Source organism: Prionailurus viverrinus, chromosome A3 (assembly GCF_022837055.1).
Source record: "Prionailurus viverrinus isolate Anna chromosome A3, UM_Priviv_1.0, whole genome shotgun sequence".
In the NCBI taxonomy this organism is placed as follows: domain Eukaryota; kingdom Metazoa; phylum Chordata; class Mammalia; order Carnivora; family Felidae; genus Prionailurus; species Prionailurus viverrinus.
The window spans coordinates 103724994-103861517 of NC_062563.1; the positions used below are offsets into that span (position 1 = coordinate 103724994).

The 136524-nt window shown below is 44.3% G+C and overlaps 1 protein-coding gene across 1 annotated transcript; it reads right to left on the bottom strand.

The window, feature by feature from the left end:
• Nucleotides 1–1592: 1592 nt before the first annotated feature.
• On the bottom strand, nt 1593–115800 carry MERTK (MER proto-oncogene, tyrosine kinase). Its single transcript, XM_047852747.1, has 19 exons — nt 115618–115800; nt 87692–88097; nt 77287–77387; nt 75122–75295; nt 57468–57554; nt 54101–54216; nt 45936–46119; nt 41711–41862; nt 33502–33655; nt 30844–30997; nt 27611–27696; nt 26015–26110; nt 24782–24862; nt 20935–21027; nt 18579–18697; nt 12283–12392; nt 10666–10825; nt 9591–9727; nt 1593–2641 (listed from the first exon to the last, which is right to left on the bottom strand). The coding sequence occupies exons 1-19, from the start codon at nt 115676–115678 to the stop codon at nt 2128–2130; spliced, it is 2985 nt and encodes a 994-aa protein (XP_047708703.1). The 5' UTR covers nt 115679–115800; the 3' UTR covers nt 1593–2127.
• Between the last annotated feature and the right edge of the window lie 20724 nt (nt 115801–136524).

Below are 136524 nucleotides of genomic sequence, written 5' to 3' on the forward strand. Positions count from 1 at the left end.
CAACGTTTATTTATTTTTGGGACAGAGAGAGACAGAGCATGAATGGGGGAGGGGCAGAGAGAGAGGGAGACACAGAATCGGAAACAGGCTCCAGGCTCTGAGCCATCAGCCCAGAGCCCGACGTGGGGCTCGAACTCACGGACCACGAGATCGTGACCTGGCTGAAGTCGGACGCTTAACCGACTGCGCCACCCAGGCGCCCCTTTATTGATTTTTTTAAATAACCATTCCAAAATTTCTAACAATAGAAATTATCTTTATAGGCTCTAACAGCCTTTTTTTTTTTCTTTTTGCTCTTTCACTGATAAAATGTGATGCTGGCATTTTCTATAACAATGCAGATCCTTTTCAAACCCTCAGAACTTTCTTGTATAGAGCATTGCACAGTAACAGTGAAGCTGGCTCCCGTTGGAGACTGCAGCTCCTGGGTTGGCAGCTGGGGCAAGGATCCGGGCTGGGCACAGGACAGGCGCTAAGCCTCACAGGCTGCGGTGGCTTGGGGCGGCTGCTCACAAGTGGGGAGCAACAGGCCTGAGGGACCAGTGCTCACACTGCATCAGTCTACTGCCTTCACCAGCAGAGGGAGTTAGGTTCTCTGTGCCTCAGCCTGCCCATCTGGAAAATGGGGATAATAGCAGTACCTACCAGCCGGGGTTGTTTTCAGGATTGAATGAGTCCTATGTGTGGCCACAGAGTAAGCGCTACCTGTGTGTTTACTAGCTAAAATGAAAAGGTCGAGAGCCTCTGAAACAAACCCCTAAATCATGTGCAGAGCCAGCCAGAATCAGATTACTGAGTTCTGAAATCCCAGCTCTACCACCCTCTAGATGTGGGCCATAGCGCGTCAATCAATGTTTCCAGCCTCGGTTTCCTGGTCCATACATGATAATGGCATTGCTACGTATGGTAGTGATATCCAGATTAAATAGGGCAGTTCACATAAAGTGCCTGAAACACAGCAAGTGCTCAACCAACAACCGCTGTCATGACATAGCAGAGCCAGGCTGTGAACTCACAGATACTGAGTTCTAAGCCTGTTCCTTGCCCACTGCCCGGGTCCACCTCCCGTAAGTTGTGACTCCCAAACGGAAAAGTGTTTTACCTGTCAGACTCTCTTCCATAAGTTATTTTTAATCTTTCCACTCAGATTGTAGTTGTCAACGCTTTAGTATATTTTGTTTTTCTTTTTAAGTTTTTTTTTTTAATGTTTTTATTTATTTTTGAAACAGAGAGAGACAGAACATGAGCAGGGGAGGGGCAGAGAGAGGGGGAGACACAGAATCTGAAGCGGGCTCTAGGCTCTGAGCTGTCAGCACAGAGCCCGACGCAGGGCTTGAACTCACGAGCTGTGAGATCATGACCTGAGCTGAAGTCGGACGCTCAACCGACTGAGCCACCCAGGCACCCCAGTATATTTTGTTTTTCATCCTTGGACTCTGGAGTGGTTTTTCCATATCTTTCCAGAACAATGCCAAAGTGGGTCAAAGCAATTGCATCGAGGACCAGCCATTAAGGGAATTTCTCTGCAGAGGCATGGAGGCCACTGGTCGGTGACCAATGTCTTTCAAGTAAGTACAACACACCCTTCCTCATTCAAATTTTATTAGGAAATCACATCAAAGAATTACTCAGTTATACAACTTTAAACATTAAATAAATCATTCTTATCAAATAGATGATTCATGTAAGAATATCAGATTTTTCATAAGACCAGAAGCAAAGCCAAATACAGGATTCCATTTTACAAATATTTTTACACTTAATAGTCATGAAAAAGAAAAGAACTTTAAAAAAACAACCCTGACTCTGTGCAAATGTTAACATAAAGGAACAGCGCTAGAGATGAGGCTGTTAAAGCTTAAATCTTTGATCTGCATGGTTAGCACATGAAATAAGTCATCTTTTATTAAAATAGATCTTTGTCTCTTTCCATCATATACATATAAGTGTATTTTCTCTTTAAATAAATATATATTATGTATTTTTAATGATGACTTACATTCACCTGGTGCTTTGGGGCCATGGCATTGGATTGGTAAGGAAGACAAATTCTAAAAACATGGAGCGTACAGAGATCCTCCTAAAGCAGAAGACTTTCCTTGAGTTGGGAATGTCTCTCAGGTTTCCTCATATGAGGACTTCTGAGTCTTCTGAGGAGTCGTCGGCAAATAAAAGTCCATCTGGTGATGGGCTCCCCAAGGGCAAGGGGCTGGAATGGGACCAGGAGACTCCATTTTTTACAAGTTTGTCCTCTGGTAAAACACAGTCCTTTTCCGCCGTCCCTGATGCCGGGGCGGCAGAAGCCAAATCTCCCCACTCCTCACTGCCCCCATTCAGGATGTACCTTTCTTCCTGAGGCTTGCTGTCATGAACTTCTGCTGTGACCACACTGACAGCAGCGCTGGGAGTACAAGAGCCAATGATGGAGTCAAGATCAATGTTCATGTCTAGCTGAGCAAGTGCGGGGCCCTCTCCGGGGTCCTCACTGCTCTCGGGAAACTGTGTGTTGATGTAAATGACATCAGCTTTGTCCTGAACTTCAGGCAAACTCTCCAAGAGTTTTTCTAGCTGCAGCCTCAGCACAGAAAAGGTCGGTCGGTCCAAGGGCTCAGCTCTCCAGCAAGAATGCATTATTTCATACCTACAAGTACAGAAGAGTGAGTTGTTTCCTGGCCCAGCACCCACAGCGCTTAGGACAATCCACACAGTGTTTTCACCTATTCTTTGGTTTTGTCACATCTTAATCCACACAAATTCCACTTTTGGGAAATCACTGAGGTTTTCCTTGTGGCATAGTATTTGTTCAATGTTTATAAATATTCCATGGGTATGTAATAAGTGATTCTCTGGCTCCAGGAATACAGGACATTCATGGCAATTATATCGAACTTTGCAAAGTAGGAGTATTTCAGGTCTTTCCTTCACTCTAGAGGTCGGCAAACTATATGGCCCATGGGCCAAGTCCAGCCCACTGTCTGCTTTGTAAATAAGGTTTTACGGGAACACAGCTACCTTTATTTATTTACATATTGTCTATAGCTGCTTCTGCTACAGTGGCAGAGTTGTGTAGTTGCTACAAAAACCATATGGCCTGCAAAACTGAAGGTATTTATTTGGCACTTTACAGAAAGAGCGTGCTGACCCCAGTTCCATACCATCAGATTGGGTTTGTAACCAGGAGGACTGAGTTAGAAGGGCCCTGGGGCAAGGGCTAAAGAGGCCAGGGGGTGAGGAAGGGGGAAGGTGAAGGATGTGTGCCTCACGGGGCTCAGTGTTGTGTATCACTATATTTAGTCTTCTCGACAGCCCTGTCATTGTTGCTTTGCAATAAAAATGAGAGTGGAGGGGGGCGCCTGGGTGGCGCAGTCGGTTAAGCGTCCGACTTCAGCCAGGTCACGATCTCGAGGTCAGGGAGTTCGAGCCCCGCGTCAGGCTCTGGGCTGATGGCTCAGAGCCTGGAGCCTGTTTCCGATTCTGTGTCTCCCTCTCTCTCTGCCCCTCCCCCGTTCATGCTCTGTCTCTCTCTGTCCCAAAAATAAATAAACGTTGAAAAACAAAATTAAAAAAAAAAAAAGAAATAAAAATGAGAGTGGACTCAGGGATGTTACAGATGCCATGGCTCTGTGGGCAGCAGGGGCAGTATGGGGACCAGCCTCCAGCTGGACAACTCCTATTCCCAGGTGCTCATGACCCCTCCGTTGTGTGCTGTACAGACAACTCTCTGGTTTTTTCATTCCCAAGTGTCTGATATAACTAAGAATTACAGTGGAGGGACATTTACATGAGCACAACAAAACAAAGAGATGACTGAATGAGGGACCACTGGCCGGAGACGAAGAGGGTGTCATACCATCATTTCATTTTGATTCTTTCCTGTTTTGAGAAATTCATATTCACGTCACTAGATGAGAAAACAACCCAAATTTAAATCATCTGACACATGTAGTTGATGCGATGTTGTGAACATAAATATGTAATTCCCAGGGTGCCTGGGTGGCTCAGTTGGTTAAGCATCTGACTTCGGCTCAGGTCATGATCTCTTGGCTCATAGGTTCAAGCCCCACGTCGGGCTCTATGCTGACAGCTCAGAGCCTGGAGCCTGCTTCAGATTCTGTGTCTCCTTCTGTCTCTGCCCCTCCCCTGCTTGTGTTCTCTCTCTCTCAAAAATAAACAAACACTGGGGCACCTGGGTGGCTCAGTCGATTAAGTGTCCGACTTCAGCTCAGGCCATGATCTCTCGGCTCATAGGTTCAGGCCCCACGTTGGGGTCTGTGCTGACGCCTCGGAGCCCGGACCCTGCTTTGGATTCTGTGTCTCCCTCTCTCTCTCTCTCTGCCCCTCCCCCGCTGGCGCTCTGTCTCTCTCTTTCTCTCTCAAAAATAACCATTCCAAATTAAAAACGAAATCAACATTAAAAAAATAAAAAAATGCAATTCCCATATTTACACTGAACACATAATATAGATCCTCTGACTAATTCTGCTGGCTTGTGGCACTTCACAGACACGTCCAGATCTCATTTATGTAGGCATATAACATCATCTTTCATTTGTTTGCTTTTTCAGCCTCCATCAAGGGCCGGCTCTGAACACAGAACAGTAAGGTCACAGCAGGGGCACATTCCTCTGATAATCCCGATCCTCACTTGGATCCTCAGGCTGAGGAGTGCTTTATACTCTCCCTGTTTTACCTTCAGTAGATGGTCACTTAGACAAGGCAAACAGTTTTTGTTTCCATTTTTGAGGTTTTTATGGTATAAATCAATTTGCACGACTTCCTTTCCCCCTCCCCCCCAACAAAGCCTTGATTGTTGACACTCTGAGAAGAGCTTGGAGGAATTCTGTCCATGGAGACATACTCTCCTTTCCATTACTTCACCAAGGCGCTGTGTTAACTTATTTTCATTTATTCCAGGTCTTAGGAGAAAGCATTTCAATAATCTATCATTTTTTCATGTGGCAAAGTAACAATGTCACTTTGAAACTTATTATTATTATTATTACTTTCAGTACTTTGTGAAATACCTAAAAATATGACTATGGCTTTTACAGTCATGTGAGCATGTATATGGTCTAAGCTGCTCCCCTAAAAGGGCAATGCTGTGTGAGTGGACCAAGGAAAGGAGCAAGAGAGAGAGCCTTGGCCTGGAGAGTAACGGGGACTGTGATGTTTAGTAATTGCAATTTTGTGGAAGAAAGAAAAAATAGTTTGGTAGTTGCCTTTGTAAACGGTCCCTTTTGTTTTTCGGTTGAGATTTTATAAAAGAGATACTCCTATCGGTTGCCAGGGGCTGAAGCAGGGAAGGGGGAGTTGTTTCATGGGTACAGATTTTCCGTTTCATCAGATGAGAAGAGGCTTGGAGAGATGGACACCACAACGTGAATACCCTTAACCCTACTGAACTGCACACTTACACATGGTTACGTTATGTGAATTGTACCACTATTTAAAAAAGGAGTTTAAAAAGATGCAATCGTGCAAATTCGTTAAATTTATAAATGCTTGAATTCATCATATGTGTCAAGTACCTGCTTTGTCCCTGCCTCTGAAGCTGAGTACGGCGTTTCCGGTCTGCTCAGGGAAATGATGCTCGGAAGGCGGGAGTCTCCTAAGCAGCACGTGTCTCTACAGCACTGAGCCACGATCTGATACTAGCTCAGCCAGCCAACCCCCATCTCTCCCATCTCTCTCCTGCTCAGGGCCTAGGCTGCCTCAGGTAGAAGCGGAGGGACTGACTGATCGGGAAGTAAAGCAGGGTTTCTGAGAGGGAGAAGGTGGGTGTGAGCCGGGGTCCTTGGAGGAGATAGATGAGCGGCAGGTACAAGTCAGGGCCGGCTCTTCACCTGCTGTCATTCCAGGCCCTGGGAGGTAGGGGTCGGGGTGGTCAGGTGTGGACAGGATGAGGCGGTGCTGTGACATCGGCAGGTGAGCCTCGGGCAGTGACAGGCCCTGATGCTGGGTGGCCACAGCTTCAGGGCTGCTGACGTGGATGACACCTCAGCAAGTGCCGGCTGTGTGTAAGGCTAATGGGCCGCGACCCTCTGATGTTGCTCGATCAATAGCAGCTCTGTGGAGAAGTGCATTCCCACTCACATATGGGGCTACAGAGGCTTGGAGAGGAGAGGGACTCATTGAAGTCACGCTGTCAGTGGCAGCTTCAAGTCTGCCCAACCCCAGGGCCCCTGTTCTTGTCCATGACAACCTGCTTCAGTAAAAATAATTGCCGACCTTTTGTTTCTGTTCTGTACCCTATGGCCATCTTGTGAAGTACCTGTATAGATATTAGCTTGCTCAACCAGCATGACCCTACCACGAAGGTACTAATATCCCCATTTTACAGACGAGGACACTAAGAGGGTGATATTTGGCCCCAGGTTGAGGGTGAGGCTGTGGCCCAACTCAAGGAGTATCTAGCACCACGGATCATGTTCTTAACCATTCAGCCACCCTGCTGGGCATGGGTCCGTTTTTGCCCTATGGGCAATGGGGTACACAGAACGATGATCTTTAGGGCATCCCATGATCAGACTAATTTCAGAAAGATGGCTTTGGTTGCCACCCAAAGGATGTGGTAGGAGCCTGGGGGTAAGGAGAAAAACGAGACAGGAGACAAAAGGGCCTGTGCGATTCCATGGGAAACAACAATGACCCTCACCGGCTCATCACTTAAATGCACTGGGATGTCACTGGGCCACTGTGTCCACATGTGTGAAGGGAAAGTGGAAGTAGGCGGCCCCAGCCGCTGGCCAGCTCTGGTCTTCCATGGTTTGATGGTGTGAGGGGTAGGAATGGAGGGGGGCTCTGAAGGATATCGGTAGGATAAAGAAAGAACAAGGTGGCTCCCAGGTGTCACTCTGGAAGACGAGGGGAATCAGTGTAAGTGCCATGAACCAAACTGGTCAGCTGGTAGGGGGTGCCCTGAGGGCTGCCGCTGGGAGGCCATGAGCTCAGCTAAGGAAATGTCCCATGTAGGCGACCGGGGAGCAGGGCTTAGTCATTCACAGGTGGGGGTGACGCTGTGGGAAGAGGTGGTCTTCACGGGGCAGGATTAGAGAGTGCAAAGTGCCCTCTGTTATTTACATTGTTATCCTACTCGGAGTTGAGTTTAAAAAGACCAAGGGGCGACTAAACACAGGAGCGAGCTCATCTCAACTAAGGTTAGGCAGCAAACATGGAGAAGCTCAGAGGTATCTGTTCATTTTTAAAAGAAAACGTGCAGATATGTAAACACAGAGGCCTCTTTGGGAGACACTGTTCTCCAGCATCAGATGCAAGAGGGGACGTGGCAAGAAGGTCCACCAGAGACCCCACAAGCCTGCAGCATGGGGACCATGGAGTCATCTGCTTTGCCTGACTTCCCCGACATGCAGCGTCTAAGGCTCTTTCCCCTAAAAGCTCTCACAGAAGGGGCGCCTGGGTGGCTCAGTGGGTCGAGTGTCTGATTTCGGCTCGGGTCATGATCTCGCGGTTCGTGAGCTCAAGCCCCACATCGGGCTCGCTGCCGTCAGCACAGAGCCTGCTTTGGATCCTCTGTCCTCCTCTCTTTGCCCCTCCCCCACTTGCACTCTCTCTCTCTCTCTCTCTTTCAAAAGTAAATAAACATTTAAAAAAAAGTTCTTACAGAAAAGCGGCTCAGCATTCCCCATTTGGCTCTACGTGAAATCTCTCAAAACCACCATGTGACAGCAGCTTAGACCTTGCTAAGACCCCAGATAATCACTGCAAATACCAACTTCTTTGGGAGCACAAGCGAAGCGAAGAAAGACACGGCGACAAAACTCTTCATTCAATATTGTTTGGCTGAGACTGCTTCCTCATTTTCAGAAGCAAACGTTTCGTTAACGTGCTCCCTTTAAAAACTACCATGAAACCCCAAATGTAATTTAATTAGGATTTCGTGGTATTTCTCAAGGGCTGATGTTTTTTTGTGTCTGTTCTTAATGTTATATACTTACAGCCACAATGACAACCACCGCCACCCCCACAAAGCAGGGTGAGGGATCAACAAAGTTTCCTTCTGTTTGGCTTGGATGGGATCTAGGAGGCCTGCATGCAGACTGGCCTGGGCCCTGTCACCCGTGTTGAAGAAGCAGGGCCAGAGCGTATGCATGTGGAGGGGGAGGGGGAGGGGGAGGGGCCCCGGGAGGCGTCCAACACGTGCCTCCTCACGTCAGTGGCCCATCATGGTGTCCCGTGACACAGCAGCGTGCAGGCCTGTGGTCCCGAAATGTTCTCGCTAACCACGGTGAAAGTGCCCTCTCTAGGCCCGTGACCCCTGTTGTGTTGGGAGGAGACTCCTCATCAGGAAGGTTCAAGCCACCAATGATGCTACTAATAATGGGTACCATGATGAGACACTCCCGCAGGCTAAGCATGCCACCCATTATCTTCTGCAACTTTTCTTCCCAATCGCTCTCCGAAGAATATGTGACTCTACTTTTTTTTTTTTTTGTGGCGGATAATAAGGCACAGGGAGGTCAAGTCAGTTGTGATGGCCACACACGTGGCTGGTTGGGAGGCAGAGGACTGTCTCTGACTGCAACTCCTGGGCCTTTTCCCATAGTGCCCACCCTGAAGAGAGAGGGCCTGTCAGGATAGATGTGCGCTGTGGTCCCACACGTTGGAGCTGGGGCCCCTCAGGAGCACAGTTTCCCAGGGCAGGTTTTATTTTATTTATTTAAAAAGATTTTTTTTTTTTTAACGATTATTCATTTTTGAGGGACAGAGCGTGAGTGGGGAAGGGGCAGAGAGACAGGGAGACACAGAATCCGAAGCAGGCTCCAGGCTCTGAGCTGTCAGTGCAGAGCCCGGACACGGGGCTCGAACTCACGAGCCTCGAGAACATGACCTGAGCCAAGTTGGATGCTTAGCCGACCGGGCCACCCAGGCGCCCCATTTCGCAGGGTTGGTTTTTTTTTTCTAAACTTTTTTTTTCAACGTTTATTTATTTTTGGGACAGAGAGAGACAGAGCATGAACGGGGGAGGGGCAAAGAGAGAGGGAGACACAGATTCGGAACCAGGCTCCAGGCTCTGAGCCATCTGCCCAGAGCCCGATGCGGGGCTCGAACTCACGGACCGCGAGATCGTGACCTGGCTGAAGTCGGACGCTTAAACGACTGCGCCACCCAGGCGCCCCAGGGTTGGTTTTTTTAAAACATGCATTTCTGGGCCCGCTCTGTACCAACAGAATCGCGATCTCCGGGCACAGCGCTGAGGAATCTCTTTGCTAGACTATCTCCCCAGCAAGTCCGAGGACCAGGCTGACCTCAGTGTCAGGGGCTCAGGCTTCCAGATTTCCTGACTGGAGATACGATTGTGGTCAGTCACAATCAATGTCACAAACAATGGGGTTTGTCGGAAATGCTGCACAGAAGGGAAACTGCCGCTGTGAGAGGGCAGGTAATCACACAGGTGCCCTCATGCACTATAGAGTCAACCTACTGGTCTACAGGACAGATCTACCGGTGCTTATGGACCTCAGGGCACGTGCAGGCTCCCTGGAGAGGCGCACACGCCGGCTCCCCGGGCTTCGCGGAGCCAGCCGAGCGGCCCGTGCAGAGTGCCCCGAGTCACCAAGAAGCTCACTTACAGTTCGGCCAGGCAGTCCTCGGGCTGCTTCAGCCTGTGGCCGTGGAGCAGGTAGTCATACATTTCGTGGTTCTGGACGCCGGGGTACGGAGTCATTCCCCGTGTTGCTATTTCCCACATGGTCACGCCAAATGCCCACTGAGAACAAAGCAACAACAAGTTAGGATGCGAGTCTTTTCAGAGAGGCTGAATGGACTTTTTCATTTAGAAAGGTCATTTCCTTAAAGCCCGATGGTGGTGCACAAAGCTGACAATTATGCCAGGGACATGCTGCTCTCCCGACGCGGCAAGAACCCGGGGGTCAGAGAGCCACGCTTGCCCAGTTGCATAAAAGCTGTTGTGACAAAGGCAGATAGAGCCTTCTCTCTCTCTTTCTCTCTCTCTCTCTCTCTGTGTAATGCTCTGCTCCACTGCTGTTGTCAGGTGTCTTCTCTTCCCAGTCTCTGGGGAAGGGTATAATTACACAGCACCTTTTATTTATTTATTTTGAAAATTTTTAATGTTTATTTTTGAGACAGAGCACGAGCAGGGGAGGGACAGAGAGAGGGAGGGAGGAAGACACAGAATCTGAAGCAGGCTCCAGGTTCCGAGGCGTCAGCACAGAACCCGACGCAGGGCCTGAACTCCGGAACCGTGAGATCTTGACCCAAGTCACTGTCGGGCGCTTAACCGACTGAGCCACCCAGGTGCCTGTACACAGCACCTTTTGCTTCCAAAGAGCCACTGGATGAACCCATTCAATTTAATGTAAATATGACATATCTTCGTGGTGGTCAGTAAGTCACTATATTGTAGCGCAAAAAAAAAAAAAACAAAAAAAACAAAAAAACCAAAAAGATGGGAATAAATGAAAGGCCTGGGCAAAGACAGATCTTCTGAAGGTCAAACTGCTTCACCGGAATCTAGTGTTCCAGTTAAGGAAGAGCATCTAGCAGTAAATGGGAGGTGTGACCATGCTCCCAATCCTCAGTTAATCAGAAGTAAAATGTCTTGCAAAACTGGTGTAAGTCATTCCTTTCCGTGACCCTTAATCTTTGCCACGTGGGGCTCCACGTCAAAACTCTGTATGTACGTACCACGTCACTTTTACTTGTGTAGACTCGGTCTGCCAGACTCTCTATGGCAATCCATTTCACAGGCATCTTGGCGATGCGGCCTTGGCGGTAGTAATCGCCGCTGTAAATCTTCTTAGAAAGGCCAAAGTCCGCGACACAGACGGTCATATCATCTCGTAACCTACAGAGAGCGAGTTCGTGCCTTCAGCGACCTCCGAGGCAAAGCCTAAACCGGATGCAGCTGAAACATTTATGATAAGGAACTGAAAGACCCCATCAGCTTGTGAGGGTCCTGCTCTGGGACCAATGGCAGAGCCAGTGACGGGGGCGTCAGAAGAGTTATGACCTTGCACCCCCCCGCGGTCCGTGTGGGGATCTGTGCACAGAGGGTGGAGCCATGTGCAGGGAACAGATGGTGCACAGGAGGAGAGAGAGAGCAGCAGCCCAAACCCAGGGCCCCCAGGGGGACTCATCCAGTGCCCACTGGCCGTCCTGCTGGAGGCAGCACTGCTCCTGCCACTTTGAGGGAGTTGTGGAAGTACCAGCTCTAAGAGGGGGACCCTGGACTTCCTGCTAAGGTAGCCAGGTGGTACTTGAGGAATTAACTGCATGTAGAAAGGGATGCAATTGCATTTAGAGCCCAAGCTGTTAAGGCAGATCCTAGACAAGAGGAAGGAGAAAGAGGGGGAGAGATGAGTGGTCTGGAGGTGGGGTAACTGCCTTGTTCCTGTCTGCCCGGCACTGACTTTTAAAACTGACGAGTCCCACGTCCCGGGAAATCTCTCAGTCTCAGGCAAAGAGGACAGCTGATCACCTTACCTGATGGGAAAAACATGAAGGAAATAGGAAGGGCAAAGAGAGCTTTTCATGATTTTCCCTCCATGGCAGAAAAAATTACTTAAACAAGAAACACAAACAAGCCCCTTCTGGGTTTTCAAAAATGAGGTGCAGGTGGTAGGGGGCCGGTGGGAGGCTAGGTAAGGAGTGAGGGGGCCCCATCTGCAGCCCAGAAAAACAAATAACAGCAATACATTTAACACTCTCTCATTTTGCAATAATAAACTTAAAATCAAGAACTAGTTATTATTCTTGAAGATTTACAGCAGATAACGACTCTGCTGAAGCAGGATGAAGAGACAGAGGAACTTGAGTTCAGAGTTTTCATAGAAGTCCTTGTCTGCTGCAAAAGGAAAGCTTTGGTGCGGGTTCACAGTACATATGCACAAGGAGGCATCATGAAACTTGAGGGGCAAAACCTTTATCAATTTCCTTACTGTCTCCAGGATTAGCTGACTTACATATAACTCTGGGTCCAAAACTAGCCGATGGCAAGGGGGAAGGATCACAAAGATCAGAAGTAGCACCCACTCCAAGCTGAGAGTGCGAAAATAAAAAAGGAGTCACAGATGAAAGTCTTGGAAGTCAACCAGACTCTTGGAAGCAGAAATTGTGAAAAGACCCAGTTTTACAGCAGAGCCATAGAAATCCCATCTCTAGAGCCAGCCACACGCTCCCCTCCCAAATCTGCCCTTCCTCCATATTTTCATAGCCACAGGCCACCCCCTATTCCTACCCTGTCCCCCCAAATGTCTAACATGATGAGGTCTAACCCCTTCCAAGTCGGACCAGGGCTCTTACATGCAATTTCGAGCAGCTAAATCTCGATGAAGAAAATTCCTGTTGCTCAGATACTCCATCCCCTGGGCAATGTCCACCATGAACTTCAGTAGTGTCTGCAGCGGAATGTGCTGGGGGTGGGGGAAGGGGGAAGAAACAAGAAGACAAAGTCTTTTTTATAAAAGGAAAACTTGGAGAGTTATTTCCACCGGAAGTGGGGAAATAGTGTTTATATTTCTTTTTTTTTTAATTTTTATTTTTTAACGTTTATTCATTTTTGAGACAGAGAGAGACAGAACATGAATGGGAGAAGGTCAGAGAGAGAGGGAGACACAGAATCTGAAACAGGCTCCAGGCTCTGAGCTGTCAGCACAGAGCCGGACACGGGGCTCGAACTCACAGACCACGAGATCGTGACCTGAGCCGAAGTCGGATGCCCAACCGACTGAGCCACCCAGGCACCCCAGTGTTTATATTTCTTAAAAGTTGGGCCCTAAAGCAAGGAAACACACTTTTAATTTCCACATCATTTTTTTCACAAATAAGGTTTTAAGGGGCGCCTAGATGGCTCAGTCAGTTAAGCATCCAACTTTGGCTCAGGTTATAATCTCACTGCTAAGTGTCCAATTTTGGCTCAGGTCATGATCTCACCGTTCATGAGTTTGAACCCTGCATGGGGCTCTCTGCTGTCAGCATGGCCTGCTCTGGCTTTGGATCTTCTGTCCCCCTCTCTCTCTGCCCCTCCCCAACTCACGCTATCTCTCTCTCAAAAATAAATAAACATTAAAAAGATTTTATTTTTTATTTTTTATTTTTTTAAATTTTTTTTTTTTCAACGTTTATTTATTTTTGGGACAGAGAGAGACAGAGCATGAACGGGGGAGGGGCAGAGAGAGAGGGAGACACAGAATCGGAAACAGGCTCCAGGCTCCGAGCCATCAGCCCAGAGCCTGACGCGGGGCTCGAACTCCCGGACCGCGAGATCGTGACCTGGCTGAAGTCGGACGCTTAACCGTCTGCGCCACCCAGGCGCCCCAACATTAAAAAGATTTTAAAAAACGGTTTCTAAAAAAGCAACAACAACAACAACAACAACAACAATCTATAAAACTTCTTGGCAAATTTCACATTCTTTCTGTCTTTAAAAATATTCACGGTGAGGGACACCTGGGTGGCTCAGTTGGTTAAGTGCCCGACTCTTGATTTCGGCTCAGGTCATGATCTCATGGTCATGAGATCAAGTCCCAAGTCGGGCTCCATGTGGACCATGGAGCCTGCTAGAGATTTTCTCTCTCTCTCTTCCTCTGCCCCTCTTCCCTGCTCACACTCCACACCCCTGTCTAAAATAAAGTAAAACAAATAATAAATAATAAAATAATAAATACAATGCAAATATTGACAGTGAATAACATTCTTTCTGCAAGTTGTGAGATAAAATGGGATTCTTTGTGTCCTTTGGAATGGCAGTGGGGCAGAGCACCTGTGCCAGGAAAAGAGGGGAAAAGAGGGGTGGTCTGCTTTCAGTGGGGGAGGGACAAAAAGCCCACTTACAAGGAGCTGTTTCCAATTATGCACCCATATGCTATCATCTTACCTTGAAATGTCTGGAAAGATACTTTTCTTCCAGACAGAAATTAGGATAGTCTTTGCCTCTTATCATAGCACCAAAGGACCACAAGAAAGTATCTGGGGCTTTTCATTTTTGTTTCTCTAGAGCCCTCCTGTAAGTTTCAACAGTCTATCCTGTAAAAATCAGACTGCATGGCTATGTTAGAAACCCTGCCACGATGGAATTCACGATGAGGGTGATGACCAATGAAGACTTCTATGCTATAAATAAATGTCTTAGCACAGTCAGGGCCCTGAAGAAAACCACAAGCTCCTGGCAGTCATGAATGGGTCCATCCATGACATAGCCTCCCCAAAGCTTTGGATTTGTCATGGTTTATTCTCTATGGAACATGAGTTTTCCAAAGTGGTATTCACGAAGACACTGAATTTTTAATGATTCCGTGGTTTATATTTCCTGGCAAAGATACGTGTTAATCATATTCTGTATATATAATAATATGCTTTAATCATTCTTTACTCTTACATACTGGAGTTGTTAAAAAAATGTAAACAAAAAAAGTGTAAACAGGGGCGCCTGGGTGGCTCAGTCAGTTAAGCGTCCGACTTTGGCTCAGGTCATAATCTCAGTCTGTGAGTTTGAGCCCCGTGTCAGGCTCTGTGCTGCATTCTTGTTAGCACGTGGTATTAGTAGTTTTTGGGTTGGGTTTGATTTGGTTGTAAGCTGCTCTGATAGGTGGATAGTGATACCTTATCATGGCTTTCATTTACAGGTCTCTAAGTGATTAATGATGTTGAGCATCTTTTCTTGTGGTTATTTGCCATCTTTATATCCTCTTTGGTGAGTGTCAAAGTCTTTTGCTTAATTAATTAATTATTTAGTTTATTGTTGGAACAGGGAGAGTGTGCACACGCAAGTGGGGGAGGGGCAGAGAGGGAGAGAAAGAATCCCCACATGGGGCTCGATTACACAAACCCTGAGATCATGACCTGAGCCAAAATCAAGAGTCAAATGCTTAACCGACTGAGCCATGCAGGCACCCCTATTTTATTTTATTTTGTAAATATTTATTTATTTTGAGAGAATGAGAGAGAGCATGTGAGCAAGCATGAGTGGGGGAGGGGCAGAGAGAGAAGGGAGAGAGAATCCCAAGCAGGCTCCTCGCCGTCAGTGCAGAGCCCAACTCAGGGCTCGATCTCACAGTGAGATCATGACCTGAGCTGAAATCGGGAGCCGGACGATTAACCAACTGAGCCACCCAGGTGCCCCTTGTTCATTTTCTAACTGGGTTCCAAACTGTATGATTCCATTCATAGAACATTTTTAAAAAGACAAAACTATAGTAGTGGAGAACAGATGAATGGCTACCTGGAATTAGCCATGGGGGCACAGCATCACTACAAAAGGGGTAGCAGGAGGAGGTGTTTTTGGGTGATGAAGCTGTTCTGTACCCTGACTGTGAAGATGGATCTATTCATGTGTTAAAATTGATAGAACTGCACACCAAAATGGAAAAAGAGTCTATAATACTGTATGATAATTAAAAAAAAAATTATAAAGATTATAAATGGTCTCTATCTGTTCTACAACAATTCAAGGAAAAAAATCCAGTAAGAGGTTACATTTGCAAAGGGACCCAAAAGGGGAAGCGAGTTAAACTTCACAAGTAAAGACAGATGATATTTGGCCATCAAACAGCCCAGTGTATTTTTACTTTTTTTGGGGGGAGGCGGGGGGAAGAGAGCGCACGCGCACGCACGAGAGAGAGCACTTAGGTATATGAGAGTGAACAGAGGGGCAGAGAGAAAGGGAGACTCTTATTTTTAATTTTATTTAAATCCAAGTTAGTTAACATATGGTGTAATAATGATTTTAGGAGTGGAACTTAGTGATGCTTCACTTACATATAACACCCAGTGCTCATCCTAACAAGTGCCCTCCTTAATGCCCATCACCCATTTGGTCTATCCCCCCACTCACCACCTCTCCAGCAACCCTCAGTTTGTTCTCTGTATTTAAGAGTCTCTTATGGTTTGCCTCCCTCTCTCTTTTTATCTTATTTTTCCTTCCCTTCCCCTATGTTCATCTGTTTTATTTCTTAAATTCCACAAATGAATGAAATCATATGATATTTATCTCTCTCACTGACTTATTTCACTGAGCATAATACACTCTAGTTCCATCCACATTGTTGCAAATGGCAAGATTTCATTCTGTTTGATCCTCGAGTATATATTGTATACATTGTATATATATACACCACATCTTCTTTATCCATTCATCAGTCGATGGATATTTGGGCTCTTTCCATACTTTGGCTATTATTGATAGTGCTGCTATAAACACTGGGGTACATGTGCCCCTTCAAATCAGCATTTTTGTATCTTTTAGATAAATATCTAGTAGTGCAATTGCTGGGTCATAGGGTAGTTCTATTTTTAATTTTTTGAGGAACCTCCACACTGTGGGAGAGAGAGAATTTTAAGCAGGTTACATGCCTAGTGCGGAGACTGCCATGGGGCTTAATCTCATGACCCTGAGATCATGATCTGAGCCAAAATCAAGAATTGGATGCCCAACTGACCGAGCCACCCAGGCACCCCCCCTTTTTTTATTTTAAACTATAGAATTTACTCTTATGCAACATGATAATCCCATCCCTCCAAAAATTATTAGAAAAATCATCCCACATACCAGAAAATTAAATATGAGTGAAATTGCCCATCAATGTGGAACAAGATCCATTCAAGAGGATGCTGTGCAGCCATTCACAGGCAACAGTCTGGAGGCTGCTGCCCTGCTGGGAAGGGTGCACAGGAGATGTCGCTATCAGAGAAGAGCTGAAGACAGGGGGTCTGCAGCCTAGGGGCCAGTCCAGCCTCCACCATTGTCTGATCTGTGCCTCCGTTTCCTCACCGGAGATTCTATTAGTAACTACTCCCTATGGTTGTTACGCTATTACTGCATTAATATATGCAAAATATAGGCTGGCCTCTACTTATGCTTGAGAAATGTTAGCACCTTTGATGGCGTGTGAGTAGGTGCACAGATAGTGAGCACCAGCCTGTGAAACACGTAGGCACAGTTGTGATGGGATAAGCAGTTGTGATGGGAATGTCTGAAGCTGCCAATGAAACGTGCTAAGATGTTGGGAATTGTAGGTATTTTTTTCCCTTCTTTTCTAGGCTTCTTATAATATTGTCTTTCTTTTGGGTGGAAAAGGGAAGGAAAACGCTCAGCCATGCCGAGTCCCTTACTTCCGATTAGGCCCTTCACTTCTTTGGAGGAACCTCAGTGATTTTATAATAGCTCTGAGATGTGGCTACAATTTCCTAACTCTGGTTAGTATCTGGGTGGGTGGAAGACTTAAAACAAGTCATGAGGAAGAGAACAAAAATCTGAGCATGAGACCAAGGGGAAGTGAAAAAAGAAAGGGGCTCACTCTCCTGCTTCGGCCACTTACATCTTCCTGGGAGGAACAAAACAAGAAAAAGAAAAAGAAAAAGAAAAGAAAAAATAACCTTCCATATCCATAACAAACAGTGTTATATCCATAACACACAGTGTCGGCAGGACATAGGAAAGAAGGTTCCAGAATATGTTTACCCTAAATTGGGCCTCAAGTTTTTGTTTTTGTTTTTCAAGTGCCTTGCCAAATTTAACAAATGGTAATGCCTGCAGATTTGCCTGTCTCTTGGGATAAGGACTTGCCCATTAAAAAAAAATGTTTATTTGCAGGGAGAGAGAGAGAAAGAGAGCAAGGGAGGGGCAGAGAGAGAGAGAGAGAGAGAGAGAGAGAGAGTGTGCAGTGTAGAGCCTGCAGATTTGCCTGTCTCTTGGGATAAGGACTTGCCCATTAAAAAAAAATGTTTATTTGCAGGGAGAGAGAGAGAAAGAGAGCAAGGGAGGGGCAGAGAGAGAGAGAGAGAGAGAGAGTGTGCAGTGTAGAGCCTGATGCAGGCTCGAACCCCTGAACCAAGAGATCATGACTTGAGCCAAAATCAAGAGTGAGATGCTTAACCAACTGAGCCACCCAGGTGCCCCCAGGGCTTTCCCCATGATGCCCCATACTCAGCATTCTTGTGGCCCCTGGTCAATCACCTGGGTAGGACCGGTGGCTGCATGCCGGTGGGTATGGTGCTTCCGTCTAAGCTCCTGTTTCTGTCTGGTTTCCCTGTGCTGTGGGATTCAGGGCAGGGTTTGCCCTGTGGGGTCACTGCCCTTCTTACAGGCACTATTGAAGGAAAATATGCTGGCCCACCAATTCACACCACGCTTTCCAAATCCTGAGGATGGAGGGGCCCTTGATAAATGGAAAGGTGGATGGAGGACATTCATGCTCAGTGTCCAGAAAAACAGCTCAGTGCAACTTGCCTCTGGGAATGAAACAGATCCTGCCTCCAGTGATTTCAGAGTGAACAAGTCAGAAAGAGGAGACTTTAAGAGAAAGAGGCCACTCTGTCAGCATGGGGGACCCACTTGGCTCCATTGTGATGAGGCTTGGGCCAGGAGACTGTGTGCCAAGCCAGACTTCTTCCTCCCATAAAATGGGAATAATAAGACTTCTGAGCTGGTCTGCTGTGAGGACAGATCCCACACTTCAGCATCCAGGGCGCACAGTGAGCGCTGAACAAAGGCCATGTATTCCCCCTCCCGCCTTTATTTTCAAGGTTACATGCTGAGGTTCCCCAGGCCCTGTCACAGAAGCCTGGAGGACTGTGAGAGGCAACGCGACTGGGTAAATTACCTTGGGTCTGGTCTCCAGTCGTGAATAGAGTAAGTAAGTATGCAGATCCCCGTACTTCATGAAGGGTAAAATTACCATGGGCTTTGGGATGCCTTGAGAGCTCATTTCTATACATACACCTGAAATTAAAACCAGAGAAGGTTACAAAGAGCCCTTGTTACCAGTAACCAGAAAAGCACTGCAGGCGCACTGGCCAAATTGAAAGCATGTGCTCTCAAGGTAATGATTAAAGAAGGAAAAAAAAACACCCATAACTCACACACTCACTACATAGTGGACTATGGAATACACCCTAGGCCCACGTCTCGGTATTTTTTTCCTTTCAGATTAATGCCAATCTTTTTTTATTTTTTAATTAAAAAAAAATGTTTATTTATTTTTGAGAGAAAGAGAGAGAAGGGGCAGAGGGAGAGGGAGACACAATCCAAAGCAGGCTCCAGACTCAGTCAGCACAGAGCCTGATGCAGGGCTCGAACTCAAAAACCATGAGATCATGACCTGAGCCGAAGTCACAAGTCAGACGCTCAACCAACTGAGCCACCCAGGTGCCCTAGATTAGTGCCACCCTGCATGAGAGCTCTCAAAAAATTAATCTGTAACAAGTGTAGCCATCTAGAAAACCACTGAGTTTTTGTTATACTGAGCCTAAGTGAGGGGTTGTAACTGCAGTAGAATTCAAGGGCAAACTAGTTTCATGTAATAGTTAAAAACCTTGGGGCGCCTGGGTGGCTCAGTCGGTTGGGCGTCCGACTTCAGCTCGGGTCACGATCTCGCGGTCCATGAGTTCGAGCCCCGCGTCGGGCTCTGGGCTGATGGCTCAGAGCCTGGAGCCTGTTTCCGATTCTGTGTCTCCCTCTCTCTGACCCTCCCCCGTTCATGCTCTGTCTCTCTCTGTCCCGAAAATAAATAAACGTTAAAAAAAAAAAATTAAAAAAAAAAACAACCTTATCAGGTGAACAAGCCCAGTTCAATCAAATGCTTAAAACTATTAAAAGAATTTCGAGGGGCGCCTGGGTGGCTCAGTTTAGCGGCCAACTTCGGCTCAGGTCATGATCTCTCAGTTCACAAGTTATAACTTGCGTCGAGCTCTGTGCTGACAGCTCAGAGCCTGGAGCCTGTTTCAGATTCTGTGTTTCCAAATCTCTCTGCCCCTCTCCTGCTCACACTCTGTCTCTCTCTCTCTCTCTCAAAAATAAATAAAAAAATAAAATAAAAGAATTTTGACGGCCAATCATGTCTCTAAATTTTCATGGTTAACACAGGAAACACCATTTATCATGAAAAGCTAGAACTAGGGCCCGTCACCTGAAGTCAGGCTTGCAAAGCTCCTGTACATCACAGTGCAATTGTAAAGTGGCAATTGTTCTCAGAGCCTGTGAAAATCACTAGCTGCAAAGGAGTAACAGTAGTTTCTTCAAAATGATGTTGTATCCAAGCATTATTTTTCACATCTCTCTGTAGCTTTGATCCTAATAAAACTTTGAAAGTTCCCCCAACTATTGAGCACTTATCAAATCCCGGGACAGAAAAAAAAGTCAGAATATACAATTGTTTCTAGGTTGTTCTTCTGCCTTGGAATAGCGGCACTTACACAGCAACCACTTGATATGATAGCGACAGGGCCACAAAACCAAATTCTATTAAATCATGACCCATTAAACGGTCAGCACAGATTCTAGGAAATCGGTACTTGAAAATGTTAATAAATTGTTTCTCAAAGATGATCTATGGAATGTGTCCACTTTAACTGCTTTACCCCACTGGTATTTGTTTTTTTTTTTTTTTTATAACGTTTATTTATTTTTGAGACAGAGAGAGACAGAGCATGAACAGGGGAGGGGCAGAGAGAGAGGGAGACACAGAATCGGAAACAGGCTCCAGGCTCTGAGCTGTCAGCACAGAGCCCGACGCGGGGCTTGAACTCATGGACCGTGAGATCATGACCTGAGCCGAAGCCGGATGCCTAACCGACTGAGCCACCCAGGCGCCCCTACCCCACTGGTATTTGATTCACGGATAACCTTAAGTCACTAACATTGTAATTTAACATAAGCTTTGGTCTTGCCTTTGAGTAACTGGGGGGCCCCATTTTAATCTACAGTCAACTAGAACTCTGTGGACACTAAATGTTCCCGAGCCCTTGGGGTGTCTAGGAAATGCAGGCCCATTTTTACCATCAGCCTCAGAAAGTATAACTGTAAGATGTCTTTGGGGCGAAAAACACGATGTTATAAATTACTGTGGAGTTATACAAGATGATAAACGTATCTCCCCCAGAGATTTCTCCTGTGGTGTGGAGTGGATTAGCCAAGCCCCACTGCCCCCCCCCCCCCAATCCCGCATTTCTCTGAGGTACCTAGCAGTCGGATGACGTTTGGGTGGTTGAAGTCTTTCATGCACGCTGCCTCGCTGAGAAACTCCTCAATCTCTCGCTGAGAAAAGTTGTCCACTAAAAGAGAAGACAGAAAAACGTGGGGCACTGATGATTTACTCAGCAAAGGGGAAGGAGGTGATAGCAATTTTGTCCTCTAAAAGTAAAATCAGGAAAAGGCAAACCACAGCAATCATAAACAGATGAGTGGTTATCAGGGACGGGTGGGTGGGGAGGGATGAAGGGGTTGCACGCAGGAAATTTTAGGGCAGGGGGACTTCCGTATGATACTGTGATGGTGCACATATGACACTGTATTTGTCAGAACCCACGGAATGTTCACGAGCAGGTAAATGCTAATGTAACCCCTGGGTTTCAGGTAATAACGTCTTATATGGGTACATCAGTTGTAAAAAAAAAATGCACTGATGCAAGATGTAATGGACATGGGAGACTGGGAAGGGAGAGGGAGTCATATGGGAATTCTCTGTATTTTCTGCCCAATTTTTCTATAAACCTACAACTGCTCTAAAAATGAAAGTATACTAGTTTAAAAAATGAAAGTCAAATGCATCATCTGTTGCAATGATTTTTAACTGAAAAAAAAAAAAAGAAAGAACTCACATCTCTGTCTCTCTCTTGCAAGACTGGTTGCTCAATCATGCCTTGTGAACTGGATATACTTTCCTAACTTTCACATGGTACCATTTTGGGATTAAACCAACTTGTGAGAGACATCTAGAATTCTATATTATGCTAAGCGAAAGAAGCCAGTCACAGGAGGATAAGGACAGTGTGATCCCACTCTCATGAGGTACTCAGCGTAGTCAAACTTAGAGACAGAAAGGATGGTGGTAGCCAGGGGCAAGGAGGGGCAGGGGAGATGGGAAGTTGTTTAATGTGTAGGGAGTTTCTGTTTTGCAAGATGAAAACAGTTCTGGAGATGGATGGTGGGGATGGTTGCACAACAGTGTGAATGTGCTTAATGCCACTGAGCTGTACTCTTAAAAATGGTTAGGATGGGGGGGCGCCTGGTGGCTCAGTTGGTTCAGCATCCAACTTCGGCTCAGGTCATGATCTAGAACTTCATGAGTCGAGCCCCACATCGGGCTCTGAGCTGTCAGCGCAGAGCTTGCTTTGGATCTTCTGTCTCCCTCTCTCTGCCCCTCCCCCACTCGTCCACTTGTGCACTCTCTCTCTCTCTCTCAAAAATAAATAAACATTAAAAAAAACCATTCTATGTTGTATTTTGCCACAATTAAAAACAATTAAAATCAAAGCCAGGCATGCCTTAGGGAATTTGCTTTAATAGGGTGTAAGTTTTGACTGAAATCCCAGATGAGAGCCATCTAGCATAGTGTCTGTACATTCTCTGGGCTTTGTATACATTAATTTTCCTATTAAAGCAAATTTAAGAAAAAAAATATAGATCTGCAAAATGTCTGCCACCTTTGCTCTCACTTAATACCTTTGTTCAGACAACGAGGCGGGTAGAACTTTGAAAGGGTAGGGTCTGCCTTCAAACTCCTCCCCCAAGGGGGCAAGATCGGAGGCAAAGACAGATGAGCCTGGGATGCAGAGGCCAGAGACTAGCCTTTCGATTTTTGAAAATTAGCACAGATGTAATTCATATGCAAGTTATTCTCTCTTTTTAATGTTTATTTATTTTTGAGAGAGAGAGAGAGAGAGAGAGAGCAGGGGAGTGTCAGAGAGAGACAGAGAGAGACACCGAATCAAAGCAGGTTCCAGGCTCCGAGCTGTCAGCACAGAGCCCGAAGCAGGGCTCAAACTCAGGAATCGTGAGAGCATAACCTGAGCCAAACTTGGATTCTTAACTGACTGAGCCACCCGGCTGCCCCAAAATTTATTCTAATTAAGTCAAAGAAGAGCATAGCCAAGGCCAGAGAGAAGAGAGCCCAGGCCTAGTTCCTTTTACAAGGTCCCCTAAACCTTCCACATAGTAAATGCGGACAACGGAAAGGAGCCTTCACAGGAACCATTGTGAGGTTCAAATAAGATAATGCAAGAGGCAGGAATGGCCCTGAATGTGGCTGGCACCCAGATTTGACTATGTCCTGGGTTTAGCTCCACTGAATACTCTAACTTCAGGCTGTCTTGGTTTCCAGGGGATACCTTTTTTTTTTTTTAATGTTTATTTATTTATTTTGAGAACGAGAGAGCGAACGAGTAAGGGAGGTGCAGAGAGATAGAAAAGAGAGAATCTCAAGCAGGCTCCATGCTGTCAGCACTGAGCCCGACACAGGGCTGGAAGCCATGAACCATGAGATCGTGACCTGAGCCGAAACCCAGAGTAGGATGCCACTGACCCATGCAGGCACCCCCAGGGGATAATCCTTGAACCTGCTTCCGAGTTGCACTGATTTCCTCTTCCTGTCTTCCTTATGAAATTCAAGACTGACTGCAGTGTTCTTTGGCACACAGGATTACATAAGTATTGGTCATTATTAGAGACATAAAAAGCTTCAGAAAGCAGAACACAACAGCCCATGTGACTTGTAGGTTATTAGGGTTCCTTTTCATCACTGACTTAAAACTCCAGTCTCCGGTTCACGTTAAAAAGTCTCAATACATGCTTATAAGCTAACTTATGTTTTAATTCCCAGTAAAAGTGAATTTAAATTTTAGGAAGAAACCAATTTTACTCCTTGATCAAAAACAATATTGAATATATACAAGGGTAAATGAGAAAGCAATGTTGAAAACATTAACAAACGAAGCATCAAATCATCTCTCTCCATGTGAATCATGAAAACAACTGTAGATAAAATGCCAATCACGGTCTATTTTATGGGTGCCCAGCTGACACGTGAAGAATAAAACTTAAACCACAATCCTGTGTCCCCCAGGCCCTGGAAATGCACTTCCTAGAGAAGGGCAGGAGGGCACATGCTATCACGCTCTGCCACTGCAGCCTGGTCAGTGCTTGGTGATAGAAAAGATCCAGCACAATCTTCCCCCTTTTAAGCTATCTGACTTCAACAAGTCGCCATGTCTCTGAGCCTAGTTTCCTTATCTAGACAGTCATTTGCACGGATTCAGGAGTGCCCTAGTCAGCACCCATCTTTACTTTTGTCAACGTTGTAATTCATTCTCCTCCACACTGCCACCAGAGTGAACTTTCTAGAATGAAATCTGCTTTTGTTCCTCATTTGCTAAAGACTCTTACTAGTGGCTCTGCAACTTGTGGGATAAAAGCAGGTTCCTTGTGATGACTTATGAGGCCCTTTCTGACCCAGCTGCAAACTCCCTTCTCAGCTTGCTTGAAAATTCCAGCCTGTGATCACGGCTCACTGCTCTTCATATGCCTTTGACCAACGAATATGTCTCCTCTCTCTGGGAAATGTACCTTCCAGGCAGCCCGCAACTTCCTGAGGAATATGCAAGCATCCTCAAGTGAGGAAGTGACCCCACCAAGCTGGTCAGGTCAGCCAGACCAACTCCTGGGGTCAGAGGCTGCCACCAGATCAGCTCTGTCTCGGGAATTCATATTTTACTTTGGAGACATTCACTCTACTGGGTGAGAGAGAGGGGAGAGGGAGAGACAGTTTGAGAGAGACAGAAAGAGACACAGAGGGAGGTATGGTAAAAATTACAAATGTAACTACCTTGAGGGTAAGGGATGTATCATGCACTTATAAGGACCTCATTACATTCACTTTCTGTCTGTAACCACACAGTGTTCTGGATGGTCTTCTGACCCATCAGTGACTGAGATCACGACACATGAACTCCATCACTGGCCGTACAGAGCACCAGATTACTGAAGCAACTACCCAGCCCCGGGGGATGGGTTTAATGCGTGATAACTCACATTTCATGGTCTTCACTGCCACTTTCTGAGAGGTCCCATCTTGCTGCTTAAGATTTCCTTCCATCACAGACCCAAACTCTCCTGTAAACAAGAACAACATCTCCATAGAGTTTGCAAAATCTCCCCTGACCATAAAAATGCTACAGTTCCCGGGCTGCTGTTTTTAGGTGGCCTGAGAGTGACCCACACGCGGCAGCCGGGCAGAGCCTGCCGGGGCCACCCACGCTCACAAACCAGGGACGCAGGCCATGCACTAGCCTCCTGTTTGTCACCAGCTTGGTTGGCTCAGGCTCAGCTCAGCTCATCATTTTATTAAGCATTAGAACTGATCCAAGAAACTTACAGAACAACACGGGAAATGTTACTGAAATGTATAAAGTAGAAATTCTTCATACCGTTATCATTCATCCTAACATCAATTTGACAAAATCTATACGCGTTTTCACTTTTGTTCTTATGGAACTAATTAGGAAGGTGCCCCAAACAGTAAACCTAAGAACCAGAGGTATTTAAAGCATATAGGAAACCGAACAAATAATTGCTTTTCAAATGAAGGAAGGGAATTAATATTTTTCAAGGGATTACGGTACGTGTAAGACACCATAGAGGCCCTTTCCATATGCGGAATCTGAGCGGCAAAAACCACCATTTACTTTTTCATTGTAATAAATTATAAAACAGAACTACTTGTATTGTAACTTGAAGTCACAAAATGGTATTTTACATAATAAATACACATTAAAAAATTTTTTTTTAACATTTATTCATTTTTGAGACAGAGAGACAGAGCATGAATGGGGGAAGGTCAGAGAGAGAGGGAGACACAGAATCTGAAACAGGCTCCAGGCTCTGAGCTGTCAGCCCAGAGCCCGACGCGGGGCTCGAACTCACAGACCGCGAGATCATGACCTGAGCCGAAGTCGGACGCCCAACCGACTGAGCCACCCAGGCGCCTCAATAAATACACATTTAAAACATTACTGTAAACTGCTTCCTTTCTAACCTCACATTTTATTTTATTTATTTTTTAACATAATTTATTGTCACATAATTTATTGTAACATAAATTTTTAACATAATTTATTTATTTTTTAACATAATTTATTAAGTGCCCTCCTCAGCACTCATCACCCACTCTCCCCTCTCCCCCACCCCCATCAACCCTCAGTTCGTTCTCTGTATCTAAGAGTCTGTTATGCTAACCTCACATTTTAAAAGAAATGAACTGCTTACCTTCACCCAGGATTTTCCCAAGAATTAATAGATTCCTGTCAATCACGACATCTTCTAGTTTATTCTGCAGTTCCTCGCTGACTCCCAAGTTGCGCACTGTAAGGGAGTGACGAAGTACGTGTAAGAGTTGTCAGTCTGCTCCCCTTCGTTCGGACAGAATTGAAATGATACAGATGGTCCTATCAAAGAGTTAAACATTTTCTTCCTTTTGTACCCATGGCTCTTCCCGCACAATGTCGGTAAATAAAACATCACACGGTGATGCTACTATGATTTACGTGAGTAAAATGAATCCTTCAGGGCAAGATTAATTCTGAAGGCTTATAAAAATCAGAACCATATTTCTCTTCCCATGGTGCAGCAGCCAGCAGATTCACGTGGCGGGTGGGGGTTGCCCTTGATTTAAAGGAGTAAGGAAGAGAGTCGCTAGGTACTTTCTTGCTTTCTAGTGGAGTACGTGCTATTTTATCACTAAACTATAGGATACCAAACAGCTATTGGGTTCCCTCCCCTGTCCTAGGCCAGGGAAGGAAGTGCAGAAACCGCAGGAAACACTAAGAGAACAGGCTCCCTCCTATTCTGCCTATGGCATCTGGAACCTCATTAATATGACATAGAACGTGCTAAATTGAGTTCGTGGGGGCAAGTGGAGAAGATCTTCTATAACAAGGTGTCAGCATGCAGCATTGACCATAAGCATTATCAATAAGAGGAATTAACCAATTCAATAACATTTTGGCAAATGATGCAGTTTGTGCCATAGTTATGATGAGCAAGCCTTTGAAAGAAAAAAAAATGTGGATAATTAGAAAAGATACATTAGCTCTTAAAGAAAAAAAATTTTGTTTTTACCCAGATGGTCCTCTAATAAAGGAAAGAACGGGTCTAAATGGAGAATTTTTTTTAATGCAAGAACAGATCTCTAAAAGTCAAAACTTGTAGATCAGAAACGTAAAGAAATCAGTAACATTGTACCTTGAGTGAGTTTTTGTTTCTTATATTCTATCATTCTATCATTCTTATATCTGTTTTGGTGCTCTTGTTTCAGCAAACATCCTGAAGCCTGGACTTGATATTTGCATGTACTTTGTACATGGTTTCTGAATTCTTCAAGAACACAGCCATCTGTGTATTCTCGCTCTTCAAACTGGAAGGCTCCACTCCGAATCAGCAAAACTCAAACCATAATTGTTGTAAAGTATGTTGGCAAATTGTTCTCTGAGCCCGTTGCCACAAAAAAGCAGGAAATAAGCTCAGAGATTATGTCAATTGCTTTGCTGTTTTTCTTTAAATCCCTGACCTCTAACCACATCTTCTCCTATCACTGTGGTGAGTTCCTTCTTCCTTCCGCATTTCTTGGTGTTAGGAGTCTTTAACACAGGCCGCTTTACCTCAGGTCCACTTCCAGACTTCCAGTAAACCAGCCAGCAGGAAAGCACTTGGCAATGTCTCACTATCTATCTGCTTGCTGGTTTCTGAAGACATTTTGCATATTAAAAATAACTCCTTTGACTCCTTTGCCTTTTGTTAGAAATCTACCAATCTGCTGTTCTTTCTTTGCTCTAACTACTTTAGGGAAGATGAAAATTAACTTACAGGTGAGTTCAATGGCTCGCCGACAGAAGGACTTCTTTGCTATATAATTGACGACTAACTCCGAATCCTCCTCTGTGAAGGCGTTCCTGGGCGAATAAAAATAAAGACATCTCCCACTATTAGGAAAGGGCTGCTGGGGCAGATGCTGATTCCACAAGGATGTAACCAAGCTGTTGCTTGTTGAAAGGCCTCTTTGACTGCAGAGACCCCTCCCACTGGGAGAAATGGACTTCTTTCCTTAGCTCTGTTTTAGGCTTACTTGGCAATATACCACTGAGAACAGAACACATGGGGCTCCCGGGTGGCTCAGCTGGTTGAGCATCTGACTCTCGGTCTCCGCTTAGGGCATGATCTCATGATTCGTGAGTTCAAGCCTCACATGGAGCCTGCTTGAGATTCTCTCTCTCCCTCTCTCTCTCTCTGCCTTTCCGTCTCAAAATAAACATTTAGGGGCGCCTGGGTGGCGCAGTCGGCTAAGCGTCCGACTTCAGCCAGGTCACGATCTCGCGGTCCGGGAGTTCGAGCCCCGCGTCAGGCTCTGGGCTGATGGCTCGGAGCCTGGAGCCTGTTTCCGATTCTGTGTCTCCCTCTCTCTCTGCCCCTCCCCCATTCATGCTCTGTCTCTCTCTGTCCCCAAAATAAATAAACGTTGAAAAAAAAAAAATTAAAAAAAAAAATAAACATTTAAAAAAACAAAGAGAGAGACAACACAAAACAACTGAGAAGCTCCCAATGGCCAAAGCTGTAACAACCTGGGCAAGCAAATAAAGTAGTACTAGATTCTAATCCAAAGTATAAAGTGAATGTCCATGAGTCCATACTGATACGTATGACTGAATAATTAAATGAGGTGAAGAGACAAATCTATGCAGAAGAATTCCAAATATTTTATGTAGACACTCTGCCCCGAAGGGTGTAGGAAGCATAACTCCTCACCTGTGTGGGCTCTGCTTGTTGGCCTGTTTCCAAAAAGGAAAGGGAGAAAAATAACTGTGTCACACCCAAGTGACAAAATTAATGCTAGAACCCAGGTGTCACATCTTCCAGTCCAGTGCCTTCCCCTCTGTATGCCAGGCTCCCTACCGCCACAGGGCCTTTGCATGTACTGTGCCTTCTGGCTGTAATGCTCTTCCTTTTGTCTTTCGCCTAATTAATACCTGCTCTTTCTTCAGATTTCAGCGCAGGTATCACCTCTGCAGGGAGGCCTTTCCCGACTTTCCTAATGCAGTCAAATTCTCCTGTTCTACACTCTTACATGTCCCTTTATATAGGATTTACACAGTTGCCATTTTATTTTCTTTAATTTTTTTTCAACGTTTTTATTTATTTTTGAGACAGAGAGAGACAGAGCATGAACGGCGGAGGGGCAGAGAGAGAGGGAGACACAGAATCGGAAGCAGGCTCCAGGCTCTGAGCCATCAGCCCAGAGCCTGAGGCGGGGCTCGAACTCAGGGACTGCGAGATCGTGACCTGAGCTGAAGTCGGCCGCTTAACTGACTGAGCCACCCAGGCGCCCCACACAGTTGCCATTTTATACTTATGTGTAATCACTTGTGTGATTATTGCTTGATTCTCCATGAACTGTGGGCACCCCTGAGGGCAAGTAGTACCTGCTTTTGTTCAGCGTTGTACCCCAGGCTATCACCCAGAAGGCTCTCAATACATATTATTGTGCTATTCTTACAACTTCTGCAGAGCCTACAAACCACATCTAGACTCTGGGATGCATTTTGGTCAAGTATATGTTCAGGATTTGGGTCAGATTTTGTCATTTCTTCAAAATAGTCATTCTTAGAATTTACAACGTTTATTTATTTTTGGGACAGAGAGAGACAGAGCATGAACGGGGGAGGGGCAGAGAGAGAGGGAGACACAGAATCGGAAACAGGCTCCAGGCTCCGAGCCATCGGCCCAGAGCCCGACGCGGGGCTCGAACTCGCGGACCGCGAGATCGTGACCTGGCTGAAGTCGGACGCTCAACCGACTGCGCCACCCAGGCGCCCCAATCATTCTTAGAATTTATATACTGAGATATAATAATTATAAGGATAGAGTTAATAAGTACTGTAGGTACCCGACCCTTAGGACTAGGATGGCCACGAAAAATGGGCAGGATAGCCTCTGCTCTCATGCTTCTTCTCCATGACAGTGAAAAGTTTTGGAGTGGAGTGGAATGTTCCAGTAGCATTCCTAAGACTCGGCAATGAATAAAGGTTGCTCAGCTCCCGCCAAAGCGCAGCCATTCACCTTCCATCACTCTGTCCTATTCCAGGCTGTCAACAACCCGCATCTTACAAAGTACTTCCTCTACCCCATGAGCGATAAACTGGGTTTCACAGAAACCCAAACGCGCTGCAGAGGCACTGGAGTAGAAAACTGAGTTCCAGAAACAAATTTACACATAGCTTTCTTATCATAGGTTGCCTTAACACGCCTTCCCATTTTTGTTGATATTTAACTACTGTTTGGTTATAAAAGTCAGATGTATAGAAAAATTAGAACAAGATCTTCTTTTACACTTGAATGTGAAAATACAAAGCTTTTCTCTATTAGAAAAAATGTATAAAATACAGTAAAAAAACCAAAACAAAACACAGAATCATCCACACTTATACCGTTCAGAATTGCTAATGCTTTGGTGAATTTCCTTCTAGTATTTTTATCTATACATACATTTCATTTTTTTTAATGTTTATTTATTTTTGAGAGAGAAAGAGAGAGGGAGGGAGAGAGGGAGAGAGAAAGAGAGACGGCACACAGGGTAGGGGCAGAAAGAGAGGGAGACAGAGAATCCCAAGCAGGCTCCATGCTGTCAGCGCAGAGCCCGATGCAGGACTCGAACTCAGGAACCATGAGATCATGACTTGAGCCGAAATCAAGAGTCAGTCACGTAACTGACTGAGGCGCCCCTCATTTTTTTTTTTTTTTTTAACAATTAGGATTATTTTTAAGAGTTCTAGCAAAAATCCTCACTTTACAGCAACGAAGTTTGAGTACTGAAGGCCTATGGATGCTCTTCTCTGTAAATGAGCCCTTTCAAGGCTGGCTTTCACTGCTGGCTACCTCTGTAGCATTGGCCTAACTAAGGAAGCTGCCTGTCCCCAGGATGTGCATAAGACGGGGCACCCAGCCAGGTACAATGTGAGGAGCTGGGCCAGCACAAGAGGCATTATTACTTGTCATGAGAAGCACAGGGTAACACGGGGCAGAACAGTTTAAACTGGGAAACTTACCCAAACTTCGTCTCCTGGACTCTTTTTCTGATGACCAGAGAAATATATAAAATTGACCCAATCAAAACAACTCCGCAAAAGCAACCAAGGATGATGAGCACAGGATCTGTGTTGCCAGGTGCCGGGGTTGATGAGGGGGCAAAATCTACCCAACCTAGTAAAATACCAACAGACCCAATTGAAAACATCTCTTTGGGATCCGAAACACGTAAGAAACATTAGCTTGTAATAGGGAAGAAGACAGTCAAAAGCTCTAGAACTTAATCCTTTTATATTCTGTGATCTACATACGCAGGCGGTCCTCGCTCTGATGGTGCAAGCTGAGACCACGCAAAATGATCTTAACAATCAATGGGTGACGCTTTTCATATCAGTTACGAATATATAAGGAATTAAAAAAAAAGGTAAAACTAGTGTTTATCTGGTACACTATAATTCAAAAACATTGAGGAATATTGAGAAATAAAAGATTGTATTTCTTTGTAAAAAAACGTCTCAAGAGGAGTTTGAATGGTACTGTCTTCTGGTCACATAACTTACGATATGGAGAGAATATATTTTCTATGCTGTGGAGAATTTTCCTCCTCCTCTCTGGGTCTGGATTCATCCCCAACACTTTACCCCCTGTGCTTTCCACGTTGCGAGCTATCTCTGAGAGTTCCTTTATGCGAACTCATTCATTCATTCATTCATTCATTCATTCATTCACCGTTGTTCCGTGGCTGCATAGCGGGTCTACCCAATGGCGGCAATATCTGCCTTCCCATATCAGCTGTTTCTTCCATAACTCCACATTCAATTCAAATTTCTCTTCCAACACTATCACTCTTCCTTTCTTTTCTGCACTTTGCCTTTGTTCACCAACTCTCTTTTTCAATTACTTATTTTTATTTATTGATTTATTTTTTAACTAGGCTTCATGTCCAGCGCAGAGCCCAACACAGGGCTTGAACTCACCACCCTGAGATCAAGACCTGGGCTGAGATCGAGAGGTGGATGCTCAACCGACTGAGCCACTCAGATGCCCCTCAATTACTTATTTTTAGGAAGTGTCATGTGGGTGTGTCCCTGGGAGATAAGGAGGCAACGCAGCTATGGGTCTTACTAGACGCATGTGATCTGAGTAACGGAAGTGCGTGTCCAACTACCGAGAACTTTGAAACAAGCAACAAGACCCGTCATGGGCATCGATGAGCATCTGTTATTTAGGTAGTGGTTTGTGGGGGCGCCTGGGTGGCTCAGTCGGTTAAGCGTCCGACTTCGGCTCAGGTCATGATCTCATGGTCCGTGAGTTCGAGCCCCGCGTCAGGCTCTGTGCTGACAGCTCGGAGCCTGGAGCCTGCTTCAGATTCTGCGTCTCCCTCTCTCTGACCGTCCCCCATTCATGCTCTGTCTCTGTCTCAAAAATAAATAAACATTAAAAAAAAAAAATAGGTAGTGGTTTGTGGACCGGACCACTGGCGGCAAAGTTTATACTTCATGCAATTACTCACAGTAACACATGACGGTAACTCAAATTCGGACCATGTCATTGGGGAACTAGTGTTACGTAACCAAACTGTGGCAGCTGAAAAGTATGCATGTTGGGATTGTGCAAAAAAGCAAGGACTGCCAGCATAGCACAGCCTTTTAAAATGGTGGAGAGTTTATATAAAGATGAAAGCTCTGTCTTCCCAAACTCTGATGTTTTTTTAACCTGTGCCCTTAGCATCAGAATCTCATGGTCTCAGAATTTCAACCAGGTAGACACGTCTTGCTTGCCATCACCAGTTACTAACGTTCCCCAGATACAGAGCCGAGCGCTACAGGAACTGTAGTATGGCTCCAGTTCAGCATGTTTGGGGGTCGCTGGAACAGACAGACAGGAACTCGATGGTCTACTTACAAGTCCTATTTGCTATGGATACAAAGACCATATCTGGCAAGACCTTGTAAATGCAAAAATCGTACTGATACAGATGCCTGTGCATGCAGTCTACGACGGCAGTTTAATATCAAACAACCCAGGGCAGTGAGAGTCAGAACAAAGGCTCCACTGGTCTATGGAAGCATGGACAGCATTTAGGGCCACATGGGACACCACAGTGGCTCCTTGCCAAAGGATACTCCAACAAATAAAGAAGACAGCATGCAGGGCTGAGCATTTAGCTCAGTGAGCCCAATGCTGTGCAAGGAGAGCTTTTATAGGAAACACTTTATGTTTTGTACCGATCAGTCACGAAGCACGGCACCAAGGCTTGAGTGAGTAATAACATGGTAAGCTTTACTGCTTAAAACACACAAAACAAACACTAGCACATAAACAAACAGTGCCCATTACACAGACCTAAAGACTAGCCATACTACAGCTCTCCAACATTCAGTCACGTATACGTCATTTATACTAAATTCAGTAAGTCAAGTCAAATGTGGTATTCTGGAAGGACTGATCTTTCCAGTAACTCAGTACCACCAACAGTAATGGCAGTGGGAGGACTCACAGGTATCAGTGCTCTGTGATGTGTGTTAACATATCAACTACCTTTCTCAGAGCAAAAATTCCTTCTGGTCTTTGTCTTTCATTCTTAAACCAGATACCCATCCCACAGGTTACTCTCTGGCACTCTGCATTGCCTGGACTGGCACATTCTATCAGACGATAAAGAACCCGACTCTCACCGTGCGCAGGGATGAACATTTTCACTGGGTCGCTGAACGGCCCGACTCCCCCTTTTGTGATGGCGGCAATCCTCACCGTACACGTGGCGTTGTGGACTTGAACAGAAATCTGAGCATGGCTGCCGTTCTGGCCAACTTCTTCAGACAGCTCTTTCTGGGAACAGAGAAGGAGGGAAAGGGGATGAAACAGTGAGCTGCCAGGGGCGCGTCGCCTGCTCGCCCACAATTCCTTCTGAGGGAAGTCATCCCACCCACCTCCCAGGGGGCACAGGCTGTGTCTCTACCGCATCCCTTCCTTACTCAGCACACAGCTAACGGAACCCAAGGGTGGGCAGGGATGTTGAACGGGCTGGCTGCAACCTCTGGCCTTAGGGCCTTGCCCAAGTGAGTCTGTGAAGGCATGGCACTCAGAATGGTCAGTGAAGATGTCTCTGGAAGAGAGGGAGCATGTAGCAGAGGCAGCCAGAGGGCAAGAGCAAGCCTGGCTCTGGGAGACCCCTGCCCTCAGAACCCCCACAGTACAATGCCCAAGAGCCAAACTATACCTTGACATTGACCACCTGCCAACTTCCCTTGAACCAGCATGCATGGGCTCCTGTTCTTTACAATTATAAGAATTTTGACTAAAATCTACCTTGAGGAGGGCACTGGCATGTTTTTTTTTTCCCCTCTAGTGTGACACATGCACAATTGTCTCAATTTCCAAAAATCTGGTTTCACTTTTACTTATTTTGTTTTATAACCACTGCCATGCACCATGCGCCATTAAAACACAGGAGAAAGTGATTAAAAAAATTTTTTTTTAACATTTATTCATTTTTGAGAGACAGAGTGTGAGTGGAGGAGGGGCAGAGAGAGAGAGACAGACAGACACACACACACACACACACACACACACGCGTGTGCAGAATCTGAAGCAGGCTCCAGAATCCAAGCTGTCAGTACGGAGCCCGATGCGGGGCTCGAACTCATGGACCTTGAGAACATGACCTGAGCTGAAGTCGGATGTTTAAACAACTGAGCCACCCAGGTGCCCCAGGAGTAAGTGATTTTTGAAACAAAACAAAACAAAACAAAACAAAACACCCCAGAACTCAGTGTTTATATAACACTTTTCTCTTTGTTTCCAAACCTCCCTCTCAAAATAAATAATTATTTTTTTAAAAAGACTGTTTTAGGACCTCATTTCAGCCTTTGGACTATTTATTTTGAGAGGAAGGGAGGGGGAAGAGCAGAGAGAGAGAGAGAGAAGGAGAGAGAGAATCCCAAGCAGGCTCTGCACTGTCAGCACAGAGCCCAATGCGGGGCTCAGCCCCACAACCGTGAGATCATGATCTGAGCTGAAATCAAGAGTCGGAAGCTGAACTGACTGGGCTCTCCAGGCACCCCAGAAACACGTCTTTAATCTCTGCAGTTTGGAGACCTGATTTCACAGACAGAAAGAGAAATGTCACACCGCGCAGGTGGCGCACAGGTATCACAGATCACTGACGAGCAGGCGCCTGGTTTGGGTTGGTAACTTTATTCCTGGTCACTTGGTGTCATGCTGCTTCCTTCTAACAGTGGGGCAGGGTGGGGCCAGCTCTGCCCTTACGGAGAGGGCAGGCCAGTCATTGGTGACCAAGGGGGAACCTGGGTCAGCCACCCACAGACTTCCTAAATGTAAACAAGCAGTGACCATCAGGACTCAGAAATAATCTTAGACAAGGGATAAAAGGGGAAAATATGGCTTTAAAATGTTCTGGTTTTTCCACCCCACTGGACTGTATGCTAAGGAGATTTGTCACAGATTTTTTTTTTTTATTAATTAAGTAAACAAAATAATAATTAACAATTTGGGGGGTATTCAGGCAATATCTTTTTTAGAAATAGAGCACTTTATTTATGGCAAACCCAGTTTTGATTATGGGTTAGTTGGTCATTCTCTATTTAATTTGGGTGGGGGACAGGAACTCATCAAGCAGAGCAACTCTATGGTTCGAACCCACACAGTCATGGAGCCCTGCAGTGAGTCCAGTTGGCCACTGAGAAATAACATGTCTGCTTCACAATTTACTACCTAACAGCTCCAGAACGTACAAAAGATGTCCTGCCTGACAACAGCTTTTGGGCCTGCTTCTAGCTTCACGCTTTTCATCTGCCAGGACTCAAATACAATATATCATGGGGCGTCTGGGTGGCTCAGTCTGTTGGGCGTCCGACTTCGGCTCAGGTCATGATCTTACAGTTCATGAGTTCAAGCCCCGCGCATTGAGCTCTGTGCTGACAGCTCAGAGCCTGGAGCCTGCTTCCGATTCTGTGTCTCCCTCTCTCTCTCCCCCTCGCCCACTCATGCTCTGTCTGTCTCTCTCTCTCTCTCAAAAATAAATAAAACATTTAAAAAAATTAAAAGATATGTATAATATATCATTTGTGAGAATTATCTCTAAGTTAGAGGACATGCATAATTGTGAATGAATTAAATTCCTAGAAGAAGAGAAATCCTAACACAAAATCATCCTTTTGGAAACAAACGTAACAGTAGTTGATAAGATCTATTCGCTTAGGGCCTATAATAAGTCACCGTGAAAACCCAGAGAAGGAACTTTGAAATTTCCACCTCCTGTTCCTTAAGCGCATCAACAATGGCAATCATCCTGGTTACTGCTGTCATCTTTCTGAATCTTGAAGTACGAAAACAATGGCAGCCACCACTTACAGGTAACATGTTTTGGAAATACGTAAAGAATTTTCCCATTTTAGGGGTGGAGCTATAATAAATGCTGAAGTAGTGATTAGAAAGATACATGATAACTATTTCAGTGGAGCATAACCATTTTCTCTAAGAATTGCCTTAAATGATAAAGATGATCCCTGTTTCTAAAAATCGATGCAATTGATCCAAATTCTTTTTTTTTTTTAATTTTTTTTTCAACGTTTATTTATTTTTGGGGGGACAGAGAGAGACAGAGCATGAACGGGGGAGGGGCAGAGAGAGAGGGAGACACAGAATCGGAAGCAGGCTCCAGGCTCTGAGCCATCAGCCCAGAGCCCGACGCGGGGCTCGAACTCACGGACCGCGAGATCGTGACCTGGCTGAAGTCGGACGCTTAACCGACTGCGCCACCCAGGCACCCCGATCCAAATTCTTTTGATGCCAAATACGTAAGCAAACGTATGACCGACCATATCCATATCCCCAAATATTTATTTTCATTTTGGTTTTGAAATTTGACAAAGAAATCCATTTAAAACCAGACCCATGTAGGAGCCACCCATGTGTGTATTCTCTCTCTCACGGTCAGGTGCAGAGCATAGAAGGTGAGGCCGTTTCCCTGGCATGAGGTGGTCTGGTTCTGGGGCACATGCCACGGGTGAACTGCAATTTCTCATTCTGTGAGTTTTCATCTTCACCAACAAAGGCCCGTAGCCTCGAGGACTTAAAATCTAAGAGCATTTTCAGGTAATGCAATCAGATTTACAGTATAACATCTGATGACATACATGTAGACCCTGTAGGGAAAGTAATAGCGTGTCTTTGGAAACAGTTTCTTTTTTTCTCTTGTGAGGCACTAAGGTCAGCACAACTGCGGTGGCATTTGTTGCTAATCACTGAAAGGTGTTAAGATCTCCAACTCTGTCAGAATTCACAGCCCTATAATTTATGTAATTAAGAATAAGGCCCATTTTATTGCCTCGAAGAACAGTAACAGACAACGGGGGAAGCACCACCAGATAAGAGCTTCTGTCATGCTATGCCAACAAAGGTGGCTTGTTCTTCACATTCACAGGACTCATTTTGCATTTGTCAATGCAAAAGTCACATCTTACTCTTCAAATGTGTCCTGTTCTTACTTCCTTTTGCTAAGAGTCCACAGAGTGGAATTTGAGTGAGAGACACTGTATCATGAAAGCCAAAGGAATCTGGGAAGGGGTAGTGGGTTCTGAAAAGCATGGCTCTGGATGTCAGTCTGGCCTGGGTTCCTACCCCAGTGCTGCCAATTCCAAGCTTTGTGACTCTGGTAAGTTACTCAGCATCTCTGAGCTTCAGTTTCCTCAAGTAAACATTGAAAGTAATACCTTTCTCTCTCTCTCTCTCTCTCTCTCTCTTTTTTAATGTCTCATGATGTTTTTGTAAGGGTTAAATGAATTCCTACATGCACAACATGAAGCACACAGTCTGGCACACTGTAAGTAATCAATGGTGGTTATTATTATTCCTATATTCCTCTACCTATAAGGTGCCATATTTGGATCGTCTTTCCCTATAAATGCAAGGTCCTCTTACAGAAGTGACCTTGTAGTGTCTTTCAAGTCCTGGCACAGGAGAGAAAATAACCAAGGCTGCCTAATGCCTCACACCAAGAAGTTTATTTGACTAGTTCATGCGATTTACGTCCATTGTAGGTTTCTCCTCCAAGCTGTGCATATCACCCTTGATTAATTCTTGGGTTTCGGCAGTGTTCCAGACCCCTGGCTGACCTATCCCACAAGAACCTCGCCCATTTCTCATACTTTAACATGACACCTGCTCAGATGCCCTGCCCTCCTTTGAGAGTGAGTGAGAGGGAGCAATAAGGAAAGGAAGAGCCAGTGCGCTAATGCCCAAATCCAAGCTTGTTAGGACGCAGTGGTCTAGGCCTGAGGAAGGAATCCTTGAAGGTACTGTGGCTTCTCTAGGTCTTTAAAGAAGTTATTTCTACATGTCCTGTTGTCTCTAGGCCCATAATAATCTGCCCATAATGAAACCGCCTTCTGATTTAACATCTCTACCCCTTCCAAATACAATTAAACCAGCATTAGAACTACAATCCTATAATAATGAGTTTTGTATAAATAACACATATAACGATGAGTCTCTCTGTTGAACATGTGGGCCATTCTGGGTCAAAGTGAAACAGACTTATTTACTGTAAAATACCAAAGAGGCTTGAGCTTACCAATAAACCTTATTGATCTTCCAGTGAGGGGTATACGATGTGATATTTTATAAACTTATTTGCTCATTGAATTCCTCTCTCATGGAAGGTCTACTGACAACTTCTGGGAATGGGAATAGATGGGAAACACTAGTCCACACTCATCAAAAGCCTGTCTCATCACAGAGTGAAACTCTCCAGCCAGTATGGATGTCAGTCAGGTCCATGCATCAAGCCCCATAAATGCCTAGAAAGTAAGTTCAAGGTCCTCTGTTCAGACGGTACAAAGATGAGCGAGACATGGCCCCAACTTCAAGGAGAATAGATTGCACTTGCTCCTGACTTTTGGATTTTGAGCTTGGATTAGGAAATGCAAGGGATAAAAAAAAAAAAAAAAAAAAAAAAAAAAAAACCCAGAACAAAAAAAGGTTGATATCTTCATCAAGATATAGTAAATGTGTGTACAGTAACTATCAGGAATTTTTTAGTCTGAAAGCGATATAACATGCGGGGATAATAAAGGTATAAACAATTGCCCACCCAAAGATCACTTCCAAGAAAGTTCTGAAGCCGCATACAAAAAACCCACCCTTATTAGAGTAACTCCTGGGAATAGCTTTCGAAAATATCCAATTCCATTGTCTTGCATAAAGAAGGTATACCTTTAGTATCAGTTTCCTAAAAATGGAAATGAAAGAACAATTTTGAGAGATGAAGTTGTATCTAACTCTTGCCCTTCTGAAATGAAGGGAGTTCAGGAAACAGAGGTGATGGGTACGGAGGTCATTGAAAACTTCCCTTTGGGCAGGGGTTTTAGGATCCTCCCTGGGTCAGCTTTTCTCCAGCGTTTTTATTTGCCTCTGGTTGCAGCCCACGATGAGCTTGAAGCATGGCTACATCTGAGAATGGTATCCTAAGGAAAGCAAGCCGCCAAGTCTTTTGTTGTCACGAGACCCTCATGATGCACAAAGTACAACGCAAATGAGGTTCTCACTAGGATGATCCAGCAGCACCAAGGAGGTAATGACTGGAAAGGTCACAGCTCTCACTGTGGCAGTATTGTTCTCACTGCAGAGGGGACCATGCCGAACAAAAGGCAACCAGAATGCACAGTGCAGCGGAGCGCTGGTGGCATTTAGTGCGTGAGGCTCTCCAGCTGCGTCATCCATGAGGCTTTCGCCACTCTTGCCCTCAGCTCAGGTCCCCTCCAGGGAGGCAGCTTTCACCCACGCCAGAAGAAGTCGAAAGGATGACCTGAACTCTTTAAACAAACTGGGGTGTTTTCTGTTTAGACCTCTCAAGTGTCTGCTGATAATTACAATCTTCTGCCAACCAGAGAAAAATAAAATCCTTATTGAACTGGAACACAATTATTGCACCTTCAGGTGCTGTTCACGATTCACCTTGGTGAAAGGGGCTTGCCTCTAAGACAGGCATTTGATTCCCCTGAGTCAGCCGGTGTGGAAACGCAGTCAATAAGGACCCTGCACGGGTGCCTTGGGACAAAAGACCAAGAAACGAGAGGCTTCTATCGTAGGACAACGCTCCTAAGCAGGGTTGTGCCTTGTACAAACAACACCCTATCATCACTCTGAGGCACAAAAACTCATGCACTTCCAAACTCTCTTCTTTTTCCTCTACTTCCATCACCTACCGCTTCCAAGAGTCAGCGTCCTGATAGGTAAACTGAGGCAGGAAAAGACAAAGAATAAATCCCACCCGTCCTTTTGGAAACAACAGCAGTTGCGTAAGAGTTGGATGTCATGAAGCTGATGACGACTGAAGCAAAGATTGGATGTCGTCAATGGGGGCAGCTGTGGACTCTGTCCCTCTCTCCTGCCAAGAGGCTGTACTGCTGTCACGTGGCACCCCCAACAAATGCCACGAGGATGCTAAAATCTGATCTGTCCCCAGGGCTAGGTCGATCAGGAATGTAACAACACAAAACAGCGTGCTTTGCATGATGGCAGTAAAGAGACAGTCCTGATGATGGAACCAGTACATCTGCCTTTCCGTAGGAAGCTCTACATCACAAAGAAGTCAGTGTCACCTCAACTATCTTCTCAAGTGGGAAGGGGACCTGTCTGGTAGCTGCCTACCCATCCACACTCGGGCATTACCCCTACTCCTGTGGAGCTGTGTTAAGGCAACCTGTTGCTGGCTTAGCCCAGTCCTCTGGAGTCTGGTTACCCCTTTTCATTCTCTATGAGGCTGGGGTTCTTCCCTGACAATCTTCAGAAAAGCATCCTCTGGAATTTCCAAGAGGCTATGAATTGTTGGACTGCTAAGCCATATAGCTTCTGGACCTTCTGCTCTGGTTATCTGGGTAGTTCTCAACTATCTTCCTACAAGAGCCCAAGTTCCCAGAAGGCACGAATCAAGTGGTGACAGAGAGGAGTTCACCTATTTACCGAATGCATAAACGAATGGGTGAGTGAGTGAGCGAGAAAAGCCCCAAAGATTCCTTGGAATTTTGTTAACTATTCAGTCATCTCTAGTTTTTACTATAGTCTTCACATCCCAGTGAAAGGGACCTCATTCAATAATAATACTTTGTTGTCGGGGTACCTGGGTGGCTCGGTCGGTTAAGCTTCTGACTTCAGCTCAGGTCATGATCTCACAGTTCGTGAGTTTGAGCCCCGTGTCAGGCTCTGTGCTGTGCTGACAGCTCAGAGCCTACAGCCTGCTTCAGATTCTGTGTCTCCCTGTCTCTCTCTGCCCCTCCCCTGCCTGCACTCTGTTTCTCTCTCTCTTAAAAATAAATAAATGTTAAACAAAATTTTTTTAATTAAAAAAAAAAATCTGTTGTCTTCTCACGACAAAACAAAAGCTTCTAGGGGCACCTGGGTGGCTTAGTCAGTCAAGTGTCCAACTCTTGATTTTGGCTCAGGTCATGATCTCACGGGTCATCAGTTCAAGCCCCACATCCGACTCTGCTTGGGATTCTCTGTCTGCCTCTCTCTGCCCCATTCCCTCTCTCAAAAATAAATAAACTTTATTTATTTATTTTTTTCAACGTTTATTTTTATTTTTGGGACAGAGAGAGACAGAGCATGAACGGGGGAAGGGCAGAGAGAGAGGGAGACACAGAATCGGAAACAGGCTCCAGGCTCTGAGCCATCAGCCCAGAGCCCGACGCGGGGCTCGAACTCACGGACCGCAAGATCGTGACCTGGCTGAAGTCGGACGCTTAACCGACTGCGCCACCCAGGCACCCCAAAAATAAATAAACTTTAAAAAGAAAGCTTCTAACACAATATAAATGAGCAAATCTAAGGAGACAAGTGCACTTTTTCGGAGTTCAGACTTACGGAAGTCTCTGCATTCTGCCACACGTGAGATATCCGGTATCCCACCAGGTCCCCGTCCTGCCGCTTAATCGGAGGCTTGATCCATCTGACATCCACCTTATGACTAGATTCATTCAGAAACACAGTGACATTCAAAGGTGCTACTGAAGGGGCTACAAAAGGAAAAAGAGACAATGATGAAGAACCACAGAGAAAAGCACATAGAGGCTTATTCTCAGTTTCTGAATGTTTGGTTTTCCAGTGTTCTGTGGAAAGCATTCAAATGAGGTTGAGATTAATAGCAGATTTTCACCCTTTTTTCAATTAAGGAGCACTGAAATACTGCATGGCTTTTTTTTTTTTTTTAATATTTATTTTTGAGAGAGAGAGAAAGACAAAGACAGACAGAGCATGAGCAGGGAAGGAGCAGAGAGAAAGGGAGACAGAGGGTCCAAAGCAGGCTCCAGGCTCTGAGCTGTCAGCACAGAGCCCGACGTGGGGCTCAAACCCATGAACTATGAGATCATGGCCTGAGCCAAAGTCAGACTCCCAACTGATTGAGCCACCCAGGTGCCCTGAAATACTACATGAGTTTTTAAAAGCAAGCACTTCCTAAACTAAAATCACGAAGATGAGGAAGGTGAGTGGCACTCATGGATTCCTCCTGGGGAAGCAAAGCAGATACAACTTGAACAGGGTTTTCCACTAGACGCCTGTGGGATGGAAGGGCAACCAGACTGACTGGAGATCAGTCCTGTGTCGGGTGAGACGTACCAGGCAGGGAACACGGCAGAGCTCAAAGGGAAGCCACCATTTTAAAGTCCAAAGGCAGGTTACTGATGGTCTGAACAGAGTTAATCAGACAATAAGTCTTTAAAAATGTACATGTACATATATACATGTGTGTATAGATATACATATACGTATACATATACATATACATAAGACATCTCATTATTATTGAAGACCAGAGGGTCAAATGCTAATTACTAGATGTCAAAATGTAGAATTTAACCCTGGTTTTCACTATCTGGTTTATAGGAAAATTCTGCTTAAGTCACATTCCCACTTATGTCAAAATGTCTGTTATCTCTCGCAAGGATACGAGGATAAAAGTTACAATACTTTGGAAAAAAGTATGTTTGTGTTATACATATATATATGTATATGTATATGTATATGTGTGTGTGTGTGTGTATACACACACGTACACACAAAATAATTTGGGAACAGGTTAAGGTCATTACTAGATTATTTTTTGGGAGTGAGGAACTTGACTATATCTATACAAACTGAAAATAATACGCTCTTAGACCAAATATTTTATTTCCAGAAATTTAATCTAAAAAATTCTCCTATAGATGGTATTACATTCATTGAGACATAATAGTGAATAAAAGGAATAAATGTAATGCTCTGTCAATAATTATGACATAATACATTTTGATACATTTTCCAATGAAATACTTCCTACCCAGCCACTGGAAAGAATTAGGTAGATCACAGGTACTGATATGAAAAAATATTTAATGGAGGGAAAAATCAAATTGCAAAAAGACATGTACCAACTATCCATTTTAGAAATAAAAAAATGTTTTATGTATAGAAAGAATAAAAACAATTGCGATTATATATACCAAACCATTGATTATAGTTGTATTTCTGGAAGATCAAATTATTTATTTCTGATATGCCTAAAAAGAAAACAAAAGGGTACTCTAACCTTCATTTCTGCTGATTCTAGGAGCAATTAGAATGAATTTCAGCTTAGGAAATGTCATACAGCTACAGCTGTGCTATGAACTGAATCGTATAGTTTCAAATATATTGTAGAATTTATGGACAAACATGGCCAACTCAACATGTCTTTATGTCTGCTTTTCCTGAAGCCCCTCTAAAATGACAGTAAGGAATTTAAAACAATATTAACCCATAAGATAAAGCAGAGTCAATAGTGGAAAATAAATGTCAACATATACTCAAAAGCTGAAAAAGAAATGAAGAAGGCATAATTAATTCAACAAGCCTATACTCCCCAAAGGACCATGGACAGGCTCAGAAGCTGTGCACCCAGGTACTAAAACTGGAAGACTGAAAGCGATCAGGAAGTAGCTAGTCCTCAAGATCCCTCTAACTTATTCCCACACACCTGCTAGGTACTCCCTCAAAACAAAAACAAAAACAAAAACAGAAACAAAAACAAAAACAAAAACAAAAACAGGAGACAGGATGCCCTGTTCTCCAAATTGAAAAGCCTCTGTTGGTCTTGGGGCAGGATGAAGACACAATGAGGGGCCAGATGGACAACTGGGGAAACAAGTGTAAGTTTGTACACTGAATGAGGAGGACTCCACCTCAGTCCTCCTCCCCACGTGATATTGGCAGCCATGTTTACATTCCTGAGGCAGGAAACAGGAGACTACTTTACTAGAGAAAGTGAGTGGTCCCAGAGGAAAGGAAACCAATTTTGACACTTTGGGGTATCCAAACCAAAACACTTAGGTCACTGCCCATTAAATTAGAAAATATAAATAAGTTAAAAATAAGGAGGAATCAAAGATATAGCACATATTCAAAAGAAAGCATTTAAAGTGGCTATATTAATATCAAAGCAGAGCTCACAAAAAATAGTACTCTCAAAGATAAAGAAAACAATCTCATAATGAGAAGGTGGTCAATTATTAGGAGAGCACAGTAATCTTAAACATTTATGTACAAAATAACCTCTGAAATATTCGAAGCAAAACTGGCTAGAACTACAAAAGGAAATGGGTAAACCCAAAATTATAACTATGGATTTCAATGCCTCTCTCTAAATAATTGGTAGAAGTAGGCAGAAAAGCAGTAAGAATATAATCAACCAATTCAACCATGTTGACATTTATAGAATACTCCTTATAATGAGAGAATACACATTCTTTCCAAGTGCACACCAAACATTTATCAGGAAAGACCATGTTCTGGGCCATTAAAAGAATCTCAATATATTTAAAAGTATTTGAGTGATACAGATTATGTTCTTGGGCACCAATAGACTGAAATCAGAGATCAGTAATACAAAGATTTCTGGAAAAGCCCAAAATATTTGGAAACTAAGCTACACACCTAAATGACTAATGGGTCAAAGAAGTAGTCAGATGGGGTTGGGGAGAGGAAATACGGGTGATGAGCATTGAGGAGCTCTTGTTGGGATGAGCACTGGGTGTTGTATGTAACCCAATTTGACAATAAATTATATTCATAAAAAACAAAATAAATAAATAAATAAATAAATAAATAAATAAATAAAATTACAAAAAAAAGAAAAAGAAAAATAAAAAGTCAGAAAGGTATTTTTGAACTGGATGAAAATGAAACACAGCATATGAAATTGTTCTCAAAGGCTTTGTTTATCATTTGAGAGAAGATATTTTACAGTTTTGGCACTAGAGTTTCATTTGTGCAAGGCTTACACCCTAAAGATTTCTGATCCTGACCTGGCCCACAGTTTGTATGAAGACTAGGGCACTGACTCAATGAGGCCAGAGGTAAGGGCAGGAAAGAGGTTCTACTGATCTAGAGCTCTGTTGGGAAGGAATAGAAACTGTGGATTTGAATTTAAAAGAAATACAATATCCATTCCAATATTCATAGAAGATAAAAAAAAAATTTCAGAAATCAGAAATAGCACACAGAAAATTCTTTAAAGTTTAAAGATATAAATAAAGTTTGCTATGAGCAAGACAGCATAGAGAGAACCTAGTTCATAGGGCTTCAATGAGGATCTAAAAAAATAATCCATGCAAAACACCTAATGTGGTGCCTGGAACGTGGTGTTTGGTAAATATTAACCATCTTCACGTTCATTATTTCTTTTTTTGTGTGTGTGTTCATTATTTCTTAAATTTGATGCTATGATTAGTACTTTTTATATTATTATATCTTAATTTAAAATAACATGTCATAAAGTGTGCTATTAATGTCTCCCTATGTAAAAGAAAATACTACCTATACACATTAAGTGTAAGTTTTGTCACTAAACAGAGGGAAAATCTTCTTTCCTATTTTCTTTTTTTTTTCTCTCTCCACCCCCCCCCCCCCCGCCCCCCGCCACCCCATTTTCATTGGCTACCTCAAATAAAATTCTCCTCCAGGGACAAAGACCAAACAAAGCAAAGTTTAAACTTCTCCATCAGGCCACCCCGGGAAGGATTTGTTTAATCACATGCCATTAGGGGCAATATTTATTCTGAGCTCCAGGGATTACCTCCTTCGGTCGTGCTGGCCAGAATCCAAGGGCTCACTGCGGACCAGCCAATTTCATTCATGCAGGATACACCAATGTTGTAATTAGCCAGAGCTCGCAGCTGCTCGATTTGATACAGATGTGGTGAGGCAGAGGTGTTAAAGACCATGACTGAGCCATTACTCAGCGGATCAACTTCCTTGACCTAAAGGAAGAGTAAAAATGTGGACCAGGCGTTAGTAAGGTGAGGGGAATGTCAGACACAGGGCACTCGTGTATTCGGTGCAAGTGGCCCTTCCTCTCCCCTGGGGGGAAGTACCTGCTTCCTTTCGGGCCACACACTAATTTCCCCCCCAGCATTACTGTGTGTTACTCATGCCACTGGAGTGGCCACTGAGGACCCGAGGAAAATGCCTAAAATAAGTGTTTTCACTGTGGCAGGTAACAGAGCAACTAAATGATCGTGAGAATACAAAGTAAGATAAATAATATGAAATAAGAACTGAGGTGGTTCTCTGTCATTTCGACCTCTGCTCTTGCTTTGAGGTAAACTCTAGTGTGTCCTTTTTTCTTACCCCTGCTCCCATCCCAGTATAAATTCAACTCCAAACACAGACAGAGAAGGTAGATTTTCTGACATCATTTGGTGAGCAGATATAGGGAGGAGTCATTTGCACCTCACCTGCCAAACTTTTCTCCAAATCTTGTTAAAACATCTCAGCTCTTTCCTCTGAGTTCTTTCTTTTCAACCTCCCCTCCATAAGCTCTACCAATCTCTCCACATCCATGTTCTCTGTACACACAAGCAAAAATCTAATCCTGGGCCAAACTTCTACCTTTTTTTCCTTAAGCATGCCTCCTGTCTGGGAGCGCGGATAAGGGAGAGCTTCTTTTTTCACTACGTTTTTCTTTCTTTCTTTCTTTCTTTCTTTCTTTCTTTCTTTCTTTCTTTCTTTTTTAAATACCTAAAATGGTCTTCACATTTCTTTTCCTTTTTCATTTTTTTTTTAACATTTATTTATTATTGAGAGAAAGCGACAGAACACGAGCAGGGGAGGGGCAGAGAGAGAGGGGGAGACACAGATTCCGAAGCAGGCTCCGGGCTCTGAGCTGTCAGCACAGAGCCCGACGCGGGGCTCGAACCCATGAACTGCGAGATCATGTCCCGAGCCAAAGTCCGACGCTCAACGGACTGAGCCATCCAGGTGCCCCTTCGCTACGTTTTTCAAAATTTCTACAATATGTAGTACTCATAAAATCGGAAAATTGAAAATGATATCTAAAACACAAGAACGGAGGAAAAAAGTCTTAAACCCTCCATGTATTCCTGATAATAACAGGCTGGTAGTCATTGGGTGTGGATACACAATGCTGTTATTTCAGGATACGTGTGTTGAAATTTAGGCCAAGGGGCCACAAACATTTTAGAATTCTAAATCCCCTAGTGGATACCAAGAGGGTGGTGTTGGGGCCAAGTCTCACCTCAGACTCAGACCCACAGGCTCCACTGGGTGACAAGAAAGCACCAGTTGGCCTGAGGAGCCTCCAGAGGAGAAACAAAGAGCTACGTGCTTATCTTGGTGGTGGCTGTTGGCAGAACATACTTTTTGTTTCTACGCTTTCGAGTATGCACCTACTTCCTGGTGACCAATCCCTGAAACTGAGGTGGAGGGAACCTTTGGCTCTCCACCCCTGCCCCACTTCCGGAGCAACGCGTGAAGCATTTCCAGGCACAGGGACGCTCTTTGAGCACAACTGCTGGAAGAAGACGGGGTTTCTATAACCGTACTTCTCAGTGGGTCCTAGGGGACAGGAGGGCACGAAATAGCAAGAAGTACGTGGGAGAGTTAAAAATAGAAATGGAGTATGCAGCCCAAAAATGGGTGAAGAAAGGAACTAACATCAGGGCCAAAGGAAGTGGGAGGGTGTGTCCTGCTAGTGCGTGGATCTGAATCGTGTCCAAAACATTCATATGCTACCAAGTCAGAGTTTAAAATTGTAATGGACTGGGGACCTGCTACAAAATTATGCTTGGTTCCTTCAAAGGTGGGAATACATTGTTAATCTGCAGCATATAAAAGGATAACTTCTAGAGCCAGTCCTGACTAACTCTGCTAGGACTGGTCAGAGAAGACAGAGGACAGCCAGTTACGTTTGAATTTGAGATAAACAACAAGTAATTAGTTGTACAGGTGTGTCACAAAATTACTCCTGTAATTTAACTTGTAAAATAACTGTATTCTTATTTGCTAAATCTGGTAACCCTACCAGAGATGGAAAGGAGAATGGGTAAAGGGAGGTGGAGCTAGCTGGTGGGGCAAAGACAGAATAACCACATCTGGCACCCCAGGATCCAAGATGGGCAAGGAAGGCCTGCCATTTGGCCATCACTGGATGATTTTTCACTCATGCTATGGCTTCCCAAAGCCAAGGCAAAAGGAGAGAAAGCAAGTGAAGCTTGTGTGTGATCATCTTCTACCTTCAGGAGTGAGCTGGTGTTTTCAGATCTTCCTACTGCCATACTCTATCTCACCTCCATCTGGAGACCTGTTCTATCAAGGTGGGGGCAGTACTGGTCCTCAAAGTCTCCCTGAGGGTAACCATGGGCAAGAGCCTCAGGTCTTAAAGTCTTCATACAGCTCAGCAGCAGTTTTAAGAAGAGCTGGTCCATGCTTCAGTTTCATCTACATGTATAGAAGGAAACAGGCCCTGGCTGTTCCTAACAACAGAGCCCTGAAATACATGAAACGAAAACTGATGGGATTGAAGGGGCTAACAGACAATTCAAAAACAGTAGTTGAGACCCCAATTCCTCACTTCCAATAACAGATAGAACCACTGGGCGGAAGATCAACAAGGAAACAGAAGAAGTGAACAAAACAATAAACTAACTAGATCTACCGGACCTAGACATATAGAACACTCTACCCAACCACAGCTGAATATAACTTCCCCTCATGTGCACCTGAAATGTTCTCCAGGACAGAACTAATGCTAGGCCATTAAACACAAGCCTCAGTAAATTTAAAAGGTAGGAAATCATTTAAGTATATCCTCCAAACGCAATGGGATAATACCGGAAACAAAGGAAGAAAATTTGAGAAATTCACAACTATGTGAAAATTAAACAATACACTCCTGAATAACCAAGAAGAGGAAGAAAAAAAAAGAAATCACAAGGAAAATGACCAAAAAATTTGAGATGAATGGGGGGGAAAAAAAGCGCCCAAATACCAAAACCTATGGAATGCAGCTAACACAGTGCTTAGAAGGAAATATATAGTATATATAAAATCATCTAGCCTTCTACCTTAAGGGACTTAAAATAAATAAATAAATAAATAAATAAATAAATAAATAAATAAATAAATAGCAAACAACCCAAAGCAAACAGAAGGAAGGAAAGACTCAAATTATTAAAATCAGGAATAAAAGAGGGGACATTACTACTATCCTCAGAAGAAAAAAAGCTTGTAATGGAATATTATAAATAATTGTACACCAATGAATTAGAGAACTCAGAGGAAGTGGACACATTCTTAGAAAGACACACACTACTAAAACTGACTCAAGAAGAAATAGAAAATCTAGACAGATCTGTACTAAGTAAAAAGATGGAGGCAGTATTTTAAAAACTACCCACAGGGGCGCCTGGGTGGCGCAGTCGGTTGAGCGTCCGACTTCAGCCAGGTCACGATCTCGCGGTCTGTGAGTTCGAGCCCCGCGTCGGGCTCTGGGCTGATGGCTCAGAGCCTGGAGCCTGTTTCCGATTCTGTGTCTCCCTCTCTCTCTGCCCCTCCCCCATTCATGCTCTGTCTCTCTCTGTCCCAAAAATAAATAAACGTTGAAAAAAAAATAAAAAAAAAACCAACAACAAAAAAACAAACTACCCACAAAGAACAGCTCGGGATCAGATAGCTTCACGGGTGATTTCTACCAAATATTTAAAGAATTAACATCAATCTTCCACAAATTCTTCCAAGAAATAGAAGAGAAGAGAAGAGAACCCCTCCCAACTGATTTTTTTTTTTTTATTTAAAAAAAAAATTTTTTTTTCAACTTTTTAAATTTATTTTTGGGACAGAGAGAGACAGAGCATGAATGGGGGAGGGGCAGAGAGAGAGGGAGACACAGAATTGGAAACAGGCTCCAGGCTCCGAGCCATCAGCCCAGAGCCCGACGCGGGGCTCGAACTCCCGGACCGTGAGATCGTGACCTGGCTGAAGTCGGCCGCTTAACCGACTACGCCACCCAGGCGCCCCGTCTCCCAACTGATTTTATAAGGCTACTGCCACCCTGATACCAAAACCAGAACGAGCTAACACAAGAAAACTACAGACCAACATCTTTTTATGAATATAGACACAATTAGACAGTGGTGATGGTTGCACACCTTGGTGAGCATACTAAAAAGACATTATACACTTTAAATGGGTGAATATTATGGTCTGTGAAATATATGCTTAAAAAAAAAAAAGATACCCCTGGTGAGGACTTTGTAGACACAAGAATTCCTAACACTTACCAGCCCTTGGGAGGTTTACAAATAAAGTGGGCAAGAATTAAGAAAAGCTGGAGTTGGTGGGGTGAGGGTGGAGGCTATTTTGGGGATAATAGAATGTTTTCACTTTTCAGAGAAGGAACAGCTGTTAGACAAGAGTGGGAGGCAATAAAAACACAGAAACTAATTCCATTTGGCATTAAAAACATCTGGTTGTCAACACATAAAAGTCTTTAGAATTCACTGCTTCAAGTTGAACTGGCATGAGTGGCCTATGTCAGGTTAACATGTTTTCGCTAGTAAGACAAGACGCTTATGAAACTAAGAACAATTTCTGACCCTACTGTTTGAGGAAGTACAAGGCAGAATGCATTCATGTTTTCAGTGGATAATCCAAACATGTTCAACTACCTGCTCCCATAAGCAATGTCTCTTCTGAGACACAGAAGAGCAGATGGTTCTGAGCACTGCCTTTGGCAACAGAGCTTTCTGGGTTTGAATTCTGACTTTGCCACTCATGGGCTGTGAGCACTCTGTGAGCACCTGCAGTGCTGGTGTAGGTTTTTTTTTTAATTTTTATTTATTTTTGACAGAGAGAGACAGAGCATGGGCGGGGGAGGGGCAGAGAGAGAGGGAGACACAGAATCTGAAGCAGGCTCCAGGCTCTGAGCTGTCAGCACAGAGCCTGACGCGGGGCTCAAACCCACAAACCGTGAGATCAGAGTCCAGAATGCTAACCATTACACAATGGAACCCACTCACAAACCGTGAGATCATGACCTGAGCTGAAGTCAGACACTCAACCGACTGAGCCACCCAGGTGCCCCATGGTATAGGTTTTAAGTAAGATAATGTCCACAAAGTCTCTGGGTCATTGTGGGCACTCGGTAAACAGTGTTATTGCTACCCCTTTCCATTTTAATGAAATGAACACTCAAAGCAAAGCCTACATCATGGAAAGGTACCATTTTAGGATGGCTAGGCTGTATACTTATTACGGCATTATTTTATACCAATTTTAGTTAGTGCTTAAAAATGGGTGAAGATTGGGGTGCTGGGGTGGCTCAGTTGGTGGTTGGCGAGTTCAAGCCCCGTGTCGTGCTGATGGCTCAGAGCCTGGAGTCTGCTTCAGATTTTGTGTCTGCCTCTCTCTCTGCCCCTACCCCACTCATGCTCTGCCTGTGTCTCTGTCAAAAAATAAATAAAACTTTTTTTAAAAATTTAAAAAAAAAAAAGGGTGAAGACTTTGCAAGGCCTGTAGTGCCCTAGGTTGTCCAGGGACCCATGGGCCAAGGTGCTGTACCTGACAGCAAAAATGACCCATCTCATGCTTGTATGCCCTTCATGGCCACTAGCCCAGGAGGAGCCAGGCTGACAAGTACCTGACTTTCCAAACTCCTGGTCACAAGCCAGTCCTAATTTAGGGATGTGTTTTTGTACCTTAAAAATTAATTCTCCTGCAGACTTTAAGCTGTATTACAAAGCTGTAATCATCAAGACAGTATGTTACTGGCACAAAAAACAGACACTCATATCAATGGAACAAAAGAGAGAACCCAGAAGTGGACCCACAAACGTATGGCCAACTAATCTTTGACAAAGCAGGAAAGAATATCCAATGATATAAAGACAGTCTCTTCAGCAAGTGGTGCTGGGAAAAGTGGACAGCGACATGCAGAAGAATGAACCTGGACCACTTTCTTACACCAGGTTCTTTGACCTCAGCCACAGCAACTTCTTACTCAACAAGTCTCCAGAGGCAAGGGAAACAAACGCAAAAATAAACTATTGGGACCTCATCAAAATAAAAAGCTTCTGCACAGTGAAGGAAACAATCAATAAAACTAAAAGGCAACCGACGGAATGGGAGAAGATATTTGCAAACAACATATCAGATAGAGGGTTAGCATCCAAAATCTATAAAGAACTTAAAAAACGCGACACCCAAAAATAAATAATCCAGTGAAGAAATGGACAAAAAGACATGAATAGACACTTCTCCAGAGAAGACATCCAGGTGGCCTACCGACATATGAAAAAATGCTCAACTTCACTCATCACCAGGAAAATACAAACCAAAACCACGAGACACCACCTCACACCTGTCAGAATGGCTAACATTAACAACTCAGGCAACAACAGATGTTGGCGAGGATGTGGACAAAGAGGATCTCTTTTACACTGCTGGTGGGAATGCAAACTGGTGCAGCCACTCTGGAAAACAGTATGGAGGTTCCTCAAAAAATTAAAAATAGAACTACCCTACGACCCAGCAATTGCACTACTAGGTATTTGTCCAAGGGATACAGGTATGCTGTTTCAAAGGGGCATACGTACCCAATGTTTATAGCAGCGCTATCGACAATAGCCAAAGTATGGAAAGAGTCCAAATGTCCATTGACGAATGAATGGATAAAGAAGAGGTGGTATGTGTATGTATGTATATGTAAATATATATATATATATATACATATATATATATACACACACATATATGTATGTGTGTTTGTTTTTCTCTAATTTCGCTTAGCATTATACCCCCTAGTTCCATCCACGTAGTTGTATACACACACACACACACACACACACACACACACACACAATGGAGTGTATATATATATATATATATATATATATATACACATATATGTATATATACATACAAACGTATATATATACATACATACGTATATACACACACAATGTGTATATATATATACATACATACATATATGTATATATATACACACACACATATATATGTACATATGTACACATACATATATGTGTATATATATACACACATACACATATATATACACACATATACACATATACACATATACACATATATATGTATGTGTATATATAAATATATATGTATGTGTGTGTATATATATACATATATATGTATGTGTGTATATATATACATATATGTATGTATGTATATATATATACATTGTGTGTATGTATGTATGTATATATAAACGTTTGTATGTATATATACGTTTGTATGTATATATATATACATATATATATATATGTGTATATATATATATACTCCATTGTGTGTGTGTGTGTGTGTGTGTGTGTGTGTGTGTGTGTGTATACAACTACGTGGATGGAACTAGGGGGTATAATGCTAAGCGAAATTAAAGAAAAACAAAAATCATATGACTTCACTCATATGAGGACTTTAAGATACAAAACAGATGAACATAAGGGAAGGGAAACAAAAATAATATAAAAACAAAATATAAGAGACCCTTAAATATGGAGAACAAACAGGGTTACTGGAGGGGTTGTGGGAGGGGGGATGGGCTAAATGGGGAAGGGCATTAAGGAATCTACTCCTGAAATCATTGTTGCACTCTATGTTAACTAACTTGGATGTAAATTTAAAAAATTAATTGAAAAAAATTAATTCTCTTGGTCTCGCGACATTCTACTCTGGAAACCTGTTTCCCTTCTGGATGGGCCCTGGACTTTGAGCAGAAAGGAAACAGCATCCCGAGGCAGAGCACCATAAAGTGGGGCGTGTACGGTGGACGTTGAGTGGGAAGGAGGTCAATGGACCCTGGACAGAGGTGCTGAAGGCCTCGGCACCCATCCTCAGGAGGAAGAAGAATCAGGTAGACCCTCAGAGCACCAAACGGCCACTTCCCTCTTCATCCTGGAGGTTTACCTGAATGCTGCAATTCCTGAATGGGGAGTATCCATCAAAACCCGGGACCCAGGAGATCAGCACGCTGTGTGCTGTGCTGTTGTAGACACTGACTTCAGTTGGTGGGGAGGGAATTGCTACGTAAAAACAAAGACATACAAACAAACACAATTATAAACCACGGGCGGCCACAGCTACCAAACAAACACATTAATACCAAACCTGTTTCCGTTTCTTAAGATTAGGAAAATTAAACCCAAGTTTTTTTTTTTATACTTTTTTTTTTTTAATTTTTTTTTTTCAACATTTATTTATTTTTTGGGACAGAGAGAGACAGAGCATGAACGGGGGAGGGGCAGAGAGAGAGGGAGACACAGAATCGGAAACAGGCTCCAGGCCCTGAGCCATCAGCCCAGAGCCTGACGTGGGGCTCGAACTCACGGACTGCGAGATCGTGACCTGGCTGAAGTCGGACGCTTAACCGACTGCGCCACCCAGGCGCCCCATAAACCCAAGTTTTAAAAAGAAGCCAGGTTATGCCTGAGAGTAACACATATGAGCTTACAGACAGGGCTTCCCTTGATAGCACGGTTCTGCTGGGCCAGTGGAGTGGAGCAGAGACCTGCTTTCCCACCCACTGATGACGTGAGAACTTAGCTGGGGAAGGATGTCAAGACATCTATTTCCTTCACTGAGCTGGTGTTCACTGTTCTACTGTATGCGGGCACGTCCCTGGGTGCTAGTGTTCTACATGGGATCAAATGCTTGTGCAGTTCTGGGTTGAGGAGGGGAGACCCACATTACCTGAGATCGAGAGAGCCCCAAGCCGAGGAGAGAGAGTGTTATGGTAGCATGAGTGTGTGTGTGTGGCTGAGTGGGGAGAAGCTTTCTAGTCGGGGAGAGTCAGTTCAGGCAAAAGGGCCAACTGCATCTCCTGGGAGTGGAGGCAGGTAATACCACAGGTGTGCAACGATCCTGGCCACATGGGGGACATGGATAGGCCCTTTAATTAGAATCTAGGAAGGACCGGGGGCGCCTGGGTGGCTCAGTCGGTTAAGCATCTGACTTCAGCTCAGGTCACGATGTCATGGTTTGTGGGTTTGAGCCCCACATCGGGATCCGTGCTGACAGCATAAAGTCTGCTTCCGATCCTCTGTTCCTCTCTCTCTGCCCTTCCCCTGCTCTCTCAAAAATAAACTTAGAAAAAAAAAAAAAAAAACAACAACACAGAATCTAAGGAAGATCTGAAGTCTGGGGAATCTTATTTTATGCTAAATTTAATTCTTAATTAGTAGTGATGATCACATTTATAAGCAAAAATGAGGACTGTTGTTTTTGAGTGCTTACTATGGTCTGGCATAGTAAGTTATGTACCTAGTAGTTATGTACATCGTAGTTATGGACTTTGCTTCATCTATTCGTTGCTAGAACCCTATCAGACAGGTAGTCTTCCAATCCTCATTGATGGATGAGGAAACTGAGGATCAGAGAAGTTAAAAATTCACCAAAGATCACAGAGCTCGTAAGCAGTACAACGGGGACTTGAACTCAGGTCTGTCTGACCCCAGAGCTGTCAGGTCTGTCTGTCCCTCAGCAGAACACTGGAGGCTGGTTGCAGGAGGCAGTAAGCCCATTACTGTGGGCACCAGCAGGCACTGGGGAGTCTGGTTACCACCTAGCCGGCTCTATGGCCCAGGCCACAGTTTAAATGCCTTTTCTAAACTCTGTTCCTTTTTCTATTAATGAAGACAGTAACAGCACTGCTCCATGGGGCTGTGGTGAGGACCGAATAAGGTAACACAGGGACGAGGGTTGGGGAACGTGTGGGAGACATAAAGGCAAAGACAGGGTGGGCAGGAGATGGGGGAAGGAGAGCTGAGACCATGTAAAGTGCACTGGGTACCATATTCAGGAGTTTCTGTTTACTAATAGACACACAGCTTCGTGAACGGGAAAGAATCGGCACTTTGACTCACTTCCCTGAATAGATTATTTGTAGAATTACCCTCAAATGTCTGCCTTTCCGATCATCATTTGGCCATGTGTATTGTAGTTAATAATAGATTATAAGAAGGGAGGCTTGGTTGCTTTGGCATAAATTTTTTAAAAAATGAAAGCCCAAAGCATAAGTTTTAGAAATGGGATTGATTTAAAAAAAAAAAAAAAAAGCTGACATGCTATGTGAAGCATAAAATGTCAAAAACTGCCACTCGTTTTATATAAATTTTTACATTATAAGGTGTTTGTACTTTATGAAAATGTCTTTATAACTTCACACCTACTCATGAATTCCTGAAATTCCCAACATTTCTTTTGAAAATTGTCATAATGAGACTTGAAATGAGGAAGGAAGTTATACAGTTCCTCCGGGAGTAAGTTTCAGTTTGCTCTTTTTTTTTTTTCTTTGTTTTATTCCAATGAACTTTCAGAAAATGCTCCCTCATCACCTTCATCTAGTTGTTTGCCAAAATGAAAGTATAACTTCTTTAGCAATTTTGAGTCCCCCCACTGTATATTACCTTTTAACTCATTATTAAACACATTCTGCTTTTTGCTTGTGTTGTTTCCCCAAGATTAAGACCAAAAGGAACGTGAACTCAATATTTGCTTCTCGTTATTTAAATGAAGAACAAATAAACATAAAATTTGCTTGAGTTTCTATGAGAGAAGGTAAGAAATATGATTTGAAAAGGCATAAAATGACAGTATTGACTTTCAGGTTCCAGGTTTTGATAACCTTGATCCCATGGAGAGAGGAGGATGAAGCAGACGATTGGACTGTAATATCTCCACTAGCACAGGGGTCTTCAAACACAACTCTTCCGTTACGTTATATCCCAGCTCAGGGGGAGGGAGAGCGACAAGAAGATTAGGAGGAAGAGGCACAGGGGTTCTGGGCTCTCCCCTGCTTCTGCCCCTCTCAGGGCAGCAGCCGGGGGAGACTTGCTTCAGCCCCAGCTGCCCTGGAAGGACAGAGCCCATTCCTTCAATCAATGCCCTAAGCCACCCCCCCCCCCACCCCTGCAGGCTCTTCAAGGGACAATGGGGACTAGTTCAAGGTGGCAGAGGGAAAGATGAAAACAGGAGCTAAGAAAATCAAGGGTAGACATCACAGCCTAGTTTCTTCTCAGACTAAGCAAAACTATATGAACTCATGTTTATCAAAGATGTAAGCACCAGGCGCTGTTATGAAAGCTTTTACTTGCACTGTCTTATTTAAGCCTCAGAAACAGGTAGCTTCTGTAATTATCCCGATTTTATACTGAAGCCAGAGAGGTTAAGTGACTTGTCCAAGGTCACAAAGGAAGTCAGTGGGGAAGCCAGGGCTCAAACCCAGGTAGCTGGCTGCAGAGCTCAGGGGCTTGGGGGACATGGCCCTGGTGCTTACCTTTGATGTTGATCTGCACACCCTTGGACACGGTCAGCCCTTTGTCATTGTGGGCCTCACAACTGAAGACAGCCATCTCGGTCAGACCTGGAATGGAAGGGGACTCATGAGACCAGTCACTGAGAAACAGGCTGTGGTTCACCAGAACCCTACGGTTGTCTTAGCAATCTTTTACTTTTTGGTTCATTGCTTCAAGTCATAAATGCCAAGTTAATTTGAAAAGTATGCTGGTGGTTGAAAAACATACCTGGGATTAAACCCTAACTACCAGGAGCAAGCCACCCGTGGGGCTACAAGGCAGCTGTCTTCATTTTCGTCCTTTATCTTTCCCTGATGGTGAGATATTAGGTAACAAAGCAGTAACATATAGATTTTTAAATTTCTGCCAGCAGGTATGGGTATTGCTGGCCCCAATATCAAAAAGAATGTTTTTTTAGGCTTGCCTGGTCACTCCCCAGCTGGTTAGCCACACAGTACAGACTAATCACACACTGATGACATTTCAGAATACCAAACACGGCAGGAGAAAAGTCACAGTGCTTAAAAATTTCAGATGATCTGTTGTAATGAATCCCTTTTTAATGGTAAATATCGGTCAGTTCATGCAGAATTATTATATAAACATAAGACACTATTATTACTTACAGGGAAGACACTAGGGCTGAATGAAGAAAAATTCTATCAGTTCAGAGGTTTGAAGACATCTTAGAAATGAAAAAATTAGTCTGTTTATTAGTTTTAAATAGAAAGGAAGAGAGGCAACCCAGATCTTGGTTTCTAATATGATATGCCAACAAAAGGGACCAGAGCTCCTTGGAAAAATGGCTAATTCTCAGATTGGAGCAGGAAACCTGTAAGATGAGCCTGGAACGGAATGTAATACAAACACCATGCAACACACACACACACACACACACACACACGCACACACACACACTCACACACACACACACACACACACACACACACACACACGGCTATTTTCCTGGAACAATTTGAACAAGAAAATAAAGGAAGTAGCATTGGATTGTAACCCAAAGTATAAAACAAATATCCACCAGTCTACACTGCTATAAATAAATGATTAAATAAATGGGGAAGAACAGGCAAATCTCCTATGCACAAGGGTTCCAAATTAATTTATGTGGATACTCTGCCCTCAGCGGGGAAGACTGTAACTCCCAACCCCTTAAGTGTGGGCTGCATGTAATGACTTCCTTCCAAAGAGGACAGTATGAAAAGGAAATAAAAGCAAAACTTTATTTTATTTATTTATTTTTTAAACTTTAGAGTGGAGAAAATGACAAACACTCCCTTGGCCACATGACCAAGGTTAACACCACTAAGTCATGTTGACAGAATGTACCCTCAATATGATGTAATGAAAATGGCACTTCCCCTCTGCAATCTTCCTCCCAAACACCTACCACCCAAGTCTAATCAGGAGGAAAATATCAGACAGTTCAAACTGTGGAACATTCTACAAAAAACCTGACTTGTATTCCTCAAAACTATCAACGCCATTAAAGACAGAGAAAGTTTGAGAAACTGTCACAACCAAGGGGAGCCTAAAGAGACAAGACAACCAAATCCTGGATGAAACCATGGAACAATACAAGGGTATTAGGTAAAAACTAAGGGAATCTGAATAATGTATGGACTTGAGTTAATAAAATATATCAATATTGGTTCATTAACTGTAATGAATATATCACACTAACATAAGACATTAACAATAGGAGAACTTGGAATGGGGTTGATGGGAAAACCGTACTATCTCCATGATTTCTAAAATCTAAAACTATTCTAAAATTTAAAAACAGGTTTGTTTGCTTTTCCTTTTTAAAAAAGTTTTTAGGGGCGCCCGGGTGGCTCAGTCGGTTAAGCGTCCGACTTCAGCTCAGGTCACGATCTCGCGGTCTGTGAGTTCAAGCCCCGAGTCGGGCTCTGTGCTGACCGCTCAAAGCCTGGAGCCTGTTTCAGATTCTGTGTCTCCCTCTCTCTCTGCCCTCCCCCATTCATGCTCTGTCTCTCTCTGTCTTAAAAATAAATAAACGTTAAAAAAAATTTTTTTTTAATTTTTAATGTTTATTTATTTTTGAGAGAGAGAGAAAAAGAGTGTGAGTGGGGGAGGGGCAGAGAGAAATGGAGACACAGAATCTGAAGCAGGCTCCAGGCTCCAAGCTGTCAGCACAGAGCTTGATGCGGGGCTCAAACCCACGAACCATGAGATCACAACCCGAGCGGAAGTCAGACGCTTAACCAACTGAGCCACCCAGGCACGCTTCCTTTTTTTTTTTTTTAACGCACAGTCATAAATACCATCTAGTAGAATCTGGAAACTTCTCTGCCTCTGGCACACAGATGTCATCTGGCACAGAGTTCACATCATGAACTGGAGAAAGGCAGAAAAAAATTCTTGGAAATATACCTCCACTTGCTTCTTGCCTGAAAGCCTTATTTTGTTTTCTTCTATCCATTTACTTGTATAGGAAATTCTCCATCTGATCATTTTAAAATCCAAAGCTTGTCATTAACAGTAATTAAATATTTGAAAATTCAGAGGAACAAGTTGCTGAGGGAAGGCCAGCTGGGCATCAGCCCAGAAAGGCCGTGCCATGTTGGGTGTCCACGTGGTAAATGCTGTGCCAAGGCTGGGCCAAGTGGCCAGAGAGCTGCGTCTGCAAGAAGTTCTGGGAAGAAATGCGAACCTAATCCCTTTTATGTCGGTGCTTCTCCTGAGGGTTACAAGTGCAATGAAAAATCAGAGCCTCGGGTTCATTTTTTTCCCATCCAGAAATTAGTCCAGGCACCTGAACTCTGCTGACTAGACAAATCTCTCAAGAAAAAACGAACCTGTGTATCTCTGTCCTACAAACCCACAGTGACTTTTCACTTCTCGAAAATAATGTTCTGTCAGAATGTGACAGACACTTCAGGTATTTTAATTTTCTGAGGTAAGGAGTATTGCCTTCAGACTGGAGGAAAATCCTCTTAGATTCCCTTGACAATTCCAAGAGCTAAGAAACTAAAATCCCAGGTCGGAGCCATTGCTCTTCACATTTTTGGCCACTCCCTTTTGGCTGATGGATGAAACTGCTAATAGTTTGTGTGATCATTTAGGAAATATTTATTTCACTGAAGAGGAATATTTACCTCAAACCCATTAGCCGCATCTATAAAAGGACACCCTTGGACACCCTGCCTTAGGGGTCTTTAGGTATTTTGCTTGTATTCCTCTCAAATAATTTTGAAAAATACACGCAGCCTCTCATATATTTTGAGGTTTGCATCTTAAATTTTTTATAATTTAAACAGCTGCAAAGAATATAATTTCAGGTACTCAGACATTTTAAAGTAAAATTCCTTTGAAGGCACCTATGTAGCATACTCAAGACTGGGATGGGAAAACTGAAACAATTTTCGTCCAGCTGCCAGAAGTTTTCCATCATGATTTTCTACTTCCCCTGCAGAATTTTACCCTAATGGCATAAGTGTGTGAGTTTGGAAGCACTTCTTGGCAACAAAAATACACATGCATGTTGAGATATAGATTGATGATCCTTACCATTATTATTAGGGCACAACTCATCAAGACAATATATATAATTCTTAAATGTAAACAGTAAAATTTTACCGGAGGGGCAACTCCTTTGCTGAACACAATTTGGAATTTTCTATGTAATGATCTGGAAATTTCTTAACATTATAGTGCCAAAACACTATAGCAGCCACTGTCAAAGTGTGGTCTAGAAACTCCTGGGCATCCCAGAGGCTCTTTAAGGAGCTCTTAAGATGAAAACTATTTTTATAATAATAATAACAACAACAATACTAATAATAACGGTAAGATGTTATTTGCCCTTTCCACTTTCATTCTCTCAGAAATGCATGATGGAATTTTCCAGAAGAATTTTCCGGAAGCTGTATGTTGTGTGATGATGCCATGAGCTCTCTCAGCTAATGGAGTATGGGCTTGTTTATTTTTGTGCTTTAACAGTTTTGTTTTAATTTCTCATTCAGTACTTATCAATAGATAGAACTCACATAAACGAAACCTCTTTGGTTCTCAATAATTTCTAAGGCTGTCAAGGGATCTTGAGACCAAAGCATTTGAGAATTGATACCCCATAGTGACTCCAGATAAGTCAGGGAGAGGTCTTTCTTCTTTTGCAAAAGGAGGGAGAGATGACTGGGAAGCAAGAGTTGGAAAAGAAGCATTGACATAGCATTGGGACTTTGGGTACTCTTGTCAGGCATTGATCTTACAAAAGAAGATAGACATGTCCCAGATGAGGATCGAGACCTTATTATCCTTCTAAGCCACTGCATGGCGTCTGTACAGCCAACCGTTATTTCACAGTCCGGCCTGTGACGCTTTGGTCTTCATGCTGAAGCATCCCCTTTAACCTTCCAAGTCATAAGCTCTCAAGTAAGACGCCCATTTCACAGGCTCCATGAACACGCAAAACTTGGCTTATATTTAGAAAAATCTGCTTTGGCTCAACCAGAAAATACAGAGAGCTGCCGTGCAATTTATATTTTTAATACAGTTGAGCTAAACACAGTTATTTGACTTCAATTACTCTTGTCAAAATGCTTGGGAAACACTTGAGTACAAAATACAGATCACATTCCAAACTGGTCAGAATGTCCTGGAGAAAAACAAGAGGGTGGATTCGTTTCGTGAGATCCGTGGTCTAGCAACAGATCCCTAAGTAAGACAACTGGGGCCCCTTCAGAGCTGCAAGGTTTATCAATGCTGAAAGTGAAACCGCTGATCAGGACCATGATGTTAGGTTAAGTGGGAAGTCGCTTTTCCTTTCTGTGTTTCTTTTCAAAGTGCACACAAAGTCAGGAAAACAATCTCTAGCAAATTCTCTGGCACAAGACATCCACATTAATATGGAATTGCCCAGAAATAGCTAAACCACCTATTATAGCAGTACTTCCTGTGCCCTGGGGTGGTTAATGCCCATAGGCCAGACGCCAGCAGGGAGAAGCAGAACCTGGTTCAAACCGAAGTTAACTTTCTCCAAAAGCAGGTGGGCCAAAACTCAAGGCCAAATATAGTCTTCTTCGCTTAATGTATTCAGTTATGTATACTTCCTTTGGGGGCTCCTGGGTGGCTTAGTCAGTTAAGCGTCAGACTTTGGCTCAGGTTACGGTCTCACCGTTTGTTAATTCGAACCCCACATCGGGCTCTCTGCTGTCAGCACAGAGCCCACTTTGGGTCCTCCCCTTCTCTGCCCTTCCCCCCCACCTCAAAAATAAATAAGTATATATACTTCCTTTACGTAATGGCACTAGCTTCCCAGCTAGAGACTCACGCATAAGCCCGGGTTGAATATAACAACTAGTGTGCGCTGGGAAAGACCGCTGCCTGTCACTTTCCTCTTCTCTGTCTGGATGAACAATAACCACCAGACTGGAATAGACCTTGAAGTTTTATAGTCTGAGTCCTTGTGGCTTTCCAGAGGAAAAAATCATCCACTCCCCTAAATCCCCACCCTACCACCCACTCTCTCCCGAGTGACTCCAGCACTGGAGCCTCTAATCTCTCTTGAGCCATGTCCTCTCCCAGTGGGCCATCCACTTTACTGTTACGTCTCACCTCACTCATCACAATTGTTTATGCCCCTCTTGCTTGGTCTTCTGCTGGTTTAAAAAAAGATTGCCTCTGGGGCGCCTGGGTGGCTCAGTTGGTTAAGTGTCCAACTTCGGCTCAGGTCATGATCTCACGGTTTGTGGGTTTGAGCCCCGCCTAGGGCTCTGTGCTGACAGCTTCAGAGCCTGGGGCCTGCTTCGCATTCTGTCTCTCTCTCTCTCTGCCTCTCCCCCACTCACATTCTGTCTCTGTCTCTCAAAAATGAATAAATGTTAAAAAAAAAATTGTAAAAAAAGATAGCCTCTGGCATAAGGTTTGAAAGATATTTTATTTTATTATTACTCATTTTTTTAAGTAGGCTCCATGCCCAATGTGGAGCCTGAACTCAAAACCCTGCGATCAAGAGTCACAAGCTCTACCCATGGAGTCGGCCAGGCACCCCTGAAAGATAGTTTAAAGAACATTCAGTAACAGGATGTTTTCTTGAGGAAAGGACAATCAGTGTTGCTGGGAAAGCAACTTCTAAGAGCACCAGTTGGGCCAATTCTTTGAGTTCTGGATTAAGCAACCCTTTCATTTTTTCCCCCCCTAGAGCAAAATAGGCAAAGCAACAGAAGCAGACCCCGCATAAAGGAAATTGCTCATTAACTTGGAACATCCTATCTGCCCTGAATTCATTCAATCAACAGATACTTACTGAGTACTTACTAGGTGTCAGACATTTTCCCAGGCACTTGGGGTATATTCATGAATAAAAGAGATCCCTGCCCTTACAGAGCTCACATTCTCACAGAGGGAAGTGGGTGAGAAATAATAACCTTCATAAATAAGTAAGCTGCAAGCTCTATCAGAAGGTGGTTAATGCTATGAAAAAAGAGAAAAGGATCAGAGATCCAGGGGTGGGTGGGGAAGTGGGCTGTGATTTTAAATATTCAGGTCAGAGGTGGCTCCTGAGGGAAAGGCCCAGTGTAAGGGGTGGGGTGGAGGCTTCTAGGCAAACGGAAAAGGCCTTTGCTCTGTCTTCTAAGTAGGATGGGAAACCTGGAGCTGTGAGCAGGAGACTGACCTGATCTAACTTGTGTTTTATCAAGATCATTCCAGTTGCCACACTGAGACTACACCTAAAGCAAGTAGGTCCCTTAATAGCTCCAAATTTTTTCCTGATCTGAAAACGGGTATCAAAAATGCCTAACTGTATCGCAACTTGCTATGAAGTTCAAAGTCAGTCTTTATAGAAAGCATTGTGAAAATTATGAACTGATATATAAATTGTAGTTATTTTAGAATTTATTTACTATTATTATAGTATTACAATGAATACTATTAACTCTATCCCACTAAAACCTAAAGCTGCCTTAGCTGTTACCTAAATGTGAATTTAAAAATGAAATGAGTATTTAAAAAAAATAAAAACCAGACAGACCAGCAGACGTCCACCACTCTTGACAGAAAGGTAGCTCCGAATTGACAATGAGATAGTAACCACCGCATATAATGAGATCGTAACCACTCAAGTAAATATTTTTGTAACAGGTAACATTTGGGTTATTCCTGTAGGTTGCCCCTGTACCAAGGGCCTTACCCTCACTATTTCACTGAATTCTCATAAATGTTCTAGGAGGTAGACACTGTTATTACCCTATTTTAGAGAATAAAGTAGAATCATTTGCCTAGGGACACACAGCAGTGAAGCAGTATTAGCATATGTCATAGCTAGGAATCCCAACCACTAACCTACAATGCACTCTGCCATTAAATACCATACAGCAAAACCTGTGGCAGTTCTGTTCTTTATTTGGGGATTGGGTTTTGCCCAAGATAAAGTGCTTTTTAAAAACAAAACTTTGGGGCCCCTGGGTGGCTCAGTCGGTTGAGCGTCTGACTTCAGCTCAGGTCATGATCTCACAGCTCGTGAGTTCAAGCCCCGCATCGGGCTCTGTGCTGACAGCTCAGGGCCTGGACCCTGCTTCGGATTCTGTGTCTCCCTCTCTCTCTGCCCCTCCACCACTTGTGCTCTGTCTCTCTCTGTCTCTCAAAAACAAATAAACATTTTTTAAAAATTAAAAATAAATAAAAATAAAACTGTTTTGAAATTATTTTCAATTTATAAGAGATAGTACAATTTATTTCCTATTTCAGCAGAAATAGGACAGAGTTCTTGTACACCCTTCACCAGCTTCCCTTAATGATAAGATCTTACATAAGGATAGTACAATGACCAAAACCAGGAAAGTGACTTTAGTACAATCCTATTCACCCAAATACAGACTGTATTCAGATTTTACCAATTTTTGTTCTGTTTTATTGGGGGGAGGGGTTCTGGTATAGAGTTCCATGAAATTTTATTACAGGTACAGATTTGTATACAATTACAGAATTGCTTCAACACCAAAAAAAAAGTGCTCCCTCATGCTTTAGGAACATCCTACCCAAGCTAATCCCTGACTGGAGCCATCACTGTAAGTTTGTCATTTTGAGAATGTCATATAAATGGAATCATACAGCGTGTAACCTTTGAGACTGACTTTGTTGACTCAGAATAATGCCCTTTAGACAAAGTACTTCCTCACTCGTGTCTCTTAAAGACAGCTCTTACGTCATAGAGGGGGGCAGGAAACAAGTGGAATCAAGAGGGAAAAAGCACATGGCCTTCTTGTTCACGAATGTGCTGGCTCAAAGCAAGTATCAACAATCAAGACTCTTTAAACCACTTATCTACTTAGCACTCTCTTTGTAGAAGGGCTTGGGAAAGTTTACTTGAGTTAATTTCAAAATACAATGGCCTCTCCCTGCAAACGCGGTTTTGCATCAGCATGTGAAGCATAAAACTCCCCACACATCTCTGGTCAGGATGGCACCTCGTTCCCCAACATGAACTTTTGAGATAGATTCAGATATCACTAAAGTGTCCTCAAAATTAAACACAGATGTAAAGAAGAAGGAGACTGTTTTATGTAGTTCTTTTACAGTGTTACAAAATTCAGCTGCTTGGGACTGGTCCACAGATAGAGCTGATTTGATGGAACTTGATGTGTCCAGCACCAGCCCCATGGTGGGAAGCCCACACTGTTGGACCTTTCTCCCTGGACTTCCTTAAGCCCTTTGTGTCTACAAAATGGGTGTAAAAAAAAATCTGCTCTATTAATGTCACAGAACTGGTTAGAAATATAAATGAGAAGAGATGAGAAGGAGTATATAAGTGCAAAAGCCATCACGCAAATACAAGTTACTTCATTATGACAATGTTCCTTTGTCCCAGTGAAGGGATCTCTGACTCAGAGTCTGTTTGTTCACGTGTTTGTTCATTAGTTGACTCATTCATTCACACAGTTCTGATGTGCCAGGCGCTATGTTGGGTGATGGTGCTAAGATAACTAATAACTAATATGTAATAATCACACTAATAATTCGGGGTGGGGAGACATGTAGATGGCTGTGCTTCCATGTGGGAGGAGGTGCAAGTGTTATGGAAGAGGCACTGTGGATACACAGACAAGGACACGGTGTCCAGAAAGGTTTTCAGAAAAGAAATATATATGGGTACACGGATGTCCACATAAGTAACAACAACAACCGCCACCGCCAGAATAAAACAACCTCCATGCTCATCAACAAGGGAGTAGTTAAATAAATTATGGTCCATTCATGCACTGAGGCAATTGCCATAAACAATGAGAGGCCCATGAGTACCTACATGGAAAGATCTACAAGTCTTGGTGATCTATCTATATGTATATGTACATATGTGAGTATACTTAAGGGAGAAAGGCCTAGAAGGAAGTGAACCAATGGCTCACATTGTGTGTGACATCTGTATGGAGAGTGAAAGTGTGGAGATTCAAGGGAGACTTGACCATTTTGCTTTGGTATGTAACCATGGTTTGAATGTCTTACAATGAACATGTGTTCACACATTACTTGTGTAACAAAAAGGCTGAAATTAATCTGCACGTGTCTTATCACTCCAATTTGAAGGAAAATAATTTATATACTTACATCCACCCAAGGGTATATATTCACAGAAGAAGTTTGAAAGGAAACACACCAGTGTTTTCGTCATAATTATAAAAGTGTAATGAGATGTAAAAATACTTTCTGAATTTTCTACACTTTAAACATGGAAGCATTTAATAGTTATGTGAAATAAAGTTAAAAATCTTGTCATTTTGAAGTAATTATGGATTCACAGAAAGGTGTAAAGAAATATAGGGTGAAGTTGGGGCACCTGAGTGGTTCAGTCGGTTAAGCATCTAACTTTGGTTCAGGTCATGATCTCCCGGTTTGAGTTCGAGCCCCGCATCAGGCTCAGAACCTGGAGCCTGCTTCAGATTCTGTGTCTCCCTCTCTCTCTACCCCTCCCCCACTCATGCTCTCTCTGTCTCTCAAAAATGAATAAACGTTAAAAAAAAATTTAAAGAAATATAGGGAGAAGTTTCATGTATCCTTCACCCTACCTCCCCAATGTTAACATCTTATATAACCATAGCACATTGTCGAAACCAGGAAATTGACATTCGTACTATCCACAAAGCTTACGTAGATTTTACCAATCATACATAGACTCGTTTGTGTGTGTGTGTGTGTGCGTGTGCACGCATGTAGTTCTATGTAAGTTAATCACATATGTAGCTTAACAGTTCCATGTCATTTTTAAAAACACATTATTAGGCTACAAACTGCTCTATTTCTTTTTTTTTTTTTTACATGTTTATTTATTTTTGGGACAGAGAGACAGAGCATGAACGGGGGAGGGGCAGAGAGAGAGGGAGACACAGAATCGGAAGCAGGTTCCAGGCTCTGAGCCATCAGCCCAGAACCCAACGTGGGGCTCGAACTCGCGGACCGCGAGATCGTGACCTGAGCTGAAGTCGGACGCTTAACCGACTGAGCCACCCAGGTGCCCCCTCTTTTTTTTTTTTTTTAACATTTATTTATTTTTGGGACAGAAAGAGACAGAGCATGAACGGGGGAGGGGCAGAGAGAGAGGGAGACACAGAATGGGAAGCAGGCTCCAGGCTCTGAGCCATCAGCCCAGCGCCCAACGCGGGGCTCGAACTCGCGGACCGCGAGATCGTGACCTGAGCTGAAGTCGGACGTTTAACCGACTGAGCCACCCAGGTGCCCCCAAACTGCTCTATTTCTATTTTACTCCTATCTTCTCTACCAAAGAAAAAAAATCTTCAAGTTAAAAAAAAGTAAAATAAAAATTGTAGTGAACTTGAAACCCAAGATAGGTTGTAGTTCTAAGAGTATACCACCACTTAGAAATAAATCAGGTCTCCCATCAGAGACAAATTATATACAGCCTTGGATATGAAAAAGATTTTGCAGATATTATCGCAGAAACACACTTCCACTTTCTAAGAAAACACAAACGAGGAAAAGTTGCAGAGGAACAGAGATAGATTTTGTCCCTAGTTTCATCAAATGCTACTGATCCTGGTAAGGACAGGATCACTGAGAGAGAGAAATCCATAGCAAAACTTAAGACAGGGCTATCAACGGGTGCCTGAGTGGCTCAGTCAGTTAACTATCTGACTTTGGCTCAGGTCATGATCTCACAGTTCCTGGGTTCAAGCCCCACATCGGGCTCTCTGCTGTCAGCACAGTGCTTGCTTCTGATCTTCTGTCTCCCTCTCTGCTTCTCCCCCCACCCCCCCCCCACATGCACCCTCTCTCTCTCTCTCAAAAATAAACAAACATTATAAAAAAATGGGGGGGGGGGAAGAGAGGGCTATCAAACTGGTGCCTGTAAGAGTGCAGAAAACTGTCACATCTAGGAGTTAGGCTCACCAACAAATCAGGTCTGATTTCAAGATGAATTCCAAGCTGGTTTCCAGACATTCTGTGATAGTTATTAGCCCAAGGTGTCTAGAACATCTCAGAAGATAAGTTGCAGAAATAAATGGGGTGAAAAAGAAAACCAAGCAGATTTACTAGTGGTTAAACAGTGGCCAAGAAAGTTGATTTAATGAACTGATGTCAACTCAGAGGCTGCCTTTATCAACAGACCACTGGACTCTGCCCTTGGTTAGAATAAAATCTAGATTTTCATCAACAACTTGAAAGAGACACAAACGGCAGCTAGCACAAAGCAGGGGGATGATTTGTTAACCAACGAGGGAACTGAGGTTCCAAATGGCCTCAGTGGGCTGAGTCAATGGCTTAAATTTTTGTAAGGATAAATGGTAGGCTGAAATTCCAAAAATAACATATACACAAAAAATAGGAGAGCTCTGGGGCACCTAGGTGCCTCAGTTGGTTAGGCATCTGACTCTTAAAAAAAATTTTTTTTAATGTTTTATTTATTTTTAAGACAGAGAGAGACAGAGCATGAGTGGGGATGGGGCAGAGAGAGAGGGAGACACAGAATCGGAAGCAGGCTCCAGGCTCTGAGCTGTCAGCACAGAGCCCAACGTGGGGCTCGAACTCACAAACTGTGAGATCATGACCTGGGCCAAAGTCGGACGCTCAAAGGACTGAGCCACCCGGACGCCCTGAGGCATCTGACTCTTGATTTCCATTCAGATCATGATCTCACAGTTCCTGAGTTCAAGCGCCGCATCAGGCTCTGTGCTGGCAGCCTGGAGCCTGCTTGGGATTCTCTCTCTCCATCTCTCTCTCTCTCAAAATAAATAAATAAACATTAAAAAAACCAAAAAAGAACCAGGACAGCTTTGACTTTGGAGTAACTGATGAGATAAAAGACCTAAGGATTTCAGTTAACCTCAAACTATTAGCCTTCATCAAAAAAGTAATGCAAACTGCATTACCAAGAATATTGTGTCCAAAACACATCAACGCAGCCTCCACTGAACTTATGCGTGTCTTTTCAAAACAACACCGGGGCACCTGGGTGGCTCAGTTGGTTAAGCATCTGACTTCGGCTCAGGTCATGATCTCACCGTTCATGAGTTCGAGCGCCGCATCAGGCTCTGTGCTGACATCACGGAGCATGGAGCCCACTTAGAGGTCTGTGTCTCCCTCTCTCTTTGCCCCTCCCCTGCTCATGCTCTGTTTCTCTCTTTCTCTCAAAAATAAAATAAATATTCAAAACAACACCAACATCACTAAACTCTCTCAGAAAATAGAGATGGTGGGGATACTTCCTAACTAGTTTTATGAGGTCAACAATACCCTGATACCAGAATCTGACACTACAAAAACAAAATTACAGCCCATTTCCCTCATAAGCATTTTTGTACAATAAGGAATTTAGCTTTTGTCCCTTATAATTTCCTGAGTGACAGGAGTGGCTTTGTTACACTAATGAGGTGACTCACAATTGGCCCCTACAGAAACTGGTCAAGAGAATGACCAGCCATGTGATAAGAGGGTTGAGGAGTCTGGAGATTGTGTTCAATCACATGGCCAATGGTTTAGGCTTTCTTTCTTTCTTTCTTTTTTTTTTTTTTTAATGTTTGTTTATTTTTGAGAAAGAGAGAGAGAGACAGAGGGCAAGCAGGGGAGGGGTAGGGAGAGAGGGAGACAAAGAATCTGGAGCAGGCTGCAGGCTCTGAGCTGTCAGCACAGAGCCCAATGTGGGGCTCGAACCCACAAACCATGAAATCTTGACCTGAGCTGAAGTCGGATGTTCAACCAACTGAGCCACCCAAGTGCCCCCACATGGCCGGTGATCTAATCGGAAGTGCCTATGTAAGGAAACCTCCACAAAAAAAATCTGCTCCCCAAAGCTTAGTAGAGTGGCCTTTTCCTGGATCTGCCAGGAGGGTGAAACACCCTAATTCAAAGAGGAGAGGGCACAGAAGCTCTGCATTGAGGACCCTCCCAGATATCACCCAAGGCGTATGTCTTGTAACAAAACTGTAATCATTAAGTATTGTAAATATTTCCTGAGTTCTTATGATCATATGATAAAAAAATACAATTTTTGGCAAACTGAGAATAGAAAGAAACATCTTCAACCTAGTGAAAGGCATTGTCCCAAACCCACAGTTTATTTCATACTTGGTGACTGGGACAGACACGTCCACTCTCCCCACTTTTATTTGGCATTGTGCTGGAGTCTTGGCCACTAAAATAAGGAAAGGGACAGAGATAAAAAGACAAGGATTGGACAGATAGAAGTAAAACTCTCTTGCAGGTGAGAAGTAAATGTCTCTTGCAGGTGACATGTCTACATAGAAAATCCAAGGAATCTACAAAACAACAACAATAAAGCCCTCTTAGAATTAATACATCAATGTCACAAGGTTGTAGGATGTAAGACCCACATACATAAATCCATTTATTTTCTATATACTAATAGTAAACAATTGGGAAATGAAATCAAATGTGCTACTTACCAACACCAGCAACATAAAATATTTAAGAATCCCTTTAACAAGTGACCTATAAGACCTCTACATCAAAAACTATTAAAAAAATTCCTGAGAGAAATTAAAGGAGACCTAAATAAATGGACAGTGTGTGTTCTGGGATCAGAAGTCTCCATATTATTAAGATGTGATCTCTCCCTAAATTGATCTAGAAATTCAGTACAATTGCAGAAGTGCCTGGTTAGCTCAGTTGGTTAAGCATCTGACTCTTGATTTTGGCTCAGGTCATGATCCCATGGTCGTGACATCGAGCCCTGCTATGCTGGGTGTGAAGACTGCTTAAGATTCTTTCTCTCCCTCTGCCCCCTAAGCCCCTGCTCCATGCGCATGCACTCTCTCTCTCTCTAAAAAAAAAAAAAAAAACAATTAAAAAAAAATACAGTTGCGGGGTGCCTGGATGGGTCGGTTAAGCATCTGACTTCAGCTCAGGTCATGATCTCGCAATCTGTGACTTCAAGCCCCGCGTCGGGCTCTGTGCTGACAGCTCAGAGCCTGGAGCCTGCTTCGGATTCTGTGTCTCCCTCTCTCCGTCCCTCCCCTACTCACACTGTCTCTCTGTCTTTCAAAAATGAATAAACTTTAAAAAAAAATTTGCAAACAAAATCACAACAGACTCTTGCAAAACTGTCAAGCTGATTCTAAGATTTATATGAAAACAGGCAAAAGACCCGAAGTGACACTTCACCTAGAGGATATATGACTGGTCTATAAGCACAAGAAAAAAAGGCGAAAATCTTTTCTAAATCGAATTTAATATTAGACATTAGGGAAATGAAATGCAAATTGGAAATTTACCATTTCACATCCACTAGGGTGTCTAAAATGAAAAAAACTAACCATAGCAAACGTTGGCAAGGATGTAGATAGGGCATCTGGAATGCTCATCCACTGTTGCTAGGAATAGAACTTGGTGTAACTTCAGAACAGAGTTTGGTGGTTTCTTTAAAAGTTAAACATATACCTAGTATTCGATCCAGCAATTCTTCTCCCAGGTATTACCCACAACAAAATAAAAACATATGTCTCCCAAAAAACTTGCACCCAAGTATCTGTAGCGGCTTTATCATAGCCAACTCCTGTAAACATCCCAAATGTTCCCCACACAGACAAACAAAATGTAGCATATCCATACCGTAACAGCGCTATTAGCAGTAAGCACAAAGTACTCCTACAACAACACGGATGAATCCCAAAAATGTCACATTGAGGGAAAGAAGCCTGAGACAAAAGAATATACACTTGGCGACTCCATTTATTTAATGTTCAAGAGCTAGCAAAACAGGGGCGCCTGCCTGGGTGGCTCAGTTGGTTAAGTAATCCGACTCTTGATTTCGGCTCAGGTCATGATTTCATAGCTCGTGAGATCAAGTCCCGTGTTGGGCTCTATGCTGACAGCGAGGAGCCTGCTTGGGATTCTCTCTCTCTTCCTCTCCCCGGCTAGCGGCTAGCGGCTAGCGTGCACTCTCTCAAAACAAGTAAGTAAACATTAAAAAAAAAAAAAAAAAAAAAAAAGAACTAGCAAAACTAATCCGTGATGACAGATACCAGTACACCATTGTCTATGAGAGGTGGGGACTGATGGGAAGGGAGCCTGAGGGGCATTCCGAGGTGATGACAATGTTCTATGCCTTGATTGAAGGGGTGGTTACATGCGTGTCTACATTTATCAAAACTCACTGAGTTGTGCATTTAAATTCTACACAACTTAACTGTATGTCAGTTTCACCTCAATAAAAACAAATGTCTTTACAGGACTTCAGAGTTACCATCCTAGAAGGGGTGGGGTGTATTTTCCAAATTGACTTTGAAACTAAAAAGTAGTTTGATTATCGGTTTCTTGGGGAGACTCAAAAATAATTCAGATGGAGGGAGAGAAAACCCTAATATTCCTCGTGGAGTCAGGAGTTAGGAAAATGATCCAGAGATAAAACCGAGGGGCTGGCATTCATTTGCTGGTCTATTCTTGCCATGAATATTCAGTGAGTGCTTCTATGAGTCAGGCACTGCCTTGGGACAGACAAAGTCCTTGTCCTTGCTGAGCACATACTCTCTGAGAAGACAGACAAGGAAGCTACAGAAATAAATGGGGTGATTATAGACTGTGGCGAGTGCAACACATGACTGGGAGTCCATAAAGAGGTGGGAAGGTCCGAAAATAGTTGAATGACCAGGAAAGGCTTCCCAGAAGAAGTAATATTTGAGTTGTGTCATGGGGCAGAGGGCAGAGGGCAGAACAGTGCAGGCAGACAGAAGAAAGGATGCAAAGGTCCTGAGGCAGGAAGGAGGGCAATGTGTCTGAGGAAATGACAGACAATCAGGATGACCGGTGCTTAATAAGCAGGGAGGAAAAGGTGCGTCGGGTTGGGTTGGAGAGTCGGGCGGAGGCCAGAGCTCACAGGGCCGATGGGCAGGGACAGGAATGAGTCTGAGCGACAGTCTAAGACGACAGGGAGCCACTGAGGAGGATGGATTGGAGTGGGGACAGGGCTGGACGCGAAGAGACCAGTTAGGGAGCTACTTACTGCACTGGTAGGGTGCTGGCAGCGGTGTGGAGCAGGGAAGGAGAGAAAACAGATTCGGGATGCACCGTAGAAGCAGAATGGACAGAACTTGCTGATGCATTTGGCATGAAGAATGAGAAAGAGGAAGGCTGGGCCAATGGTGATACCATTTACTAAAGATGGGGAATTCTAGGGCAAAGTGAGTGTGGAGAGGAGGTGGAACAGGAGTTTCATTTTAAGATACTTATGTACCAGCAAGTGAAAATGCCAAGGAGGCACTTGGATACATGAGCCTGGACCTCAGAAGAGAGGGCCGGGCCAGGACACAAAGCCCAAGGCCACCGTTGCACAGATAGTATTGAAGCCAAGGACAGAGAGGAACTCTCCCAGGGTGGCGGGAGTGTCTCAGAGTGAAAAGAAGTGGGTCCGGGGATGCGCCTGTCAAGGGCAGAGGAGAAGCAGTGGGGTGGGAAGGAAGCCAGGAAGACTGTTGCCAGAGGTTCACCCCTGTGTTCTCAGAACCTAGAACAGCCCCTGGGATACAGCACTCCCTGGCAAGATGGTCGCTGACTGCATGAAGAAAGGAAGGATTTGGGGGTGGTGCCCTTGCCAGATGCTGCTGAAAAGATGCCACGAGAGAAGCCAGAGAGGAGTCCACCGGCTTTCGTAGCACAGGAAACAGCAAGGGCACTGACTCCAAGAGCCTTGTCAGGGAGGTGACGGGAACGAAGCCGAGATACTTCCACTCGGATGGGAATCAAGATGACCACCATCAGCGCGGCCACAATCCACAATGACTCAGTCATCCCACAGCAGTGCCGCGGGACCTGTGCGGTTCCCTGCTGTCAAACCTCCCATCAGGGGTCTTCGCGTCAAGTGGTTTCCTGAAGTGCACGGCCTGCCAGGCCAGCCAAGTGCCAGCTGCAATGGGAGGTATGAGCAAGACTCCCCCTGCCCGGGCTCAGGGACTCCGGCCACTTCGCTAACTTAACCACAGGCACCCTTCAGGGCGTTCACCCACTTCCCAGCCCTGGCCTGTGAATTCTCACTCCCGGGGTTTCTTTTCCACGTAGCCTCACCTCAGCTGCCACACCTGTGTTTCATTCTCTTCTATCCGCTGCTAGTGCAAGGCAGCGGTCACCAAACTTGTGATCCCTCTCACTATTAGAAAGGAAACAATAAATAAGTCACACGACTCGGACTTACCAGGCACAGTTAGAACAGAAGGGGATTTTTCCGGCTGTTCATTAACACGGCTGCTGTTCTGAACCCAGAAAATGTTGACGGGCTCAGGAGGGCCCACGGCCTGACAGGTGAGGTTGAAGGCTGTGTTTCTTGTGACATTCATGCTCTCAGGCTGTCTAGTAAAGTGAGGAAGTCCTGCGGAGAAAGAGTTCAGTGAAAGAATGTTTCAGATCTTCAAGCAAAGGCAGAGCCCCAAGGGGAAAGGAGACTGTTCTAGAACTTGGCAATAGATTTCTTCATATACCACCCCTGGTCTGAAATGGCTAGTTTGCACCTTCTGAAAATTGGCTGAGAAAGAATAGAAGCTATTCTTACCCAACCAGCTCCAGCCGGCTTTCTAGGACACTTTCCCAAAGGGGTTATGATGGTGATTCAGAACTGGTTTTACCAGAAGGGAGGGAGGCCTGGCGGTGTTGAAATCAGGCATTATTCCAACTCCAGGGACAGGCTGGCACGTTTTTCAGTGTTTCTTACCAAATTACACATGGAGTGAAAACAAAGCCACGTAATAGGTCCACCTGTTTTTGAGGACAATCCACTGCGTGTGTCCCTTTAAGATGAATGATAGTGAATTTAAACATCTGTACACTTGCACAGGGCTTATACAGGGCTGGCCATTTTTCAAAGTGCATTCTAATGATAACAGTGTAGACACAGTTACACACTTCCAATCCTAAGATCTTTGACTGTTATTCAGAATCGAGGCCATAAGGAAGGGAACTTTAGAAATACCTCAGAGAAAGCCAGTGAGTACGTACTAGGAGCATATGCTAAAAAATTAACAAGTCAAGTTAACCGTCCTCAGGCACTTAAACCATGTTCTTTGAGGATTGGGAACTCACAGATCTGGTCCCAGAAGGAATGATGTGGGAGTGGCATAATGGGCTTCTTTATTCCTATTTCAAAGTTTTGCAAAACTCCATTTGGACCTAATGTGATCCTGCCCTGGGCATTTTGTTGGGATTCTGACAAGTTAAATGTCCTCTCAACATTTTCCCAACATTTACAGCAAATGTAGGAACACTACCATCCTCCACACCCCCACTTTCCCCTAGGGCTGGTGCTGACATAACCCTGAGGAGGCATTAGCTGTCCAGCCTGGGATGGGCCTAGAGCAGAGCGCTAACACAGACTCCTCTGAGGGGCCTCCCCACCTCAGGCCTCCTGCAGCATTAGTGGGTATGAGGTTTAGGTTTGCAAAAGGATGGGTAGCAGAGGAGGCTTTCCTTGTGGGACAGTTCTGGTTGAACTTCCCTGAAAAGCCAACCACTTGTTTTTTCTAAAGCCTGTGGTGAGGCGGGTCAGGAAAAAGTAGAAAAGAAAGGTGTTTGGGTGCTTCTGCTGGCAGGGGTATCTCAGAAAGCCAAGATGCAAGGGCCCTGGAGGCAGCCCGTGGGCTGGTGAGGAATGACAACTTGTGGTGAGAATAGAGGTGCTTCCTCCTTGAAGGCTTCCTCGACAGGCACCGCCATTGCAGAACCAGGCGTGCGCCCCAAGACCCGGGGCCTTGGGACCTGGGCTCACCTAGCCATCAGCTCACATCCCCTACTGCAGTTCAAGTTCCTTGAGGGCAGAGACCGCCTTCTAGTCGACGTCTCATTCGGACCCACACTGAGCCCGTCTTATGTCACGTCATGGAACTGCACTGAACCATCTACCTGACAAATCCTAGGGCCCAAAATGAGTCCCAGATTGAGCTGCTGACCCAGTTCAGGAAAACCACTCACCCTCCTGGCTTCACCATCCACATGTACCGATGCTGAATAATAGGCCAATCATCCCTAGACCAGGCGAAGGGTACCTGGTGCCAGCACTGAGAACCGGATAATGGAATGCATATCGCTTCCAGAAAAGTCTCCAGGTTTCTAAACTGTAAATAACCTGAGGACAAAGGAGTCCATAATCTGTTTTTTATCTCAGCCCAATTGCTCAGGATAGAGCTAAAACTTTGAGAATTGAATTCACGCCATTTATTACCTAAAGTCTAAAAAGAGGATCACCTTATAAAATGTCAGTGCTTATGAATTTGCAAAGTTTGATTACAGAGTTATAAATGAGCGTGCTAAACTCTAGAGTTTTATATGCAAAGCAATAAATACAGGTCACTCTGTAGCCTCTGGACTTACCCTGCACCTCGATGTAGATGGGGTCAGACACAATCTCTTCGTTGTTTATTTTCATCTTACAGATATATGAACCATTGTCTGAACGCTGCACACTGGTTATGCTTCAAAGAAAACACATAGAGATATTTACACTGAATACCCTTTGAGTTTCTGCTATAGGAAAAGAACATTCTTCAACCTCTTTATCATATGCTCTGAGTGTTAATCTTCTGTGTCAACGTGGCTAGGTCATGGCATCTAGATATTTGGCCAAATATTACTCTAGATGTTTCTGTGAAAGTATTTTTCAGATGTGGTTAACATTAAAATTTTTTTTTTTTTACATTTATTTATTTTTGAGAGATAGAGACTGAGAACAATTGGGGAGGGGTGGAGAGAATGAGACACAGAATCCGAAGCAGACTCCAAGCTCCGAGCTGTCAGCACACAGCCCGACGCGGAGCTCGAACTCACAAACTGCGAGATCATAACCTGAGCCGAAGTCGGACGCCCAACTGACTGAGCCACCCAGGCGCCCATATGTGGTTAACATTTAAATCAGTAGACTCTGAGTAAAGATTACCCTTCACAACACGGGTGGGCCTCATCCAGCCGGCTGAGAGCCATACTTATGAGCAAAGACCGAGGTCCTCCAAGGAAGAGGGAATTCTGCCTCTAAACTGCTTTCAGACTCAAGACTATAATATCAACTCTTCCCTCGGTCTCCAGCTGATGCCCTGCCTGTTTCAGATTTGCCAGCACCCACAATCACATTAGCCAATTCCTTAAAATAACTTTCTCTCGTTCCTTCTTTGGTTCTGTTTTTTCTGAAGAAACATGACTAACACATATGCTGTCCCTCCTCTTGCCTTCTATGGAAGGCTCTGTACCAGGGTTCTCTATGTTGCGGTATTGCCCCATCAAGGCATTTTGCTGCAAATTTGTAGGGTTGTTTTTTTATTTTTTAAATTTTTTTAAATTTTTTTTTTAACATTTTTTTATTTTTGAGACAGAGAGAGAGCATGAACAGGGGAGGGTCAGAGAAAGAGGGAGACACAGAATCTGAAACAGGCTCCAGGCTCTGAGCTGTCAGCACAGAGCCCGATGTGGGGCTCGAACCCACAGACCGCGAGATCATGACCTGAGCCAAAGTCGGACACTTAACCAACTGAGCCACCCAGGCGCCCCTGTAGGGTTGCTTTATGTGGGCACAATAACTAGGAGGCACCATGGTTTTTAGGGGCTAGGGGCAACTGTTCCATAACCCAAATGACTTTCTGAGACTAGAACCCAATTCCATTTATAGACACACAAAGAATTTGTCTGGTCTTAATATCCACCTAATTCCCAGGACTGCAATTACCTGAAAACGGGGGCTGCCATCCCTTTGTCCTGTTTGGAACTTGGCCATGACTCAGATCACGGACAGCACCTCCCTATTTGCGGCTGCCACGTGCGTGAGGGGCGTGCCAGGGTGCAAGTCCCTGTGTATTCTATGATCTCTCCTGGAGTGGTCATGCCAGGCATCTACATGTTCACATTCGTATTATTTTATTATAGATCACCTTTCTTTCGTTTTCCTTATACTATAGTTTGAACACTACATGTTGTAAAGTATCTGCTATAAACAGGTGGCCTTAGCTCTAAGAGCTTCAGAATCCTGCTTTCCACCCTTCAGACATGTTTACACACAAGAAGTTAGGCAAAACCTGCCCTTAGCTGGGTGTGGGAAAGGGTGAGGGCATGAGGAACTCTTTGAAGTGCCCTCAAATGCTCTCAAAGGGGCGACACCTTCACTGACCCAAAGGCACTGATTTGTTCTACTGCGCTCATCAGACAGAGCAAAGGCTGTGGCTAGAGAAAGAAAGTAAAAGAAGAAAACTGTGGAGGGGTCCATCTTCCTTTCTAGTTGCTTGTTCCCTGATACAACTTATTTATCCCAAAGCAAAGTAAGACCCATCCCTCAACCCATCAAGGCCTGAAGCTTAATGCTTAAAAGAGACCAGGAAGCTGGCAAGGTCAGAGCGGACGCCATCTTGGCCCACAGGTGGCAGCCGCCAGGATAAACAAACAGCACAGCGGCATCAGGAGCCAATTTGCCACAGCAAGGCCCCTTGGACTTGAGGTTGGACACACGGTCTTGAACACACAGTTTTCAGAACAAACACAGAACATTTTAAATTACAACTTCTCCCCAGTGATACCATGCTGCAGTTCCCTTTTAGCTTCTGATAAAGAGTAAGTAAAATACACATCAAGAATGGTGTCAGTCAGGGGCCCCTGGGCGGCTCAGTTGGTACTTTGGTTCAGATCATGATCTCGTGGTTCGTACGTTCGAGCCCCGCGTCGGGCTCTGGGCTGACAGCTCAGAGCCTAGAGCCTGCTTCTGATTCTGTGTCTCCCTCTCTCTCTGCCCCTCCCTGCTCGCGCTCTGTCTCTGTCTCAAAAATAAATAAACATTAAAAAAAAAAAGAATGGTGTCAATCAGAATGAGGAGAACCAGAGCTGCTTGGGTTAATATTACCTCCTTACTGTTCCCAAGGCCCAATAATGTGACTATCATCTGTCACCTGCACTTTCTGATGTGCCAATCTGAGCAGTGCCCCACTGACTCAGAATACTTTGCCTTCCCCTTTCCCCTCACTCCTGTGCAGGAGTGATATAATTTTGGAATTGCACCTGATGAACAGAAGTTGGACCTGGGGAGGACTCGGGATTTCAAAGAAAGGCCAGATCTCTCCATGCTTTAGGGCAGGACTGAAGGTCACAATGTCTAGAGGTCACTGGGAGAACATGGAAAGAGACTTCACAGGACAAATATCTCCAAATAAGGGGTTAGCTGACCCTCCTCTAATAAATCTCCCTGGATGTCATGGTGGCAGGAAGAAAGAGGGAGAGAAGCAGGTGTCTAGAATGGTGCCCGGACCAGCATGAGTAACAGCCAGGGGCTGAATGGTGCACCTGCTTCTAGGAGCTCTTGAAGATTCTGCATGGCTGAGCAGTCTAGTTTTCTTTGCAGTTCAAAAACAAACCAACAAACAAAAAAAATAAAACAAAGCAAAAAACAAGGTCATGGCTACCAAAGAGGGGGTCCTTTCCACATATTTCACAGGTTCATTTTAGAAGAGGAGTCATTGTCTTGAGGCCAGGCCCAGGAGCTGGACTGATGATAAGATCTGATAGGCTGAGGACAGCTGTGCCTCTGAGGACCTGGCTCTGGCTCAGGGTCCAGAAGCCCAGTGTTGCAGCAGCCTTGTCACATGACTTAGGTAGTCAGGAGCCAGAATGCAAGTGAGGGCCACAGAGGGATGCAGGGCAAGGCCGAGGAAGGCAGCCCAAGGATGCAAAGTACCCCTGTGTGCGGGGGGGGGGGGGGGGGGGGGGGGGACGACTGAGAAACTATCGGGTGCAAGTAATAGTTTAGCAGCACAGCTTGGACTTCAGAAATCAGATGCAAAGGGCATGAAAAGTCTAGGAGCATCTTAAGCCAACCAGCAAGGAAGGAAAATTCAACCAGGAGGAGAAAAGGAGAGCTCAAAGGAAACATGATCAAAACTTTGTCTTTAGTCATTCATATCAGGAAGAGGTCAGCAATCGCCTGGGGAGATGGGTTACGTGCCTGCATTGATTAGCAAGTCCAGACCCAGATTTTCCACAAATAATTCTACATGTTGCTTCCTAGACATGCAAGTAAAGGCTGCCATGCTGAGAGCAGGGTGGGGGGTGAGGTGGAGAAGAGTTGCTGTCCCCAACTTCTCCCCTTTCCTAAAGGAAACAGCAGGCGCAGTCTCTAGAGGCTCCCCAGCGAAGGCTCTGAGCTCAGAATAGCAATCTAGGCATTCCAACAACTGAGTAAGAGGAGTTCCAGAAAGAACACAGGAAGGAGAGCATAACTCAAGAAAATGCCCCAGGGCTGGATTCTAGGTCTTTCTTAACCAGGCCTGTAGGTGGGCAGCACAGTGGAAGAGAAAAGACCCACCAAGACCACCCATCTCTCATCAGGAGATGTCACAACTCCAAGATAAAGTGGAGGTCCAGAAGCTTCCAGAGAGAAGTAAAGTGAGTCATTCACAAATGAATCAGAACCCCACCACACTTCTCAAGAACAAATCTGGGGGCAAAAAGGAAATATATCAATGACTTCCAAATGACAACAGGAAATTATTCTTTTTGAGTTCTGTATCCAGACAAACTACCTCAATGTGAGGATAGAAAACACAATAGCATTTTCAGACATGCAAGGTCCATGCTGGTGGAGGATGGGCTCTGTGCCAAAGCAAAGGAGTAAAAGCCAAGAGGCGGGGTTGGGGGCGGTGCGGAACCTGGGCTCCAGGAGGAAATAGGAGAAACAAGGGCCCCCAGAACAAGAGTAAAGATGACAGAGCTGCACCCCAGACCTGGGGAGCAACCTGCCCAGACTGGAGCAGGAGAAGGACAGGACAGGCATCTCCTACGAAAAGATCAGGCCTGGTCATCGCATCACTTTGAGAGGAGATGTATGTAGAGTTTAGGGACAAATGAGAGTAATACTTAGAAAATTAAGCAAGCTAACAAGCAAGGAAACTATTAAATTGAGGACAATCAAAAAGCTGTGAAGAAGTAAGATGTAACCACAGCCTACTGTGTGACTCAGCTGAAAACAGCATTTACATAGCCACAAAAAACGTGAAGTCCTGGGTACTGATTTAACCAGAGTTGTAACGTTTTATTAGATGAACTCCAGGGCTAGGCGCGCGCGCGCACACGAGTCATAAGGATTGAATACCTACAAAAGATACCCAAGAAGTGGATAACCACAGCTCCTCGTTGGGGAAGGGCTGGAGGCTGGAGCAGAAGAGAGGATTTTTGAACAGTTGGGAGTATTTTACCATGTGTATGTAGTGCTTTAAAAAAGGTATAAAAATTGTGTCAGATTCTGGTCAAATACAAACATCTGAACCGGGGAAAACCAAAGCCACCATACAGACTCAGCCACCGCGTCTAGACAGGAACCACCTGGACAGCCACCTGGACAGAGCCACAGGGCTCTTTGCATCTGCAAAAGCCCATCACACCAGGGTGGCCTCAGCTGGGTGAGTCCCAGTACGTCCTGTAAGGACACAGAGACTCCTTGTTTCTCAGACCTATCACGTGTAGACTGGCCTGCTCAGACATGGCTCTGAAGTAGCAGCTACATTCTAGAGGCTTCTTAAAAGAAATACAAAAAAGAACAAATGGGGTACAGTTCCACTTAGATGAGGTACGTAGAGTAGTCAAAGTCATGGGGAAAGAAAGTAGAATAGAGGTCACCCAGCAGTAGCACTGCTAGGAATTTACCCAAGGGATACAGGAGTACTGATGCATAGGGGCACTTGTACCCCAATGTTCATAGCAGCACTCTCAACAATAGCCAAATTATGGAAAGAGCCTAAATGTCCATCAACTGATGAATGGATAAAGAAATTGTGGTTTATATACACAATGGAGTACTACATGGCAATGAGAAAGAACGAAATATGGCTCTTTGTAGCAACATGGATGGAACTGGAGAGTGTGATGCTAAGTGAAATAAGCCATACAGAGAAAGACAGATACCATATGTGTTCACTCTTATGTGGATCCTGAGAAACTTAACAGAAACCCATGGGGGAGGGGAAGGGGGGAAAAAAAAAAGAGGTTAGAGTGGGAGAGAGCCAAAGCATAAGAGACTCTTAAAAACTGAGAACAAACTGAGGGTTGATGGGGGGTGGGAGGGAGGGGAGGGTGGGTGATGGGTATTGAGGAGGGCACCTGTTGGGATGAGCACTGGGTGTTGTATGGAAACCAATTTGACAATAAATTTCATATATTGAAAAGAAAAAAGAATAGAGGTCACCAAGGACTGGGGGAAAAGGGAATGAGGGGTTAGTGTTTAATGGGCATGGAGCTTCCCTTTGGGGGGCTGAGAAAGTTCTGAAGATGGATGGTGGTGATGGGTGCCACACCAAAGTGAATGTACTTAAATGCCACTGAATTGTACACTCGGAAAGGGTTAAAATGGTACATTTTATCCTATGTATATTTCACCATGATAAAAATATTAAAAATGAAAAAACAGTTGTAGAGAAATACACGTTCTAGAAAACTATAAAATCCTTCCAGCTCTAGCTACAGAGAACTAAGCTGGAATTGAATTCCCAGTGGGGAATCCCTAGACTACACAAAAAACATGTCAAAATACTTTTCCTTTGCCACAAATTACCCCCTTATACCTTATGCCCGACTTTAGAGCTAACTGTATCCCAAAAAGTACCCCCTCCTTTAGAGACTCCAGGGAAAGGTCCCGGCTACACCGCATCCCGGGATCTGCACAAATGGATGAGCTACAGTTTCAAGCTGATATCAAGTGCAAATGAGGCAAGATACCAGTCGGAGAGCCGAGGTGGCTTGGCTTAAGCCTGGTGGCTTAAGCCCTACAAAGGAGAATTGCTACAAGCTCTGGAGAGACAGAGCCTGAGGTGTGCACCATCCAGTCCGGGGGCCCGGGGAGAGCGGGGGTGCAATTTTCAGTGTTAATCACCAAGCCATCAATTAGGAATACCCCAACCTGCTGGCGGACACAGAGTGTTCCCTACACCTACAATAGACATCCAAGTGAAAGAAGAAAACATGCAAATTATTAGCAAAGAATGGACTCAGCTCAAGAGGGCACCTGGGCTTGAAGCACCACATCAGTTACTTTTTCCCTTGTATCTGCCCCATTATTCATTATTACACAAAAACAATTTTTAAGGTTTTCCCTGTACAATTTCACATACATCCTTCTGTATTTGCTTCTGCTTTACAACAGTAGGTTACAGTGGCATAGAGCAGTCAGTATTTTGAAGGCGTTTAATAAGACAGGAGAACATTCATAATAGGACGTTACGTGGGGGGAACGAGATATATAATCATCTGTGTCATAAAATGCTAATTTCATTTCAGGAATATTAATTTCATATGTGCTTGGAAAAGTTTTCTCAGGGTTGTGGGCCATGGTTTCTTTCTCTGTACATGTTTGGTAGTTTCTATGTATTTAACAAAATACATATATTACTATTAAAATAACTATTTTTAAGTTAATTTATCTATTTTGAGACAGAGAGAGAGAGAGAGGGCTCAGGGGAGGGGCACAGAGAGAGGGAGACAGAGAATCCCAAGTAGGCTCCATGTTCAGCTCAGAGCCCGATGTGGGGCTTGAACTCATGAACCGTGAGATCACGACCTGAGCCGAAATCAAGAGTTGGACGCTTAACTGAGCCACCCAGGTGCCCTTAATATAAATTTAAAATATACGCATAGAGGAACTAAGACCAAGCAGTTTCTAAAACCTTTTAGGAACACTCTTACTCATGATGTTAAATCTCCTTTAACCTTTCCCAAGTAGGGTGGGGCTTGTACTTAAATGCACATGAACTTCTTCTTTTATCATTTCCACATCCACCCCCATCCCCGGTTTCAACAAACTGAGGTTTGACCGAAAGATGGGTTGGGTCCTGAGTGGCAGAAGTGCCCCCTCAGTCCTGATGCCAGGTCCTCTCCCCTAAATCGATACTTCAAGGCCAAATCTACAAGTATGCACATCTCCTAACCTACTTTTAGGGCCAAAGACCAGATAGCTGACTGACCCTTAGTTTTAGAATGGGGCATTTGGGGGTTCAAGTGTGGGGTCTGCCCGATATGAAAGAGGAAATGTGGAACCAACAAAAACTCAGAAAGTTAAATCACATCCACAATCCTGGTCAGTCTCTAGCAACTCACAACTGCTTCATATTTAAAGGATGCATGCTGGTACGAATTGTGGGGGCCTCTCTCTGGAGACCCCATCCATTTTCGAAATTCATTACCCTTTCTTACAATAACACCTTATACAAAACTGGCTTATGTCCTAACTCCAAACACCTCGTGTTTCTCCCCATACTCCTCTGACCCCTGCCAATATACACATATGTATTTTGTACATTCCCTTAAATACACGTGGCCCATACAGGTATTCTTAAGGGCAACTCCAAGAAAATTACAAGCTAATGAATTCCATGTGTTGAAGGCCTAGAACTTGTTTTTAACTCTTCACTGTTCCTGGCAACCAGAGTGGATTTCTTTCAGGGCCCATGAGATGGGAGAAGAGACGATATTGCAAGTGTGCAAACCAGGCCCCCCGTTTAAGGGTGACAGCTTACTCTCCAGTGACCCCGGGCAAGTCACCCTACTCAGAGGGACCTCAAAGTCATCATCTAGAAGATACCATATTTAGGGTCTCCAACATCCTTCTTTCTTGCCAAGAAATTACACGGATATTTATAGTCTTGATTCAGTCACTACAATTTCCTTCATACGGCTCCTGTGTCACCTGAACATTAATATACTTGAAGAATATTGTAATGGTGGACTCAGTACTGTCCCCAAAGCTACTCAATTCAGCTGAGTGTCCACGGTTTATGAGAATTCTGATCACTAAATTTGCTGTATGGCTTAGTTTGGAGGTCAAATAAGATTTTTTTTCCCCCTTCAGAATGAGTTTATGAGACTGGAACTGAGTACATGCAAAAGTATAAAATTTTGTTCTAAAGTTCTGAAAATATGACCCTGGTCACCTTCTGAATTCTAAAGACACAAGTCCAAGATAAGACACTGTCTGTTCTAAGTTTAAAAGCTCTCCAATTTGGGGCAGCTGGGTGGCTCAGTCAATTGAGCATCCAACTCTTAATTTCAGCTCAGATCATAATCGCAGGGCCACGGGATTAAGCCCTGAGTCGGGCTCCACACTGAGCATTTTGCTTAAAATTCTCTCTCTCTCCCTCTGCCCCTGTCCCCTGTTCACTGTCTCTTTCTTTCAAATAAAAAAAAAATTCTGAGTGTCACATTAAAAATATTTTTTTAATTAAAACTCTCCAATTTAAGTCCTTTAAACATCCCATGGCCCCTTAGAACACACTTGAAGCTGCTGGTCACGTGACGCAAACCTATCTCTTTGGCAAGAAGGCAACTCACCCACGGTCTCACAGCTGTCCAGTGGCAGGACCCCCATTCAGGACTCCCAGCCCAGAGAGAGCAGGGCAGTGTTTTCCTCCTAATGATACCTGATGGGACCAATGTCCCGGCTCTTCGTTCCTTTAAGCCATTAAACTGCTCCTTATTCATTATTAAATGGATCATTAGAAGCTGTGTCTCTATCATGATAAAACATCTGTGTCTTGTAGTTGATGCAGAAAAAAAAATGCAGTCAAATCTCCTGAGTGGTCTCAGCCACCGGCTGAGGGTGGCAGCCTGACAGTCCCAGCCAAAATTTAAATCAACCAACGGAAAACGTGACAGTTGTGTTCTTTGCTTTGATGCTAACCAAGCCTATAACTTGGAAAAACTATGCACAAAAAACCTAGAAACAAAAAAAACAAACCCCCAAGGTGCATCTTCTGGAAATGTTGACACACTAAATTCTAACGGGAGCTGTCAGTACTGTGGTATCTCTGAAGCAGTTTTCTGAAAAGGAAACATCAAATGATTCACCAAAAGACGGGACACCGTCTGGGACTGCCCCAAGCATCAGGCCAGGGAAAGTGAAAACACACCAGATCAAAGAGGGCTCCCCTCGCTCGGAGCACAGGAATCCTAGGGAAAAGGCACTGGCGCCAACTCTGCTCGGCCCTGACCTCATTTTGAGCTTTTAATGACCACAGGTCCACCGAATTCTAGAACTGCACATGCAAGGACAAATCAACAAGACCAAACAAAACAAAACACTCAAACCCCTCCTGGCTGACGAGGAGCGAGTAGAGAATAAAAAAGGGATGGGGAGAAGAGAAGCAGCTGTCTCACTGTCAGCGGTACTCTGAAATACGATGACTCAGTCCTAGGGACAATGGGTTATTCCAGATACCTGCTGACTTGGCTCTGACACCGCCCCACGCCCACCCCCAATGCATTCGGCTGGCCCCTGTCAAAACAAAGTGGAACAATGAGACGGTGACACGGTGACGACACGAGGACTACCACAGTACCATGATCTGCAGGAGCAGGGGGTGTAGGGGAGGGGGGAAAGGGAGGATAAGGCAAAGGAAAGGGGTGGGAAGCCTGTTTGTTTTAAAACCTCCACCCCCACGGTGCGATTTAGACGCCTCCACATACTGGGTAAGAAACGTCGTTCGTTCCCACTCACTGGGAGAGCTCTTGAGTCAAGCAGAGCATGACGTGACTTGCAGGTCAGGTGGGAAGTGGTTCCCCAGAACCCAGAGCCTCTGATAACCAGCAGTTCCAGTGAGGCCAAGATCAATGTAAAAGAAATCAACAATACAGACCGTCAGCTATTAATCTACACTGTAAGTGGATCGGTGAGTTGCTAACACAGAAACTAAAAAAAAGTTTTTTAACTTATGAGGTTTTTGCTTTTGATAACAACATTTAACGAAAGAAAGGAAGAAAGAATACGTACCTGAAGGAAGCGATTATTGCTGTAACTTCGTCATCTGGATAAAATTGAGTAATTGCATGATGTGCCCCCAGCAACTCCTTCCCATCTTTCCACCAAGAAATAACTGCGATGTCCTGGTACATGTTAGGTATATTGATCGAGCAATTAAATTTGACATCTTTATGTTCAGAAAGTATTATGTGGCCAATCGTATGATTAAATGCAAGAGGCGGGAGCTTTGACCCAGCAGAGGTCACTCCAGGATGGACTGCATTGCCCGTATGCCGTCGTCCGGGCTGGGTTGGTGAAAACATCAAGGCAGGCTGGTACCCACGGGTGTGAGGAAGGGAAGATGGCATGTGGTCAGTTTGCAGGCTTCCTGGGTATGGCAGGTCAGGCTTGGTTTCTTCCTTCACCTCTGCAAAAGCTGCAAAACAGAACACCTGATTTTTAGCCTTTTAAATAAAGGAATTTTCCAAGTAGGTTCCCAATCTCTAAGCCTCTGATGACAGACAGGGGGTATCCTCAGGGTCCTCAGAAAACATGAGCAAAATGTATTTAACACACACGTCTGGACATATATTCTCATTCACAAATTCATTCATTTGTTCACATACCTCCTAAAGAATGTTTAAGAAATAGAACTCCTCCCCCCCCTTTTTTTTCTTTTCTTTTCTTTTTTATTGAGATGCAATTGACTTATATTAAGTTTCAGGTGTACAACATGATTTGATATTTGTATATGTGGCAAAATGATCACCACTACAATCTAATTAACTTAGTTGACTACCCGTTACAAAATTTATTTCTTGTGATGAGAACTTTACTTTTTATTATTATTTTTTTATTTTTATTTGTTTTCTTGAGAGGGAGAGAGCGTGCACCTGCAAGTGAGTGGGGCAATGGCAAAGAGAGAGAGAGAAAGAGAGAGAGAGAGAGAGAGAGAGAGAGAGAGAGAGAGACAGAAAGAATCCCAAGCAGGCTCCATGCCCAGCACGGAGCCCAATGTGGGGCTTGATCTCATGACCGTGAGATCATGACCTGAGCTGAAATCAAGAGTCAGATGCTTAACCAACTGAGCCACCCAGGTGCCCCTCTTGTATTGAGAACTTTAAAGATCTACTCTCTTAGCAGCTTTTAAATGTACAACACAGTATTATTAACTGTAGTCACCGTACCGTACATGACATTGCGAGGACTTATTCATTTTATAACTGGAAATTCGTATCCTTTGACCACCTTCCTCGATTTGTGAAAATTGTGACTCATTCAAAGTCCTTCATATCCAACTCAACAGCATGGCAGGAAGGTGATGGCAACTGAGATCACTTTTCTCACTGTGTTCTCAATCACAGACTATGCCACAAATTTGACCAATGGTCTTGTAAAGGCTGCTACCGGTCACAAAGATATGAGTTTACAATTCTGGTGCCTCAACATGACCCATCTCTAGGTATGGGGGGGATAAAAAAATCAATGTCACTTATGTCATCAACAACAGAATGACTTGGAGCTTCCATTAAAATGCTTGCCTGCTGGAATGAACCTGGCAATGTTGATTTCATCTGGCCCACAAGTATTTCTAAAAATATTGGCCCACAATAGTTGTACTTCTGGCTTTTTTAATAGCACTTTCGGAGCATACATCCTATGCTGGTTGTTACGTATTCAAACACGTTGGCCACAGTTGAGATAGGCAGAGAATGGGAGAGACATTGTGTGGGAAAGTGACTGGGGGTACACAGAGGTGCCCATCCCCATTCCAGAGCTGTGCCTCTGCCACACTCAGGATGTTGCACCCTCCTGGGCTCCTGGGTGTGTATGTGCAGGGAGAGTAGGGTGGTTTCTGCTTACGGTTGTGACAGACTTAGCAAGTAAGAATGTAGGAAACCCAGTTGAAATTGAATTTCAGAAAAACAACAAACAATTTTTAGCATAAATAGTCAACTAAGCTTATTTGGCCAATGGAGATACAATCAGGAAATCTGGGAGCAGAAGGAAGGATCTGAGAATTTGTTCCTCTGGCTTCCTGCCTGCCAAGTCGTTCTGGACTGCACATCTCCCTCAACTGAAGGTCACGGCTTCTGTTAGGGAGTCTTCTCTATGTGATTCTTTCATGCCAGGTCGGCTCTCGTGGTTGCTGCATTTGGGAACTGCCTCCAGGGTGAATGCCAGGTTGGAGAAAAAGAGATTTCACTATCAGAAACCAGGGAAGGGGTGCCTGGGTGGCTCAGTTGGTCAAACGTCCAACTGTTGATTTCGGATCAGGTCATGATCTCAAGGTTTGTGATCTAGCCCGAAGTCAGGCTTTGCGGTGACAGCACAGAGCCTGCTTGGGATGTTCTCTCTCCCTCTCACTCTGCGCCTCCCCACTCGTGCATGCACTCTCTCTCTCTCTCTCAAAATAAAGAAAAAAAACTTAAAGAGAGAGAGAGAGAGAGAAGTCAGGGAAAGCTCACTGCTTGTCCTCAGCCTGAGGTCTCAGTGGCTGTGGGAGAGCAGGGGCCCTCCACATGCTTTGGGGGAGGCTATGTGGGTCAGCCGCAGGCTGGCCTTGAGCCTGGCCATCCAGACAGATGAGTATGCTGTGATAGAAGCATTCATTTATTCCAGGGAGTGGAGGTCAGGGTGACTCTGCAGAGAGAGGCCCCTGCCTTTCCTGTCGCCGCCACGCCAGGCAAATCTTAGGCACAAGTGTGGGCCTGTGCTCTTAGCGGGAAATGGCAAAACTCTGCCTGGGCGCCATCCAGCTCCATCATCTTCCTCTGAATTTCGGGATACTTTCTGCAGTTATGAATGCTCTGGCTATTTATCTTATGCCTGCAGATCCTGTGCAAGAACTCTTTTTCTTGAGGCGTTGAAGCACTTATAATTCACCTTTGCTTCTCAGATCAGCAAATTTATCGAGAGTCCTTATTCATGGACATCCATGAGACTGGGAAGGCGGGGGGTTTGTCCAAATAACCGTGTTTTTCTTTAAAGGCAAAAAAAAAAAAAAAAGTGGAGTGGGAGAAGCAAATAATTCCTTGGTTTGTTTAATTTACTTAAAGACACTTAAAATGTCAAATTATAAGGGTAACCCAAGTTGGTAGTGGAAAATTCACATGTTTACAGAAGCCCAGAGAACATAAAATGGGAACCTGTTTTTAATGCTAAGCCTGCAAGATAACCTCTGGTTACAGCTGGGGTCTAGCCTTCAGTTTTCTCGGAGCCAAGCTGCTAAGTGAGCAAACTAGAGACAGGGCCACCCACTCAGAGGTCGGAGGGGCAAACCCACCCTATAATCACTATGGCTGGTTTAAAAGATAGCTAAGCTCCACGAGCTGAACTGCCAGGAGTTGGCAGAATGATTCAACTGCCAGGAAGCATTTACCTCGCACCTACCGGGTCTAAGATTTGTTGTGATAGTGTAATGGGATACAGAGAGGCACTCGCCCCAGACGGGGAGCAGCAGAGGGTCTCAGGAGTTAAAAGGAAGAAGGGATATGGGGAAGTGGGGCAACAGGGCTGTCCTGACAAACGTCAGGGGGGCTTTCCCTGGTCCCTCCCCACCCCCGACTACTTAGCCCTCCTACTTGGGGTGCTGGGGCTCTCCCCCTCATAACGTCTCCTGGGATTCCTCATTCGGTTCTTTCTCTCCTGCTGGACTGGGAGCCCCAAGAGGGCTAGCACCCACACTCTAGCCAGGTCATAGAAGACGCTCAAAATAGGCGTGTTGAATGAATAAAAGTAAAGGCATGAATTAGAGAAGGGATGTGGGAGGGGGGACAGGGTTTCTAGGGGCTGGGGCGGTGGGAAATTGCAGAGAAAGAAGTGGCCCTAATAGTTTGGGAACATGACTGCAGCTGCAGGGTGGTGCTCCTGTGCTAACATCAAAGAGCCAGAGCAGGTGGATAGAGCTGACCGTGGAGACTCCTGGATCCTTGCTGAGGCAGCAGTGATTCCTGGAAAGTTTCTGAGCAGGGGAGGGAGATCAGAGCCGTACCCGACTCCGGCACTGACATCTGGCTGAGTGGGAGCCCGAGGAGCAGGAAGGAGGAGGCCAGGAAGAAGGGAACCCGCCAGGAAGATGGCACAGACCTAACTACCAGAGTGGCTGGGAGCAGGAAGGATGCTGGAGAGAGAAGAAAGGTTGACCCCAACAGTGTTCCCACTATGGCCATCATCCCACAACAGAAAGGTCGGTCTAACACCAAGTATTTAGGAAGGATATAACCTCAGAACACAGGAGAGTTCTCAGGAGTGGTCATTATACTGGTTGTTGTTGGCAGGCCGGGAGGCTGCTTCCGGTTCAGTTGTCTCACACGGAGAAGGGGGATGGTAACCATGGTGCCCCACAGGGTATTGCTGTCAGCAACAAAGGAGGTATCACTATGTCTGGCTCATCGTCAGCTCTCCAGTAACTGTTAGCTATTACTCTTTTTTATTATTTTCCCAGGTTACTCTGAATCAGTAAACACCTGCCGCACACAGCCCAATACTTGAGAGGGGCCGATTTACAAGGGTTGATACAGGGAGCTGCCCAACTCCTCGTGGATGATGGTGCTGGTGAGGCTTCCGCTGCACAACTTTGCTGGGGGCTGGAGGGAGTGCCGTTCATCGAGCAGTCTGTGTAAATGCTGTTTTAGAGCTCTGCAGTGCATACAGGGAGCCCTGAGCGATTTCGGATAATGTGGAAAAGGGCAAAATAAAAACCAATCCAAGGTTTTGGACCCAGGGGTCAGGGCAATGACCGATCAGAAATTATATATTTTTTCCATGACTTAAAAAAAAAAAATTAATGATTTTTTAAAATTAATTTATTTATTTAGACGCTGGGCTCAATCTCACTAATTGTGAGATCATGACCTGAACCAAAATCAAGAGTTGGACGCTGAATGGACTGAGCCACCCAGGTGTCTCCAGAAGTGGAACGCTTTACGATTATTTTGGGAGAGTTATGGCAGGAGGAGGAGATCAGACCAACAAGGCCTGCTTATACAGCAAACCTTTTAGTTCTCACTAACATGCTCCCATTAACTCATCTTTACGATGGCAAAAGGGAGCGTGGTGGCCTTGCTGTTAGATGGATAAACATTTGAGACAATGTTTAGTCAAGGTGAGAGATGTATTAAAAGCCCACAGAGACTGGGGGCGCCTGGGTGGCTCAGTCGGTTGAGCGTCTGACTTCTGCTCAGGACATGATCTCGCGGTTCACAAGTTCGAGCCCTGCGTTGGGCTCTGTGCTGACAGCTCAGAATCTGGAGCCTGCTTCAGATTCTGTGTTTCCCTATCTCTCTGCCCCTCGCCCGCTCATGCTCTGTCTCTCAAAAATAAATAAACATTAAAAACAAAACCAAAAACAGCCCACAGAGACTGAATGAGAATTTTGTACTCTCTACATAGCATACATGGAAAAGTGGGCTGCCTCTGGCTATAATTTGGGTGGAAGACACAAGAAACTTCACCCTCCCCACCCCTCTCTTCCTTCTTTCAAGGTTGTTTCCATCTGTGGACTGGATAAGCTCCTCAAGTGGGAAGCTAAGCCTTACATAAGTAACTGCTACTAAGCAGCCTTGGATAAATGGCATCACACCCAGGTCGGACAGCAGCTGTCCCACTGTTCCAGAAGCTGCCATCTCCCCCCCAGCCCCCAGCCTGGGAGCTGCATGATGGAGCATCCCTGCCCATTCCCAATCACTACTCGGCCCTTGCCCAGATTCCAACGTCAGCTTCGCACAGACAGGGATTGTGCCTCCGTCATCGGCCTCCAGTGCCAAGCACAGGGATAGGCTTATGGGACACAATTAGCAAATGCTTATTCATCCCACAAATAAATTGGTTCAATATACTGTCCATTGTTTCCCGCAGGTTTGCCTTGTTTTTCTGAACAAATCTGTAGCTTTCTCGAAAGCTGGAGGAAACATGGATTTACTCTGCAGTGAACATTCATGGAAAAAATGGGTGTGATGATGTGGGCCGAGTTCTGAAGGGTGAGCTGGGAAGAGACGTGGTCCAGGCAGGGACACTGCTGGGGCTGGGGCTGGGACTGAGAGGGGACACTGGCATGCCTCTGAAACAGCCCCTCTTCCACCAAGCACACACAGCCGCAGTGAGCCAGCCATTTAGGGACCTTAGTCTGTTAGACTCAGAATTGGTCACTGAGGGGATGTTAGTAAATAGGCCACTTTCTGTGCGATCAACTAGCACATCCCACCTTTAAATCCATGACTAATGGCTCAGTGCTTGCTGAGTGTGCATGATGGCAGGCAGGCTGGTGGTCAGTATTGTTCAGTGGTGCCCAGCAAAGTGCCTTGGTGCCTGAGACATGACCTCAGAAAAGCTCTTTAGCCTCTCTGGTCCCCTGCAAGGATAAGAGTGCCTCAGTGGTAGGACATGATCGGATGTATAGGGTCTGCCAGCACATTCTACAGATTTTGGCTGATGCTGTTGTCATTGCATTGCATCTGAACTGGGCCTGTTGGCCACCTGAAGTAGGATTTTTTTTAATGTTTTTTTTTATTTAAAAAAAAATTTTTTTTTCAACATTTTTTATTTATTTTTGGGACAGAGAGAGACAGAGCATGAACGGGGGAGGGGCAGAGAGAGAGGGAGACACAGAATCGGAAACAGGCTCCAGGCTCTGAGCCATCATCAGCCCAGAGCCCGACGCGGGGCTCAAACTCACGGACCGCGAGATCGTGACCTGGCTGAAGTCGGATGCTTAACCGACTGCGCCACCCAGACACCCCTAATGTTTTTTTTTAACGTTTACTTATTTTTGAGAGAGACAGAGACAGAGCTTGAGCAGGGGAGGGGCAGAGAGAGAGGGAGACACAGAATCTGAAGCAGGCTCCAGGCTCCAAGCTGTCAGCACAGAGCCCGATGTGGGGCTTGAACCTACGGACGGTGAGATCACAACCTGAACCGAAGTCGGACGCCCAACCGACTGAGCCACCCAGGCACCCCTGAAGTCAGATTTTTTTTCTTTTAATTTTTTTTAAGTTTGTTTATTTTGAGAGACAGAGCAGAGGAGGGGCAGAGAGAGAGAGGGAGAGAGAGAGAATCCCAGGCAGGCTCCATGCTGTCAGAGCGGAGCCCGATGTGGGGCTTGAACTCACGAACCGTGAGATCATGCCCCGAGCTGAAACCAAGAGCCAGACGCTTAACCAACTGAGCCACCCAGGCGCCCCAAGTAGGATTTTTTTTTTTAAGTTTACTTATTTATTTTGAGAGAGCAAGAGAGAGAGAGAGAGAGAGAGAGAGAGAGCGCACAAGCAGGAGAGGGGCAGAGACAGAGAAGAGAATCCCAAGCAGGCTCCATACTGTCAGCACAGAACCCAACGTGGGGCACAAACTCACAAACTGTGAGATGGTGACCTGAGCTGAAGCCAAGAGTCGGATGCCTAACTGCCTGAGCCGCCCTAAAGTAGGATTTCTGAGGTCCAGGGGCAGCAGGTGGAATGGTGGCAGAGCAGGCCCCCAGGCCCTGGACACCCTCCAAACCACGGGAAGAAGACTGGGCCGGCAGCAGCCCTGCAGGAGGAAGAGTGCGGGTGGGCGAGCCTATCCAGCCCTGCCTTGGGTGTCAGGTGCCATCAATCTGCCTTACAACCCTGGGTGCCTGGAAAGCGACAAGGGAAGCACCTTGGCCTGAGCGTTGGAATAAGGGCAGGACTGAAGTGCCGGCCGGTGGGACCCACTACTCCACTCTTTCTACTCTTCCTCAAACAACAAAATGGACAGAGGCATCAAGCAAGCTCTCTGAAGGTCAGCCTCACAATCAGGAGGCCCAGAGGCGGGTGCAAGAGTGAGGGCTTATTCCTGAACTCCTGGGGGTTCTTTGCTTCTCACCTGCAACCTACGTGGCCCAGGGGGGCAGCAACAGACAGAGGGGAGGATGCCCGTTGCCCGAGAGCTAAGGCCTCCATTCTGGCCTGGCTGTCTGCTGTGGGCTTTGCTATCAAGCAGCCCCCTTGTAGTTGGGAGAAAGGCCTCCTTCAGGAGTGTGTTTGCAGTTTACAAAAAGGCTTTTGGAGGCCACACCCCGTCCCTTCCCCTGCAGCGCCCTGTGTCCGCCTCTAAGAGAAAGGGCCATACCTAGACCCCCACCGCCCCAGCCTCACCCCCGTCCTTCTGGCTGCTATTTGAATCATGTCCCTCGGCAGCTTCCCTATCATCTAGTTTAAGGGCTCCTTCCCCACCCCCATGGCTGGCTGAGGCCAAACCGAGAACAAACAGAACCTTGCTACTTAGTTTTGTGTCACTTTATGTAAACATGAAGGTTTCTCAATTGATAAAGAGGAACAACAATACTTAATAAGAGAAAAATGTAAACCCTTTACCCTGGGGGGCCCCGGGTGGCTCAGTGTGTTAAGCGTCTGACTTCCACTCAGGTTCATGGGTTCAAGCCCTGAATTGGGCTCTCTGCTGTCAGCTTTGGATCCTCTGTCCCCCCCACCCCGCCCCTCCCATGTTCTGTCTTTCTTTCTCTCTCTCTCTCTCAAAAAAAAAAAAGAACCCCGGAGTCAAAGAAGGAAGATTTAGCCCCGCGCCGAGGCCAAATGACCTGTGCAAGTCACTTGTCCATGTGAGAGTCAGTCTCCTCATCTGGAAAGCAAGACACATAACACCTCCTTCTGTCAGAGATAATAGCAGAACACTACACGTAAAGCTCTGTGCAATGCCTGACATGCACAGACATGCAATGAATGGCAGTTAAGATTTTCATAACATGAAACATCTGATCCATCTTGTTTTGAAGGTGCAACTAGTCTTGTCTGGACCATCAGTGCTGAACATATGGGACCAGTTATGCTGACTTAGACCATGCAGCCTCCTGCAGTGAAATATGAATATATGTTTACTTAACTAAGGGTTTTCCTTCTCTTCCCCCTTTGGCAGGACACCAAGTATCACGGAAAGGCTGAAGGAACGCTTTCTGGCCAGAGTGGTGAAGCAGTTGCCCCCTGGGGGTTTGGGGCTGATTCTCCCCAAGGACCAGATGTGGCTTTCACAACATATAGGAGAGACTCTCAGTCTCCAAGTTTAATTCCCCCATCATGCCACTCCTGACACTATGCTCCGGTCCACCAATACCTGAATGCCTATTAATAAAAAGGCATTATTTTAAAGAAAAAATGATTTCCTTTAAAAATGTGACTATTTCTAGGAGCGGCTGGGTGGCTCAGTCATTTAAGCATCCGACTCTTGGTTTCGGCTCAGGCTATGATCTCACCGTTTCGTGAGTTTGAGCCCCACATTGGGCTCCATGCTGACAGTGCGGAGCCTGCTTGGGATTCTCTGCCTCCCCCTCTCTCTGCCCTCCCTCACCCACCCCCACTTGCACTATCTCTCTCTCAAAATAAGTAAATAAACTTAAAAAAAAAGAATAAATAAAATGTGACTATTTCTAGAACAGCAAACACCTAACAAGAATAGTTTGTTAATCTCTTTCCTAAATGACAGAGGGCACAGAATTCTGTCCAAAAACAGATATACTTTTCCTTACTCTTCCCACTAAGTACACATAAAAACAATGGAAACAAACATTAAACAAACAAAGCCACTACCAACAACCCTGAAAAGTGGAAAAGGCAGACTGACTAAGGACTTCAGGGTGCTAGAACACTGTGATGACGATCTCCCTGGGTTTTCCTTCGGCTCCACGTGTCTCAAGTTGGAAATGTTCACAGGCAAAGACCACCACCACCAACAAAACACACAAACAAAAACACAAAATTAAAAACAAAAGCCGGTTCTCCAGAGTCAAAAGACCAGGAAAGGGGCAGCCCATCAAGACAGAAGACAGTCAGACCACAAACTGCTCTCCTCCAGGCAAACCACCCAGAAAAAATTATGGTCCCATCTCCACTCATGCCAGCAAAGGTCAAATGGGGAGCCAGGACTTGCACCCTTATCAGGTTGAAAGGCGGTGCCACAACTATTCCACTGGGTGGTATCAGAAAGGGCCAAGTAGAAAGCTGGGACTTTCATCCTCACTGGCTTGTGGGGAGCCTGGACTTCTACTCCCACCTGGCAGTAATGAGGCACGCCTCCCGGTCCTCACTGGGATGGTTTCAGAGAAGGCCTCGTAGAGAGTCAGGGCTTTCACTGCTGCCCAGCGAGGCCACCCCTCCCCTCCCCCTACTGTCAGCGGGGGTAAGGTGGGGAACAGTCGGGAAGTAATAAGGCACTCCATCCCTTCCCAGACAGAAGGTATCAGTAGAAACCTAATGGGCAGCCAGAACTCCCACCCACCTCTGACCAGCAGTTACTCACATTCAGATGCCAATGGAGGCTGAATGGAGAACCCAGAATTCTACCCTCACCAGGCAGTAAAGAAGCAGCATACCTCTTTCCCAGCCAGAGCAGTTGAGAGGAAACCAGGTATAACAAAAGAATAAAAGATAAAAACAAGAGCCAGAGTCTCATAATATAATACTGAAAATTTTTAGGTTTCAATAAAAAATTCAATCTCAAACTCAATGAGATACTAATACCAAAGTGACAGAGAATTGTCTGAAAAAGACTTTTGGGGGGGGGGGGGCAGAGAGAGAGGGAGAGGGAAAATACTAAGCAGACTCCATGTTCAGCAGAGCCCTACATGGGGCTCTATCCCATGACCATGAGATCATGACCTGAGCCGAAATCAGGAGTAGGACACTCAAGCAAATGAGCCTTCCAGGCACCTCTGAAAAAGGTTTTAAAGAAAGAATAATAAAAAGACTCCAATGAGCAAGTATGAACATGAAACACATGAGAAAATAGAAAGCCTCGGCAAAGAAATAGAAAGTCACAGCAAAGAAATCAAAGATACATATTTAAAAAATGTAAACTTTCAACTAAAAAATACAATAACCCAAATAAAAAACTCAGTGTATGGGCTCAATAGCAGAAGAGAGGGGCAGAGGAAAGAATCGGTGAACTGGAAGACAGAACAATAGAAAATTATCCAATGTGAAGAACAGAGAGAAAAGAGACTGAGAAAAAACAAACAGAGATTCTGGAATCTGTAGGACTGTTACTAAAAATCTAACATTTATATTATCAGAGTCCTGGAAGGAGAGGAAAAAGAAGAGAGTAAGAATGAAAAAGGACTCGAAGAAATAATGCTGAAAGTTACCTAAACCTGACACAAACTATAAACCTACAAAGTCAAACATCTGAGTGAACATAAGATAGCCCCTCCCCCAAAATATCCACACCAAGATACATCATAGTCAAAACTTCTGAATAGTAAAGACAAAGAAAACATTTTGAAAGAAATGAGAGAGGGTGATGATGCCTGACCAATAGAGGAAAAAAACAACTCAAATGGCAGTGTTTTCACATCAAAAACCATGGAAGACAGAAGGAAATGGCATAATGTTGTAAGTGCTAAAAGAACTGTCAACTCAGAATTCTTCAGAAATGAAAAGGAAACCAAAGTATTCTCAGATGAAGGAAACCTAAGCATTTGTCAACAGCAGACCTACTCTTAAAAAACAGCTAAAGTAGGGACGCCTGGGTGGCTCATTTGGTTGAGCGTCCGACATGGGCTCAGGTCATGATCTGTTTGTTAGTTGGAGCCCTGCATCGGGCTTGCTGCTGTCAGTGCAGAGCCTGCTTCAGATCTTCTGTTGCCCTCTCTTTCTGTCTCTCCCCCCGCCTCCCCGCTCACAGTCTCACACTCAAAAATAAACAAAACATTTTTAAAAATTAAAAAAAAAAAATAGCTAAAGGAAATTCTCTAAGCAGAAAGAAAACAATAAAAGAAGTAAACTTGAATCATCAGAAGAGAGGAAAAAAACACACAAAGCAAAAATATTTGTCAATGCGACAGACCTTCCTCCTCTTGAGTTTTCTAAATTATGCTTGATGGTTGAAGAAAAATTGTAACACTATCTGATATAGTTCTACAAATGAAGAAGAGATATTTAAGATAATTATGGTTTAAAAACATTTTTTTAATGTTTATTTATTTTTGAAGGAGAGAGAGACAGAGTGTGAGTGGGGGAGGGGCAGAGAGAGAGGGAGACACAAAATCGGAAGCAGGCTCCGGGCTCTGAGCTGTCAGCACAGAGCCCGATGCGGGGCTCGAACCCACGAACTGTGAGATCATGACCTGAGCCGAAGTCGGATGCTCAACCGACTGAGCCACCCAGGTGCCCCAAGATAATTATGGTTTAAATGGGGAAGCAAAAGAATTTAAAAGGAGGTAGGGATTCTATAATTCCCTTGAACTGGTAAAACTTCAACACATAATATATCAATAATTACATTAAATGTAAATGATTTAAATACATTTAAAGACCAAGATTAACACAGTAGATTAGAACACATTACCCAGCTATCTGCTGTTTATAAGAAATTCATGCCAAATATGGTGACGTAGGTAAGTTGAACTCATAAGAAGATATACCATTCAACCATTAATTAAAAGAAAGCAGGATAGCTACATGATATCAGATAAAGTAGATTTCAAAGCAAAGAAAATTACCACAGACACAAAGGCACATTATATAATGATAAAAGACTCAATCTACCAAGAAGACATAGCAGTCTTAAATAAATATATACCTAACCAAAGAGCTGAAAAATATGTGAAGCAAAAACTGATATAATTGAAAGGAGAAATAAACAAATCAACAATTGTATTTGGAGACGTCACCATCTCTCAAGAACTGATCAAATAACTGGCAGAAAATAAGCCAGGATACAGAAGAACTTGATGACATTGCCAATGAAAAGAATCTAGTCTACATTTATAGAACATTCCACCCAACAACAGCAGAATCCACATTCTTTCCAAATGATGTTGGAATATAAACCAAGATAAACCATATCTTGGGCCATAAAGCAAATCTCACCAAACTTAAAAGATTTAAAATCTCTGTGCTTTCTGACCACAACAGAAAAAATTACAAATAACAGAAAGGTAATAGGAAATTCTCCAAATACTTGCAAATGAAACTTCTAAATAATCTATGGATCAAAGAGGATGTCTCAAGGGAAGTAAACAAATATATACTGAACTGAATGAACATGAAGATGCAACATATCAAAATTTATGAAACACAGCACAATGCTGAGGGGAAAATTTACTCAGTAATCTAGGCTCAGAACACTGACAAGGGGGGCGCCTGGGTGGCGCAGTCGGTTGGGCGTCCGACTTCAGCCAGGTCACGATCTCGCGGTCCGTGAGTTCGAGCCCCGCGTCAGGCTCTGGGCTGATGGCTCGGAGCCTGGAGCCTGCTTCCGATTCTGTGTCTCCCTCTCTCTCTGCCCCTCCCCCGTTCATGCTCTGTCTCTCTCTGTCCCAAAAGTGGATAAATGTTGAAAAAAAAAATTAAAAAAAAAAAAAAAAAAGAACACTGACAAGGAAGAGCAAAACAAAAAATAATAAATATGAGAAATGAAATTGAAAAAAGAAAAGCAATAGAGAAAATTAGTGAAACAAAGAGCTGGTTGTTTGAAAAGATCAGTAAAGTTGATAAATCTCTAGTAAGATTTACAAAGAAAAAAAAAAGACACAAATTACTAATATCAAGAATGAAATAAGGACTATTACTATTGACCATACAGACATCAAAAGGAAAGTAATTAAATACTATGAACAGCTCTACACATGAATTTGACAGCAAAGAGGAAATGGACTAATTCCACCAAAAACAAACTACTATAACTCACCCAATATGAAACTGGTAATTTGAATAGCACTATAACTAATTAAGGACATTACATTCATAATCTAAAAAACTCCCCCCAAAACAAATTTCCAGGCTCACATGGTTTCACTGGAAAATTACACCAAATGCTTAAAGAAGAATTAGCACAAATTCCACACACTATCTTCCAGAAACTATAAGAGGAGAGGACAATTGCCAATATATTAGTTCTGTTGCCCTGATATCAAAATTAGACACAGTACAGAAAATGTACAGATCAACATTCTTTGTGAATATAGGTGCAAAAATTCCTTAACAAAATATCAACAAATGGAATTCAACAATTTATAGAAAGAATTAGGTACCAAGACCAAGTGGAATTTATTCCATGGCTAGGAAGTTCGTTCAATATATGAAAATCAATCTGTGTCATCCACCATATTAACAGGCTAGAGAAGAAAAACAACATAATCATATCAATCATTTAATAAAGTCCAGCAGCCATTCAACACCCATTCATGATTTTTAAGAAAATAGGAGATGAGAATTTGCTTAACTTGATAAAGAACATCTACAAAAACCAATAGCTATCATTTTACTTCCCCTCTTAGGGGAAACAAAGCAAGGTGTCTGCTTTCTCTACTCTTGGTCAACATAGTGCTGAAAGTTCTAGCCAATGCAGTAGAGCAAGAAAAAGAAATAAAAAGTATAGGAAAGGAAAGACCAGAAAGGAAGAAATAAAACAGTCACATTTGCAGGTATGATTGTCTACATAGAAAATCCCACAGAATCTGCAAAAAAGGTCCTTGAGACTAAACCAATTTCGTCAATGTCACAGGATACAAGATAAATATACAAAAGTTATTTTACTTCTATATACTAAGTAAGAACACATAGACATCAAAATGAAAAATACAATACCTTTTACAATCACTCACAAATGATGAAATACTTAGGTATAAATCTAACAAAGCACATACAGAACCCATATCCTGAAAAGTATAAAGCACTGATAGGAGAAATGAGAGATCTAGATAAATGGAGAGACATACTGTGTTCATAAATTGGAAATCTCAACATCGTAAAGATATAAATTCTCCTCAAAGTGATACACAGACTGCAGTATAATAAAAATACATATATCTGGTCCTTGTCCCCAGTTCCTCACAGCCTAAAATGCTTAGAATTTCCTGGATGATAGGAATGTCTCTTGTTATTCATAATGAGCACCTTTGGAACACATCTGAGTTCATGCTAACAAGGTGACTTAGGGTGGGACCCTTAGATTGCTTCAGGATGGAAGCTGGTCATTAGAAGAACATGGGATTAGAGGGTTAGAATATTCTGCCCCATGCTCAACCTCAGGGTAGGAGACGGGGGCTAGAAATTGAGTTTAGTCACTAATGAGCAATGATTTAAACAGTCATGCTCATGTAATGAAACCCCATATAAAATTCCTAAGCAACAAGGTTTAGGGAGCTTCTGAGTTAGTGAACACGTCTATATGCTGGGAGGGTGGTACACCCAGAAAAGGTATTGAAGTTCTGAACCTCTTCCCCTCGACCTTGCCCTATATATCTCCTCCATTTGTTTTTTCCTGAGTTGTATCATTTATAATAAAGCTGTAATCATAAGAAGAGTGCTTTCCTGAGTCATTCTAGTGAACTATGAAACCCGAAGGGGAAAGAATGGCATGGGAACCACTGAATTTGTAGTCAGCTGGGCAGAAATGTGGGCAGCCCACATATTTCATTTGAGTTGGTGTCTGCAGTGGGGGTGGTCTTATGAGATTGAGTCCTTAACCTGTAAGGTCTACACTAACTCCAGGCAGTTAGTGTCAGAACTGAATTGAATTGTAGGGCACCCAGTCGATGTCAAGAATTGGAGAATTTGTGGGGCGCCTGGGTGGCTCAGTCGGTTGAGTGTCCGACTTCAGCTCAGGTCATGATCTCACTGTCCATGAGTTCGAGCCCCGCGTCGGGCTCTGTGCTGACAGCTCAGAGCCTGGAGCCTGCTTCGGATTCTGTGTCTCCCTCTCTCTCTGACCCTCCCCCATTCATGCTCTGTCTCTCTCTGTCTCAAAAATAAATAAACATTAAAAAAAAAGAATTGGAGAATTTGTTGTCAAAACAACATATTTGATGTCAGTTACAAAAAGCACATACTCCCAGATAGATTTTTTGTAAATAAAACTAATATATTTCTAAAATTTGTGTGGAAAGGCAAAGGATCTAGAATAGCTAAAACAATTTTGAAAACGAAGAATGAAATGGCAGGAATCAGTCCCTCTAATTTCATAGCTACAATAATCAAACTGGATAGTACTGGCAGAGATATAGACACACAGCTCAATGGAACAGAAGAGAACCAGAAATAGATTCACACAAATATACCCAACTGGTTTTTGGCAAAGGTCAAAAGCAATTCAATGGAGGAAAGATAGCATTTTAAACAAATGATGCTGGAACAAGTGGATATGTATAGGCAAAAAAATTTAAGCTTGACCTAAGTCTTACAGTTTATTCAAAAATTAACTAAAAACGGGCCACAGATTTAAATGTCAAACATAAGCCTGTAAAATTTTTAGAAAAAAGACAGAGGAGAAAAATTTCAGGATCTAGGGTTAGGCAAAGAGTCTCACACTTGACACCAAGAATGTAATTCCTAACAAGAAAAAACGGATAAATTGAATTTCATCAAAATTAAAAATGTCCACTCTGCACAAGACACTGTTAAAAGCATAAAAAAAAACCACGACTACAGACTAGGAGAAATTATTTGCAAACCATGTATCCGACAAAGCACTAGTATCTACATAATTAACCCTCAAAAACTCAACAAAAAACAAATAACCCAACTAGAAAATGGGCGAGGACCTGAAAAATTGCTTCACCAAAGAGCATACATGGATGACAGATCGCTCATGAAAAAGCGTTCACCGTCATAAATCATTAAGGAAATGCAAATTAAGACCACAGTGTGATATCACTTCATACCTGTCAGGATGGCAAAAATTAAAAACAGTGACATCACCAGATGCTGTGGAGAATGTGCCATCTCCAGGGCCTATCAAAGGAGAAAGGGAGGCAGAAGAGTTCACATCAGTGGTGCCGTGCGGGAAGGATCCAGCCCACGCTTGCTGGCTCTGAGGCTGGAGCAAAGGGCCAGGAGCCAAGGACTGTGAGCGGCCTCTAGAAGTGAGAAAAAGCAAGGGAACAGACTCTCCCTACAGACTCCAGAAAGGGAGGAAGCCCTGCTGCCCCCCTGGTTTTAGCCCCAGGGGGGCCCATGTCACGGTTCTGACTTACCGAAATGCAACATGATACGGTATTTTGTCGTTTTGCGTAACTAAGTTGGTGGTAGTTTGTCATAGCAGCAAATGGAAAATGAATACAGCACGAATCCATTTGTATGGCATTTTTGAAATGACAAAATTACAGAAATGGAGAACCGGTTAGTGATTGCCAGGGGTGAGGGAGGTGAGCGGGCAGAGGGACATGGGCACCAACGAGGGGTCCTGGGGCGGTGGAGTACACAACGTCAATATCTCACTTGTGAGCTTGTTCCACAGTGTTCTAAGATGCTACTCTTTGGGGGAAACTAGGTAATGGGTACATGGGGGCTTCTCTGTATTACTTCTTCTTAGACGTAGCATGAGAATCTAAACTGATCTCAAAATTAAAAGTTTAATTTTAAAAATCCAACTATGTTTAGCATCTTCTATTGGGTAAGAGGCAAAGGCTGCAGCACTTGAATTATTGTCTCCTTAACGTTCACTCTCTGCCAGCCTTTCCACTTACACAATCTTCTCTGATCCTGGGCAGGGAGTATTGCTGTTCCCAGTTCAGAGCAGCAGACTCAAGCTCATAGGTGCTAAACAACTCACGCAGATCTTCACACACAGGAACAAATAAAGGGACTTCTCCCAGTGCCACCTATCCTCACCTCACTGGCCACATTCAGAGCCCAGCTCCTGAGCCCCTGCTTGTGGTTGTTTCTCAGGGCTGGGCAGAACAGGGCTCCAGTGTGCCAGAGGCAAGGCTGGGGATGGGGCGCTGGGTGGTGAGCCTGGAGGGCCAGTGGGTGATGCCAAGATGGTCTCAGCCTGCTTTGCAACCTGACTACTACCAGCCCTGAGCAGCATTACCTGGCCTATCTAGAGTTTCTCAAGATATTGGAGAAACGCCTCAACCGAGATCTTCCACGGCAATAACATACCTGTAAGACGTGCAGAAAGAAGGCTTTTCTCTGCTCTAATCATTTGGCAGTATACTTTGAGGCTGAAATGCATCTATCCTACAACTCAACATTTCCACCCCAGAGACTCACGCATGTCCACAGTGAGACAGGCACCCAAGTTCCTGGCTAACTTAACTGGGGTAGTGGTTTTGATACATGTTTGCTAAAACTCATCAAACTGGACACTTTACTATCGTGAATTAAACCTCTATAAACACAAGATTAAAAACAGGCATAGTGATGGCAACACTGCTTGTAACAGAAAACAACAACAACAACAACAAAAACTCTTCAGTGCCCAAAAAAAGGAGACCGGATAAATAAACTACCGTTATCCGCATAGTTGCCTATGAAGGTAAATAAACTGGGGCAGCACTGTTCAACCCAGAGGAGACTAGCAAACTTAACACAAAGTGAGAAAGCAAGCTGAGAGAAAGCACACACGTAATAAATACATTGCTATTCCTTACAGCTTGGCCCAGCCAGGGAAAGCCAAGCTGAAGTCCACCGCTTGGGGCTTCGCATAAAGCCATCATCTTCTTATGGCCTGAAAAGGGCAGACTCGGCTGCTATGAAACTGGTTGTATTTTTGTCCTCCCCGATTCTTTCTTCTTGGAATGCAGATGGAAGGCCCAGGGAGGCACCATCCACGTGGAGACCATGAGCACGAAAACCAGCCACTAAAGAAGGCAGAATAAAGAGCCAAGAAGAGCCAGGTTCCTGACCACATCGTGGAGCCTCCGTCCCAACCCCAGCCTGGCCATCCTCAGACTGCTCATGGCAAGAGAGAAACACTTTCCTTTTGGTTGAGCCACTGAAGAGAAGTTCTCTGTTACATGCAACCAGAAGTAGACCCTACCTGACATGGTGTCAAACAACACAGTAAAGTGTTACCAATACAATTATGTGTGGTCAAAGGGTAAAGAGGTGCATGGGAATTAAATCACCCGGTGTGGGGGAGTGGTCTCCTCTGGGGGAGGTGAGGCGAGGGGAGGAGACTGGAGTGGGGAGCAATGGGGGATTCGGGGGGGGGGGGCGGGGGGAAGGTGTGAGGCTCCCCACTCCTCCTTGAGGATCAGATGCACCGCATTGGTGGAGTGGAACAAGAGATGTGTACAGAATGGCTTAGCCTTCTACTGAGTAGCGTTGCACCCTAAAGATTGAGTCCATAGGTCCTAGGTGGGGCCTGGGCTTCTGTATTTTGAAAAAGCTTCCTAGTTGACTTTCTCCTTATCCTCCCAGCCAAAATGCTTGGGAGCTTTACATCCTACAATTCATACTATAAAATACTTATTTAATTTCCAGATATAAAATGACATCATGATATTAAATGAACAGAATTTTTTTAAATGATACAGAACTCCCCCTGGACCCTAGGGATTCTGCTGTGCACCCTGGGGAGACATGCTCTACTCTGCCCAGCCCAGAAAGACTACCTAATTATCCCCATGCCTTCCAGAACCCAAGAGTCCACACTGCCTGCAGATTTGACAGGAAGAAGCCATAATCTGTTTGGACAGGTCCAGTATTCTCAGAAATATACATCCATGTTTCTAAACTATTCTATTAACCCAGACAGGGCTGGAGGGGGAATTTCACAGGAGCACAGACATCTCAGGCCGCAGGGAATGGCATCTGCCCACAGAAAAGAACCCACTGCCATGACTCATTTTTAAGAAATACTCTGTATTGCCTCTGGCCCTGTTTCTGGGCTGGGGCCTGAGGACACTCACAGCCAGACTCTGGCACCGGGTTGAGAGGCTGACATTCATGCTAAGGCCCTGTATCTAGAACCACAGTGAGCAAGGGTCCCACCTCACCTCTGCCCTTCAGATAGAATCTGTTTTCTGCCCAGAAAGGGCCCCAGAATCCCTTATCTGCCCTTCCATTCGATCAGTGGGGATTTGAAGTTTCAGAAAGGTGTCCCTACAAGTTAATATCAAAACCGAGATGAGAATTTACACCTCTGGACTCCCAAAGTGGTTATGTTTTTTAACTCATGCTTTAGATGTAATACTAAATCCAATGAACTTCCTTTTTGCTTTGCTACAAAACTTTCAAAGAACATTGTTTCCATCAACAAATCTTCAAATCATGAGCCAGAATGGTAAAAAAGGCTTAAAAGCGGGTTTCACTTCCTGTGTGGAGGCAGCCTGCCATGTAATGCAGTGGAACACCAGCCCGGCAGAAACAGGCAGCACTAGGGAGCCCATGAATATTTATCACCTCACTGTGCATTCACCAAGTAGTGCCGGGACAGAAAACAACTTTCAGCAAGTTTGAGTCCATGTTCTAATATTCTCCACCAAGACAGCTTGTTCTGACTTGTGTAAAAAAAAAAGGTCATTTTCAAAAACCATAATGAGGCCGGTCTACTCTTAATAGCTTTAATACGCCCTGAAGCTTAAAATAGCAAAACAATCGCTTCTCCAAGATAAACAAGGCTTTCCTTTGTGTGTCTAATGAGAGGCAAGACCACAGCTAAGGCACATTCTAAGCTGTTTGTTGTCCCTAAATGCTGAGGTAACTGGAGCTCCCCCACCCCTCCCAAAACAGCAGATTACACAAAAAGAGATCTGTCTGAGAGCTTTTGCCTGATCGTCAAACGACAACCTGAGACCCCAAGTGAGCCAGGGCAGTGCACAAATGCTGCAACGATCAGCTCTGGCTGGGGCCTTGGCTTACTATGCAGACGCCAGACAGCACCTTTGAAGGAACCGACTGAGAAGTACCCAGAAGACACCACTAGCGAATGGGTACAAGGGGACATATAGGAGCACAAAATTTCCCACCACAAAAACCTATACATACATTGAGATATGTAATGAAATGGGTTTTCTCCAAGCAGAAGTCTCTCAAACATTCTAAGTCTGGGGCGTAAAACTTCTCCTATATGATCTTGATTCAAACCTAAAGTCAACATCTGCCTCCTCTCTTTTTCTTCCTCCCCTTCTGCTCCTCCCCCATCACCCCCAAGACTCACGGAAAATCCATTTTGCCAGTAAGTGAAAGAATTAAGTATAGGTTTCTCTATGAAACGTATAAGACAGAATCACCCTGGGATGCCTGGGTGGTTCAGTCGGTTAAGGGTCCGACTTCAGCTCAGGTCATGATCTCATGTTTGGTGAGTTCCAGCCCCTCTGGCTCTCTGCTGTCAGCACAGAACCTGCTTTGGATCCTCTGTCCCCCTCCCCCGCCCCTCAAAAGGAAATAAACATTTTTAAAACGCTACCCTTTCTTCATTTATCACCTTAAAGCACCAGGAACTGACTGGCGCCTGGACGGCTCAGTCGGTTGAACATATGACTCTTGATTGCAGTTCAGGTCATGATCTCATGGTTCATGAGTTCGAGCGCCTCATCGGGCTCTGCCCCGACAGCATGAAGCCTGCTTGGGATTCTGTCTCCTTCTCTCTCATCCCTTCCCGCTTGCTCTCTGTATCTTTCTCAAAATAAGTAAAATTAAATTTAAAAAAAGGGGGGGGAGGTGCTTGGGTGGCTCAGTTGGTTAAACGTCCGACTTTGGCTCAGGTCAGGATCTCAAGGTTCATGAGTTCGAGCCCCGCATCAGGCTCTGTGCTGACTGCTCGGAGCCTGCTTTGGATTCTGTGTCTCCCTCTCTTTCTATCCTCCTCTGCTTGTGAGTGCTTGCTCTCTCTCTCTCTCTCTCTCTCAAAAATAAATAACATTAAAAAAACAAAACAAAACAAAAAAACCACACACCAGAAACTGAGGAGGTGACCTGGACGTGGCAGCCTAGGGCTTCCCCAGCAGGTCACAGGTCATGCCTGCTGGATCCTGCAGACTGCAGAGGACCAGAGAATGTAAACAGCAGTATTGCCAAGAAGACAGGGATGCCCAGCTATTCCAAGTGCTGCTGCGGCCGAGTCGAGAGGTCTCACAGAACTGGGGAAAGCCTGGACCTTGCTGTAGTTAAAAATCTTCTACACAGTTTGGGGTGCCTGGGTGGCTCTGTCGGTTAAGCATCTGACTTCGGCTCAGGTCATGATCTCACAGTTCGTGAGTTCGAGCCCCGTGTCGGGCTCTGTGCTGACAGCTCAGAGCCTGGAGCCTGCTTCGGATTCTGTGTCTCCCTTTCTCTCTGCCCCTCCCCCACTCGTGCTCTGTCTCTGTCTCTGTCTCTCTCTCTCTCTCTCAAATGAATAAATATTAAAAAAAAAAAGATATCAAATTAAAAAAATAAAAAAAGAATCTTGTATACAGTTCAACGGCTGCCAGTCAGGCAAAGGCCTCCCAGGGAGGAAGTGCCAGGGTGGCCAGGTACTTGCAATACTTTTGCTGTCCAAGAGGGGGCCCACAGACCCTGATGGAATTCTCACCCCCTGCCAGGCTGCACGTTCAGCCTTCAGCTGGAGGCAGAGGGACTAGAACAGGGAAGGGGTGTAGAAGAGACAGAACAGGTTACTTCCCCATCAGGGGTTAGCAAATGCCCAGAGTGTAGGAGGCAGAGAGGAGTCAGGGCTTCCCTCAGGGTGCCTGGGGGATGGCTCACACCTGCCACCACCAAACAGGAAGCGTCTGGGAGCAGGAATGCATCTGGGGCTCCCTGCCCGTTCCATTTGCTTGAGGACCACCGGCACACACACAGGCTCAGACGCGCACACAGTTTACTCTAGGAAACTGAGCCTCATGTTGCATCCATGTTGTATCAATTGGGAGACCTAGTTTTCGAGGATAGAAAGGAAAGGGATTACCTGGATGTTTAGATTCAAAAACAACAAAACTAAAACAAATGCAAAAATGAAAACAAACCATACCCACGTGGGAGTAGAGTTATGTGGGAAAAGTTGAGCTGGAATTGGACTTCATTTCTATACCTTCCTGAGAGGCACAGGACAGGAAGCTATTCCTGTACTTTGTTAAGTCTGAACTCCACAAGTGAAGGTAAGGGGAGGGGGTGGCAGCAGGCAGGCCCTGCCTCAGGTGACAAGTGACAAGCCTGGGTTCTGCTGGCAGGACTACTGGGGACAAAGCCCTAAAGAGCGGTAGCAGGGAGCTGGCTGTCATAGGGCTCTAGGATGATACGGACAGCCCCTTCACGAAAGTGCTCTGAACGGTGGAGGGTGATCCACGGCTCCGTTCTCGTATTTCAGGCTGTAATTTAGGCTTCATTTCAGCCAGAAAACAAGAACCTTTCCCCCAATGTCTTTTGTCTAGGAAAAACAGTTCTACAAAATCTGAGTTCAAAAGAACGGAAGGGTACCATCAGCAGTGATCGGGAACATTTTTGGAGCATTTCCTGTGTCCCCTTAGCTCATTTCATCCTTCCGCCAGTTCTGTGAGTATCAGAGTGGAAACTGAGGTCCTGACAGTTACCCACGGCCCCCAGGGCTCCACAGAGGCCAGGTAGATGGGACATAAAGCCCAGCTCACTGCCCACCCAGCACCCCGTTAACATTTTCATCCCAGTCCAAAGAAGCTCAGGTGGTGAACCAGCTTTTTTCAGTTTTTTTACTCATTAACCTCCCGCTAGGATGCATACCAATCCAGATGCTTGGGTTAAGATTAAACCAGTGACAACCGGCCAAAGTCAAGGCACTCAGGATCACAGCTAACTAGAGATCAGGCAAGCTGCCCCCAGCAAGGAGCTGCTAACACTGTGTTTTTAAACTGAAAAATCAGATTTGGACTTTTTTCCCCCTCTAGCTGGAACAGTAAAGAGAATATAAAATGTTAATAGTGCTATATTGGGTTAATATAGTCCAAAAATCTATCTTCTTTCAATGCCTTAAGTGTCCTTGTAATGAAATCATTCTTTGACAACACAGCAAAATATAAGGCTGAGCACAAGAGCATGAGAGCTGCAGCAATTCTGTTTCTGGGTGAGCCAGCAGAAAGACAGAGGGGGAGGAGCACATGGTGAGACCCACAGGGTCCTGGTTCTCCGATACCATTCACACACACTCACAGAGCATCTGAAATGGGTGGAGCAGGGCACCATCTCACCATCACGTCGTGAAAAGTGTTATCAGGAAATTAAACCCAATGGCGCGCGCGCAGCTCTGGCTGGGGTGGGAGTGAGGGAAGGCCTCTTCAAAGGGGACATCTGAGCTGAAACCCAAACTATAAGAAGGAGCTGGCATAGAGAGATCTTGGGTTAGAGTCCAGCTAGAGGGAACAGCCAATGCAAAAATGCTAGACAGACGCTTATAGCTGGAGCAGAGTGAACATCAGAACTAGAAATAAGGCAGGGGGAGTGGGGAGGGGGCTCCTGGCAACTTTGCAAACCCTGGTCAGGAATGGGAAGCCACTGGAGGATTTTAAACCAGGGGACAACACAGTCCAGTTCATCTTCAAAAGCTCATTCTGGCTATAACATAGGAAGCAGCAGTTACAAATATGTGTCCATTTGCAGGTTGGGGAGGGAACCAACATCCTGGCTCAGCTTTTCTACCTGGTAGCATGTTCCCAATTGACAGGCATCTTAAGATTCAACCTGTTCGTAACCAGCTCTGACTGGCAACTCACTGGCCCTGCTCTTCAGATTATCTGGAAATTCTTTTTTTTTTTTTATTTTTTTAATGTTTATTTTTATTTTGAGAGACAGAAACAGAGCGTGAGTGGGGGAGGGGCAGAGAGAGAGGGAGACACAGAATCTGAAGCAGGGTCCAGGCTCTGAACTGTCAGCACAGAGCCTGATGCGGGGCTTGAACTCACGGACCGTGAGATCATGACCGAGCTGAAGTTGAATGCTTAATCGACTGAGTCACCCAGGCACCCCGATCTGGAAATTATTTCTAAAATTAAAATTGAAAAACATAGTTACTGTTAAATTTTAAACGTATCTGTGTTCCAGTCATCACTTTAAGAAAGTAGATCAGGGGGCACCTGGAGGCTCAGTCAGTTAAGCGTCCAACTTCAGCTCAGGTCATGATCTCACAGTTTGTGGGTTCAAACCCGCATCAGGCTCTGTGCTGACAGCTTGGAGCCTGGAGCCTGCTTCAGATTCTGTGTCTCCCTCTCTCTCTGTCCCTCCCCCACTTGTGCTCTGTCTCTCTCTCAAAAATAAATAAACATTAAAAAAATTCTTTTTAAAAAGAAAGTAGAGGGGCGCCTGGGTGGCTCAGTCGGTTAAGCATCCGACTTCAGCTCAGGTCACGATCTCACAGTCTGTGAGTTCGAGCCCCGCATCGGGCTCTGGGCTGATGGCTCAGAGCCTGGAGCCTGCTTCCAGTTCTGTGTCTCCCTCTCTCTCTGCCCCTCCCCTGTTCATGCTCTGTCTCTCTCTGTCTCAAAAATAAATAAATGTTAAAAAAAAAAATTTTAAAAAAAATTAAAAAAAAAAAGAAAGTAGATCAGAATGACTTTATTTCTTTGCTTTTTCATTTGAGAGAGAGAGATAAAGAGGAGTGGGGGAGAGAGGGAAGAAAGAGAGAAAGAGGGAGGGGGAGAGGGAGGGAGAGAGAGAGAGAGAGAGAGGGAGAGAATTCCAAGCAGGCTCCACACTCAGCATGGAGCCCGATGCAGGGCTTGATCCCACAACCCTGGGATCATGACCTGAGCCAAAATCAAGAGTCTGAGACTCAACTGACTGAGCCACCCAGGTGCCCCCAGAATGACTTTTAAAAAATTATTATTTTTTTTAATGGTTATTTATTTCTGAGACAGAGAGAGGGCATGAGTAGGGGAGGGGCAGAGAGAGAGGGAGACGCAGGATCCGAAGCAGGCTCCAGGCTCTAAGCTGTCAGCACAGAGCCCGACACGGGGCTCGAACTCACAGACTGTGAGACCATGAAATCGGTTGCTCAACTGACTGAGCCATCCAGGCGCCCCTTTTAAAAAATTATCTTTAAAATGTGCCCTGCTTACTTCCAAAAAGCATTCAAGGCCATTGTCAAAAAGCCTGTCAGCAACAGGACAACTTCAAGTTCTCCCCAGGAAAATGTTTACAATATATTGTAATATCTGTTATGGCATCAGTTTGGGGTAAAAATGCTAATGTTGAAGGGTTTTAAAAGCCCAATTTGTTCTAAGGACTATGTTTAGCTGCATGTACAGTTTTAGCATGGGCTGATTCGCTCACTTTAATCCACTTTTATATTTTTCCTCTTCTATCCTCTCCCTGGCCCTCTAGAGAGCCACCCTTTGCCTGGTTTTGCTGCTCACTGGCTCCCCCATCAGAGACTGAGCGGAAAGGAAAGATTGGAAAGCCTGATGCCCCTGGTTCAGCAGTTTCAGTTCTGCGTGTGGGTAATTCTTTGTGGGATGGTGTTTATGTGTTTGCATGGGGGCGGGCAGTCCTGGGTTAAAGTGCTATGTGAATTTTAATTATTTACCAATTCTTCTCCATTGTTATACACACACATCCCTCACCTTGTCTCTCTCTCTCCCTCTCTAAAATCTTATAACTGGACAGAGTCTAATTTCTCTCTTCCCATAGCATTTTTACTTCTGTTCTAATTCTGTCAGTGAGAATTCCATCCTTTAAGCTTTTGCAAAGTGATATACAACACTGTCACACATCTCACAGGTAAATTCAAGATAAAAAGCAAAAGGCAGAAGAGAAACAGACATTTTTCATTCTTCCTTCTGGGTGGGTTTTAGCAGACGTTTTATGATTATCTGAGTAAAGCTGATTGTCAGCTACAAGAGTTTTTTGATTATGGTTTTTAAAAAATTTAGAGAAACGCTTCATTTTTAAATGCCTTATAAGCACCAAAACTATCGTTTCTGTTACTTTTCCCATAATTGTCACCACGTTCACGTTCACCACCAAGACTAGGTACGGCTAGTCCTCACTAGTAGCAAAATAGAGATTTGCAGCAGATTATGAAAAGCGGGATCTGACAGAAATGCTGACGAATTTTGAAGGGTTTTGGTGGGGATGTAGAACAGAATTGTTTTAGTTCTTTGATTGGTTTGGCTTTTGATGTTTGCTTCAAACTACTATGTGGTCCCAAATTATAAATTGCATATGTAATTTAATGTATGAAACAAGAACGTTCACTGCTTAAAAATTTTTTAGTTGAGCAACTGACCTTTCAAAGGAAAACCTCAAAGGAAAAAATTTTAAGTAAATTGCCTAACTCTAATTGAACTTTCCAGGTATTCTTTAAAAAAATTCTTTGTGATTAGGTAAAAGCTATTCAGTCATGTTCATGGGCAAAAGAGACAAAAACCACATGCTGAATTGAAATAGAAAACTTTTAGCTTAAGGAAAAATGCCAGGGATGTGGCATCCCCCACCATTTCTTTTTCTTTTTGGTAAAGCCTGGTTACTCTCTCCCAGCTTAGTCAAAAAATGCCATCAGCAATCAAACTTCTAGCTTGTTAAAAACTTATTCTCCAAACAGTTGATGAAGAATGGAACCTGCCTTACTTGGCCTCTACTTATCAATCCACTATCTTACATTGGAATGTGACATTTTCAGGACAAACTCAGACGCTGTCCAAGCGCATTAGATTCTGTTCAGCAATAACAGGGGTTAAAAGAATGCTTCCCCTTTGTCCAGGGCCCCCACACTCACAGGGTGTCCCTGTAAAGGGGTGCTAACATTGCCCATAAGGGCCCAGTGGGAGCAGCCTGGACGGCAGGCAGTCCCTCCCTGGCGGACTCCCGTCCCGGGTCGATCGCAGCACCAAGAATGTGACTCCAACTCCCCAGGCGGCTCGTCCCCGGCACCGGTCCCTTGGGAGATGGGGCCCGCGGCTCCCAGGACTACTGACAGAGCAGGGGTCCAACTACGCAGCGCTGTCTAGGGGAAAGTTTTCAGAGCGTTCCCGACCAGATCTGCGACCAATGTTCCCGGGGGCTGAAAACTTGGCGACCTGCAGCGGGCCGGGCCGAGCTCCATTTCCTCCTCCGCAGTATAGGGGAACCCCTCGGCGCCCACCCCCTTGCCGGCTCCACCGGGACACGCACCCACGACCCGACCTTGGCGCTCTATCAGTGAGTTGGTGTCGACCCCCGCACTCCACGCCCTGGCACCGCTGGGGCGTGCGGAGGTGTTTGCAAACTTGCCCGGCAGCCGGGCGCGTCCCCGTCGGCGCGCCCCCTTCACCGAGCTCCGGCCGCGAGCCCCCGGCCCCCCGCGCCTGGCTCTGGGCCCCGCGCACTCACCTCTGCTCCAGAGCGCGGGGAGGAAGAACCACGGCAGCAGCGGTAGCACGGCCCACCCCATCCCGGGGCAGCGCGTCTGGAAATTCTCTCCCGATCCACGGACGGATGGACGTCCCAAACCTGCCCAGTCCCCGGTCGAGCACGCCAGCTAAGCAGCCCAGTCCCGGCGGCGGGGCAGCTAAGCGCCGAAGTGGCGGGGCCGCGCCGCGGGCAGGAGGCGCCTAGGGCTGGAAGGGGCGGGCCGGGGGCCGAGTCCGAGCGGACCCGAGCCAGTTAGGGTGGGGAGGGGGCGGGAAGGAGGGCAGAGAGGCGGGCCGCCGAGGGGAAGGAAGGGGACCGAGCTGGACAGCACGGGTGCGGAGGGGCGGGCCATGGGCCGAGCTGGGCGGCCAGGGATGGGGGACGGGGGTGGAGAGAAAGGGAGGGGACTGCAAGAAAGGGAGGGAATTAGAAACCAGTAGAGGGGAGGGGCGGCTGGAGGTGTGGAGGAGAGAGCAGCCCTGGCCTCTGGGCTGGCCAGGAGTTCAACACGTGTGGGTGGGAGGGAGACTGAGACAGGGAAAAAGTTGGAGACGCGTGGAGGGCTCCCGAGGCAGACCCAAAAGGAGGGTACAGCACCTTGGGGTCCGCGGCGATTCCGCAATCCAGACGTGCAAGACACAGAAAACCCTGGCAGCAACGCTCCCAGAGGCCAAGGCCATCGTGGCACCGCTCCCTACTGAGCGCTCCCTGGGTACCTGGCCAAAGGTGTGAGACCAGTCTTGGCGGCGGGGAGCGCACTGCCTCCAGGGGAGCGGTTCCTGGTGATGACAGGAATTGTTTGCTGCGCCCGCCCGCGACAAGTCTGAGAGAGGCAACGCTCAGGGAGGGAGCTCCGAAGCTCTGAAGTGTGGAGGGGCCCAGAGGGCAGCAGCCGAGAAAGTTAATCATAAAAGAAATCAAAGCCACTTTTACTAATAATTACAACAGTAACTTACATAACTTCTTAAAGGAAACATTTTTGGGGTTAATTTATTTTAAGTGATCCTTTTTGACCACATGAGCCAGATCATTGTCGTTTCTCTGCTCAGAACTCTCAAAACTCTCCAATGTTTCCTGCTTTCTTGCTGCAAAAGGGCAAAGGCCTACAAGGTCCTATGGGACCTGGTCCCCTATCCTCTCTGACCTCATCTCCTTACTCTGCTTCCATTTATGCTGGTTTCCTGTCAAATAGTCCCTGACCCTGAGGCTGGCTGGCCTCTTTGGGTAGATTTGGCTGTACAGAGAGAACCAACCCAAATGGAATGGATTTAGACAGGTTATGACTTACACTGACAGCAAAAGCAAGATCAGCACCACGCCAGCTCCTTGCATCCCCAGCCCCGTGGGAGGACACCAAGCCAGAGGGAGCAGCAGGTCACTCGCTGAGCAGCCAACTCTAAACTACTCCCAGGCAGTTTTACAGACTGCTACTGAGCCTGCAGTTGTATCCTTCAGGGGAGGAGGCGGCATGGAGGCGAGGAGATGGAAAGTTCTGTGTTCAACTACAACTATGGAGGAGGAAGAAAAACACGTTCCTGTAGTCTCCCGCAAGAAAGGGATATGAAGCTGCCTTCAAACAGCTGCTCATCAGGCTTACCTCCTCGTGCTCCAGGAGGAACCATACACAGTCGGTCTAGACCTGGGTAAGACTACAGTCAAGTCCTGCCTACATGCCTATGCGGAGATGTGCAAGGTGGCAGGACACCTCAGTGGGGCCGTTCTACAATTTTCTTGCTATGGCTCATGTACCCTAGACACTCTGCCACCCTGGGGTATTGTACCTACTGTTCCCACTGTGCACAATGTTCTTCCCCCAGACTCACACCCTCTTGGTTAACTCTACTCCTTCAAGTTTGCTCAAATCTCTTTCTCTACCTTGCATGGAACCGTTCCAGTTATCCATTTCTGTGTGACATATGACATATGGGGATAAAACAAAAGCCACTGTATTAGAGTCATGGAATCTGTGGGTCAGAGATTTGGACCAGTGCAAGGGAGATAGTGTGTCTTTGCTCTCCCATTTCTGCAGGGATCTTAGGCTCAAATGGCTGGGGATTAGAATCATCTAGAACAGGGGTCAGCAAACAACAGCCTCCCGGCCCATCACCTGTTTTTGCAAGTAAATGTTACTGGAATACAGCCATTTGTGTGTATGTTATCTATGGCTGTTTTGGTGCTGTAACAGCACAGCTGAGGAACTGTAACAGATCTTATGGCCCTTTAAGAAAAAAGTTGGCCAACCCCTGATCTAAAGGCTTGTGCCCTCACATAGCTGGCACTTGCCCTGGGATGACCTGAAGACTAGGGCCGCAGACCAGAGCACTTAATGAGGCTTCTCCATGGTGGCTTCAGTGCAGTTGGAAGTCTCGCATGGTGACCTGGGCTGGCAAAAGCAGGCATTCGTTCTAGTGAACGAGGGAGAAGCTGTCTGGCCTTTTGTTACCTAGCTTCGGAGGTCACCTAGCTCCACTTCACCAGACTCTCTCCGTGGAAGCAGTCACAACCCCACTCTCCCAGGGAAGAACCAGAGACACCCCCCCCCCAACTCCTGATAATGGAAGTGTCAAAGAATTTGCAGCTATGTTTTTTAACTTCCACAAATAGGAAAACTTGGTGAAAATGTGGGATATCAGTTCTATCGTATTAGTTTCATACATGCCATGCACCTGAATGACATTGTCATGTAATGTGTTCTTCACAGGATCAAGACATGTGAACGGAAATGTGAGCCAAAAAGAAAAAAAATCAGACTCCCATATTAAACAACTATTTCCATGTTTATAGGACCTCTGCCTATACACATTTGTGCAACTTCAACAGGGCAGCAGCATCCTGGAACCCATACTTGAATGCCCACTACGTGTTGTGCGTTTACTAAGACTTGGTGTGTTACAGGGAGGAACCCTGTTGTTTATTCCCTAAGAAAAAGAAGGAGTATCGAGGGCCTGCAGTAGCATCCATTCAGGGGTTGGGGAAGACTACCCCCAATGACTTGAGTGTAGAAGGGCTGCGCCCCAAATGTAGTGGCATTGTGATCCCAGTCGCTAAATTGATCATGTTCGACATAACAATGAGAAGGTTTAAGACTTCCAGTTGAACTCCCCGCATGAACTGTGTAGAGACTCAGTCCTCAACCAGCCCATTGGAAAGCCGTCTTATTTCTCTTTGTCCTTCTGCTGTCCCCCCTCTTACCCTTTCAGCCTTGTCCCCAGATGTGGCTTGTAATTTGCTCCCCCCGCCCCCCTCCAGTCTAGCACGTGGCCCCCTCATTCAGGGCAGGCCTCCCCCTGTCCACTTTTACGTAGTGCAGACCACCCGATAAGGTATTTACACAGCTGGCTTGGCCTCAGCATGCTCTGAATGAGGGTGTGCTGGGAAATGGCCCCATCCCTCTTTTGGGGCCAGAGAGCCATTCATTCATTCGCTATTCCACAGAAATCGGCTGAGCTCATGCTCCATTCCAAGCGTAATACCAACACCTGGGACATATGCACAGCACCTCCACGAGGGAGCCATCCCATGGCCCCTCGTGCTTGTTACAGCCTGGACTCACTCACCCGGCAGCCATTCCATGCTCTTCCAGTCCCAGCACCCTGGTTTTCCTTTGCAGAACCATGGCTCCCACACTCACGTCCCCTCGTGCCCCTGAGCCCGGAGGTGGGGTTCTTCTTGCTGCCCTAAGACCATTTCCTGTCCCTCCCCTCTAAAGTCTGTGGCTTGAACGTTATGTTACCAGCCCTGTTTGCTGCAGGTATCTACAGACCCCTAGGGCGCTCTCTCTCTCTCTCTCTCTCTCTCTCTCTCTCTCTCATATTCCTTGAAGATTTTATTGTATTTTATTTTTAATGTTTATTTTTGAGAAAGAGAGAGAGAGAATGCAGAGGAGGGGCAGTGAAAGAGGGAGACAGAGGATCCAAAGTAGGCTCTACGTTGTCAGTACAGAGCTGGATGCAGGGCTTGAATTTTCACCAACCGTGAGATCATCGTGACCTGACCCGGTCAAACACTTAACCAGCTGAGCCACCGAGGCGCCCCTCCTTGAAGATTTTAGTACTTGCTCCACAGTCACTCCTTCACACTATCCCTGTCATAATTCTTGGTGCTTTCAGTACCACATAATGACCTTCCAACACTAGTATTCTAAGCCCCTTGATCTCTTGTCCTCCATTCAGTGTGCTGAGCAACATGTTGTAAATAGAAATGCCAAGTTCTTGAAATTTGCAGGGGGACTGGGATGGTGCCAATAAGACAGGCAACTCAGGGGCGCCTGGGTGGCTCAGCTGGTTAAGCATCTGACTTCCGCTCAGGACATGATCTCACGGTTCGTGAGTTTGAGCCCTACGTGAGTTTGAGCCCTACGTAGGGCTCTGTGCTGACAGCATGGAGCCTGGAGCCTGCTTCAGATTCTGTGTCTCCCTCTCTCTCTGCCCCTCCCCTGCTCGCACTCTGTCTCTCTCTCAAAAATAGAGTTTAAAAAAAAAAGGCAACTCAGAATACTCCAAATCTTAAGGAAAACACAACATCTTGTAGTTTTTTGGGCAACATAGATGGTGCATGGAAGGGTCTCCATTTACTGAGCTCAACAGGTGTATACCTCTCGGGTGACTATGTTGTAGGGAAGGTAATTCACTAGGAATCCTGACTCTAACACAAGCCTACCGCTGTACTTGTATAACTGCTAAGTAGCAGGTACACAGAAATCCATTGCTAAAGAAAACTCACCAGATCAAAATCCTAAAGTTTGTTACAAAAAGAGAACACGAGGGGCGCCTGGGTGGCGCAGTCGGTTAAGTGTCCGACTTCAGCCAGGTCACGATCTCGCGGTCCGTGAGTTCGAGCCCCGCGTCGGGCTCTGGGCTGATGGCTCAGAGCCTGGAGCCTGTTTCCGATTCTGTGTCTCCCTCTCTCTCTGCCCCTCCCCCGTTCATGCTCTGTCTCTCTCTGTCCCAAAAATAAATAAACGTTGAAAAATAAATTAAAAAAAAAAAGAGAGAACACGATATAGGAACAACAATAAAGTAAGAATATGCATCACAGTTAGAGATTGTTTCATGGGAAAGGGTCCAGAGAGGCCAGGTACAGGGTCCTTCGTCCTCCCTCTGCAAAGCATGTGGCCAGATACACTTTCTCTCTTGGATCAGGAACCACTTGGGACACCTTGGAGACAGGGAGCACAAAATAGTGGCTCAGCTGGGGATTTTTAAATTTTGCTGGTCACCTAGGCATATTGGGAGGCATAATCAGCCTCCATAGCAGGGCCCTCTGGGGTCTTGCTGAGACCAGGTGCAAATTATCCCCCTCACTGTTTTCAATAAACAATGCTGACAAGTTGGTACAAATCTCCTTAAACCTCCACAAACCCATGATTACAAAGGAACATTATTAATCAGTATGCTTCATGCCCTGACCAGGAGTCAGTGCCATGCAGGAACTTTAAAAAAAATAGCTCAGGCTAATTCCAGACCCTCACAGCACAATAGCTTTTGTAGTTGTTGCAAAATGAAATGGTACATAAAAGTTTACCTTCAGCATAGTGGTTATCATCGTGAAATAAAGGCATTTCTTTTTGTGGTTTTTGGGGACTCTTTTGCAAGAAAATCCATTTGCCAGGCCCCAAAAACTTACTGGAAGCAAAACTGTCTAGCTCCAAAAAGGGATAGTATTGTTTAAAGATGCCCCTCAGGGTACTGAACATTGTGTAAAATGATTGTTGGGCTTTTGTAGTTGGTTGGGGGAAGTGATGTTGTGCATGTTAAGAGAACCCATTGGGTATCCTGAAAGAGTAGAAGTGCAAGTATTTAAGTGTTACAATTTGTTATAAAAATGGGATGGTGTATGTTTTGGCCGCGGTGGAAAGAAACGGAAGTAGTATTATCTGGTATTTGTTATTTGTTATGGGACTGAGAGAGTTCTGGTATGACACTTCATTCAGCCAGCAAGCTGAACCATGTAACAGAATGCCAAGTGCCCAGTTCTTGAATTTGCTGGGGTATGATAACGGAGCATACAAAATGCCTCATTCCATGTGCTGAACAACAGATTGGAAATTATCCAGTTCACGTATTCGCATGTGCTGGCATTTGTGTGGTGGGGGCAGGGAAGGCAAATTCAGATTGTGTGTTTAAAAGGCTCAAATCACCAAGGTCAACAACATTTGGGAAGCTCAAGTATTGGAGCATGTCAGCGACTGGCATTTGAAAGGGTGAATGACAAACTGGAAGGACCAGTGTCTCGCCCTTGCAGCTTTTGGAAACCTGAGATGACATTGATAAGATATTCTTTCACCATATGCTGAACAACATTGGGGATGTGCAAATATCCAGACACTAGAGTTCACCGAGGCACTGAAAACTGTTCTGGAAGTACAAGTGTCTGACACTTGAAGATTAGAAGAAATTGAGAGTGGATGTAGGGGTTTGTTCAGCATGCTTCAGAACATATCATAAGCATAGAGAACTAGATTTTGTAGTCCAATGAGAAACTGAACTGATGCTGGTAAGCGACTGCATTTAGCTCCTTCAACAAAATACTAGTAGTCTAAGAGTTTTGCCTTTGTAGTTGCAGGGTAATTGAGATAGTGCATGTAAAAGACTCCATTTTGCTTGCCAAAGCCATTCTGGAAGTAAGAAGTTTCTAGTTCTTGTAGTTTGTTGGTGGGATGGGGGATGGTAAGTAGATGAGATTCCATTTGCTGAACAATGTACTGAAATCACAGGGGGCTCGTTCTGGTAGTTCCTTGGGAACGGATGACTGGTGATCTGCAAGGTAGCAGACAATAGAAATCTGATTGATAATAGTTTTTGGTTGCCTGTTTGGACACTTGTACTTCTGTTACCTCCTTGCATTCTCTGTGCTCTTTGAGGTGTTTGGTTGGCCCTGGGAGTGCAAAAATGGTGTATGTGTGCATGTGTGAGCGCATGTGTGTGTATGTGTGCTGGAGCTTCTGCGTTGGTGTTTTTGAGTTCCATGTTTCCTTTTGACCCTTGGCTGAAGTTGTTAAATCTAAGCTGGTAGTTCTTTTTGCAGGAATGAAAACTGAAAAGGGGACACAAGAGAGAAAATAAGTCTTTTCTTCCCCAAAGCGAAGTGTGCTAATCTTTTACAATGTCTTGTTTGTCAATAACTCTTTCCTCTTTCTGCATCTCTCTGTCTCCTAACTTGAGGGGAAAGCTCCATGTACAACAATAAAGTGTTATTAAGTCTTAAAAGCTATGCCCCTAACCTCAGCCACAATTTACCTAGACAAGTGCTACAGCTAAGTGCACACAGCAAAATAGCTGGAGTTAATCCAGCTATTAGCTCCTTTTGAGAGTCCCCGCTTGCCCGAGAGTAATTGGTCTTCCGGAAGAAACATCAAAAGAACCACAGTTGAGAACTGTACCATAGATACAGAATGGACTGGCATTGTCAACATAGACTGCTGTCAATCTGCACTAAAGGACTGGGGTAGGGTTTGCAGACTCTTTAGTCCAGAAGGAGGCAAATGCATAAGTACACTGCTTAACCCAGGAGCCACAAAACCTACTTTAGATTTAATTATAGGTAATATCCTTCTTTTAATAAGCATATTAAAAAGCTTTTTCTTTATCGCTAGCCATCAATCTTATTGCCATATTTGTTCAAACTGGAATAAGACATCCTTTAAATGGGATCTTATTCCAACTGACCCCTTGGAATTCAGAATAAGCAATCCCATAAAAGAGTGTATAGATCAGAAGCTAACAAGTAAAGAAAAACACCCAGTAAGGATTATGTTATGATTAATGATTAGTGTTATCTATAAAACCACTCAGAATAATGGTAGTATTGGTGAAATATTATATAAAGTATCTTTACCCAGTTCTTTTCTTTCATGGCCACATACATATATATTTTTTGCATTGTTTCAATATGAATCTGTCTTCCTTTTCACCAGGTTACAATTGGATAAATCAATTAGTAACCATGATCATGATGAAGATCTCACTTAAGTATGATAAGAGCTTTATCAAGGAACAAAGCTGTAGGTTTCTTTTTTTTTTTTTTTGAGTTTTCAGAATTCTTTATATGTTCTGGATAAAAGCCATTGGTCCAAACTCAACACCCAAAAACAAATAATCCAGTGAAGAAATGGGCAAAAGACATGAATAGACACTTCTCCAAAGAAGACATCCAGATGGCCAACCGACACATGAAAAAATGCTCAGCATCACTCATCATCTGGGACATACAAATCAAAACCACAGTGAGATACAACCTGACACCTGTCAGAATGGCTAACATTAACAACTCAGGCAACAACAGATGTTGGTGAGGATGCAGAGAAAGAGGATCTCTTTTGCAATGCTGGTGGGAATGCAAGCTGGTGCAGCCACTCTGGAAAACAGTATGGAGGTTCCTCAAAAAACTAAAAATAGAACTACCTTACTACCCAGCAATTGCACTACTAGACATTTATCCATGGGATACAGGTGTGCTGTTTCGAAGGGACACATGCACCCCCATGTTTATAGCAGCACTATCAACAATAGCCAAAGTATGGAAAGAGCCCAAATGTCCATTGATGGATGAATGGATAAAGAAGATGTGGTATATATATATATATATATATATATATATATATATATATATATAAAATATATACTATACATATAATTATATATTTTATATATTACATACTTATTATATATATATAATATACTATACATATAATTATATATTTTATATATTACATACTTATTATATATATATATATATATGCTGGTATATCGTATACACACACACACACACACACACACACACACACGCACACAATGGAGTATTACTCAGCAATCAAAAAGAATGAAATCTTGCCATTTGCAACAACGTGGATGGAACTGGAGAGTATTATGCTAAGCGAAATTAGTCAGAGAAAGACAAATATCATATGACTTCACTCATATGAGGACTTTAAGACACAGAACAGATGAACACAAGGGAAGGGAAACAAAAATAATAAAAAAAACACAGGGAGGGGGGCAAAACATAAGAGACTCTTAAATATGGAGAACAAACAGAGTGTTACTGGAGGGGTTGTGGGACAGGGGATGGGCTACATGGGGAAGGGCATTAAGGAATCTACTCCTGAAATCATTGTTTCACTATATGCTAACTAATTTGGATGTCAATTAAAAAAAAAAAAGAAAAAAAAGAAAAAAAAGCCATTGGTCAGTAATGTGGTTTGCAATATATATATTTTTTCCAGTCTACAGCTTGGCTTTTCTTTTTCTTGACAATGTCTTTAGCAGAGCAAAAAATGTTAGTTTTGATGAGATTCAATTCATTATTGTTTTTTTTTTTCTTTTAAGGATTGTGGTTTTGGTGTCTTATCTAAGAACTTTAAAAAACAGCTTTATTCAGATATAATTCACATAGCCCAAGATTCACTTTTTTTTTAAAAATTTTTTTTTAACGTTTATTTATTTTTGAGACAGAGAGAGACAGAGCATGAACGGGGGAGGGGCAGAGAGAGAGGGAGACACAGAATCGGAAGCAGGCTCCAGGCTCCGAGCCATCAGCCCAGAGCCTGACGCGGGGCTCGAACTCACGGACCGCGAGATCGTGACCTGAGCTGAAGTCGGACGCTTAACTGACTGAGCCACCCAGGCGCCCCAAGATTCACCCTTTTAAAGTATATAAGGGAGCCATTTTTCTATATTCATAGACTTGTGCAACAGCACCATTATTTTAGAGCATTTCATTGCCTCAAAAAGAAACCACATACCTATTAGCTGTCATTTTCTGTTCCCCCATCCCACCCTCTACCCCAACCTCCAACCCCCCCGGCAATCACTAATTTACTTCTGTCTCTATAGATTTGCCTATTCTGGGTGTTTCATATAAATGGAATTATAAAATATGTGGCCTTTTGTGACTGCATTCTTTCATTAGGCATAATATTTTCAAGGTTCATTCATGTTGTAGCACATATCAATACTTAATTCCCTTTTATAGCTGAATAATATTCCATTGTATGCATATATCCCATTCTGTTTACCCAGTCATCAGTTGAAGGGCATTATGGGTTACTTCCACTTCTTGGCTATTATGCATAATGCTGCTACGGATGGTCATATAGAAGTGTTTGTGTAGGGGCGCCTGGGTGGCGCAGTCGGTTAAGCGTCCGACTTCAGCCAGGTCACGATCTCGCGGTCCGGGAGTTCGAGCCCCGCGTCAGGCTCTGGGCTGATGGCTCAGAGCCTGGAGCCTGTTTCCGATTCTGTGTCTCCCTCTCTCTCTGCCCCTCCCCGGTTCATACTCTGTCTCTCTCTCTGTCCCAAAAATAAATAAACGTTGAAAAAAAAATTAAAAAAAAAAAAAAAAGAAGTGTTTGTGTAAACATACACTTTCAGTTCTCTTGGGTATATACCTAGAAGTACAATTGCTGGGTCATATGGTAGCTCTAGGTTTAAATTTTTTGAGAATCTGTCCAACTGGTTTACCAAGTGGCTGCACCATTTTGCACTCCCACCAGCAATGTGGGAGGGTTCCAATATTTCCACATTTTCATCAACATTTGTTACTGTACAACTTTTGGATTATGGCCATCCTAGTGGGTGTGAAGTGGTATCTCACTGTGGTTTTGATTTGCATTTCCCTGATAACTAATGATACTGATCATTTTTTCTTTCTTTTTTTTTTTTTTTTTTGCCCATTTGTTTATCTTCTTTGGAGAAATGTCTATTCAAATCCTTTGCCCAGTTTTAAATTGGGTCGTCTTTTTGTGTTGAGTTGTAAGAGTTCATTACATATCCTAGATAAATACAGATATATGACTTCAAATATTTCCTCCCATTTTATGGCTTGTCTTTGCACTTTCTTTTTTAATTAAAAAAAATTTTTTAACGTTTATTTATTTTTGAGAGACTGAGAGAGACAGAGTGTGAGCAGGGGAGGGGCAGACAAAGAGGGAGACACAGAGTCCGAAGCAGGCTCCGGCTCTGAGTTGTCAGCACAGACCCTGATGTGGGGCCCAAACCCACAAACGGGGCCGGAACCCTTGGATCATGAGATCATGACCTGAGCTGAAGTCCAATGCTTAACTGACTGAGCCACCCAGGCGCCTCTGCACTTTCTTGATAGTGTCATTTGAAACACAAAATCATAAAATTTTTATGAAGTCAAATTTGCCTTTTTTTTTTTTTTTGATTCCTTAAGCTTTTGGGGCCATACCTAAGAATTCATTGTCAAATCCAGGGTCACAGGAATGTACACCTACATTGCTTTCTTCTAAATGTTTTATCATTTTACTCTTACATTTATATCTTTGATCCATTTTGAGTAACTAGTATGAGGTATGGATCAAGTTCCTCCCTTTCTTCCTCCTTTTTTTTCTTTCTCCTTCCCTCCCTCCCCACCTCCCTCTTTCTTTTCTTTCTTTCTTTCTTTCTTTCTTTCTTTCTTTCTTTCTTTCTTTCTTTCTTTGCATATGGATATCCAATTCTTCCAGCACTAATTCCAGATCTTTCCTCTGCTGAATTATTTTGCAACTTTGAAAAAAAAAATCAATTGGCCCCACTCCTTAAATGAGGGCTGCACATATTGTCTTCCTTCCAAAGAGTACAATATGGAAAGGGGGAACAGTAATTTCAGGTATATAAAGTAGATAAGTTACAAACACTACCTTAGCCAGGTGACACAGCTAATGGTAAGTCATGTGGTTGGTATACACATGATGGGATGAAACGGCACTTTGTCTCTATAAGCTTCCTCCCCCAAATCCATATCCCCAGTCTAATCAGGAGAAAAACATCAGAGAAATTCCAGGTAAAGAATATGCTACAAAATACCTGACCAGCATTCCTCAAAACTATTAAGGTTTTTAAAAACAACAAAAGAAGCTTACAGAAACACAGTGTATCCTGAATTGGATTCTTTAACAGAAAAAGGACTTCAGGTAAAAACTACTGAAATTTGAATAAGGCATGGTTTTATATTAATAACGTACTGATATTGCTTCATCAATTTTAATAAATGTACCCACCTTACATTTTATAAATGTAAAATATTAATAGAGAAAACTGTGTGGGAACTATGGGAACTCTCTGAACTAGCTTTGCAATTTTTCTGTTAAACTGTTCGAAAAAAATAAAGTTGATTTAAAAATATCAGTTGCCTCTATTCGTATGTATCTGTTTCTCAACTCTACACGCCCCATAGATCCGGGTGTTTATCCTTTCTCCTATAACCCACTCTCTCTTTTTTTTTTTTTTTTCCAGCTCTATTGAGAGTCAGAGTTGACAACTACAAACGTAATATATTTAAAGTGTACAACATGATGATCTGATGTATGTATACATTGTGAAAGGATTCTTCCATCAAGTTAATTAACACATCTATCAACTCAATGATTTTCCTTTCCTTTTTTTTTTTTTTTTTTTTTAAGTGTTCTTACCACCACTGTCCCTTGACCAATGTAAGTCTTATGGTCAAGGCCACAATCAGAGTAGAAAAGGGCTACAAAAATGGATCCTCAGCCCAACCTTCTCACTCTGTCATCTCTATGTTCATACCCACATCTAGGGGTATCTGATGCCACCAATTCCTGAGACTTTTGAGGTTTTATGATAAAATCTGACTTAATTCTTACCTCTCCCCCATTGTTAATATTTAGTTTTCTTAAATGACTTAATCACTCTGCTGCTTTACAGCTTCCAAAATATTGGAGCTATTGTCTTTTCCCGTGTACCCAATCCTCCTAAATTTCTGGGTTAAAACAAAAATCCTTTGTTGTATTTAAGTGCCATTTTGGGCACTTATTCAATGTTAATTTTACATAGAAATCCCCTCTTGTTGAATATGTAGGTTGTTTCCATTTCCCCCTGTGATATAAATAGCCTAGTCCATTTCTGTCTGCTCTCCTTTCTGTCTTCCAGAGAAGCATGCATGTTTACACTCTAACAATGCTCATTGCTCCCACCTTCACCAAAATTTGCTTTTGTTATTCATTCATTCATTCATTCATTCATCCATTCATTCACTCATTCATTTAAGAAATACGTATTTCTCATCCACTATGTACCAGGCTGAATGGTAGGTGCTGTACCGCTGTCCTAAATAAGATGGAGTTTATATTCTGGAGGGGGGTTAACAGACAAGTAAATACATTTTTAAGAAGAACAGTTTAAAAGTTTGTGAAAAGTTTTATAAAAGGAGTAAACTGGATCACAGAGGAGGACTTGGGGTACCAAGTTTAGATACGGTGGACAGAGAAGTTTTCTTTGAAAAGGGAGCATTTGTTTTTTTTACTTACTTTGCTTTTTAAAACTATTTATTATGGAAAATATTAAACATTGGCAAGAGAGATTCCACTTTTAATAAGGAACCTTTATGTGCCCATCATTAAGAATCTGCTATTATCGGGCGCCAGGGGTGGCTTAGTCTGTTAAGTGTCTGACTTTGGCTCAGGTCATGATCTCACAGTTTGTGAGTTTGAGGCCTGCATTGGGCTTTGTGCTGACAGCTCAGAGCCTGGATCCTGCTTGGGATTCTGTGTCCCCCTCTCTGCCCCTTCCATGCTCGCACTCTGTCTCTTCTCCTTCAAAAATTAATAAACATTAAAAAAAAAAAAAAGAATCCACTATTACCAACATTTTGCCAATCTGGTTTCATCTATCTCCTCCCCCCCCCCCCCCTTCTTGCTTGAGTACTTTAAAACAAGTCCCAGACACACTATTTTACCCTTAATCTGCATCTTAAACTGATAGGATTTTTTAAGCTTAACCACCATTATCACATCTAACAAAGTTAATAATTTTTTCAAATCCTCTAATACTCAGTACATACTCAAATTTCCCTGGTTGAATCCAAGATGTCATTTAATAGTTGGTTTTTGGGGTCAAAAGATCAAAAAGTCTCCGGGGCGTCTGGGTGGCTCAGTCAGTTAAGTGTCTGACTTTGGCTCAGGTCATGATCTCATGGTTTGTGAGTTCGAGCCCTGCATTGGGATCTCTGCTGTCAGCATAGAGCCCGCTTTGGATCCTCTGTCCCATTCTCTGTCTGCCCCTCCCCCACCCTCTCAAAAATAAATAAATGTTAAAAAAAAGAAATAAAATTAATTTTAGAAAAGTTGTCACATTGTATTTTGGTTTGTCTCTTAAGTTTTTTATCCTAGAACACTGCATTTCTAATACTTTCAGGAATTCTCTTTATTACCTGGGATTCTTCTATAAAAAGAACTTTCTTTCACCAATCCATTAATTCTTCTGAAACAGAGATCACAGAGGAAGGACTGGATACATGCTGGCTTCTTTCACTTTATCAAATTTCAGAGAAGTGAGTTGATGGACTAGGCAATCTCCAGTGTCAACCAGGAAGGTTTTGTTTGTTTAGCATCATTACAAATACACACATTTTTACATGTGTGAGCTTCCTTATTTTTTTGCTGGTATATTGAGGCTTCTTGAATGAGCAGCCTGGGGCTATTCCTCCTTCCACACAGACTCCTGATTTTATTTTCTCTACTCCTAAGCTTCTTGAGGCTTTTGCAAACCAGCCATTCAGTTTGTCATCTCCAAGCCTTTGCTCAAGCTGATTCCTTTGGCTAAAATGCTTTCTCCTGGGGCGCCTGGGTGGCTCAGTCAGTTAAGCCTCTGACTTCGGCTCAGGTCATGATCTCATGGTTTGTGGGTTCTAGCCCTGCATGGGGCTCTGTGCTGACGGCTCAGAGCCTCGAGCCTGCTTCGGATTCTGTGTCTCCCTCTCTCTCTGCCCCTCCCCCACTCATGCTCTGTCTCTTAAAAATAAACATTAAAAATTTTTTTAAAAAATTAAATAAAATGCTTTTTCCTACTTATGCCCCCCAACTAATTTAGGTATCCTTCAAGACTCAGGGCCAATGTCGCCGCCTTTATGTAGTTTCCCTAAATCCCCCTAGACTTGAAACTCCATTCTTTCTTCCAATGCTGTAGTAGCCCCAACAGCACTGACCACCTTCTATTGATAACTGTTTGTAACTCTGCTCCCCACAACCGTGAGTTCACTGATGGCACAGGCCTTCACATAGCCATTTTGTTTTTTGTTTTTTCTAAAACTTTTTAATGTTTATTTATTTTTGCAAGAGAGACAGAGTGCCAGCAGGGCGGGGCAGAGAGAGAGGGAGACACAGAATCCGAAGCAGGCTCCAGGCTCTGAGCTGTCGGCACAGAGCCCAATGTGGGGCTTGAACCCATGAACCGTGTGATCATGACCTGAGCCGAAGTCGGGCGCTTGAGCCACCCAGGTGCTCCCACATAGTCATTTTGTATCTCTCAAGTACATGGAAGCATAATAAAATAATTCCTAAATGAATGAGTCCATCCATTTATTAAACAGATTTGCTGTCTACTGTGTAATAGGTAATGATGTTTCTGAGATAATTTGTACAATTCACTGGGTCCTGGAGAAAACAGACAAAGAAACAAATAAACTACAATGTTATAAGGGCATGGTAATTTTTTGTCTGTGGGTGTAGCTACATTTTCCATTTTCTGTTCCTTCTTCCCAGAATGCTCCTCACACCTCATCTTTGCACTGTTGACTCTTCATCATTTGAGTTCTCAACTAAAAGATCCTCTCCTCAGAAAGAGTTTTCCTCACTCCGTCAGACAAATGATCTGAAGTAGCCAACAGCCAGTCCCCTCCACAAACACATCTGAAGACACAAACCAACAGAGTAACTCAAATGTGATGGGATATACTTAATTGTGTGATTCTTATAGACTCTAGTGCCCATTTTGCTGGAATTGTTTGCTCTCTCTCTTGCTGGCTTTGAGGGACCAAGTGGCCCTGTTGGGGAACGCTATCTGGTAAGGCCTCTTGGAGCTGAGGGCATCTCCAACCCACAGCCAGCAAGAGACCAAATATCTCAATCCTACAACTGTAAGCAACTGAATTCTGCCAACAACCCGAGTGAAATTGGAAGCATATCCTTCCCCAGTAGAATCTGGGATGAGACCACAATCTTGGCCAAATCTTGAGTGCGGTTTTGCATGCAATCCTAACCAGAGGAGCTACTTAAGCCACACTCAGATTTCTGACTAGAGAAACTGTGAGATAATAATGTGGATTGCCACTAGGTTTGTAGTAATGTGGTTATACAGCGAGAAGTGACTAACATGTAACCTTTGTGCAATTAGATTGTCTTTTTTTTTTTTTTTTTTTTTTTGAGAGCTAAAGAGAAAGAGAGAGAAAATCTCAAGCAGGCTCCACACCCAGCACAGAGCCGGGCACAGACCCCAATGTGGGGCTTAATCCCATAACTGTGAGATCATGACCTGAGCCAAAATCAAGAGTTGGATGTTTAACTGACTAAGCCACCCAGGTGACCCAGATTCTGTACACAATTTACTGGTATGGAAGAAACTTTGATATTGGAGAGAGTTACACTTTGCCATGCTGGGAGACAGTTCCTCTTATCTTACACGGGGGCACCCTGTCCTTGTTCCTCTGTTAGGAAACATTGGAAGATAGAGAGAGTGTCTGTCCCTGGAGCAAAGGGCAGGTTTGTTTATAGCCTTTGAAGACAGAGATCATGTCTCTTCTGCCTATTACTAAAGGTTTTCCTAACCTCACCGTGCCTTCCCTCTGCTGCAATCCAATGTGTATGCAGATGTCATCTGGTCTTCTTCATGTCACTCGGTGGAAACTGGGGCTCAGGGCACAGGCACAATAATGCTCATACTCTGCTGCTGCTGTAAGAAATTATCCTTCATCTCTGACCCAGTGGTTTTCTGGCTTCTACCAACATTCATGGAACTGGCAGGCAGGTAGAGTAAAACCGCAGGCCCCTCAGAGTTCTTGAAAAGCTACAGAAGGGGCCCCTGGGTGGCTCAGTTGGTTAAGTGTCTGACTTTGGCTTGGGTCATAATCTCACGGTTCATGGGTCCAAGCTCCACATGGGGCTCTCTCCTGCCAGCAGAGTCTGCTTCAGATCCTCTGTCCCCTTTCTCTGTGCCCCTTCCCCCGCTCTCTCTCTCAAAAATAAAATAAACATTAAAAAAAAAAAAAGACAAAAAAGGTTACAGAGAATGATGCAGAACACCCACTTACCTGTGGAAATCGAAAAGCATATATATGTATATGTATGTATATACGTACACATATGCATACATATATATATATTTTTTTTCCAGAGGTGCAAATGTATATACTATACAAAATTACCCCTGAACCTATTAAGGAGGCAAGTGAGAATTCAAGCCTTGTAGTTCTTCATTCTCAGCATATGGTGTCATTCCTTCTTTGCTAATCTCAACTACTCACCCTCACTTGGTAAATTCTCCATACGTGAGATCAATTAGGCATGAACGATGGCTAAGAATACCTTTATCGTGGAGGGATTTTAGAAAGCACTACCTTAATTGTTGCTTGTTACGTTACTGGGGCCGTCATCCCATCCACAGATAGCTTGGTGCTATTTGTATTTTAGGTCCCCATTCAGTACCACACAGTAACATATTCACTGTACTATGAGGAAATTTATTACTGTCATCATTTCAAGGTTTGTGGCCTACTAATTTAGCAATTATAGGACGCAGAGGCTTAAAATAGTAAAGTATTGCTGGTTAAAATCAAAATTGGGAAGGAAGGGCTTGATATAAAATGTACTAATCACACTACCCTGAATTGCCTTTGAAAAAAAAAAAAAGATGGTCTAACCCAATCTTTTACAATTTAGTTTCCACATGCCACCTACTCTCAATTTTTTTAAATGTTTATTTATCTTTAAGAGAGAGAGAGTGTGTGAGTGGAGAAGGGGAAGAGAGAGAGGGAGACACAGAATCTAAAGCAGGCTCTGAGCTGTCAGCACAGAGCCTGATACTGTCAGCAGAGCCTGACATGGGGCTCGAATCCATGAACCATGAGACCATGAGCTGAGCTGAAGTCAGACGCTTAATCAACTGAGCCACCCCAGTGTCCCCACCTACTCTCAACTTAATCTCTAATTACAGTTCTCTAAAATTGTTGTGTTTTTCTTGGGGAAAATGGGTTATTTTTGGAAAAGATAGCATTTAAATTGTGAAATCAAAATATTGTAAACATTCTGTTTGATAAAGAAAAATTTTAGATCAGAAATAAGAACTTTCTCTTTAAGATGGGACGTACTACATTGTGAGACTTAAGTTGGACCAGCCAATCTAGCCATACATTTGAAATGGAGAAGATATTGTGTTTTATGTGCTGAGGGGTTCATTTCCCTGAATTGTCCCCAAACCCCAGAAGGTAAGGGTTTACTCACATGTGTATAAAGCCTGCCTTTTGTCATTTCAAATTAGGTTGACCAGTAGTCTCGGTTGGCATGGGCTGTCTGGTTTTAAAACTGAGTCTTGTATCCTGGGAAACCCCAGTACTGGAAAAATTGGGATGATTGGTTACCCTACTTCAAATATAAATCCTAACCTCTATGCTTGGATTATCTTCAAGTTTGTGAACCATGTATTGGAAAATTGAATACATTCAGAAAATACTACGTGATAGTTCATTAACTATACCTCTTGTTATTCACTTAACCATGTAAATGAACTGGTTAACTGTCCCCTGACCTTCTGGGTCCTTCTTCTTCACCTGTATAAAAATCAAGTATGATTTCAGGTGTTTGAGAAGCAGCTTGTTTTTCCTGTGTCTCCTCTGCAATAGTTAAAACACAGAAAACTTGGCTTTAACCAAAGTCCTTCTGTGGTTTCTGAGACTATGAGGTTGTGGAGAACTACAGGGTGAGACAGAGTCAGCTGAGGGCCCAGGGTGGGTCTGGTAGAGAGGCAGATGTAGGGCCCTGTGCAGGCCCAGAAAGGAAGGGCAGAGAGGGGGCTGCTGTAAGGGCTCAGAAGAGAGGGAGAACCTGGCATACATTTCATTCTCCGCCAAAATGGGTAGTCTAAAGCCTTATACTTACCAGACAGATATTGGAGACTGTAGTGGGCTGCTTCTGAGAAGACTCCCAGTGATCCCTGCTTCCTTATGTAATCCTTCCCCAGCCCTGAGTGTGATTCCTTTTAACCCTCAAAGGTGATTAGATGTCACTTTTGTGACTAGACTAAGGTTGTGACTTCTTGCTAGTAAATGCTATTGCCTTCTTGGCTTGCATGCTTTGATGATATTGGGGAACACCACAGGGATTGTGCGTGGCTTCTAGTTGCTGAGGACAGCCTCTTGCTGACAGCCAGCAAAATGCTGAAGCCATTAGTCCTAGAACTACAAGAAACTGAATTCTGAGTGAGCCTAGAAGCAAAGCTTTCCCCAGTAGAGCCTTGGATGAGACCATACTCCAAGCAACACCTTTATTGCAGCCTTGTTAGACCCCAAGTGGAAGACCCATCTAGGCCTGGACGCCTGACTCATAGAAATGGTGACATAATCAATACATGTTATTTTAACCCATACATTTTGTGGTAATATTATTACGTAGCAATGGCTACTAATGCAGAGACTTGCATTTTTTTTTTGTTACAAATAGATTAAAAGTGAGAAATGGGGATTTTATTCAATTTTTTTGGCGTGCCAATTATATATGGGGAATTTTGCTAATTACTGGGTAAGTACACCAACAGAAGAGGTCTACTTTATAATACTGGATACATCTGTATCTGTATCCAAAATGCAATCTCAGGAGCCCTACAGATAATCCATGTTCATTTGGAGGACATGACAGAAGTGTGGTGAGTTGGTTGCCTGTAGGAGTCTACACCAGGGTTCGGTGTTCTGAGCCAAGTGGATGCCTCAAATGCTAGAAGAAAATGGGAGGATGATGGAGGTAACAGATGACCATTTTCTAAAACTCCTGGATTTGTGGTTTGGACCCCTATGGGCAGAGGTTAATGGCAGAAGCTAGAAGATTTCCTTTCTTAGGAGACTTTGTCAGACCATGAGTCCAAGCCATGCTGTCACTGACACTGGAGTGCTGCAGGGGTGCACCTGAGGAAGGATGGTCTTTGGGAGTACTGGAGGGGAAATGTCCACATTGACCTTGGTGTCCTCACAGAGCACATCCGCTGAGGCCACAGAGAAACATCTTGAGAATTTGCGAGCAACAAGGGAACACCCAGGAGGGAGAGCTGAGTGAATGCTTCCAGTGACTTGCTTTACAGATTGGATCATTAGCAGCATGAGAAACTCTTTAATGGATTGTGCTGCTTGTGTTCCCTAAAAGATAGAGCCAGAGGCAAGTGTGATGAGTGCTGATGCTTTCCTCCAAGCTGGAGAGAATGAAGGGAAGGAGCAGGGAAGGCTAAGAAGTCCTGCATGGATGCTGCTTCACAACGGGCTGCCTACGCATCAGTAGTCTCCTTGGCAGGTGGCCCACTCAGCCACAGACATGTCTTGACAGGTGATGCAGAGAAACCATTCCTTATAGTCGTCTATCTGAGGGAGAGGAAAAGGGAATTTATTTGTGTGGCTCCTTTCTGCCTCATTCCTACTGACCAATTTGCCTTGATCAAAATCTGATCCCTGTATCAGGCCAGGGAAGTCTGGGGATATTTTGTTTTCAAGCAAATGACTACAGTGAAAGGCAGATCTCCTCAAACTTCTAAGAGAGTCTCTGTCTAAGTCCATTTGGGCTGCCATAACCAAAATACCATAAACTGCCTGGCTTTACAAACAGCAAACATTTATTTCTCACAGTTCTGGAGTCTGGGATGTCTGAGATCAGGGCACTGGTAGATTGAGTGTCTGGTGACACCTGCTGTCTGTTCCATTGATAGCTGTCTTTTCCTGTGACTTCGCTTGGTGGGTGGCAGGAGACAGGGAGTTCTGTGAAGTCTCATAAAAAAGCACATTGGGGTGCCTTTTTTCAGCTCAGGTCATGATCTCATGGTTTGTGAGTTCGAGCCCCGCGTCAGGCTCTGTGCTGACAGCTTGGAGCCTGGAGCCTGCTTTGGATTCTGTGTCTCC

Coding starts and splice junctions, on each gene's coding strand:
- MERTK (XM_047852747.1), bottom strand. CDS start 115,678: ATGGGGTGGGCCGTGCTACCGCTGCTGCCGTGGTTCTTCCTCCCCGCG. Junction 77,388..87,691: donor GCAATAATCGCTTCCTTCAG/GTACGTATTCTT, acceptor TTTTCTTTGAAG/CATAACCAGTGTGCAGCGTT. Junction 24,863..26,014: donor TGGGAAAATCCTGGGTGAAG/GTAAGCAGTTCA, acceptor TCTTGTTTACAG/GAGAGTTTGGGTCTGTGATG.